Here is a 144179-nt window from a genome sequence, read left to right on the forward strand (position 1 = left end):
AGGAAGAGCTGAGGCAGGGCCGGGCTGGGTGGGCAGGGCCACTCTGGAAGGTTCTGTGCTGGGGGCATGATGTAGGGGTTCTGGGGGAGGAACACCACAGAGCTAAGGGGACACATGGGGCTGGGGGCACCTGGAGCACACAGTCAGGGAGAACTGTACTGTATCCAGTGCTGAGGACTGAATCCAGTTCGTGAGTTCTGGGTCCAGCTCTGGGCTCCCCAGTACAAAACAGACCGGGATCTCCTGGAAAGGGTCCGGCGGAGACCACAAAGGTGATACGAGGCCTCGAGCATCTTCCCTAGGAGGAGAGGCTGAGAGACCTGGGGCTGTTCAGCCTTGGGAAGAGAAGACTGAGGGGGGATCTCATCAATGTGCTTAAATATGTGAAGCGTGGGAGACAGGGATTTGGCCAACCTCTTTTCAGAGGTCTGTGGGGACAGGACAAGAGGCAACGGCCACAAAATGGAGCCCAGGCAGCTCCACACCAACAGGCAAAAGAAATTCTTCACAGAGAGGGTGCCGGAGTGCTGGGACAGGCTGCCCAGGGAGGCTGTGGGGTCTCCTTCTCTGGAGATATTCAAGGCCCGTCTGGAGGCCTACCTGGGCATCCTGCTGTAGGGAACTGCTTTGGCAGGGGGGTTGGTCCCAATGAGCTCTCGAGGTCCCTTCCAACCCCTACAACTCTGTGATTCTGCAAACTGTGGGGGAGACGTGGGGGGAGCAGCTTGGGGTGGGGGACATGGGGCTGCACATTGGGGGGCACATGTGAGTGACAGTGGGGGTCTGGCGGGCACACAGGAGTTGAACTGGTGAGGGGAAAGGGGGTCATATAGGAGTGGGGGTGTTATAAATGGCTCAGTCTTCAAAGTAGGATTCTAATCAAAGTTTACAATTTATTAAAGGAATAGAGGTAAGCAAACAGCGCTGGGTGCGCCAGGAGCCTCCGCTCCACCAGGACGCACACCAGTTACATCCAGTAGCTGATTTTTATGCTCCTAGGCCAATACATATTCATTACTACTTCTAAAAAAAATGGGTCATTATAATTAACTTCTGGGATCCAAACCCTCCTACTGGAGTATGCGTATCAGTCTCCGGTGGTCCCTCTGGCGGTCTCTGGGGGTCTTTCATGCTGAAGGCTCATAGTCTTCCTCTCAGTTTGTTTTTTTTTTTTTTCTTGTCCTTCCCCTTTGTACTCCTTGGCAGCATGTCAAAAGCTCACACAGCGTCCCCTGCAAGTTTTGTCTCCTAGCTGTCCTTCAGCTTCTTTTTTCTTCTCCTTAATCTCCTGGCCACCTGGCCAGATATCAGGGGCTTGCATAGTGTCCCATTCAGAAGCCATAACAGTCACTAGTTGTTAGCAGTTGTTCTGAAACCCCCAGACATCAGAGACTTCAAAGAAAGAACATACAAACACAAATAGTTCTCTTATTGACACTTCACGAGTAATTAAAACATTCCTCACAGGCCATTCACAGGGACAGTCACACCTATAGCAGTACTAAATAAACCACAAAGAAGACAAAAAAGGCTGTAACTGTTAGAAATAAGAGTTCGGAATAACAAAAGCAAATAGGCTCATGGATTTGAGGAATATTTCTGAAGATTTGATCATTTGACTATAATGAGGGGGAGACTGGGACACTGGGAGGAAAGGGAAGAAACTACATCTGTGGAAGAATTAAATTGCCAGTGCAGGACCCAGAGACAGACAGAACTGCTCTCTAGTGACACGAATTGTTAAAATATTCCTTTGCAAGGTACAAGAACTATATACATTAACCATTCTGTTTTTCTTAGACTTGTGGTTATACAAGGGTATGTAAGACAGAAGGTCACATTCATCATACCATGCGGCCCTAACACTGTTCCATGCTGACACGAATCAGATGAACATATATCACAGGGGCACACACGAGTGAAAATGGAGGACTTCTCCTCCTCCCTGTTAAAGGGGAACAAAGCTCCCCCCATGGCCTTCCTCCCTCTGTGGGGGTGCAGAGCCTTCACCACCCACTGGCCGTCATACCTGAGAAGTTGTTGGTAAGGCCCATAGGAAATCAGGAGGTGGATGGTGACAGACAACATGGCTTCACTTGGGGCAGATCGTACCTGACAAATCTGGTGGCCTTCTATGATGGGGTTACAGCTTTGGTGAGTAGGGAAAGAGCAACGGACATCATCTTCATGGACTTGTGCAAAGCACTTGCACTGTCCCCCACGATCTCTGTGACAGCCATGTCCCATTGTCCCCCATGGCCTCAGTGCCAGCCATGTCCCAGTGGGCAGCAGTGGCCATGTCACCATGGTGTCACCATGGTGTGTCATTGTGAAACAGCGGCCTCCAAGGGTAGAGGTGTGAGAAACACTCCGTAGCCAATAACTTAGGCTCAGGCGAGGATCTCAGTGAAGTAGTAATTTATTCGCGATTGCAATGGCGGGCGCCCCACAATCAGGAGAGAGAGCATCTACTAGTTCCAAAACACAGTTTATATACCTTTTGATGGCAGGACCCTCCCCTGTTTCCCCACTGAGTGGGTAATCCAGGTTCACAATCTATCTGATGCTTCACAAACAATGCATAGTCTTCAGTTGCCGGCCTGTTAAATTTCAAATTTCTTTTGACATTTTTACTGCTTGAAGTGGTAATGTTTCTTCACTTATCTGACTTGACTTGACACCGTGATTTTCACCTAATTGTCCTAAGGAGACTGGTTGTCTGCATTTTACTAGGTCGCCTGCTAAACTTTCTTATCACTGTAAGCATATCTCAGTACCACATTCCCTCCTTCTAAACAATGTAACTCTGCAAAAACAACATTTCTATTCCCACAGAGGGAGGGCTGCTTGGTGAGGTTATCTGCTGCGTCTGGGTTGTGGGAGTGCTTCTGACAAGCCATACAGTGTCTGCCACGCAGGGTGAGGCCGCCAAACTGGGAGAAGAGGGTGAGGGCAGAGTGACCTCCCCGGAGCCCGCACAGCCCGCAGGCGGGCAAGGGGGTGAACAGGGCTGTGTGTGAGGCTGCAAGCAGTGAGGGGCGGGCAGGAGCCCCCCCAGCTGTCTTGGGGCCACAAGGGAGGGCCGTGTGGGGCAGCTGAGGCTGGCAGGGGGGCAAAGGAAAGGGGTCCCAGGGGCTGTGGGCACTGGTAACATCACAGGGTGGGATGCGGACACTGGAGGTGGCCTCAGGGAGGCCCACGGGTCGAGCAGCCCTGTGCACGCTGTGCAGGTGCAGGGTCCGGGGTTCATGAAGGTGTCTTGGAGCACATGTAGGCCCGCAATTAAGAGCTGACGGAGATGCAGGACTCGAAGGATAGGGAGCTGCTGGTGCTTCAGTCTGAGCCCATGGCCATGTTCCTCATGCTGTGCTGGCTTGTGACGTGCAGGTGAAGAAGCCATGGAGGCAGAGGGTGTGAAGGGTTCTCTGCACTGCAGCCAGAACATGGCAGAGGTGTTGGCACAGGTCGCTCAGGCAAGGGCCGATCTGGAAACAGCGCTGGAGGAGTTCTTCAAGGTCTGTAACCCAAAGGCAGAAATCCAACAGGGGCACGGCAGAGCTGCTGGGGAGTGCTGCGAGCCCCTGAATGCCTTAGCGCTTGCCACCCTGGTTCTGGCCTGGCCTTGCAGAGCCCTGGGGATAGGCTGGGGATGCCCTTTCCCACCCTGACTCCATGCCATGTGTCCCGGTTGCTTTGCAGTGCAAACGGACGCATGCAGAGCTGGAAAAGGCTGTTGCTGAAAGCGCCAGGATCAACAAGGTCCTGAGGGCAGGAGGGAGGGGAGATCAACATGTTTGGGGGGGGGGGAAGCCCCCTCTAAGCAGGTGATGGACTCACAACCTGGTCCTTTGTTTCTCCAGGCGCTGAGGGAGGAGATTAAGCACCTCCAGGAGAGAAAGGAGGTTGTTGAAACACAAACTGCCACGTGAGTGAGGACAGGGCCCTGACCCCGACCAGGGGTAGACAGTGGGGAGGATCTGCACAGCATCCAGGCACCTGTGTCACAGTTTGAGGGCTCCTTTCAGCTCTTCACACCTGCTTTGGAGAGCCTTTTGCCTTCTCCTAAGCAGCTCCAAGCATCTCAGAGCAACTCTTGACTCCTTTTAGCAATGCTGCACAACTGTGAGCAGCTCCCAGCCTCTTGTCAGAGCCCCCCCACCCCCAAGGCCTGGGGCAGGGAGGAAGCAGAGGATGCAGTGCATCCTCTGTTAGCGGTGCTGGGACAATGAGATGTCTCGTCCCTGCTCCAGCAGAGGCTGGGCAGCACCCTGTGCCCCTCCTGGCCACCTTAGTCAAGGGGGAAGTCCTAATGCTGGCTGAGGTCACTTATCGCAGCCCAGAAACTCTGTGGTGTCTGTAACAGGGGGAAGAGGATGCAGGCAGCCAAGCTGCCCAAGACTTGCATGCAGGAGATTGTGGCTGTGCAGCTGGTAGGAGAGATACCACTGCTGTGGGGCTGGGGGGGACGGTCTGGACTCGGCCCCAGAGGACATGGGGCCATTCATCTCAGTGGGAACGAGGGAGGGGGTCTGAGTGCCCCCAGTGCCTTCCCAGTTTTGCGTGCCCCAACACGTGGCCCTGCTTTGCCTTGTCCTGTAGGATGAACAGTTGGCATCAAGGAGGCACAGAATCACTACTTGGCTGCGGTGAGTTGCTCTTGGAGGTTGTGGCTCCCAAGGCATTAGGCAGCTTTTGACTTCTCCAAGATGAACTGCTTCAGCATTTCTTTGTTTCCTGGGTCGGGGAAGCAGGTGGGGTGTGGATTTCAGCCTCCCCTGGCCCTCAAAGTACCACAGAGCCAAGAGGGATAGGCAGGTTCCTCACCCCACTCCTGAGCAGCATCTGTTGCTCCCAGCACGGCACAGGGTCCCATGGCAGGGCTTAAAGAGGATGGTTGGAAAGAGCTGGGACAAATTTTTCGCTGGCTCTGTCTGAACCTTCTGTTCTGCAGGAGATTTCTGCTGTCCTTTGCCGGCCTGCAGCTCGCCTTCCTCATCCTGGTCCTGCTGAAGAGGGACATCCTCCACTGGGTCCTTCCTCCAGGGCTGGCATCTGCCCTTGGAAGCCATCCACCACGACCCTTTCTCTTCTAACCCTACCAATAAACTGCAGCCCTTTATCAATAACCCTACCAATAATCCGCGGTCTTTTATTAGTGGGGAAGGGAAGGGCAGACATTCTGCATGGCCAGTGCTGACTGCATGATGCTGCCGAGCAGTTGGTGGCCTGCTGGGTGTTTGATGCACCCCACAGTGAGCAATATCAGACAACAACAAGAATCCCAGCTCAGAAATCTGTGCTTCTCTGTGTGTTGCAAAAGGAATCGTGCACTTTCCTTGTAAGAGAGAAGCAGCAATATATTTATTGCTGAAAACAGTGATGGAGCAAAGCCAAATACGCCGGCTGAATGTCTGCTTGGCAGCTTACCAGTGTGTGGGGCTAGCAAAGGGCATCAAACAGACCTCAGTGTGACCACAGCTATGGGGGCAGTGACCCACCCCTGGGTGCTAATGGAGGGCTGGGAAGGGCCCCTCCACAGCCCCGTTCTGTGCAGGGGAGCACTGCCAGGTACACACAAACAGGGACAGCTACTTGCAGGCAGGGGACCACGATGCTGGGGGGGGATGCAGATGCTCAGGGAGGTGCTCCAGGGTGCTCTCACTTTTGCAGCCGCTTGATGCGGGCTTCTATGTCAGCAAGGTTGTCCTCTGCAATGGCCAGGTTCTCCTTCATCGTCTTCTGGACCTGCAGGGGGGTCAGTGGGGAAAGGAGTGAGCAGGGGGGACAGGATGGGGACCCCTCCCACCCTAGCACATGCTGCTGAGACTCACCTCTGCCAGCAGCACGGTGTTGTCCTTGAGAGCACCAGCTATCTCCTGCTGTGTGGTGTCCATGTGCACAAGGACCTGCCCAAACTGTGTGGCTGGGAAGGAGGTGAAAACTCAGCACGGGAGAGCCCCCAGACCCCAGGATCTCCCTTGTCACACCACGCCACTGTCCCCAGCATCCCCCTTCCTTGTCCCTCACGTTGCTCTGGAGTGCATTCAACCCAGTAAAGCCAGCTGTTAATTATCTTGCTGCATTTAATTATATTAACTAATTAATTAATAACTAATTATCTTGTGGTATTTACTATGTGTGCAGCCTCACCTTGAGTGTTGTGTGCACTTCTGGGCTCCACGATATAAAAGGGATGTGAACGTCTTTGAAAGCATCCAGAGGAGGGCAACAAAGCTGGTGAAAGGGCTGGAGGCCATGTCCTGTGAGGAGAGGCTGAGGGCACCTGCGTTGTCGAGGCTGGAGAAGAGAAGGCCAAGAGGCCACCTCATTGCTTTCTACAACCTCCCAAGGAGGAGAAATGCGATGGGCAGCCGGGGAGTCTTGGCTCCGCCAACGGCGCGCATCTCACCCCCACCAGGGTCCCTTCTTATATCTTGGTAATTCCGGGATTACGCAGCACATCCTGGTATATTCTGCGACTGCGCGCACTGTTGCTAGGGGGTCGTCTCTGTCCCTCTGGTGGTCGTGAAGATGAAGGCCGTAGTCTTCCTCAGCTTTGTGGTTCAACTTCTTTTTTTATTTGGTCATGTTGGCCCAGTGTGAGACAGGAAGGCAGGATGTTGATACACTAGGTTAGCAACTTATCAGGAGATGGTTACATGAGCTTTGCAGCAGGGTCTTTGAACAAAAGAGGCAACTGAGATGCAGAAGGAGAGAAGGGGAGGGGGTTCTCTTTTTTGTTACATTAAGCAAAAGAATTTTCATAGTGTCTAGCCAAGCATTATACAGCTCCTTACTTCAGCAGGGAGCTTTCGCAACTCCAGCTCCTCAAAGGGAACTCCTTGTTTTTATAATACAAAAGACAGTGAACAAACACTTATTGTGTACTACACCCCCCAGTCGGAAGGGTGACCCAAGGGCCCACGGCGATGGGTTCCTGGCAGTGGGGCTGGTGGCTCTGCTGGGATAGCCCCGGGAGGGACCGGGACAAGGTGCCCGTTCCGCTGGAGTCCTTGGTTTGGGTTCCCGCTGCCATGGTGCCTTCCTGTGCCCCCCTGGACTTGGGTGGATGGGCCTTTGCTGGGCAGATGGCCCCTGCGATGGGCCTGGCAGGAGCCCGGCAGGGACTTGTCTGGGCTCCCCCTGACACCGCCGTCCCTCTGAGCTCCTCGGTGGGTGAGCGTAGGAGCTCCCACCACAGCATCCAGCACCTTCCCCAGCATTCCCAGCCCCCCTGGCGACTGTTTTGGTTGGGATCCAACCACCCCTCTAGACCCTGCCTGCTCATCCCATCCCCACCATGGTGGGTTTGGTGTTCTGGGTCTGCCTGGGATGGACTCAACCTTCTCCACAGCAGCCCATACAGCACTGTGCTCTGTACTTGTAGCTAGAACTGACTTGATACTGCACCCATGTGTTTTGTCTGCTGCTGAGCACAGCACCAGGACTCCCACAGCGCCCTCCCTCTGCCACCCCCCAAGCCCCAAATCCAGTCGGCTGGCCGTGGGCAGGAGGTGGGGAGGGGGCGTTGCCGGGACAGCTGACCCCAAAAGACCAAAGGGATAGTGCATACGGCGACGTCACACTCAGCAATAAAAGCTGTGGAAGGGGAGGGAGAAGGGGGGAGACAAAAGAGACACAGACTCCTTGGTTAAGACTCTTTATTTTTGTTTCGTTTCTTCCTTCTACTTCTGCTGCAGAACCTCTCTTCATCGTCGCTATCCTGCAGGAGATCACGTAGCTCTGGAGGCACGTTTGTCACTGGCTCGTCGTCTGAAACTTCTTCTACAAAATTAGAGGGGATAAATCCTCGTTTGCCATCCGTCAGCTCTCCCACAAACCAGCCGTCCTCATCCATGTCTCCAAGTACATAAACGTATTCTCCTGCAGTCAGAGGAAGCTCTGCTTCGGGGTGCTCATTAGGACCCTCAAAAGGATTGTAGCTAAAGCGAGCTAAAAATCTTCGAAGTTTTAGCAGTCCTTGTCCCAGGGACGGGAGTTCGAAGGACACATGCTCCACTCCTGAGTCTCTGGTCTCATCCACAGGGCCCTCGTCTGAAAGAAGGCTGCAACCAGGACTGTTGTGTGCGGCATCCGATGTTGAGGTACTTGTGTGGGATGCCAACACTTCGGCTGCCTTCTCAGAAGTATCATAGCAGTCTTCATGGTTGCAAAGGTCATGGGACTGCTCTGCAGAGGCCTGTGCTGTGGCAGGAGATGTCACCTGGAGCAGTTCTGAGGTGATAAGGTTGGATTTTTTTCTTTTTTCTTGCTCAAGTTGCTGAGAGAGCAGCTCACATTGTTGACTTTGCTGCTGATACTGCTTCTCGAATTCTCTCAGCTGCGCCTGAGCCACTTGCATGTCTTCCTCATGTGTCCTTCTTTGCTCTGCCCAAGCCCTCTGGAAATGCTCAACTTCCTCTGCTTTGTTGTGCAGCAGTCGCTTTGTTTCCTCAAGGTCTTTCTCCTCTTGTTGCCTTTTTTCTGCCAGTTGCCGCATGGCATTCAGTTCACAACCCACATCTTTCAGTTGTGTTTGAAGACGTTTGACCTCTCCAATGGCAGCATTTCGCTGCTCTGTCACTTGCACAAGTTTCGCCTTCAGAGCAGCGTTTTCAGATTGGACCTCCTCTATCCGATCCTTCTGCCCGCGGAGCTGAGAATTTTCTTCTGCACGTCTGGCATTTTCATTTGTCATCTCTGCTAGACGCACTTTCAGGTCCTCGTACCTCTGCTCCTTGAGCCGCTGCAGCTCGCGCACCCGCTCCTGCTCCCATTTGGAGCGTAGCTTGTCAGCCAGGAGCTGCCGCTCCTGCTCTGCCCGCTTCTTTATGTCACGGGCTTCATCAGCAAAGCGGCGCTGCAGCTCCTGGGTCTGGAGACGCTCGGCCTCCAGCTGGGCCCGCAGTTCCTCCAGCTCCTGCCCGTGCTCCTTCTGCTGCACAGGGCTGCTGGGGCGTCGCGCTGGGCCCCGACGGGATGAGGAGTGACCAGACACCATGGGTCCCTGGCCAACACCACCCCGGGACATCGTTGAAAGAATTACAAATTGGCGAACAGTCACCAAACACTGCCAGCAAAAGCTACCGGCAATCGCACGGCCTGGGCCTGAGAGGGACAGCAGGCTCTGAGCCCTCAGCAAACACCAGCACCGCACAGCAGCAAACTCTGCAAACTCTGCGGGCGCGAGCGTGGCCTTATATACTGTGCCTGGTTGTGACGTCATAAAGGGGGGATGACGTCACATGCCCTTATATGGCATGTGCTGGCCCCAAATACGCCCCGACAGCCTCAGCACAAGGGGTGCAGAGGAGGGAGGTGAGGGGGTGGCAGCCCCCACGCAGGTGCGCAACGAGAACCTGTCTGCGAGGCTTCGGGCATGGGCATAGCTGCTCCTTTACTGATCACATCCGTAGGGAGCTGATGACCTCCATCTTGCCAATTTATTCCTAAAACAATGCATTTCCAGTGCACATCCTTTCGCCTTACTCTGTTTGATGTGAAAAAGGCACCCATCCCATTTTTATTATTTTCTCCCCTTTCTCAAAAGCATCCTCTCCTGTGTTGCCCCACACGATCATGTCTTCAACGTACATCCACGGGTCCTGAGGGAACCGGTGGACTTGCTAAGCCACTGTCCCTCATACCTGAGAAGTTGTGGAAGTGCATTTAAGGAGTTCCCACTGACTGCAGGAGGGAAAATATAGCCCCCATTTTTAAAAAGGGAAAAAGGAAGGCCCGGGAGCTACAAGCCTTCCTCCCTTTGTGGGGGTGCAGAGCCTTCATCACCCTCAGGTGCGAGGAAGAGCTGAGGCAGGGCCGGGCTGGGTGGGCAGGGCCACTCTGGAAGGTTCTGTGCTGGGGGCATGATGTAGGGGTTCTGGGGGAGGAACACCACAGAGCTAAGGGGACACATGGGGCTGGGGGCACCTGGAGCACACAGTCAGGGAGAACTGTACTGTATCCAGTGCTGAGGACTGAATCCAGTTCGTGAGTTCTGGGTCCAGCTCTGGGCTCCCCAGTACAAAACAGACCGGGATCTCCTGGAAAGGGTCCGGCGGAGACCACAAAGGTGATACGGGGCCTCGAGCATCTTCCCTAGGAGGAGAGGCTGAGAGACCTGGGGCTGTTCAGCCTTGGGAAGAGAAGACTGAGGGGGGATCTCATCAATGTGCTTAAATATGTGAAGCGTGGGAGACAGGGATTTGGCCAACCTCTTTTCAGAGGTCTGTGGGGACAGGACAAGAGGCAACGGCCACAAAATGGAGCCCAGGCAGCTCCACACCAACAGGCAAAAGAAATTCTTCACAGAGAGGGTGCCGGAGTGCTGGGACAGGCTGCCCAGGGAGGCTGTGGGGTCTCCTTCTCTGGAGATATTCAAGGCCCGTCTGGAGGCCTACCTGGGCATCCTGCTGTAGGGAACTGCTTTGGCAGGGGGGTTGGTCCCAATGAGCTCTCGAGGTCCCTTCCAACCCCTACAACTCTGTGATTCTGCAAACTGTGGGGGAGACGTGGGGGGAGCAGCTTGGGGTGGGGGACATGGGGCTGCACATTGGGGGGCACATGTGAGTGACAGTGGGGGTCTGGCGGGCACACAGGAGTTGAACTGGTGAGGGGAAAGGGGGTCATATAAGAGTGGGGGTGTTATAAATGGCTCAGTCTTCAAAGTAGGATTCTAATCAAAGTTTACAATTTATTAAAGGAATAGAGGTAAGCAAACAGCGCTGGGTGCGCCGGGAGTCTCCGTTCCACCAGGACGCACACCAGTTACATCCAGTAGCTGATTTTTATGCTCCTAGGCTAATACATATTCATTACTACTTCTAAAAAAAACGGGTTATTATAATTAACTTCCGGGATCCAAACCCTCCTACTGGAGCATGCGTATCAGTCTCCAGTGGTCCCCCCTGGCGGTCTCTGGGGGTCTTTCATGCTGAAGGCACATTGTCTTCCTCTCAGTTTGTTTTTTTTTTTCTTGTCCTTCCCCTTTGTACTCCTTGGCAGCATGTCAAAAGCTTACACAGTGTCCCCTTGTCCTTGCCTCCCCAATACCTCCTTAATCACTACTTTCAATAACATCCTATAGAATACCCATTTGCATTCTTTTTGCCAGCTACAGTCAAAGGTTGTTGTTTTTTTTTTCCGTCTCCATATCAGAATAGTAATTTTTTTCATCATCCTCCACAAAATGGGGCATGAGCATATCTGACAGCTTTTTAGGGTATTTACTGTATTTTCAGAAAATTACAAAGCTCACTTAGTCTTCACATTCTCTACTCGTAGCACACTAGAGTTACATTCTTTCATCTCTACCACAGCACTGTCATTGTTACAGGGAGCTGGTTTAGAGCCTGCAGCATAAGTATTTTGTGAATCTTCCAACCAGGCCTTCAGACTGTGCCTATGCCTACATCTGTGGGCACTGGACTTGATGCTCCTTCTAGTTCCTATTTTCCCACTAAGTACAAAGAAATGACATATGATTTTATCCCCATCTTCTTTTATTGTTTGTTTTCTGCTATATTTCTTACTTTACTTCTTCCTTTCGATGATCAACAATTCTTTTAATAATTGTCAATGATGATGGGAGAAAAGGAGAACTTTGAAACAATTTACACCTCAAAAAGTTTCCCAGCTGAGATATCAGTAGCATCAAGGGAAATGCACTCTGTTCCCTCCAAAGCATTCCAACTGACATAGAATACAGTATCCATCCATTAAAAAATAATCAGAAGACTTCATTCCTACTAATCTGCCAGTCTTTTCAAAATAAAATGCAACATATGGTAACATACAGCAAACACAAAATCACCTAATACCACCTCAACATCATTCAGGAAAGATGAGTAGCATGTGACAAGAATGCCAAACATACTAGATAGAAACTGTACTTGGAAGAGGGAGTAGTTTCAACTTAACAACAGCACAGGAAGCCATACTACACTGTGTATATGGGAAATGTTGCAGTTTTGGGGAAAGCATGGAAAAAATCAGGATGCACTAAAACATCCACTTTAATAGGCATTGCATCTAAGACAAGCTTTCATTTAAAACTGAGCAACAGGCAAAACATTTAAAGCTTTGATACATACACTGAAGAAAACGTCAACCAAAGAATACATCTTGTCTTGTCCAGGTCTGAAATGTTTCTGTTTATCATGCTTAAAAAAAAAAAAAAAAAAAAAAAAAAAAAGCTTGATTTAGAAAAAAATAGTTATAAATAACTGGATTCATTACATGGATTACCATGTAAGTGGTGTTATGTGTAGGGAATTTAAGCTTGTTACACAGATACAGACAGCTGCTAAGACCTATTAAGTATGGGCATACACCAAGCCTGCCAGCTGAAAAAAGAACAGATTGAGAACTACTTTTTATGAATAATAATCTTAATTTATAGGCCTGGAAGAATATTACACTTAAAAAAGGTAAAGCCTTTTATCTGCAGCTGTTCATCATCTCTCAACACACAGCTAACAGTATAGAATATGAAATTTCTCAGCTGATTATGGAAGATTAATATTCTAAGCATCTATGAATTTTTTCTCACTTTAAAAGAAATACAAATATGCCAGATAATATAAACAAGAGTGGAAAGGGATCCAGAATTCATTAATAAAGGCTACGCTCTCTCTCTTTCACATACACACAAAAACACAACATAAGAAATTCCTGCAAAAATTGACAGTAATGAATAGTAAATTTTCAGAGGTATCTACAGTCCTCCTTAGACTAACTGGATGAAAGGGTAAACAAGTGTCAGATTCATTTCAGTATTAGTGAAATAAGTGTAACAGTACTTTAGTTAACAGAGGCAGAATGTGAAATAGTTCTCTTTTCTTGCAAAATTACTTACATTTCCATACATTTTTAGCTGCATTCAAACCTGACAGATTAGAGAGCACTTTTAAGTCAATATTTAAATTATACGTAAGATATATTGCAGTCTCTTCCATATTTCAACCTGAAAATGTTACTGCCTGAATCACTTCTCTTTAGCTATTATTATTACATTCACATTGTATGTGCATTTATGATCTTTCAGACGTAACACTTCCTTGCAGATGAGAAAAACATCTGTATTTTTATGTTTTCATAAGAATATACTGGAATCACTTTTAGGTTTCTCAAAAAGTTATCTCACAGCTTTCCGATTTGTGGACCTCTGATTAAAATTACTCTTGCACTTCGGTCAATAGTTTTAATGACCATAAGCTTTAATTTTTCCCTTCTATGTTTTGGACTTTTTTTTTTTTCTGCACAGGAAAAAGTTGGGGACTAAGAGGTGCAAAATTATTAAGTTTATATAATTGTTTTTATAAAATACCGTTCATGTTTCTGGAATTATGACAAAGGGGATTTTCTGCATATTGAAGTTACTCAATTAAAAACAAGTCAATGTGTTGGATTAGCAGGGTGTTGGGAAAAGACTGAAACAGTTACCTAGCAATTGATCAAGGAGCCTTGTCTTATAGAACAATACCAGCATAAAAATAGCTCATAAATCTGAAAGGCTGATTACTAAAACTGTTGTGGGAGCTTTATTTTTCAGAAGAATATTGAATTAATGAGAAATAATACAAAGGGGGAGTTTAATTATTCTGAATAGAATAATTTTTGAACCTAGCCTCTCAGGACAGGTATAATTATGTAGGTTATATATCAGAAATGACTTTTATGCATATTTCATTAAAAGCCACATTTTTTCATGAAGGATAGTAAGCAATAAGCCCTGTTCAAACAGAACTCTCTCTATAGTGCCTTAAATGAAAGATATTTCCTTTGTGGCTATGTAGCTGTTAAGATGGACGGTCAATAAACAAAAACCAGACTTGCTTATAGGTTATTGTTTTCACTAAATAATGAAGTTGTTTTGTTTCTCTCTCTCTCCATGGCCCCACCATCCTTTTGAATATACAGCAATTAGATAGTGGGCATTGTCATGTATATCTAAACAATGAGATTTTAGTTCTGAGTTGATTTGTAAGACTTTTGGTTTATTTTTACAAATGCACATGAAACAATGACGCAGCAACAATTGAATTATAGATCAAAACCACTGAATTTTCTTCAGTGGCACACACTTCACTGTTTTCAGAGAGGAAACATTTTATATCCCCTTTTAGTGTTTCTCTACTTTAATTTTTAACTCGATTTCATCATAAAAAAATATTTACCAGATTTAAACATGTAAATGCTTTTGCTGGAATATATACAGTCTTTTCATCATTGTTGCCACCGTCTCTAAGCTGAAAGACTGAGATTTTTTTTCCACGTACAAGCAATGGTGGAAATGTTTGGTCCATTGAGCATCAGAAAAAAAAATCAATTTAAATTACAATTTTCTGTTTAGAATTAAAATGCTAATGTGCATAGTACAGGATCAGAAAATTTATCAGGTACTGTCCTACATAATACTAAAACTTGGATCTCTCAGCTCAGTAATGGACTGAGGAATCCTAGTTTATCCAACACATTCAACTCATGAACTGAACTGCACTTCATCGCATGCCTTCAGAACTAAAGTCTATGTTTTGATTTACTATACTACCATGTTCACTTAAGAGTACAAAATAATTGTTTATAATATTTACATTTAGCAGAAATAAATTCCTGGATATTCCTGTACTCGTGCATTCACATACACTCAAACCTATGTATAAATAACAATAAAGACAAAAGTATTCTTGTTAAATTATGAAGAACCCATTTCTATCATATTTTGGTGTGGGCCTTGACTCTGGTACTTTTGTCTGAAATGTTTGATAGAGCTCCTGAAGTATTCCTCCAAAATTCAAATTACATTTACATTTATTCCATGGCTATTTTTGTAGCTGAAAATTTTTCCTCTTCTATAAGCACTAGTTTCAAGAAAAGGTAGTTAGGGTTAAATTGTTGGCCAAACAGGAGGAAAGAAAGACAACATGCAAGGGATATGGTTAACTAAGCAGAAACATTGTTAATTCATCAGGGAACTACTCATCACTGCCTCATACAGCAAAGGTTGTGGATTATTATTCGATTGTTTCCCTTGGCTAAAGAATTGTCATTGGTCCCTTTACCCACTGCTAAGACTGCACAGTCCTCTGACTACAGTGTGATAACTCTACTTCTCTTCTTTAACGCCATGTTCTATAGCTTATTAATGCTCTGGATCCCTTCTGGCCGAGCTGGGACAGCCTGATAAACAGACATTTTGAACTATCTTCCTACCAGACAAGGTGGTGCAAAGTGGCCAACCTGCACGAAACTGGACATGAGGGTATAAGCTTCCTGTTCCCCAAAGAGTCCAACACAACACAGCTGACAAAAAAAAAAAACAAAAAACAGCCAACCTCTAAATCACAAGGTGTAAGGGTGGAAGCTACACCCTTCTCTCAAGATGGAGAAACAAGCTTTGTACATACTCCACCTTGTGTGCAGAAACTTACTCCCTATATTAGCAACCCGTTAATCTGCTTCCTCACTCAGACAACTCAGAGGAAAAAAAGTGGAAGGAATGTTCCTTATCTACCCCTTAGATCAATGACTTTTATTTCTTCTTCCTAACCCTGCAAGTGCATGCCACGTCTTTGTAGATCTGAAATCACAAAAGCCCCTGGGCAGGTTCCCAAGCAAGAGAGGACATGCCTTCCAAAGGACCCCAGCACCCTCCCAACAAGAGCAGGCTATAGATAGTCAAAGGTGGGGCTGATGAAATCACCACCTTCTCCTAATTTTTTTCCCCGTAGGAATTCATGATATTTAGCAAATCCCACACTAACATAGCCCTGTGGTGATTCATATACAACACAGCTGGAAAAGGCAAGAAATCTGAACTTCATAGTTGCAAGCAAATTTGGAAGGTAAAATTTGGCTCCCTTAGGGCCATTAAACATCTATAAAAGAGCAAGTATATGAATTCTCATGTCTGCTAATGCAAAGGTCCTAATGATATATACTTAGGCTTATGAGTACCTTTTGTGCTTTCCATTTTGCTAGTGATTATAAGCCTCTTTTAGATTAGTTTTCATATACTGTCTGTATTTAGGGTATTTAATCTGACATAAAAATTACTACCTAGTCTGTACAAGTCAACATGACACACTTAGAGAGCAGAGCAAATACAAATAAGGAGCTCTCATTTAATCTTTTATTTAATTTGCAGTGATCTAGACCACTGTGATTTGAAGGAGTACCAAACCACCACCAACATATACAATTGGAAGAAGAGTGCAGAGACCACTACAACTAGATCGTGCCTGACCTTGCACACATCTGAACTGTGAATGGACAGTACACAGTATGGACAGCTCATTGCAAGACTGATAGGAAATGAACATTTTTCCAGCAATTATCCCTCTGAAATGAATAGGAAAACAACAGCAATAATAATAGTAATAATGCCCAGGATCTGTGCATAGCACTGTTTCTCACTTGCTAAAAACTATCCTCAACTTCTTGCAAATGGTTAGACTCAGTCCCATTGTTCCCAATTTACTAACTTTATAACTGTTAGTCTGAGCCTGTTAGCCTAGGAAAGAATCCAGAAGACAAGAGTGCATTAGCTATTATGTAAACCAATTAAAAATGGGGAGGCTTATGCACTTATCAGCTTGGCACCACAGGTAAAAAGCAAGATTTAAGTAAACCTACACCTGAGGCTACATCTTTGACAGTTTAGCTTGCATGTATTTTCTGAGGCTATTTTACGATAGTAATACAGGGGATGTGTGTTCATGCAGAGCAACTGCTTCTTTCTCCAAGACATCTTGAACAGCTTTTGTACCCTAACAGTACACAATTCTTTACACTATTCTGACTATGGCTCAGATTTTTTTTTATCACTCAAACCTTTTGCTTCAGTCACATTCCCTCTTTTTATACCATTCACAGTCCCACCCCTTCTCGTACCTTAATTCTACTTCCAGAATCACAGAATTTCTAGGTTGGAAGAGATCTCAAGATCATCGAGTCCAGCCTCTGACCTAACACTAACAAGTCCTCCACTAAACCATATCACCAAGCTCTACATCTAAACGTCTTTTAAAGACCTCCACGGATGGTGACTCCACCACTTCCCTGGGCAGCCCGTTCCAATGTCTAACACTACACATATAAATACTGCTACTACCACTGCTACATATAAAATTAATAAGTATCTGCAGTGTAAACATCTTCTACATTTCTATTCAAAGGTGTGTTTTTTTGTTTTTTTTTTTTTTTTTTAAAGAAAAAAAAATATCTTTAAGTGACCAGGTCAGAAAATATCAGGAAAAATTTCCTTCTATGTGATGTGCTCTTAATTACCAAACAAACAATATTTTTCCTAACAAAGGTTGAAAGTCCTTTACCAAAACTATGAAAACTGTTTCATTTGGTCTTTTATGTGTGTACATAAGTTATACATATATATACACACAAAACAATAATTTTTATAGAAAGTGTTCAATCAGCCCGAGTCTATAATCTGAAGTCTACTGAAATATTAACAGCAAAATGTTACATAAGTGCTTCTAATATCTCCCCTTGCTAGCCTGGATAGCTATGACATCTTTACTAATCTTTGTTGTCCTATGCAGAACTTCTTGAGAAAGCACCTACACTGCTTATACCTGATTTTTATCTTATATGTGTCTTTGATCCTGTTTTGACCTTCTTGTTTTAGTCAAGTCTCAATGAACTTAATATTCAAGCTGCATTAAAATCCTGAGTATGTTTTCAAAAGCTACAATTTAACACTTTGGGAAAAAAAGAAAGACTATTATAAAACTTTTAGCATGATATCTGCAGAGCTTTTATTGAAAGAGGGTAGTCTCAAGTAGTTTTAGTTTTTAGAATAATGTTTCAAATAATTAATTTTCTAAATCTATGTAGACAAAACATCTTCTCAGTTTAGAAGACTGAATAATAAAATCAAGAGCCTCTACTTCATTGTTTTCAAACAATTAAAATACGTAGAATGCCCACCAATTTCATCTAGGTGAAGACTTTTTTTTTGTGAAATTATGTTTCAGAATATACCTAACCACATTCTTACAGCATCTAACTAAGAAAAAAAAAATATGTTCTAGCCCAGTCAGGCTACTGTTTCAAAAGTACTGTTACTCCACTATCTGAATCATAATTCAAAAGTGTTTAAATGCAACTGAATACTACATTCTAATATAGTTAGAATACTTATATAGTTATAAATTTTTTCTTTAAAAAGCATCACTTTTTCTCTGGACAATAATTTATAAGTATTTTGTGTTCTATTAAGCATAAGCCTTATACCTTAATAGCATAAGTCCTATGTTCCTTGGCAGATGGGAACAGCATCTTCTCAACTAAAGATTCAGGGTTATCTTAACCTTTGTCATACTTATTAGAAGTTTATTTCTCTGTAACCATTGTGTGTCTCCTCTGTAATATATAGCACTGAGATATTTAATAAATAATATATACACATAGAAAATATTCTATTAACACATCAGGTACTTCAGTAACTTTCCAAATAACTAATTCACTTACAGAATTTTAGGACATTATAAATTTATAGCCTTTTATCATTCTCTTCCTGACTCAACTCACAGTTCTGCCCAATCAGGAATTTTTCCTCTTTCCCTATTAAGCTTAATTGCGTATAAGTATCAAATGTCTATGCACAAAAACTGACTATAAGAATTAGGACAGTTTTAACCATTTGTATAATGTAAACAGAATTTCCATTACAATGGGGTTTATAAGCAAAATATTCAGTAATACTGATCAGTGCCAAGAACCTATTGATTGTAAGCATCTCAGCATTTCTGAGGGACAGGTATTAACAGAATCTAACTGAAAGCTTGCAGTGGTCCACACTGTTGTTTGTTTTGTTGTGGGTTTTTTTTTTAGCCAAATGATTTAACCAAAACTGTGAACAGACTTAAGCAATTCCTAGTCTATAGGCAATTGTTGTTTGTTGTTTTTTTTTTCTTCATGTTATTCTTCTAATGCTACATTAATATTCTGAACTGTAGCATTTATTTTGTAACAGGCTCAAACATGAGAAAGCAAATATTTGCTTTTAAGTATAAGGAAAATTGAAGCTATTATTTAAATAAAGCTTTCCTTCCCCTCCAGTATTCTTTAATTGGTTAAGAAACTATTACACTTGTATAAAAACAGGAACACTGATTTTTCCCTTGTATAAACTAAATGCTGTCAAAGATACCATAATAGTTTGCTCTTGACTTTTACAGAAAATTCAGCTAAGCTCACGCTCCATATTAACTACAGAAATCAATTGGCTGGGAAAATAATATGTAATATATATATGAAAAGCATTATTAGAATTAAAAACTTCATTAAAAATTTAAGGAATTAAAAGGAAGTGCATAGTAATAGAAAGTCCATAAGAGCTACTTGTAAAACAACTTCCCAAACTCAGTAATAGTACAAAATTGTACCTGTTTGTTGAAATGTACTTTTGAATGAAATGTTTTGTATATATTTTGATTATTTCAGGAAGAAACAAATGTCAATTCCCTATGAAATTGAAATTCCAAGTTTCAGCTTGTTCTCTTTAAATGTAAATATTTATTCTATAGCAATAGCTGCAATGCAGTAACTTACAGAGAGAGATTCATAACTCCCCATTGCCTTTTCTTCACAAAACTTCTATGAGGTTACTGACAGATGAAAAATTTATGTTAAAAAAAAAAAAAAAAACAACATTATGTCTCCCATTTCTAAGATTCATTTTTAATAATGATTGCAAATACTGAGGCTAGAAATGGTGCTATTTACAAAAAGGATATTTAAGTGATAAAATGCCCACATTGCACTGGCCACTGTCCAAAATTCACCGTAGCTGAAAAATTCACATGTTGTTCCAGATTTTCTGTTCAGTATCTCATTATTCCTGTCTCTGCAAGGCTATGAACACTAATATGCAAAGCCTCTCAATGCCCTGTCTGTATCAGAAAGACAAGTTTGTTTGTTTGTTTTACCTGGCAGTTTGTCTTAAACAGTTATCATATGCTTTCGTTGATCTTATTCAGGGGTTGACAGTATGGCAACTACACCACACTTGATCTGGCAGGACACAAAAAACCTGGCCGAATTCAAAGCACACAGGCATTGCTCTTAAAAAGTCCCACACAGACATTTGTTTGGTCACGACATATGTATTTTGCATGGCTTTGCATGAGCTTTGCATAATCCTCAGGCCCTGATTCTGATATGCACAAGTGCAAACATGAAACCCTTGTTTTAATGTTTTAAATGCTGCAGTCCTGAATTGCACTCCTGTGGTTTGATATGTTTTCCTTCTCCCAGTACAGTTCTACCCTAGGAATAAACTGATATAATTCCACAATTAATTCCTACCTGCTGTGACAGTGCCCCCTCAGGGTAAAGATGATATTTTTACATTAACAGACAGGAAGCTTCCAGTGCGATTGACCTCAAAGACACTGACAAATTAATTACTTTGCTAGTCAATATGGCATGGCAGCTTAAAGATACGAGCAGATACCCAGCCGACTAACATGCATGCTGCCATCTGCTGAATATGACAGCCAGGGATTTGTACTACTCTGGAAGACAAGTAGTGTAGAGCCTTCCAAGAAATATGCTACCAAACCCCTCATTCACAGCTTATTTAACAAGTCAAATAAAGACAGTCTTCTGGTTCTGAAAGAGAACTGGTAGTATCTTAGGATTTTTTGACCTACATGTTTAAAATGGAAAAGGAAACTATCTTAGAGTATTCATTAAAACTTTGGTTTTGAGCCCACAGCTTAACAGCAAGAGCTAGGGTATATTCAAAAAGCTCATGAGATTTACGGGAACACTCATGCAGTGCAGATGTTCATAAGGGGTTCATAGTTTATACACCTCACTTGTCAAGCTTCAGTGTCACCCTGATTTAAAAAGCTGTCCTCTGGCTTGACTTAAAAAAAAAAGTAATTATGAGAAAACTTGTTACCATTTTTACAGGCTACCATTTTTTCAAGAAAAAAATTAGATATCTCTTATCACCATTTTTTTTTTTATTTCCATAATCTTTTTTCTTTTTGATTTTCAACAAAACCACATCAGATTAGAAAACTGAGTGATTTGTACCCTACTATTCCTGTAAATAATATTATACCTCAAAATGGCCCCAAACTATTTATACATAAAACTGTATGTAGGTAAAACTGTTTAAAGCTATATAGCACATATTATATTGATCCATAAAAATATACTCAGAATATATTCATTGAAATGAATAGAATCATTTAATTTGTTCCTCTGTTCCTGCTGTGAAACTGGGTAGGAGTAAAATCAAAACAAAACTAGAGCCAACAGTAAAGATGTATTTGGGGTAACACTGGATGAATGAAACAAACAAACAAACAAACAAAAAAGTAAAAGTTATGGTTTCCTAAATTTTGTATTGTAATAAGAAAACAGAAAACAAATAACACCGTACATTGTGGGACGCTGAATTTGCTGAGCTGTTCAGACAACCCAGTACATCTGTCAGTGAGCACAGCAAACACTGCCTTGAGACTTGCCTGGCACCAGTTTGCAGATGTCTTCATTCACAACAAAGTGTATCACCTGGATAACCTCACAGATGAAGAATAGTAGATACCATTTGATAACTGCCAGGAGACATATCAACTCACTTTACAGAGAGACTTGCACTAGAACCTGACAAATGTTGTACGAAGTAAACTGAAAGACCTTTTTTTAAATATTTCTCTTAATTCTTTTCCTCACATTTATCTTTAAAAAGCTGTCTTCCTTCTTAAACTGATCTCAAAAAGAACACCAATATATACCTTTCCTACATCAGTATTCAAAATCAAGCTCTACAGAAGCACCAGGGGAATGCCTGTTAAGCATCAGCTTACACAATGATTTTTTTCTAGATCAGTTACATTCTAGCATTCAGCTGGAATTAAAATATCTAATACATGTCAACTAAAAAATTATCATTAGAGTACCTTACAGTACCTGAGTTTATGTCATCAGCTATAACAAGCATCCTTGGCTATATGGGACAGAACCACAAATACTGCAATAGTACCGCAGAGAGTTCTGTACTGCTATATTCTTTTTAAAACAGAAACTGATTAAAAATCAAAGCAATGGCTTACTGTCTTACAGAAAAAAAAAAAAAAAAAAATCTTAAGCTCATTTGTCTTTGTGGCAAGTCCTGTTCAAACTATTCTTTCTCCAGTCCAGCAGAAATCTCTGCACTGAAGAGATACATAGGACACTAGATGCACTGACTCTTCTTTTGGGGGAAATATAACAGGTATGAAGATAACACACATAACCTGAAAACAGATCAGAACACAAAATTCATCTGAATGTTTGCATTATAATTTATAATTATGACTGAATATTTCTTCTAAGTATGTGTGCTTTTAAATAATTATGAGCTGGTCAATACATAATACATACATACATATATATATATGATGGTAAAATCTACACAGGCAAATTTAATGATTTACAGTAGTCCAGAATTCTGTCCAGAGACCTACAATGTCTCTCTATTTCATTTAACATCTATGTACTCTTCACTAAACTCAATGAATTAGTGCTTTACTGAATCCTCTACTCACCCAAGTTTACAACACTTTAAGCAATCTGTGTCTCTAATGTTTATTACAAATGTAGTCACCTATCACAGAAGTTCAGCTTCTGCATCGATAGTAGTTTTTGTTTTCATTTTTATCTCATTTTCAGCTCTTCGAATCAAAATCTTTTCTTTAATGTGAGATGTAATAATGCTCTCCAAGGACATTTCACCTTCATTAAAGTCAACAGGGTCAGTATTTAACCCCTCTCTTCCCAATTTCCTAAATTCTTCATCCTTATCATAAACATAGAGAATGCCTCAAATTCCAATTTTGGACTACCTTCCTGAATTGGTGGAATATTCAACACCCACAAAATAATCAGTGAGAGTGTAAGATAGACAGATTTTATAAAATATTTTCTTTTCTAGAAAAACCTTTGATAGCACTGCAATTAAAACCAGCTTTCAGACATGACCTGCCATAAATAATTTTAGTAGTATCTTTCTAGGTATGTGTATATATGCCGTCTTTTATCATAGTTCCAGTCAGTACTTTTGAGCTGTCAAATTCAGATTGCAGAACTTGGAACATATTTATATATAATTCAGTACCTACCTCCAATTTATCAACTTCAGTTTCCAGTGTACCCAAGTGAACAAGTATCTGTCTTTATTCCAAGTGCTAGCAATGCTTCTTGCAATACGGTGTCAAAAAGAAGTTGTTATAACTCTAGCCACACACTGAGAATATCCTTCACTGTCTAGACAAGCTGTATTCAGCTTGCCACCAATTTGCTAATACGCCGTCATTGATGCCTGCAGGAAAGCTTTTGATATCTCTTTTTCTTCTTTCTCAAGACTGAGTATTTTACCCTGACTGCCAACTGTCTCCATACAAAGAATTCAAGAAGAAATGCCATACAGATAGAATTTGATAGGTTTTAAGGATATGAGTAAAAGCTTTGTTAGAAGGAAATGCTCAGAATGAGGTATTCCCTTGCCACTATAGGAGACACAGCAAAAACAAAACCTTCTCATATTAGCTTGAATTTTGTTTAATTTTTCAGATATGTTTTAACAAACTCAATTATTACTCAATTACAGGTAGCAATTGTCAGTAATTTTCATTAGTCTGATTGCAGTCTTTTCTGACTCAGAAATTACTTGTCAGGTTGCAGGAGGATGGACGAGTTAGTCTATTAGGTAGTTTCTTTTTCTCTGTAATGAACCATTAAAATCAAACAGAATAGAATGGGGTCTCTTTATGTCATCCTTATGTATTCTTTTAAAACACATTTTGGTGCTTTTGCATGTACCAAACAAATTAGTTTCTATAACAGGTGAAAAGTATCTGAAGAGTTCAGGAGATCTGATGTCTCACTTTTTTTCGGGGGCCTTGGGAAGCTTTTGTTTTATTTTTAACTTGTACTCTTCAATATTTTACTGATTTCATAGACAGATGTTCCAAGCAGCATGAGGAAGTGGGCAAACATAGAGCTTTTCTGAAGCTCCTCAGAAAGTTTGCATGCCATGATTAATAGTTCATACGTTTTGCCAATTTCATCTACAATAAAAAAAAAAAAAAAAAGAAGGAAGGGAGGAAGGAAGGAAGGAAAAGAAGAGTGTAAAGTGATAAAGTGTAGAGGAAGAAAGAGAAGGGAAAATTAAAGAACTAGTCACTGACATATTCTAGTAAAATTCTAAATACCTTTATATCTACCTTTGTGGTTTTAGAATCTATGTGTGTTTTTTCTTTGTTTTGTTTTGTTTTTGTAAGAAATGGGCTATTTTGAAAACACCATTCACTTCATCCTTTGGAGAACTGTCAGAGTTTTGGTGTTTTGGTACTGTTACTTTACCTTTGCTTGAAGCCACATATACGCAGCTATCCCCTTGATCGGCTCTTATCCTTATTTCATAGAGAATAGAAATGGCTGAAACCAGTCTCCTTTCTGTATCTTTTTGTACTTTCTTTATAGATGGAAACTCTAAAATAGGGTATGTATCAGAGGGTATTCTCTTTCCATTGTAAATTCATAGAATTTCAATAGAAACTCATTCATAAATTCTGCAGTTTATTATTATTTTGATCCACACTTTGCAGATCTACCTTACATAGAAATTTAAGACCATATCTTTGAAAAAGACAATTATGACTGAAAGAAGTCTTCTCTAAGTCATCTTACCATAAAACATACATTTTGATTCACTCACAAAAGCAAACCTGATTATTTTTATCCTGTAAAAAATTCAGAACGCAGAAAGATAATAAATCACTGTAGGGAAAACTGGCATCCTTGATCCAATTATTATGCCACTGATATACAATCCTTTCAGATAGCATGTGGGCAGAACAGATTCTGTTACATGTATCTTTCAGCAGAACTCCTGAAGACATAAGACACCAATCTTGTAGATTTGGAAACAGGTTAGAAAACAGTGCCATTTTCATACTCATTCTAATGAGCACTTAACCAAAACACTCTCCTGGGCTTGAGAACTCACCAACATACTGTACCTAAAAACATCCTTAAATAATATTTTGCACTGCTATTTTGTTTTTTATTGTGATGTTTTTCTTCTTTCTTTAAGAATATTTTTGATCCTATTTTCTTTGTTAAGATTACACAGCACCTGAAAATCCATGACAGCATTAGCTTTTCTGTGGTAGCTGCTGAAAAAGTACAAAGGGAAAATGTAGACCCCAGAAAAGTTAACATCTAATCAAGACCAAAACCAAACCAAACCAACCAACCAACCAAAAACAACAAACACATGCCAACAGTAAAGCTGATACATTTTGCCATGCAAAACTGGAAAACTTATTTGTATCTCACAACAGAAGCGACTGGTCTGTCTTATTAGTTTCCCTGAATCAATTCCCTTCTCTCCTCTTTAATCCTAATACCAAGCCTGATACAAAAGGAGCTTCTTTTCGTTTCACTTCCTACGACCCCAACCCATAAAACCAAATCAAACCAAAACAATGGGGACGCAGACAAATAATCCTCTACCTACTTACTGTTTCTACTGCCTGCACACAGGAGCTCAGTCCCCAGTTAGCAGCTGTTTCTTCCTCTACTTTCATGGGAAGATGAAAAGGAAGCCTCCTGCAGGTTCCTAAAGAGAGAGGAATGGTGCTCCAATCACACTGTAATAGGAAAATATGGAAACTTTTCCTTTTCAATCAGCCCCAAGTAGTAAAAATGTGCCAATCCCTCAGAAAAGATGACATCTTTTCATGAGATGACATCTTTTCATCAGTTCCAAGTTTATTTCCTCTCTGTGAGTACTTAAATTACCCTCAGGTTGGTTTTGGTGAAGAGAAGGATGTCTGCTACCACTGAATACTGGAACTGCTGTATGTGTTTTAATAAAAGCTAGTAAATCTTACACCGCATCCAGGACCCGGGGCTCTTTCAAACAGAACAGCAAATACTGTTAAGTTCACAACAGCATTTAGAATTGCTGCTATAGGATAGAGCTGTGCGGAGAGAATGAAGAAATGTTTCCTGGTCATCAACTACTAGGATGAAGCGAGCAGGAAGACTCGCTTTTTCTGATGACCAGCTAGGCTTAAGTTCTCTGGCCAAATCAGATTATCAGATTAAAAAAAAAAAAAAAAAAAAAAAAAAAAAGGAACTCAGTATTGTATGCATATAAAACAGGTATTTAAAATTAACGAATACCAGTAACAGTTGTAGGAGAGAAGCCCTTGAGAAAGCACGGAAGGGGACACCCCAAGGCCTCTGGGCACCCCGCTGGGGCCGCTTGGTACCGGGGCTCTGCAGCCCCTTGGGGCTCTGGCAGCCACCTCAGGCAGCCCCCGGGTGAAGCGGAGCGCGGGCTCGGGCGGCTGCTCTCCAGCTGCACCTCAGGCGTGCCCCAGCCCGTCTGAGAACCACTAACGCATGAAACCTAAGGTTATGCTGACTATGGGTCGTGAACTTGAGCGCTGTAAGGGCAACTAATTAAAGCCGTAACCCATTTTACCAGCGCTTTGTTACAGGACGGAGCCGCCACAAGCTCCTCCGCGCAGGAGCTGCCCCGCGAGGGGGCGCCTGAGGGCGGGCGGGCAGCGGACGGGCGGCAGCCATGATGTCGCATCCTTGCCACCGCCTCCCGGGCCCGAAGTTTGGCGGAGGGGCGGGCCGGGGCGGGCCGGAGGCGGGCCGGGGCAGGGCAGCGGAGCCGCTCCGGCACCACGGGCAGCGCCGTCCTCGCTCGCCCGCGGAATGAGCGGCCCCCGGGCGGCTGCCGCTGCCGCCGCCGCTTCCACTCGGGCTGCGGCGGGAGGCGCGGTGCCCGCGGGGGGAGCGGCGTGAGGCGAGGCGAGAGGCGAGGCGAGGCGGCCCCGGCGCCAGGATGCGGGCGCCCGGCAGCGTCCCCAGGCTCCTGCTGCTGTCCCTGCTGGCCGCCCTGCACCCTGCCCAGGTAGGAGCCGGCCGGGTGCCGCGGCCGACGGGGCTCGGCGGGCCGGGGCGGGGGGGATCGCGGCAGCAGGAGCGGCCCCGGGCTCCCCCGGGGCTCCCCCGGGGCAGGTGCCGAAGCCGCGGCGGTGCGGGTCTGGAGGAGGTGGCTGAGGAGCAGCACCGCGCTGCGCCGCTGAAATCGCCGCGGTGGGCTGAACCCGGCGGGCCTGCGGCGCTGCGGGAGCTCACACCTTGCCAGCCGCCTCCTGGTGCCGTGCCGCCTCCTACCCGGCAAAGTGAGGAGAGGGAGAGGATCGCGGGGCACTGCGGGCAGCCCCCCAGCAGCCCGCTCCGCTGTGCGGGTGAATGTCCCCCCCGCGGCACCGCTCGGGTGCCAGGCAGCCCCGCGAGACAGGATTTGGCTCTTCTGACAGTTTGCTTTTCCCTTTTAAATAATTGACATAGTCGTATAAAATACGCACGGAATTTCCAACAGCGTGAAAAGGGTATTCCTCCTACGAAAATATAAAGACAGAACTTAATAAGCAATTCGGTGAAAAACAGATTTACAGCTGCAGTAATCATAAGATACGGTGACAACATAAAAGGAGATGATATATGATTAATAACATTAGCTAATAATGAATTATAGCCATCTGATATTAAATAGCAGCTATTTGACAGCATCGCTATCGCTGTGTTCTGCAGAGACTCGTATCAGGCGGGGAACAGGAGTTCCTCAGCTGTGTGAGCCCGAGCACATGGCCACATCGCAATCACAGGTTTCCAGTCATTGCTCTGTCTTCTGGTACACTTAGATCTGTTGCAGGCAAAGAGGCTGCCTGAAGACAGGATAAACACAATTTGTATCACTGTCTATCCACAGAAGAGTAAAACCACTAATGAAGTGGATGACCTTCAGCTGGCAGAATTTTGCTTAGTTTAGGTGTCAGAGATATGCCCCATAACAACACTGGGAAGAAATGTTCCATCATAGGTGTCTGTTACCATCGAGCACTGAAAAGCAGGATGCACCACTGGAATGGAACTGCATAAATTATCTCTGAAACTTTGCTTCTAGTCCTTTGTGCTGTGGCACACTGTGCAGAGGGCAGAAAAATGGCCTTTTAGTCATTGCTGTGTGTGACATTTTCAGGGATATTAAAATGTTCATTGCAGGCCCTTTTAACTCCGTGAAGAGGTCATGAGCCAGAAGCTCTAAAGTCCTTAAGAATATGTAAAAACAAGAGCCCCTTAATCCAAGTCTGCTTTTTATCAGAGATAAATTGGGTTTTCAGAAATTAAAACAGGAGAACAAATGGTTATTCAGATCCTTGATTAAGATACTGCTCCACTTTAAGCATATGAAAAGGTGCCACATATAGATGACAGATGATAGTTGAGTTTTGTTGATGTATTTCTGTGAAAAATGATGTATGCAAAATGACTACAAGGTCTGTGGGTTTGGTTTTGTTTGTTTGTTTTCAGCAAATAAATACAAGTTATGATTGAAATCACTTTAAAAATGGAAGCAATCCTCAGGTATTTAGCTTACTTTATGCTAAATGGAATAACAATGTTCTGCCCTGCAGGTTTGGAAGCAAATATATTACGTGAAATTAGTATTAGGAAACAATGAGGTGATTATTTCCTTCTTTTACAAATAATTGTGCAACATGCTCATGACTAGACACAACTTTTTAGATGCCCTTGACACACACAAATGAAAATAAATCATGACAGATGTTTCAAAGCATGCCACAGTACATTCCTATTAATGTTCTGCATAATATCTAAGTAATAAAGAAATAATTTCTGTAACTCATCTATTACTTTTAAATATTTCCAAGAAAAAAAATAAGAAAAAAAAAGCTTTGATTTAGAACTAGCTATCACTGACTTTAAAGACTGTTGTCCACAGGCACTCTTACTATGACAGGGGTTTTATGCTAAACTTACTGTGTTATCTACTCATTGTAAAGTATTTAAGTATTGCCATCTTATGGTAATATATGCTAAAAATATGTATAGTTTATTCTTAAATTTCTGGCACATTAAAATTTTATTTCAATTGCAGTAACTTATTGCCCATGTTGTATTTTTATGTCTTTTTTTCTGCTAAGCTTGATGTAGAATATTGACCTGCTCTGGAAATTAGCCTTTAACAAATGGAAGACAGCTCACTAATGATTAATTTTAAATACTCTTAATGCTAATTGTAGAATATCAATTTTAAGACACTTATTAAAATGTCACATCTGTTAATTTGATTCTAATTTTGCTCTGTATTTATACTGAAAAATACAAGGAAACTATTCATTATAATGTGTTTCAGTAAAGTTTTATTTCCAGCAGGATGATTAGATATTCAGCAGGAAGCCAACTATATAAAAAGACTTGGAATATAAAATCTTTCCTTTCTCCTACATGCAAAAGCAGTATCTTGAAAGAATGATCTATTAAGTACTAGGAAATTTCTAAGAGTTACTGCTAGATGGCATCTCTGTGCTGCTTTTCTGCAAGCCTGGAGTTTTCTGAAATGACCTTCATAGTATACAAAGTGGATTTCTTTTGTAAGTGTTATTTTGGTGGCCATCATTTGATCGCTATATCCAAATAACCACAGCAGTATAACCAAGTGAGCATTTTAGAGTAATGTAATGCTGCACCAGACAGGGAACAAGCTCAGCAGGTCTAGATGCTGTTTTTTAAGTTTGATTTTTGAAGATTTAAACAGATCTGAAAATAGGTATTTTTCAATGCAGTCAATAAAATTTATGTCTTTAATTTTTATAATGGTTGTATATCCTACACCTGGTGGGTTTCTATTCTTTGAACTTTGCCAAAAGAAGTGTTTCAAAGGAAGACTGGTGGGTCCAGTCCCAAACAGGAGCTATGTGTAGTATCATTAAGGACAGTTGCAAAAAGCATCTGTTGTCTATGTTCATTGCTTGCGATAATAGGATCTTTGGGAGCATTAACATAAAAAAAAAAAAAAAAAGCAAATTTGAAAAGTTAACTGTTTTTGAGTGCATTCGTACCTTCTGCAGTTTGATCTTTGGAACAGCCATGTTTCTAGATTTCAAAAATCCACAATTTTCACACATCAGCAGACTACGCAACTAGCTGCTAAAATCCTTCTTTTTCCCAGAGACCAACAGAACTTGTTTGTAGGAAGAGTGCATTACTTTAACACTGCTTCAGAGTATAATTTAATTCATCTCTACTGTGAGAGTGTATAACAAGGATATTATGTACAAACAAGGGTTACCGTAATACACAATTTTTGTTGGAAATACTGAGTCATAGTACTATAATACAGCACAAAATTGTGTGGAAATCTCATTATCTTTTTGGAAATTAATTGACACTGTTTTCCACAGTATTAGTCATTAGTCAATATGAAAATCGTATAGAATTATTTAACCTACAGGATTTAAGAATGCTCTAAATAAAGAATTGCTGAATATATATGGTCAACTCTTGCCTTAACATTTCTGAGCAATGTGATTCAAAACCCAGTGAAGAGCAGTCCAGAGCTGTCTGTGTCCCGTGTCTTCTCCCAGATACGTTACTCTCAGTCCAGTAACTTCAGTCAATGGGTAACAGTTTGCAGAAATGCAGTTTAATAGCTGTCGAAACAACACCCAGCTATAACTCTAAAAATGTGTTTCTAGTTGCCTACAGATTGAGCAATTATAAATTTCCAGTTCAAATCCTTGCAATTCGTAAGAGACCTATTAAGAAATGAACAGGAAATCCTCAGAGAAGCCCCAGTTTACTTTGGGCACTGAAATACCCTTTTTCAATACTTTAGTATGACACAAATGCTTCAGGGCATCACTTCAGCGTTCTTACTGGATCTTCACTGAAAACCAAGTAAAATTTAAAAATCCTTGTGTAAATCTTTGCAGCAATAGTATTTTGAAGACCATCTTTCACCAAAACGTCAATCTATTGTACTGCTTCACTTCACAGGGCAGTAGATTTCTTGTCTAAGATGAAATTGAGAGAAGTGAGGACTTTGTATGCCTGGGTATAAATACAGAACTCTTTCCACAAAGGAGAATGCCAGCATGCAGGAACACACAGATAGCTTTACAGATAGAAAAACATTCAAGAGTTAGATGTTTTTATGTACTTCAAGAATGCCCAAAGAAGATCAAAGAGCTTATGTTGTACTTGTTTAGCATAATGAGGTCATGTGTACTACTTTCCACATGGTCAGCTAATAAATGTGCACTTGGTGCACCTGCAGAACAGAACAATTTGCTGTTCACCTGATCGATCTGACCGTCATTTTTCAAAAAAATCTTTTTCAAAATATGACAGCTCCGAATCTGCCTCCTTCAGCTTTTTTTTACTGACTTTTTATTTTTCTAAGAGGTAACGATCTTAATGTGTTCACAAGGGGATCTCTTAAGAACCCTTGAAGTGCACAACATCAATCTTCATATACTTAGTCTTGGCATTAATGATGTTTTTGGTGAGTTTGCTAAGAAGAAAAAATGGATGATAAATATCTTAGCCATTCCTTTATTCAGTCAACTGGGAATTTTTCCTAATACTAGAAAGAAATACGTTTTCTAGAGGACATAACTCCTCTTACTTCAGTACTAAATTATCTTTACCAGCCATTCAGAAAGTCGATTCTTCTGTTCATCATATTTGCTCTGGGACACACTGCCTATTAACTGCAAAGAATGGCACATCTTACCCAAGAAGTAAGAATATTAGTAAAACAAAAGTGCAAAGGTGTACAACTTTGCGGAGAACTCTTATTCAGAAATTGATAAAAAGTTGCAACTTTAACAATTCTGATTATGACACATTATTTATCTGAAGGACACTGATCCACCACTGATGGCCACTTTATACCTTTCACAGGCTGAGATAAAATTAATTCAAAATGAAGGAATTCAGCATGACAAGTTAAGGGAGCATTTGCCTCTGGGAATTTAAAATTCACATTACAATGTCTGGGTGATGGTGAAGCCTAGGACAATTCTTAGATTGTTTCTTAAAGTTGAGCACAGTGTTGAGAGATGTATCTCAGAAAAAAAGGAGTGAACTCAGATGTTACCTGTTATGTCGGAGCATAGAGAAATCAGAGACACTTCACTCCGAGCATGGACTGCAGCTTCAGTTATTTTCATTAAGTGGTTCCAATCTTAAAGGTAATTGCACTCCTGTCAGCAGCATAATTTATCAGAACACTTGAAACTATTTCCAAAATGTTACTGTTTTTAGTGTCTTTGTTTTATTCCTGTCATTAAAGGTGTTTAAGGTCTAACCTTGGTTTATCTGAAATTAGAGAATTCATGTCTCTGCCTGAAAGGACACCAGAATACTAAATTATAAGGCCCTTTGTTACTGTGTCCTGCTTTTATTACTCACTTCTCAGTATTTTTAAACTTGTTTTGTGGCAAACTGGACTACTGGCCAGCAGATAACTTGTTTAATATGCAAATAAAAGAGGCATGTAACCTTGTTTACAGTAACACAGATTATTTTATCCCTGTTGGGAGCAGTTCTAAAAGATTTTTTATTAACAGGGAAATACCGTGTGTTGTGTGTACCGGACAAAGGAAATCGTTACCATTTGTCTAGCTAGCTCTGTGTAGACTAAAACTAAATGACCCGTGGCCTTCATTTTTACTGACCACCTTCTAGAAATAGTTTCCTAATATTTTTTCTCACAATACGAGTGATTCATATTAATGAACTCAACATACCACGCAACTTCCATACTTAGAGGAGGTGACAGTGAACACAAAATGTTGGTGGTATAAGCAGTTAACATTAAGGACAGAACTCTGTTAATGATGTATAGGGTATAGGTATATAGGGTATACCCAGCAATTTGATTCCTTGAAGTTTCATTGTGGTATCACACGTACTATATGCTTTTCCATACCATCCTATACCCTCTTCAATTTCATGACAGAAGCTGACCTATCACAAAAGCAAAAGAAACAGCCAGGCATATTTGTCATAACTCACTAAACAATCATAACTTGGAACTTCAGTTATAGCCAAAAGGAGGCTGCATAGGAAATACCAGGCCTGCAGGTAGGAATTTTGTAAACTCTTACCTAGCTGCTTCTGTATGCACTTTATGTACTTTTTTTTTTCCCCACAGAAAATAAAAATGTAATATGAAATTATTCACAAAACATCCAGTATTTATTAAAACTTCTTCCTCAAGAAAAAAAATAAAATAATTTTAATATTCTGACCCCCTTCTGAGCCTTTCTCACTTAAATTAAACCACTTCAAGCAGCCCCAAATAACACAAATGTAATTTTTTCATCCTTCAGTTCCTTCAAGAACAAAGTCATCTGCCTGCTGCACTGCCATCTAAACAAACAAATCCTTGCAACTGTGGAATGCAGATTTAATCTTTTTATTCCTTCTATTTATTATTTCACTGAAAAACGTATGTTCATCAGCAGAACAATAGCTTAAGCAAATGCTGGAAGCAAGTAACCCACTTCACTCCTGTGGTTTGGGGAAATACTGTTAACATCCTCCTGCAGCTGTTAAGTAACTCATAAGGGAAGGGGAACAGGTAGAACAAGTGGAAAAGATTCTGTTCAGAGGACTGCATCTTCGTGAGCTCTACAATTAAGTGCCTATCACTACATTGTAAATAATGTTAAACTATTGGTGCATGTTATTAAAAAATGCAGTTTAAAGATATTTTAATGAACCCATTGCTTCTTTGTTTGTTTGTTTGTTTGTTTAGAACTCCTGCTTTAGGAAAATACTATAAAATGTGTTTCAGTGTATTGCTTTCAAGGTGATAACTAAGCATTTAAATCATTTTCCACATCCGAAATTGTAAATGCTATTTGAGTTTGGCCATTAGTCTTAAAATTGGTTTTATAGATATACAAACTTCAATGTATTTAGAATATATTACTACATCATTATTTACTCAAATTAAACTGTTCTGTGCAAGTCCTAGCCTCAGTACTGCAATTATTTTTTTCTTATTCATTTTTTCATATAGCCTTTTACACAGTATTCTAACAAATCCACCTTCTAATAAGATTCTGAGCATTTTCAATATACGGTATTGAGACTTCTCCAAGAAAATATGAAGTAAACAGTGTAGCTGTAACACCAAGATACTTTACCAAGAAACAAACAATACATGGAGTACAGACTGCGATTCCAACAACTGCATTAGCTTTCTCAGATTAGATGTAATTTTGTAGTGAAACTTACCTGCTTTTCAATGTGAGCTATCAGTAATTTGCTTTCATTTTTGGCTGCTCTGGGTCTAAGTGAACCAGAGCTGAAGTGAACCCCCTGAACTGAATAGGCATTTCATCGTTCTTATTTTGTAGAGGTAAAGACAGCCCATTAGTTGTAGCTTAGTGGCAGATCATTATTTTCAAATTATCTATTGTTAACATCATTGAATCCAAGTTCTTAAGAGCTGAAGTTCCCCAGCAACACCACACTGCAAATTGCCCCAGGCCCAGCATCACCTCCTGACCCATCCCTGTTCCACCTCTGCTTCACCAAACTCATTAGACCTTTCACTGTCCATTTTAAGGCACTAAATCTACACAGCACTGCCCTTTTTAGAAGGGAGATATGGTCTTCTTTTTCACTATTCTGCACTATTCTCAACTTTTTAATAATTCTAAAGATACACAGGATCGTACTTATGACATTCATTCTGTTTGCATGGTCATAAAATTTCCAGAGGCTATGGCATGTGAGCTTGGCAGAAAAATTACAAAGAAATTGTCTTAAAGGCAAGATCTCTCTTACATATCATAATTTACTAAGCCATGTAATGCTGGAGGGTGTTTTTTTCCTTTTTTTTTTTTTGTTTTGTTCTTTGCTTTTCTTCTTTTCTTGCATATTAGCAAGAGCTGGCTAATTCTTCAACCTTGCCACTGCAAGAGTACATATATAGTACTTGTACTAAACATGACCACAGATCCTGCTGTCCTCTAGTTTTTACAGTAAAGGTCCTTTCAGCTCTGTGCCCTGAAGGTAAGTATCTTAACTTTTGAGTGTGATATGAATTATCATATAGATGATGGTATGAAAAATTCAGGTGACTGGTTTGCCTTTATAATGAGATTTCAGATCAATATTATTTGCTGTCATCGCAGGTATTTATGCCTGAGATGCATATCAGGCAGAGTAACGAACAAGATCCTTCCCAAGCATAAAGTAGGGAACTTTTCATATCTAATAGGTAATTCAGATCAGGAGAAATCAACAACCAATTAAGTCTGGTATCCTATTACAAAAGTCACATAAGCTCAGACATGACAAAAAGCTTCAACTAAATTAATAAAGAAAAAAATGTTATTAAGTAATAATCACATTAGTCTATCATTAAGATTACTGCAGAAATGAATGGCAAAAAAAAAAAAAAAAAGTCAACAAAATCAGAACTGCTAAGCTTTGACATTCCTGGAGAACTGTGACCTTGTGCATTATTTACAACACTCCCTGCACAAATAGTCCTCAAACTGACAACAAATGGAGAGCTTGTTGGAAACACCTTATTCGGAGAAAAGATTTCTGCAAAATAGAGTTGAGTCTGACACCTCAGCTTAGCCAAGGAATTATTTTAAAATATAAGTTTCATTGTTCAAAGAATGTTCAAAATTGTGGTTGTTGGCTTCTAGGTAAAATTACATGTCCTATGGAATCAGCATCATTCGACATACTTTTCTTTTGAATTACCCTTCCTAATACACACATTGATTTACTTTTTAAATCAGTGTCTATTATTCAGATACACAAAAAACCTTGTTCAAAGTGTCAGTTACAACGTTATATTCACTTTATTCAGTTTGGGCATCGTTGCTATTCTGGTAACTGATTTATATTGAACAGCAGTTACTCAACGTGCTTTCAGACCAGTAACTTTGCTTTTGTGGGTGTCACCGGGAAATAGTTCGTGGAATTCTGCACCGGGCAAAAAGAAACCCCTGCAGAAGTCTCTGATACAACCACTGTACAAGAAGCGACTAGGCAATAGTGAGAGCCTTGAAATTTTGGGGGAAATGAAAGAAGGATCTTGATGTAATACTGGCAGTAGCTGTAGTATTCGGATTTGCTAAGCTTTAGATTTGACAAGTCAGAAAGCTACGCTAATGGTAAGGTTCACCTCTGTTGTGTATACAGAAGAAAAAAATTACCAGATGCTACTGGTATTCAGATTATATCCACAGGTGACTGTCAAAAATAGAATAAATTGCTCTTGCTTATAGCTCTCTTCCATTTAGAAATGAGATTTATTTAGGAGTATGCAGTTGAAGCTATATCTCTATATGTTTATTTCTAAACAATTTTGAATGATTCATTCAACTTTGAAAACTCCCTTTTTTTACTAACATTCCTATAAAATCTTGAGCTAAAAAAAAGATCTTAGATTTCTTACTGAACATTCTGACTCATTCAATAGAAGATAATTCTGACACACACCAGAAGTAGGAAATCAGTATTAAGACTTGGAATCCATCTCCTGGCTAGTATCTGAGGGATAAACCCTGTTCCTTTTTAATACCCACGGGTATGATGTTTAACATGCCTTTCAGCAGCTACACTTTAAATTCAATCTGGTGCTCCATCAAAAAAATATTTCCTTTTTATTTGTGAGGGTGATCAAATACTGGAACAGGCTGTCCAGGAAGGCTGTGGAGTCACCATCCTTGAAGATGTCCATCCTGACTGGACAGAGCCCTGAGCAACCTGCTCTAGCTGACCATGTTCCTATGAGAGGCTGGATGCTGCAGAAATGAAGACATAAGGTTAAGCAGGTTAAGTTACTGAGTTCATCTCCATACAGTGGAAATGAACAACCAGTTAATGTTTTCTCAAATGCTTCCACAAATCGGTTTCCAAATGAATGTAACAATAGTGGTAGATAATAAAAAATAAAAATAAATTAAAATTTAATAATAATAATAATAATAATAATAATAATAATAATAATAATAATAATAATAATAAATAAGATAAAATCCTGATATGACCTAACTGCCCAATTCTTCTGTTAAATAGAAACAGTCATGTTTTTTCTCTTTGGGGATTTTCCTGAAGCACATGCAATTAAGTATTGTCTAATGCTTACTTTCTCCTTCTCATTAGTATTCTTGGACATAAAACATTTGCACTGTGTGATTTGACTGTTTTAATTGACCCTAACTCTTAAGCACTAATGTTATCTTTTCACTTGCTAATTATTTTCGCTCTCTCCAGAAATTAGTCTCTTAGGCAATATTTTTCTTGTTAAAATATCATTGTTTTCTTATCCACTGTCGTGTATTTCAGTTCAGGTTCTGAAGACTTGCCATATCATCTCATCTTTGGTTTCCCAAACATTCATAGTTTTTAGGAATATAAACTACTACTACAAGTGATATCCTTCTTTTCTATCTTTTTTTTTTCTTCTTCTTCTGTGCAAAATATGCTATTATTAGTTAATTTCATACCAAAGCCCTTAGTTTTCTCCTTTCTTCACCTTTCAGAATGCTGTTATACTCCTTGTTTGCAATCGGGATGTTTTCTGACCAGCTGTGTTCCTTATAAGCCCTTTTAGCTGCTAAGCATTTGCTTCTGCTATATTCAGTTGCCTTCAAAGAATGGCCTCATTTTCTAGGAATCTTTTTGATCTTTTTCAGTTTTAGGAGACCCCTAAGCATTTTGTTTTGACAAATTCCTCCAGTTGTCTCCAAGTCACTTAATGTGCTTAATTTATTTAATAAATTTATTTTAATAAAAATTAAAACCAAATCTTCTGAGCTACATGTAAGTGCAGCTAAGAAAGACATCCCAAGATGTCAAGAATTCATGTTGATTCTGGTTCATGCACCATACTTGTCTAATTTTACTTAAAAAGGACAAAACAGACTGATCTGATAACTTGTTCCTTGGACTGGAAGGACATTCAGCTATCCTTGCAAGGGCATGTATCCAAACTCTGAAACTGTTACTCCAATTAATATCAGTTAAACTAAAATGTCTCATGACAGGCGGGGTATCGCTGCCCCCAATATATATATTTGTTGCTGTGAGGAGGCCATGCTTTAACACAAGCCTGCTTAAAATAGCAGTGACCGTAGGAGGAGGAACTTATGATCAGCATACCTACCACCACCCGTTTAAACACGAGCTTAACAAATGTCTTAAATAATCTCCTTGATTATTTTAAATAGTGCTTAGGGTTCCACCAAAGGATTGACTTGCTCATTGATCAGTCAGAGACGACCTGGCCTGTGAGCAGTGAGACATCTTTGCAGCTCCCCTCAGGTTTGTCACCCACTGAAACCAAGGTCCAAGGGCAGCCTGATGAAATGCCCGTAACTGTTCCAATGTGGCATTGTAGCCATAGCACATACCCAAGGCTCACAGCTTGCAAGCACTCTCAAAAACCCAAGCTTAGGAAGTCAGTTTAGCAGAAAAATGCATTCAAACACTTCTTTGCTACTTCAGTTGTCACATGGCACATAGAAATTTTTTCTTCTGAAGCATGTTGTTGGAACAATGCCTGCATTATAAATGCCAAATATATGAGATATCTGACTATCCTATAGGGCAGACTACAAGATCAATCTTAAATAGCAGGCTGTGATGCAGTGATAGCTGGTGATGGGAAGAAGGATGGCAGGTATAAGTTAGCACACTGTTCTGAACAGTGGGCACACTGTGAAAAAGGCACTAAGTACACTGAACAGTGGAAAGAATAGTCCTGCCAAATGACATAGTGTGAGATTAAAGTAAATAATTCTGCTGGAAACACTGAAATTTTAAGTATCTGAAAAAACGTATCTTCAGGACTGTTTTGTCTTTCATAAAGGTACTCATCTATTAATAAAAGAGCATATTAAAAATAGGTCTATACAGTACCAAAGTAAATTGGAACTGGGATTTATTTAATTTAAAAATACGTTACTGTTTGGCCAGCAAATAGCCACAGTAGCAAAGCTAGGTTCACTTCTCACTTCCAGATCAATCAATCCTGAGTTAGAATATGTTACTGTGTCTATTACTAGTCAGCCAGCCCATGCCCATCAAAGATGATCTCCTACTGGACGAGCACATCAGTGCAAGATGCCTATAAAAGAAAATGAGGATGAACAAGATGAAGTGATTCAATGTTTTCCTTTCCTAATGCAGTGTCCACAGTAGATAGGAAGAAAACCAGAAATAAAATCTTCCACAAATACTCATTCCAGTTTTAAACAAGCATAGCTTAAAAATATTTGTGCTCCTTTTTTAGCAAGCAAAATTAATGACAGAGGAGAACGTTATGTGAATATTGTAAAATATTTTTGACAACGAGTTTATAATTTGTACTTGCATATGTACAGTTTTGCCTGCTCATTAAAGAAATATCAATACATTTTATGGCTTATCAACCCAGAGTAACTCAAACTTTAGTATTCAGATTTGTGAATTATTCATAGAAGCTACACATCAGGAACTATTTATGGAAATGTTGCTGAAAATAGTACTCTATGTTTAGACTGACTCTAGTTAAAAAGGAAGCTAATTTTGTTAAATTGTTTAGATCACAGTATCTTTATATTTATTTTGAGTATATAGTGCAGTCTATTTTTAACTCTGCTGGCAGTGTGTTTCTCAGCACTTCTTAGAAGCCTATGATACAACAACACTTCTACTACTGCAATTTTTATTTCCCAGTTATTCATACTCAGGTATTGAGTATAAATACTCAATATTCCCTACTACTGTTTGTAGCAGAACCACCCAAAGTTTATGTGGAAACAATTACCTCTCTCTCATTCCACTATCTAATGTTTCAAAATCAGAACCTGTAAGTATCACTTAAGTAACACTTACAAAGCAATATCTGTTTTTACTCACTGCTGGGAAGGGAAATGTATTCTCCTAAAGTTCTTGCTAAAAAGTATTTCCATACCATTATGGAAGACAGCAGAGAAAATAGGCAAGGGGTCTCTGACTCATTGCGTAGACTCAAGGATAAAAAGGGATAGAAAAGGTACAGTCACTGAAACCTTGCAGGAAAATATCAAGTACTATTCAGTGGCAGGGAAGAGTGAACGAGTAAGGGGTAACTGCTTTTTCTTCAAAATATATCTGAGAAGTGTGTCAAAAAACAAACAAAGCAAGGAACAAGCTACAATCTATTTGAAATAGAATCTTACACAGTATGATTTACAGCTGCTCCCAAGTTTTTATCATTCTCTTTAGCCATCACTTTAAAGTACCTTGCAACAAGGAAAAAAATGTTCTTTCCTGCTACTTTTCTACTTTCATGCCACAATAGACTTTGAAGTCATTTATTCAAACCTTTAAATAATGTGCACAATTACATAAATATGTTTACAAGGATAAGTGGAAATAATTAGCTGCTTAAATTTATTTTTTTTTCACTTTTATTTGCTTATTTTTTTCTTCTGTAATTATATAGATCTTTGAAAGAAGTGTCTATACGGATAGATAGCTGGATATTCATGAACAGAAGGAAAAAAGTCTCATTAGGTGTTGTCATAAATGAAAACACTACTTTAAGATGAAATGGCATTTTCTTTGCTGCTACCAAGACATGAAATAGCATTTCTAAGTCTTAGTATTCTCTCACATTGCACTGACTTAAGCAAACATTAAGGTAATACCTTAATACCACCAATATTTACAAAATATATATAATATATATATATATAATTTATATATATAATTTAATATTAATATTTAATATTAATATTAATATTTAATATATATAATTTATATATATATAATATATATATATATATAAAATTCTTACTTATTTTATATCTTACTCATTTTGTTTATTTCAAGACCATTTTTCTATTAGATTTTCACTAAAATATGTATACATACAATTTCAAAGTTGTGAGCTTCAGTACTCGCAGAAAAGCAAGAAGGCAACTTCTATGTTTTCTCATCCATCTAGGAAACAAATACCATACCATGGACTTACTATATAACATATATTTATGTATTATTATTATATGTAATATTATTATATAACTATTATATGGGATATGTAAGTGAATATATAATTATGAATGGATACGGTGTGTAGATTTGTCTTGAACTCAATCTTTAAGCTAAAAGAACTTGAACCAAATCTTTAATCATGTTCCTGGGAGATGCTAACCCATCCTCTTCTGTGTCTGTCCAATTTTTTTTTCCTCCTGAGGAAATCCTACAGTAGGCAGAATAAACTACAGATAACTTCCATATGAGAAAGTGTAAAGAAGACTGCTATTTTGGGATCCATGGGGGATGCATATAGCACAATTTCAAAGTCATAAGTTTCCTTATGCTGTAGCTACAAAAGGCGTGCGTTGGAGTTAAGTTAGTCTGAGGTACAGTTGAAAAGCATTAGAACACCTAGGCCAATGTTTCTGCTTGAGGATCGATAGTTGCAAACAGTATCTGCACTGCAGCAGGCAAATAGAGGCAAAGACCAGGGATTGACTTATGACCACAGAACATCAGACAGGCATCTGATTCTAAAAGTTCTGTTTACCCAAGGGAGGCAAAGGCCTGAGCTGTTTTACAGCTTTTATTTATTTATGCTGGAAAGTTATAAAGACATTGTATCAGAAAAATACAATCACACTGCACTCCAAAGCAAGTCCTTGGGGGAAAGAATGATTTTATTTTCCTATTTCAGAGCTCTTTTTCTTTTAGTGCCTGAAAAAATAAAACTTTTTGAAAGTTTCTCAAACTTCAGATTGCTTAGTTACTTTTGCTCTGGGATTTCTGAAGATTCAAAAGGGGGACTGACGGGGAAGCCCTCTTACACTGAGAACTGTAAAAGCCAACATATGAGTGCTGCAGGAAAGGGAGAATGGAAATTAATTCCTTCATTAACACCAGATGAAGTGACTGTGCCCAAAGGGAAGAAGCCAGGCACAGCAGATCAATGCAGACAGCATACTGCTTGAATCATTCTGTGACTTTGGATATTTCCAAGAACAGACCAGAATTTTACTAAGGATGCCAGAAGCTGTAACCCTTCTGATAAGCCCTTTTGCTTTGGCCGTTCAGGTTGTATGTGGTACAAGAGAATAACATAAAATCATCTTCTCTTCTCTCCGGCCTCTGCTTCTAGCTGGAAGGTGCTCCAGCCCAAAAGCCCTGTTAGCAGTCAGGCAGGCAGAATTGTACCAGTTGAGGGTCTGACCCTAACCAACCTCTGCCATAATTTTGTGGTGCTACCAAGTCCTAAGGTGATCCTGCCATCCCCAAGCCAGTAATTACTGGTTATACGTGGAATGACACCTACCCATCACTAAAAAGCTCAGGGAATGGTACAGAATCAGGCCACCATTTAACCTCCCAGCCCACATTCCCTTCTCCTCAGTAAAGTAATACTACACTGAAATAAAACGATGTTCTGGGAGGCATTTCTGTCACCCATTCTAGCACTAAAGAGCAGTCTGACTGTTTCATGTGCGGCAAAATTCTTGATCATCTTTTCTCTTCTGCTTGAAAGATTTTTAACAAAGAAAACAATGCTACCATTTGTGACAAACAGTTGTCCATTATTACAGGTTGCTCTGAGCTGACCAGACATGTATAAAGATTTTCTTCCCCTAGACAGTAAACAGAATTGTTATGCTTTGGAAGGGATAAATCACCCAGAGTGTTTTCATTCTGTGTATCTGGTGAGCCAACAAGCAAAAGCAATGTCCAAGAGAACAAAATTCTAACATCCCATAAACGGGTGTGTAAACAAGGCAGTATTCTGATGACAGCTCTCAGGTTTGCTCCCAAATACCTAAAGACACAGCAGGGCTCTGTTTTTAAAGACAGATGAACTTGCATAATCTGCATTCATTTAATACTCAGAGGCACCACTGATGATCACCTTAAGGTAAGCTCAGAGTTGTGTTTCATACACAGAAAAGCCTACAATGCTAGGCTCGTTGATACTGAAGATTTTGCTCTTCCTTTTTTCCTGTCAGTTATCATGCAGGCACTGTTTCCCTATCTGCTAACACTAGGACTGAAAATCCATGAAATACAAATATGGTGGTTTTGAATCTCAATTTTCAAAGACTATTTGGAGAACAGTGCAATAGCAGGATGAGAAAAATGGAATGGGATCTTTTGTCTCTCTACACAGTGACAGGCAACACCATTTCTCCTACCAGGCACACTTGCAGTCAAGAAAGTACATTTAGTGAGAGACAATATGGAGCAAAATCCTCAATCCTTAACTGAATAAGAGTTTAGAGATTTAGCTCTCCATAACAATTGTTTCACATTATTAATATCTGACTGCCTTTACCACATTTAATAAGGTAATGGTGTCATTAGTGACTAGTATTTGCATAATTAAGAAACAAAGCGCATTTAGGTGATGTCTCACACATGCCCATATATTCTTCATACACTATGAAGTAGTGTATAGACATGCTGAGAGTCACACAGAGCATACATTTTTATCATGTTTAGGGCACTCCTTCTATCCCAAACCTACAGCTTATGGGCTAGATTTCATCACAGGAGTACTCCAGTACAACCAACAAACTTGACATATAGTTCTATCACTATTGCAGTCACTCCCATGCTTCAGGAATTTAACTGTAGCTCCATCCCCATGACAAGAACACATTGTCACAATGTTCATGTCATATTGGAGGCTTTTAGAACTGCTTTTTTTTTGGGGGGGAAGGGCGGAGGGGGGGGGGGTGGCTGGACTGACCATTTTGAAATACTATGACATCCTTAGGTTAAAGTTGATATTTAAATTAAAATTATTGTTACTAACAAAGAGAAATTAAGGAGTAATTTGTAAGTGAAAGTCAATGAAATGGTAAGAGTTCAGTCCAACTTATTCTGGTCTTAAATGCTTAATGTCTTTCTGTGAATTAAAATTTCGCTGAACAAAGAACCTGAGATTGGATAACCTACAAGTAACCCATATGCGGTAGCTCTGTGGAGTCCCTTTGAGGAAATCCCATGGTACTGGGGAGGTTGGCTCATTAACTGGGCTGCTGGGCCAGCTTCCACCTCCCTGGAGTTCCCACAGCATGCCTATCATGAAATCCTACTGTAAAATTAGTCTGCTCTTTACTGACTGAACCTGAGAAGTTGAAAGTGCAGTAGAATTATTTTCCAAGTGGCACAAATTGATCCCTTATCCTTAATGAAATTTGTGTTCCAAACCCTTCAAGCTTTTCTAGTGTGTAGGGCACAATTCATTTCCGGATGATCTAAGAGCACTCTTCCTGTCATTATAAGATTAAGCCTTTGGAAACTATATAGGTCATCTATATCTAAATTACACTGTCAGGATGCAGTTCTTAATGAGCATTACGTTGTTTTACTATTACATGAACAGCACAAAGAAATAATTGTTTCCCCCTTTCCTTTCAATGGCATTAATTATAGCTATTAGTGATAAGAAAATTTATTATTCTTGTCACACTGGCTCATCTGCAAGGGCAGGTATCTTGGGGAGAGAAAAGGCAAAGCTATATCTGTTCTTGAATCCCTCCCTGCTCTGTAATTCTGTATAGCTCTCTGTGGGAAGAACAGGACTCATTCTTCCTTATTTCCTTCAGCAGGCACATAGCTGATTTCATAATATAAGGCTGAGTTTTTAATGCTTGCAGTGTTTAACAAAATAAGGAAGAGAATACTGTTTGATTTCAGATGAGAGTTTTCAGGAATATATATTCCTTTATCAACTGGAGGAAGGAGGGAATCATCCAGAGCTGCTTGGATTTGAGTGTTTCTTCCTGTTTCTATTCTTACTCCATCTCTGACAACTAAAGGAGTAATGTGGAAAAAATATTTGTAAAGGGAAACAGGAGGAATCCTTCCTTTGTTCACTCTGACACTTCTTTGGCATTTATTTTATCTCAGTTTGGCAAAATCACAATGCAGCTGTTTAGAAGTGTTATTTAGTCCATTATGAGCTCTGCATGAAGTATTTTTAGAATTGATTTTGTTGAGCCTTCTCTGTTTTAGTAGTTATTTCTAATTCATATGAGTTACATGAATCTGAGAGCTCCATTAACCTTCATTATGCCATCTCTGCAGCTCATAGCCTGAGCACACATGCAAACACAAAGAAAAGATGAACACAAGCCAGAAAGTCTTAAAGGGATAAAAATGTAACAACTGGTTTGACGAGAAGCTAAGAGGCATGGCTAACTTACATATACTAAGATAACACAGTCTTTCTATTTGACTTTTTCAGGTACATTTTCTCTTAAACTCTGAGCCCTGCATCATCCTAGAAATACAACTGAACTGAATTATCTTTGAGTGCTTTATGCTGACAGAGGCTGTCATAAGACCTTTTTCCTTAAATTGGAAATGAGCAAATCTGCCTCAAACTAACAAAGACTTCAGGCCATGCAGATCTTTCCTTTTGCTCTGAAGTCTCTGAAATCACCTGATGGAATTTATCATCTACGAGTTACAGAGTTGTCACTTGCAACTTGTAACTATGCACTGGGGTATGTGATGGAATGTGCCACTGGGAATGAGCAGATCTAAAAGCTGGTGCTATGGAAGAGAGAGGAAAAACAGTCATGCAGTCAGTGCTGTAAATTGTGTGTGGCCTGAAGTTCACAAACTTTATTCTGAACACACAGCTGGCACACCCTGTGCTCCCTTTAGGCTTTAAGTTACTTCCAGTTCATTATTTTCTTCATTAGTGTTGCCTGAATTATAAAAGAAGATATACCATATTTATAGTTATACTTTATCCTATGACTCTATTTTAAATACAGTAGTGACTCTCCATTTGTTTCCCACAACAGTTTCTTAGAGCACTTATATTTCAATTGATATGAAGCTACTTGTATTAAAACAACCTCAGCCACTCTCACAGATGCATCCTCCCTCTTACGGCACCGTGGAAGGTCTAGGGCAAGAAGCTGGGGTGTTGCTGCCCTCTGGAAGTGCTCTTCTCACCTGCACAGCACAGGAAACACATGTGCCTGGAAAGGTCTACCTCAGTGCTTCTGTTTCACTAAACACAAGTACACATCTTTGAAACCAATGTTATTTGATCATGTGACATTGAAATACCAATATATTGAGTGATGATAATAATGTCCTATATTTTTAGAAATTCATATTGTGTTTTACAAAACGCTTTGGGAAGTTCCATACACAGTTTCCTCAATTCTAAGTATTCTTTTCAGTTCCTGTGAGTAACCCATAATTTATGTTTATGAGCAGAGGCAGAATTTGTATTTCACATTCTGGAGCATATTCTGTTAATTAGAAGATATCAAAGACTGTATCACAAGCAGGGAAAAAAAAAAAAAAAAGCAATAATAGTCATGGCTCTGTATGGTGAAATAAGAGGTTTTCTGCCATAATTTGATTCTTGAAATACAGTCAACTTGTAGCAGGAAACTCTCCCCAGTTTTTCGTAGGAGTGAAAGAGGTTTCACTGGGTACTGGTTGTAGGAAATGTTATTCACATTTAAATTTATGCTTCAGTAAAACTAAATCTAACTTGGGTTGTTTGTTTTATGCATGGAATAAAAAACATCAAAAAACAACACTATACACAAGACTTTTTAGTGACACATGCACACTCCTTTACTATTGATAAGGAACTCAGAAGAAATGGTAACACTGTTCCTTTTCCTTCTAAACTGTATTTTAGCACTAGAACCTGGCATTTGCGCTGCAGTTTCCTAAAGATTACAGCTTTTTCACGAACCATTGACACATATCCAATAAAAGACCAGAGGAGGAGGACTAACATAATAATAAATCACTTGCACTACTGAAGTCTTGGTGTTGCCAGGAGAACCTGCTTGTCATAACATAAATCAGAGCTGACTGAAGCACACAACACCAACAAATGATCATCTTAGAGGTCCAGGAAAACAGTGAGCAAAAGAGTCACATTATTATAGCCTAGAGACCTCTTCATGCAGAGACATCCTTCCTCAGCCGGCTCAGGACAGCCTGAGAGTCCCAAAGCATCCAAACAAACCAGAAGGTGTCTGTTTCTTGAATTATGTCAGCCCCAGTTCTTACTCTTCTGTTTCATTCTGCCTCAATGTGAAAGGGTTCAATTTTCAGCTACAGTAGTTTTCTTTTCGTAGATTGTTAATATATTACCTAGTGGGAATATTATGCCAGACTGAGGAAAAATCTTATTAAAAAGGGTCACTATAATAACGAATAAAGAATATTACCTCATTTGGCTTTCCATAATTACATTCCACCAATTGCTCTAAGCCCATACACCTACTGCCTCTCTTGTTTCTTTACCCTGACTGCCTCTAGCTGAAAAGAGGGAATTATCCATTAAATCTCAGGTTATTCTATTACTGCATACATCTCCTTCCATTTTAATTTGCTATTTTATTGGGATAGCTCTGTTTTCCTTCTTCCCTATTTTTCATGTAATCTTGTAAGTCTTTGCCTACGTAGTATATTTTTTCCCCTTTTACAATAGATGGCAGACTGTGTCCCAGACCCAGAAGGCTAAAACTGAAGTACAAATACAGCCTGTGAATTTTCTTAGTTTCTTCAAAATTACTGAAGACTGACTTTGTGCATTAATGTAACTGTCCATACAGAATGCTGGAAGGCTTTTATCCTAATAGCTACATGCACAATGCATGAAACAGCAAACCGTGTTACAGTTGCATTGCAGTTCATATGCCTTTGGCTGTAAGTAATATGGGGTTTATCATCTGTCCTTCAACATCTGATAAGCCATATTCTCCTTCAGGGATGCTTTTCTTTTCCAAAACACTGATATTTGCCACTGTCAATCCTTTCAGTTTCTATTTCATTTGTAAAGGGTCTGTGTGGTCATTTTAGCCAATTTTCTCCGGATTATCTCAGTGCTGGGTAATATGTTTAATTATCTTCTCTACAATTATCTAATACTTAAAATTTTAAGTCCATGGGTAGACTGCAGGGCCAGTTTTCTCTCTTCTTCTGTTTAGCAAGCTCCTGAAGAATTGTTTTGTCTAATGAAGCAGTACTTGCATTTTGTGCTCTGAAACAATGTTATTTCCAATTCATTACATAAGGAGAAATGAGGCATCTTGTGAAGTAAGCATTAGACTGTGAGGTCAGAAAGTCTGCATTGCTAAGACAGATTGGTCTTTGGGGAAATTGGATATTTCCACCCTACTAAAAAGCCATTATAATTACATTCTTGTGACTGCCAAGCGAGCTGCACTAGAGACTCCATTCATTCCCTCTTAAATGCATACTTAATGCATCTGACTTCTAATACCTCACTTCTAAGTCAAATCAAGAGATCCAGCCATTCCTGTGACGAATCTATTTGATCTCCTGATTCCCAGCATTCACTCCTGTATTGGTGTCGTTTGGCTCTGGCCTGCTTACCAAGTCCAGGACAACATAAACTTGCAGCAACACAGGAACAAAGTCTTCTGAATTAAACGCTAATTCCTCAAAGGCACAAAGTACAAAAAGAAAGAACAAAAACAATAACTGGCTTTTGTAGCTAGACAGTATTTGTAACCTTTATATTTATATTTGTAACTCTGGCTTTACAACTTTATCCCTAAAGTAGAACAGAACGGAGAGAAATGGTGCTGAAGTTCCTCTCATCTTCTGTATAAACCAGTCCTTTTCTACCTCCTCCACTCTACCTCCTTGCTCTGATATTTTCAGGTATAGAATTGCCTGTGATCCCACAATTCAGGCTCAGGAAAATACTCCATTTAAGGCTGCAGGAGTCAGACATACTTTCTTCTATACTCATAATCAAGTCATTGTTATTTCAGCCCACTAAAAGCAGTTTACCTCAGCCTTACTTTTACTAACATTTCATTTCCTAAAAGTTTCAAGTTAACTATACGCATTGAGAAGGGATAGCATCAAACACATGAGCTCCATTAAAATACAATATCTTATTGTATTTCAGAATAAATACTTACAAATTCTACATGTTTTATTTCCTTCTAGGACTGACAATCATCTCAAGGGATTTAGAGCCATGACATTTTCCTGTAAACATCTGGAAATTTGTAGCAGGAATGAAAGTCATCAAGGCACACTGCTTGGGATTCTGCTTTATGTTTTGTTATTCTAAACATACTGCACAGTCCAAGAATCATTTTTAGGTAATTAATCATACCCTCAAGGAACTACTAGGGAAGTCCACATAAGGAAGGCTTGGGCTTTAGGAAATCTAAGTCTATGCTTTCTTAATACGGGTATCCTCAAGCTACAACACCTTATTAACATATTGGATTTTGCTAGGAAAGTTGGGAAATCTGGAGACAGATTTGAAATTGGAGAGTCATGTGAAAAGAGATCTAGACCTGGGAATCTGATTCCGAAATCAATTGTTCTAAGCACAAAGCAAACTGCAGCACAGAAAATTAATCCATGTTACAGGAGCATGTAAATGAGCCAAGCAAAAAACGAACAAAAAGTCATATAATTCATTAAACTAACTGATAGAGTTGGATAAAACAATTTGCTAAGGGAAAAAAATCTGGCAACTTATATTGCTTAGGAAACCATAACCACAAGTTCTGAAGAATCAAGAAGCACGCATACTGCAATCAGCTTCTATGCAGCTCAAGCATGTATTTTAAAAATAAGCAAACATGAAAGACTGCCAGCAGCAAAACATTCAGTTAGATTTCAGGATAAAACAAGATTGCTTGAGTGTCACCAGTAAGTGTGTGTTTGTGGTCTGCTTTCCCAGGCACTAACCCATTCCCATAGACTCACTTTTGTGTTTATAGTGTGGCTATATCCAGTATCCTGTTGTACAATGACCAAAGAATTTTTCAAGTCTCTACCTATTTGTCAAAAGAACAGAAGTGTCTAAACTGATATTTATTCTCATCCCTTTGAAATGAGAAAGTTTTTCAGCCCAAAATATCTATTCATATTATTAATAAACCATTAAATGTATGTGTAATGACCTGATTTGAAAGCCTTCCCCAGATCATTGCCATTTGTAACCTAGGGACTGGCTTCTTTAATGTATTAGCAATTAATTCAAAGGTAGCATTCCAAAATGTTTGTTTTTATATCAAACTTGTTTAACAAGATCTTCACTGATTGTTTTGAATAAACCTCATGCCACATTCCATGTGACCAGCTATCACTTGAATATTTGCCACACAATCTGGTATTTCACCCTACTAGTTTTTGACCATCTCCACTAGTTTTTCTCCTCTTGTTGCTAGTTTTTTTTGTTTTGTATTCTAATAACTGTAACTCATCATCCCTTTTCACATCTATGCATATGGCATTTGCCCACGTCACTTTATTCTTGCAGTTCCCCTTGCCTGGAAAAAAATCAAGTAGAACAGATTTGCTTTTGTGTCACCATGATAACACAGCTTTTCTTGTTTAGTGATCCATAAGAGATTTGTTTTTACATATTTTTTAAATGATCTGTGTATCTTTGCAAATTATATTTATACTGCTCCTGAAATTCCATTTTTTCTGTGCTCCTCTATTAATTTGATATACAGTCCTTATTTAATTACTATCTCTATTTGCATAATAGAAATCATTTACCCAGTCCCAATAAAGTGCACTTCTGTTTCAGTGCATTTTCAAATGGCTGAGCTTTGTGCTTCTGTGTGCTCTAATGCTTCTGTAGTCTTTGCAAAGTAACTATTACCTGATGAGATTTTTTTTTTTCTAACTTCGCATTGCTGGAGAGAAATGATGGAATGGTTTAAGTAAAAGCACAGAGGTGGCACCACGGTGGCTATACCATTGTGGTATAGTTTTAGCTATTCTTTATAAAGTATAGATGCACATAGTGACCATGTAGCGATTATCCTTTTCCTAAAGCAACTCTTACAAGTTGGTACGGTTGATACATATGGTATTTAGAGAACAGCACCTGATTTATGTTAACTAAACACACTGCTCCAGGACTTTATAGGCTGCCATATATGTGTTTTTAAGATCAGAATTTTTATTTTTTAACCTCTAATCACTATGAAATTCTGCTGGGTGTTACACTGGGTGACAGTTCTCTGAAGAATTCTGTTTAATCCTTCAGACAGCATAAAGAAATACGATATTTTTACTTGTGCTAAACTTGGTGAGCAAAGCTACTCGATGTTCTATAGTAGGGGATCTCAACTTCTCAGTCTCTTCTATTAAGAAGCAATATTCATCACAGGGTCATGGAAGTAACAGTCTTCCTTCTGATTCTGCCTTAAAATATTAAGCTGATGATTCCTTTGTAAACATGTACTGTAATTTCAAAGCAGCCTATTTTCCAAATATCACTATTTAAAGTCACTTGCATTTTGTGACTTCAGAGAAAGTACTTGAAGCCCACCAAAGTCATGAGTAAGGAACAGCAGCGAGCACCACTCTGGCTTCCATGTTGTAGCAGTACTGTTGCTGTAGCCATCACAGCATAATAAGCATGACAGACTTTGTGAGGAAATCTGGTGTTCCCACTCTTTGATAATAGAAATCATTTACCCAGTCCCAATAAAGCGCACTTCTGTTTCAATGCATTTTCAAATGGCTGAGCTTTGTCCTTCTATGTGCTCTAATGTTTCTGTAGTCTTTGCAAAGTAACTATTTCACTAAGAAAAAAAAAAAAAAAAAAAAGTGTTCAAGGAGTTCTTGGGAACACAAGCTCAGTTTCCAGTCCAAAGTAGCAAGAACCACTCCAAAAATTAAAAACAGTTGAGAAGTTTGAAGATTGCTCTTGCTTCTGAGACAACTTCTGCTACTGCTTCAGCTACTCGCCTAAAAAAAAAACAAAAAAAGAAAAAAAAAAACAAACTTGACTGCTTCTCCTAATTGTATCAGCTCGTCTAATAAAGAACATAATAATTTTCTAATGAATGTTACCAGCACTTAATCTAAGCCTCTGCATACCACCTACTTGGATTCCTCAAAATTATTCTCACCAAAACAACTTGAAAGTCACAACAGTTATTTGAATGACCTTGTGCAATTCTGAGTTATTCAATATTCTGAAAAATTATTTGGTTAAATGCAAAAAAAAAAAAAAAAAACAAAAAACAAAAAAACAGAAGTTAAACATTTTAAACATCCAATAGTTTAGATATAATAGCTTTTTTAAAAAAAGGTTGTTCAATCTTTTTTTCTTTTTTTTCCCTGAGATTTTCAGAAACTAAGAACAACATTACACTTCATATGTTTAAATACAGATACATCATCAAAGGTAGCTACTACTTCATTCAGGAGAATTTCAGCACCAACATTACTAATGAGCTACTGCTAATTAATAAACTATTACTGAGCTATTACTAATATAGCTCAGGCCACCCAAAGCTCTTTTTACCTTTTGGGAAGGCTCAGGAACTCCATGTTACATTTATGATGCTGATGTTTGTCCACCTCCAGCAGATAGTATTATAGCCATTCAACAGCTTACAGAGATGAACAGCTTTGGGCTGTACCAATCCAAAATATTTTTAATTCATCATACTATAAATGAAAAAATGTGCATGTTGCTAACTTTATCTACTGAGTTTCCCTTTAACTCATTTCATGCGATAAGTCATCTGCATCCTGAGCACACTGAACAACAAATCAAAGATCTCAGTGTCCAGAGGCACAGCTTAAAAAAGTAATTAAGTAATTCATCCAAGCCAAAAGAACTGTCATGTATCTCTTGTGCAAATCATGCAAGTCACGCTTTTCCTTTAAACTGACTGTGATTATTTGACTATAATGAGCAAAAGCTATTTGCAAAGTGACTGTCATTTAATTAAGTTACTCCAGAGCTAAAATTTAGCACATTTTAAAACTCCATTTAAATTCTTCCATGAAAACCTGGCATAAATTCAAGCTGGGTTTTGCTGAAGTGCTTTTCAGGAAATGACTTTTATTATCTGTAAAACATGCATGTTGTAGTAAAAGAAACAGAGCTCTTGATGGAGATAATTCATTAAAATATTAATAACAGCCTTCAGCCTGAAAAAAAAATTGCCCACTGCAAATTTAAAGTCTGCAGAACTTTGTTTGCTAAATAATCTAACATAGAGAAACTGCAACAGCTAAGTATTTGTTTATTTTATTACTATTCACAGAGCAAATTTCTTTAAAATTACGTACTGTCTATGCATCATGCAACTTTTCTTGTTATTACTGACTGATCACTTAAGTAATGTATTAATATTTCTACTTTCCTTGCTCCTTTTACTCTTTTCTTCCCCTAACTGCAAGAAACCTTATGAGAAGTACACAGGCAGCAAAAGTTTTCCTAGAGCAAACATGTTTTCAAGTTGGAGAAAGTACTTTCATCTTTTTTCCCCCCCTACATTATGTTTCATTAAAGAAAAAACCCTACTTCTTGCAAATGGTCCAATGACATTCATCTAGTGTGAAAATGATGAACATCATCATCCCAAAGCACTAGCTGAGGTGGCCTCCATCTGTCCTTATTTGTGACAGACTGACTATGGGTTATATTCATAAGAAAACCAATGAACAATAATTTGCTAGTCCATCAAAAGTGAAAAGTCAGTAAGAAAAGAAGCATCTGTGAAATGTAGTTTCTTCAGGTTCCCACTTCCCACTCGACCACTGCAATATTTTCTTCAGCTTCTTCCTATTTCTGTCAAACCAACTCTTTTTATAGAGATTTTAAATCATTTTATTATAGTTATAAATCTAAAAGTGATTTCCAGAACTAACAATGATGGACATGACTGCTTTCTTATTGCTATTTAATTGCTTTAACAGCACCAGCACTTTGACAAATTGGCTAAGACATAGCATTTTTTTTTCCAGTTTCATTTTAATAGTCTTTACATTTATTGTTTAACCTCTTGGTGCCTTTACAAAATTATTCTGTATATGGTGATGTATTCAATGCCAGAAAACGTAAACCTTGGCTTGGAATGTAGTAACGCAAGACAAAAGCTCAGAACAGAATTTTTGCTTGGCCAGGACAGACTATTGTAAAATACAGAAAAGAACGGTATAGTTGCAATCATTTCTACATTATGCTTATTAAACTGCAGAATGGCAAGTCAGACCTCTTTACTGGAAGAGTGCCTTACCCACAAATTGCAATGTACACAGGGTTTTTGAGTTCCCTTAAAATAGAGTATAAATATCTATTCCCTCTTTGTATCCATCCTTCTTTGCAGTTAAACTATTTTCATAGTCCGAATGTTTGTAATCCTGTAGTACATAGGATTATAGAAGCTTTAAACATTTGCCATTTTGATCCCCTAGCCACCACACTCCTGCCTTTGAGCAAACAGTGCCAGCTCCCTGTAATCACCGACTGCCAAACACTGCAAGCACACATCGACCTGAAGAAGGTTCAGTTATACCAGCCACTTTCACAGGGATGGACTGCTGTTCTTAGAAAATACCTTCCCTCTGTTTTCTGACATGCAGGTGAATTCAGAACCATCTAAAACACTGAATTTACTAAATTATAACAAATTCACTCATTTTCATGGCACAAGCCCTACTCCAGAATTATATGATCTACCTGCACAGCGAATTTCAGCCTTTGAATATCTGAGAAGAGCCAAGTTCCTTTTTAAATTTACCTTCTGTGAAAGCCAGCTTCCTCAGCTGCCAACATCACTGAGGCTTTGTTCACTCCCCAGCAGAATAACACGTATTTTGAGAACGGGAAAAATTACAAGTGGTTAAAAGCCTTAAGCAAGAGGATTACCGCAGGAGGGATTATGCATAAATCCTTATATGCAGCCATAGCGGTTTTCAAAAGAATTAAACTGCAGTACTGTGTTGAGCCCAAGCAACGCCAGGTCCAGGAGCATATCACATCGCACCCAGTTGTCCTGTGTCCTGTCGCTCACGACAAGAGGAGGGACCTCAAGGTTTTCCAAAGCATGCAGATTCTCAGCCTTTGCTGGGGGGAAAGGACTCTGCACAATCTTTCATCATTCTCGACTAGGTAGATGTTAGTCCTCACTTCTAGCAATTCACACCACCCACTAAGCCCCCTGCAGACGCACTGCTTCGTTACTCTGTGCACTTGGGGGTTGCTAACTGCACAACACAAGGGAATAGGTGAGAAAGAAAATGAAAATGCTCTCCAAGAACAATGTCCCTTCATTCAAAGGGACTAAGAGCATCCTGAAAAATAAACAAACAGATAACAAAGGCCACTTACTTTAAAAAGAATGTCACCTCGAGCACCAGTATAAGGATAAGGATAGAACAGACTTCTCATAAGCCCTCCCCTCATACTCCTCCCGTCAGTGGAGATGCCTGACCAGAGTAACTACCATGTATGTAGGCAAAGACAAGGCTGGTGTAAGAATGTTCTCCAGAAAGGCCACACGCCTCTCGATCCACTCTTGCAAAGAGCCTGGACATTACTACTTACAAGTCACACTGCCGAGCCAGAGGTTTTTGTTGAACATAAATGGAGTTAGATGAAGCAGCTCGGGATTCCCCCGGGTTTCTAAATTCAGAGAACTAGAATTGAACTGAAAGGGCAAAGATGTGCTTTCACTGAGCTGAAGGTGGACTAAGAACTGTAATTGCTATTCAAATTTTGAGAATTTGGGTTTATACACACATTAGCCTCACTTGAATAATTACCAGTGCTCAGGAACATGACTAATGCACTTTTTTTTTTTAAATCCACATATTGCTGAGCCACCACCAGAATACATTACATGAAGAAAAAGAAAGTACACGCTACAGAACAACACCACGGTACCATGGGAAGCTGTGACTTCCATGCATGAGCTTAATTCCTAAACCTAACCTGTCAAAGTACTAACTTAGAGTGGCTTAAGTTTCCTGACTTTGCTCTGCTTCAAAGGAAACTATTTAAGAAATCTGAGACGTGACTGTGCAATCACTTTGATCTCTGTCTACATAAAATGCAGTTTTAGGCAAAGCTTTTATACAGAAGTCATATATTTTCATACCAAATAAAACTTTTTTTTTGTAGCATTTACCCATGAATACAGCTTTCAATTCTAAGAACTGTTTGGGAGGCTAACATATTTTTTCACACACATTTATAAGATGATATGAGGGTTAAGTGACTGCTACTGAATTAGCTATTTCCTCTTTCTTACAGTCACTATTCCTCTTCCTCCATCCAGGATATAATTAGACATTTTTATGCATTTGTGTGTGTGTTCCCATATTTATGACTCTCAGAACATTTACTTTGTTAATATTCCTAATACTGATGTTAATTACTTTTATTATACAGAGTTTATCATACTTCAACGTGACAACATAAAGTAGGGCTGTATTCTCATTTATATTAGACCCTGTTTAAACCATATGAAAATCTAACAGGAACTCAAAGTAAATTGAATATCATAGACTAGAAAAGCCTTATACCTCTTATTTAATAGCAATAAATTGGGGCATTCATATGCTATCCTTAGTAATACCTTTTACACTGCAAATAATTTATAAATGAATAGTACCAAGCTGGCATACAAGTATCTCAGCTGACAACACTGAAATTGTTAGATTTAGACAGTTCCATATAAGATAAAAATATGGCACGTGCAGTCATTCTGTATAAATAATTTAGCTTTCACTCTAAGATAATTTGGCTCCAAAAAGAGAAAATTACTATGCCAGTAAAATAATAATAATAAATCCCAGTAACTTGTTTTAAAAGAATAGTGCTTAGATTTTAGAAGCATTATTGCTTTCTAGCTCTTGTTCATAAGACTATTTCTTAGTAGCATATCAAGAACTGGAAATGTGAAATTGCACTTTTTTTTCTTTAAAACAGAGCTTCCGTGAAACATAGGAAATAAAACAAAAACTTATGATCTAACTAGATGAGAACAACCCTTCAGTTTTTCTATGGTTTCTGAAAAGGTCTTTGTATATATGATTGCAAGTATGTTTCTCATGAAAATTTTCTATTTGCTTGCCATTTTTTAATTTCCCCAAACGTTTATGGCAAAATAAAGCTAAAATTATTTCAAAGTTTCTGTTCTTTAACAGAAAGGTTTTTTAAAGCATTCCTCCAGTTCTAATAAGAACACAAATAAAATGTAGTTCCAGTGAGCACTTCCACTGTTTAGGAAAAATGATATTTTAATTGTTCCCATGGATGGGTTCCTTTGCATACCACTCTGGAGTAGCTATTTGACAAATGGGTGCATGGCATAAGAAATATTGCCTATGCTGATGCTGCACAAGTCAAGTCCATGTTTAGGGGAAAGGTGTAGCCTATGTAAAAAAAAAAAAAGTCTAGCAGCAGCATAGGACACAGCTTCTAAATACTTAAGGTCCTAGAAAAGCATTTTTGCAGCTTTCCAGTGTAAGCTACACTACCATCAATCCCTGGGCTAGGGTTGCTTTAGGAGACTCGTATCTCTCTACAATCTGCAATCACGTCACTGCACCGCAGTGCAAATGTGCTTTAAAGCCCTTATGCACTTACAGCAGATCTAACTTCAGCACCGTGGGGAATCCAGATATCACCTGCATGGTAATTTGCAATTATAGAACCAGAAAGAATACTAGAGGAGAATCTCCTGGTATGCTACCTTTAAAGACATATCTAGCAGCAATACTGTGAACCACACATCAGCAGGTTTTCACTTCAGCAGGCAGACTAGTTGGAAGAAAATAAAATTCTAAAATATGTTAATGAATATTCTGTATGTAATGAATATAATGAATATACACAAAAGCCAAGCAGCATATCATCTGTAGAAAAAATCATGTGCCCCCAAACAAACAGCATTCTTTGTGGGAGCTGACAATACATGGGATTAAGGATAATTAGCAGTAATTACTCATCTGAACTTCAGAAAAGTTACTGTCTTTGCAATGTAGTTCGTCAAAGGTTTAAGTCAGGAAGGGACAGACTATGGTCTTTTGTGGATCAGAAAATGTTTAAAAGAAAAACAAAACTATAAACAGCTGCAGCTCAATGTGGTATAAATGTAGCATGACTGTTCTAGGAAATGTGTTGGAACTGGGGGTATTCGTGTGCATATTAAACCTCTAAAGAACACGGGAACAAAAAAGGTGATAAAACTGGTGAACAGCAGAATCTTTTGCGGTTAGTCAGATCTAGAGAGAATGCTGAAGTGCTTCAGAAGAACCTATATGAGAAAATTATACAACATGGAGAAATGATAATTCAGCTCTGAATTAAAAAAATAATAATAAAATAAAATAATTACTTGTGAAATTGTCAGGCTGGCAAGTAATTGCAAGAATTCAGCAAAGAGACTGACTCTCGATGTCATTCAGAACAAATGGGGATACAGGAAAGGGGAAGAAATTTATAGGACATTCATTATTTCAGAGATAAAAGTAACCATTGAAATTATTGAATAAATATAAATTGTATGTATAAGTATAGGGACATGATAATATGTCTACATAACTATGGTGTGCACATGTTAATATACCATAAGGGCTTTACTCTACTTTTCTCTTATGCACTTGGTACACATATCTTGGATTATCAGGCATTTAGAATGTGTGTCCTACCGTCTGCTCAATGCCCAGCCTCTGACAAGCTGCTCTAACAGTTTTAACACTGCAAAGTTTGTAAATACCTTTACACAATGCAGGGGCCTCTTGAGAGCAGATCTTTCTTGTTCCTTCATCCAGTAGTCTTAATGATTTCTCATGGACCATTAAGTTTTCTTGTTGAAGAAAACTGTCTCAGATGTTTTCTCTCCGTTTTTAGGGCCTGGATATTGTAATCTGAATTCTGCACCTATAATCATATTAGAGAAAAAATGATTATTATGTTTCTGTCTACATTTCTTCATGATACTACATTGTATGCTATGTTGTAGGCTGACTGAAATCATGGCCCTGGGCAATTGCACTTGACTGAAATTCACTCCCTTCTAATCTTACGTAGAACTTTAGAGGTGTTAAAGGTCCAACATCGCTGCTGTTCTGGTCTTCAACATTCTGATGACATGGCACTCACATATCTGCTCTATAGCCTTAGTTTTCTGTATTTGTGATTTACATTTTATGTAACTACACCCTAAAATGGGAAAGAGAAAAAAAAAAAGTCAATGCTGAAGGTTGAATTCAGTGATGTTCCATTACATTTTCTGTCTCTTGCTGCTCTAAGAAAATGTTATGCTTGATCCTTCAAGTCATGTTAAAAAGATCTTATTTGTACTTCTGCCATACTACTTTGCACAGCAACCTCATGCTCAGAGGGGAAAAACGGAGCCTGAACACAAGCCCATCTGCTCCACAGGACAAAACCCAACTTTGAGCCACAAAGTATCTCCATAGGTACAGGAACTCTATTTTGGACACTCAAACACCTCCACTCACTCTGCCCTTCTGCTGAGGTAACGCCTGACCAGCCTTTCAGTCTCATTGATGATTTTTTTTTCGTTTCTACTAAGTAACCAAAAGATGTTCTGGCTATTAGATCAAGGTTATGCTTACCAAAAATGCATTTTTCATTGGAAAATAGCAGACTGGAATTAAACACAGCATTTCTTAAAATTGCAGTCTAATCACAACTTTTGGTAAGTATACTTTTCACAAAGGACATAATTAAACCGCAGAACTCCATATCAGTAGATGATGTGCCACCCCAAGTTACCGATGAGTTAAAAAGTGATGAGAAATTCACGGAGGAAAGCTTCCTGGAAAGGCCACTGAACACAGTTACAACCTCAGGCCTTGTAAGCACCACACTTTGCTGGAAGGCTACAGCAAGAAAAGTATTGCAGTATGTTTGCTCTCTTACGCTCCTCTATTAAGCATCTGCTGCTGGCTGTTGCTAAAAAAAGGAACTAAATGAATCAAGGAGACTGATCCAGTGCAACTCTTTTCTTTTTTTTTTTTTCCCTGGGATTTTGTTTATTTCAAACTGAACAAAAGAATCACAACGCTTTCTTATTCAAACATCAGAATTATTTGCTATTGACTCATAATCTGAAAGCAATTTGAATTCTTTGGAGAAAATGGCCCTTGTACATTATTTTGTCCCAAAAGTTTTGCCAAAATATGTGAAATAAGTCAAAATGCACACAAGTGTGTGCATTCAACATGCATCAGATAATTAAAACTACAACAGGTTTAACACTTTAACTTATCCTTTTCAGATAGATCTTTTACTTTCATGTCTATATATGTATATGGAAATTAGCAAAGAGCTTATTTTTCTGTGTAGAATCTGCATATAAACAAATAAACTCATTCTTTCAGTTTTCAAGTGCACCTCTTCAGTGAATTCAGCGTGTTTTTGTTTTGAGTACCTGAAACATTTTGCAGCTCACCTTACTGTGTGACTCCCAGAAAATATATAACGTTGGGATGCGAGAAATTTCTCTGTGAATTCATTCCATTGCTGAATCCTTGTGCCTGAAGACCCCTTGTAAGATTAGATAATAGCCCTCCACGTGGTTTTCTGTTTCTTTTTTAAAAACTAGTTTTCCGTGTGTCTTTGTTAAACAAGAGATTGAAATCATCCCAAATGAATGTTGGAAGAGAAAATTTAGCCTGACTTCGGTGTACAAGACCTAAGAATCTGAAATATTGTTTGCAGGACTGATACTACAAGTTTAAGTTTACACGTAAACTATAAGTTTATACTTACAGTAAGTATAGGAAGTTTGCATTTGTGATGGCACACTGCTCTAAAATGCAACCCTTTCCATTTTATTACAGGTTTCCTTCATACAAACTTTAAAAGTTCTTTAAGAAAAATATACTCCTTTGGACACAACTTCAGAAACAAACTAAATCCATAATTGCCTCAGGAAGCACACACAGTAGTCCATCTCTGCAAATTTTTAAGCAAGTTCTTTCTAAAATAATTGCCATTAGAAATCCCTGCTCAGCATTTCTTCTTTTTAAAATAACTCTTTAAAAAAAAAAAAAAAAAGAAAGAAAAGGAAAGCTACCTCAACACAATGATTTATATACTTTTTTCCCCCACAGTTACTAAGTTTCTGAAAAAGATTAATTGCTACTGAACCTGGAGATCAGTCTACAGCACTAGAGAACATCAGATTTAACAGCAGATAGAGCCAAGAGAAGCCTCCAAATGCTATATGAGCAACCCACAACTTATTTTCTATTCCTAACAACAGTGAATACACACTGAGTCTGCCAGCCCTGTAATGCAAAAATTTTCAGTGTAAAACATGCACAGTAAAAAAAAATAAAAACAAAACACTAAATACTATCTTAACATGTATCTTAACATGCCTTGCAAATTATAAAGTTGCCGATGTTTGTAGTTTATGTGAGATCAACAAATCAAGGGGTATTTGGGGAGGTTTCTGGGAATGCCTGCCTTTGTCTTTTCATGGGCATGCTTACAGCTCTCACCCTTCCCCTGTCCCCCGGGACAAGTATAGTTCCTGTATCATCTTTTGAAGTATACCTGAGCATATTTCTACCAAAACAGCGATGGGGAGTAGGGAGTTTTTTGTTTGTTGTTTTGTTTTCTTTGTTTCAGTTTTGTGATTGTGCTTTTGAATTTCAGACAGGATGACTAAATGTACTGTTTTAGTCCATTCTGCAAGGACTAAACTAATGAAGTGCTAATTAACTTTCCAGCACCTATAAAGAGGTAATTCACTCATCCCATCTCCCACTGTAAACTGCAATGGCTATTAGCATGTAAAGGACTGCCAAGTCCTATAATAAGTGTTACAGTCATAAATAGCAAATAAATACTGATAAGCATTGTTAGTAAGAGCAAAGAAAGAGACCAAATAAAGATAAGAGTGTTCTTAACAGATGATTCAATCTGGGTACCTTGCTCTCCTTCCCCGCTGAGGCTGTCGTGTGCTCCTCTCAGCGCCAGCCTGCACTGGGATGATAATCAGTCACTATGAAAACTCATTAGCTCCACAGCAATGAGCCCTCCACTGCTGAAGCTTGGTGCTGTTCTTAGTACCGTGGCAATGATCTCTAACTGGATGTCCCAAACTCTCCCATCTCTGGTAGGACTAAATACCACCAGACTACCCACTTCAGTAAGTAGCTGTGATGTGTTGCAATCCATCTGAATGCTGAGCAAATATAAGTGCCAGCAAAAGCTTTACTCTGTTGCCTCTCTGTGAATCTTTTTAGAGTACTAATCTTCCTATCATCACTTAATGCATGCTTCTTTTTGGGCATCATAAATCTGCACATTGGTGAGCATGTTGTGGTCTTACTATGAAAGAAAAGATTTTAAAATAGCATCCTTAAATATTTAAGAACAAATGCCTTCATCTTGAGGGTGAAATGCTAAAAATAGCACAGCAATGCCATTTCTTTTGCTTCGATATTTTGCCTGTTTACTGCTCCAGAAAAAAAAAAAATGTACTGCATTATTAAGGAAAACAGGTATCAGAAGATTTCTTTTTAATTTTTGTCTGATTAGTGCTATACATAAGCTATTGACTACAATATTCAAGGAGCCTGATCCTTTCTTATTTTTTCCTTTATTGGAGCATGGTTAAGCAAATAAATAGCTGATAAAATAAAATTGGTACTAGGAAGCTGGGTATCAGAACTTTAGAAAGGTAATTGTACAAATAACAAATATCAGCTTGTATGTTTGATGCTCATATCCAACAGCCTCTGTTAATTAAGACCTACAGAAAAGCTGTGATTAGCTATTAATGAAAAGTGTAAAAATTAAAGTAATAGTTTAGCTAGGAACACTATCCTAGTTATAAGTTATCTGTAAGTTAAACTAGAACACATTTTTTCTAGATGGTTAGTAAAACAATTTTATTATAACTGCAGTCAGATGTTTGTATGATAGTGTGTTATGTAAAAGATATAGTTAACTGTTTGTACAGTAGAGCACAATATACAGAACTTAATTTTTCAGTTGTAAATAAAAATGCATTAACTAATCAACATTTAATTAATTGAATATATGCACACAGGAAAAGCATTACTGCAGAAAGTCACTTCGTTTAGACTTTAAATACCACTACTTTAAATTTAATTATATTGTAAGAAACAATTCTTATAAGTTTTAGAGCATCAAGGTGAAAAGACAAGGAAAAGCTCCAGTTTGTTTTCTATAAATGGAGTTTATGCCCACTGACCTACAATACAGTTTGCTAGTTCTTGTGGCAATGTGATATTATAAGAAATAAGGTTCCCTATCTAATTTAAATCCAAGTTTAAGGTTGCAATTGAGTGGCAAAGAGGTGCACACTTGTTGTTGCAACATGTAGGCATATGTATATTTACACACTAATATATGATTATATATATTGTCATTTTCAAATTCCAGGTAGTGTAAACTGCCATGCCTCCCTTGGCTTCATCGGAACACTGATGTTACAAATGCCTCCTGAGTATTATTTTAGTAATGCTCTTCAAACTCAAACATTGGAGTTATATGCACATTTTGGGTTTCAAGAGGGCTAGCAGGAGTGCCTGGAGAGCTGGGGACACAAGCACAAAAACCCGATTATCTGAGCTTGGCAACATCTGCCAAGTGGAAAAAATACCATCTTCAATCAGGTGGCGTGTTGTTATAGAACTAGCACCACAACTCTGCTGCCTTTTTCTAAACTTCAGCTTCTAGCTGAGACTTTATGGCCCAGGTGCTCAGCGATGCTGTGGTCATCACTACCTGTTTTTTAATTGGCAGCAGTCAATTAAAGTTAGCTGTCAAGTTAGTGTCATCCCCTGGCAGCTTCTCTAGTGAACAGTGCTGCGCAAGCGGTTCTCCAGAAGTTCTCTCCTATACACAGCTCAAAAATTGCACATCTTGCACCAGGAAAAAAGAGCAAAACCTCCCCATCTTTATTAACATTTTCTCCTCCCCTTGCTGGAAGAAATGTAGGGTCAGGGGAAAGACCCCCCTCTTCAGCAACGTTTCACTCCCAGGACCAAAATCCTACGACTGACAAGTATTGTTCTATTTAAGCACTGATACTGAGTATACGTGTTTCCATTTGCCCAATTACTAGTAACAATGGAGGCAGCTATAGCAGCTTTATCAGAATGTGAGTGCAAGTGAAAAAAATTAATCTTTGTAAGGTAAGTAAAGTGACTGTAACTCAGCAGCCTGCCAAGGCAGATTAATATGGCTCTTTGTAGAGACTCTTCTGTTTTCCCCAGATTTCCAAGAACTAGAATGATTTGTCTTCATTGCTGCTGTTCACCACTCGTTATTTCTTTTCTCGTTTGTTGACTAAGGCCTGTCAGCAGTAAGCCTGCGTTTGGAGACTAGATTCAGCAGCTTTCAAAAGGTTTTGATGCATTCTAGCTCTTTCCATGTGGCACAGCAGTTTCTGCTTGAGATAGGCATTAAATGACAAAGAAAATTAAAAAAAAAAAAAAAAAGAGAGAGAGAAAAAAAAAGCTAAGTGCACCTACCTGCACATGCTTATTTTTCTCTGTAATTATTCGTATTACCCATCCTAGTTAACAAAGGTACCCCAATAGCATGCACACAGGTAACAAAGAATACCAGAAAAAAAAATGTAGCCCACACTGGAGCTGGTGTCTCAGCACTCATTTCTGCATGGGCAGCCCATCACAACGCATTCATATTATGCCTGAAGGTCTTTCACTGTGAAAAATATTTTCCCAAATAGCTACTGCATTTTTTATTTTTTTTTAAATCAAGATATACGTTAAGTGCCATAAGAAAATATCAGCCAAATTAATCAATAAACATTATTTTCTCAGACAAAACACACCAATACATATTGTTAGCATATACAAATACCTTTGACAACACAGCGTGGACTGTAATTGCTTTACTACAGACCATGCACAATCCTGCTATCGCATCCATTCTCAACTGCAGAGAACTCTATTCACTTGAATGCAGTAAAATCTGTTGCTATCAACCAAAAATAGCAGGTATCGCAAATATCACAGTTTATTCATAAACTATACGGAGTATTTCTGTTCTGTAGGAATTATAATTGCAAGCTTTAGGCTCCTGAACTTCAACAAGAGGTTGCTCTTGTATGGGCACACTGGGAAGCCTTTCTACAGAGCAGCATGGAAACTTGTGAACAGAGCTTACACTTCAAAGGGTCACCAGCTATAAGGTTTCAATTGTTCTAGCTTGCCATTTTAGTAGCTGCTCAAATCTAATTTAAATTATCTCTCCAGTTGTAAGTTTGGTTAGATTTTATTCTTCTCCATGTGTTAAACTAGATCACCTGTGCCCTAAAAATTAAGGCTGCAAGAGCACAACAATTTAGCACTGACCTTTGGATATGCCTTTCTGTCAAACCCAGGTTTGACTGTCCTCTGTTTAGTCATCTACGCTATGATACCTTATTCTTCCTTCCAAAACAAGGGAACAATACAGTTCTGAATTGTTTTAGTTAACTCCACAGTAAAAGAGGTCACTGCTGTCTTCAATGACTTCTTCAAAATAGACACTGTGGGGGACAAAAAGTCTATGCTCTTCTCTAACATTGCGCTGATACTCAGAAAAATATTGCTACCTTCCCGTCTGACCTCAGTCTACAGAGATACTGCACCTTTTCTGAGGCACGGAACTATGCAACTTACTCCTCACTAAGCATCAATATCAAAGCTTGCCAATTTTAACAATCACTCTTTGTGCTGACACCGAGTAGAATTTCAGAATAAAATTAATTTATTCCAACTTTATCCAGACCAAAAATATTTCAGTGTCATCCATTAGCAACTGCACTGTAAAATTCAGCAGCCAATATAGTATTATTAGAAAAGAATAATGCAGAATATTAGCTTGAAATTACAGCCTGAAAACAGTCAAAATATTTCTGGTGCCAATTAGTTTTCATTCCCTCACCTGAATTTGTTCGATCATCTGATTATGGTGCTTTGTCTCGTTCTGATCTTGTGCATTTCTATAAATCCCATTAAGCAGACAGTTACCTACTCTTGCAAGGTATCACATGAGTTTTAAAGGCAGTGTAGTGTTGGCCTGCTCTGAAATACAGTTTTTTACTTTGCTCTTGTTTGTGGTGGTGGTTGCTGAAAAAGAACAGGTTCGGAATTCCTAAAATTCTGTGCCAGTAAAGGACAGTGTGATGCCTTTCCTGCCCTGTGCCATGCCTGCCATCACCCCCGATCATCTAAACTAACCTAGTACTTTTCAGTACTGCCCCTGTCTTCCCTTTGGTGTACGTGTAGCTGAAGTCAACCAAGAAGAGTTTTCTGTGCTGCAAACCTGCTAACACACCTCCAGAACCGCTTCCCAGCCAATTCCCTATTGCGTGAGTCACACAGACTGTGCTTTCTCTTTGGGATTTTGTATTTGTTCTTTTCTGTCTTTGTTGTTTCCATTAGTCTAAAGTAAAAGTCATTCAAGCTGAAAGGACATATTTGTTCTCTGTTAATGAAAAGCCTTACCGTCCCTCTGCAAAGAATTACATCAACCACTTGTGCTGAATCACTAACAGGAAACTGCTCTCACCCACACTGGAAACAATGCTCAGAGACTCTGCTGCAGATGTGCAACATGGCAAAACTGTGCAAAATCACCAGCCTAATTAGTTAAGAGGATAATGAGTGATGACTAGGAGGAACCTCACTGCAAATATATAATGCAAACAATAAAGAAAAATAGGTGGTGTTTTCAAACAGCAATTAAATCTATTCTGTTCCCTTTATTTTTATTATTGTTGTTGTGTTACAGACTCAGATTAGCCCCAAGGAAGGGTGGCAAGTTTATAGTTCAGCCCAGGATCCTGATGGCCGTTGCATTTGTACTGTTGTTGCACCTGAACAAAACCTATGTTCAAGAGATGCCAAGAGCAGACAACTTAGACAGCTGCTAGAGAAGGTAAGTCTTCCCAATGAATTTCTCCTTTTGATCACTGAACTTCCCTGGAAATCCACTCCTGCCTCTCTAAGTTTAATATATAATGGTGCCCTGAAGCGTTATCTATAAAAACATTCCTTCAGGGTATATCCCCTACCTGTGTTTTCACCACTTATCGTAATTTGTCTGTTTCCCTCATAGCACACCTCTGTCAACCCAAGCCACTTATCTAGCAAACTGAAGTTGCGTTTTCTCTTGCTCATTCCCCAAACCCTTTCTTACACACATACAGGACTGACTTTCCCTGTGTCAAAACAGTTACAAATCCCACCTTAAACTTCCTCGTTGTTGTGGGATTTAAACTACAGCTCCTGCTTCAAACATGTAAGTCTCTTGAAGGTCATTCCTTGTCTCTTATCAGCAAATAATGAGATACAGACATGACAGCACCATCAAAGCAGACCGTACAGATGAGAAACAATTCTAAGTTATTTTTATTTCTTATTTCCTCAGTTAATACTATTTATTTCATTCTCCGGTGGTGCAAATTTTGTCTAAACAACCCAATTCTTATTCCCACTATTATCCACTCTTGTTTATATATTAAAATTGGTAAACTGTTATTTTGTATGAACCGAAAAAAACACTGCAACCATGAAAACACAAACTATTATTCTGCATTCCCTGTGTAGGTAACCAAGTTTATAGTTACTGTGTAACAGCTAGTAGTTCATACCCTGAGGGACTGAGACAGAGCATTTGAACAGCAACAGCAGAAAGCAACATAAAATGTAGACCCCCCCCAAAAAAATGCATTTTTCAGCATACAATTTTCAGTATTTTTTCAGCTATAGAAAAATCACTCCAATGCTAAATCCAGCAGATGTTCCCTTCATAAACCTCCATGAACTTCAGGAGGGACTTAATTTCAGTTTTTGACAGAGTCCATAGCATGACATGTAACTAAGTAGTTTTAGAAACTTCCCAAAAACAATCCCTTTCTCAGAAGAAAGTTTTTCAACTTATGTAAAATGTAAAGGAGAAAAGTAGAAATGTAGAAAGTAGAAATGTAAAGGAGATGGGAGGACAGGCAGTCATGTTTGCTCCTGATACCCATCTTCAGTTATTTCTCCTTGCCCTCTCCTCCACAGAATATATTAACAGGTTTTAATGAGCTATTTTTCCATCTCAGGGTCCCAAGGAAATAAAACATCAGAATTTTTCCAAGCTAAATACGTTGGTGAGGGTAGAGTCTCCTAGAATGGGGTTCACACCACCTTCATATTGTTCCAAAACTGATAAAAATCCCAGCCAAACTCAATTAGTTGGCTTTCCACTTACCATCTATGACAGGAGGTAGGAACGATCAAAATTCAGGATAAGACCTAATTCAGTAAACGTGTTAGCTATGACCGCCAAACAGCCAGTAATTTTTAAGCCTAATTAATGTTTTTCATCTTTAACAACAAGCCTGCCCTCTTACTCACCATTCCTACAGATTTCATGGTACTCAGCAGATGCAGCTTGAGAACAGGTACAAAATGAAGTCACAGAGAAAAACCTGTGGCTTTGTGTGTCAACAAAAATACCTACAGACCTGTGGACCATGTGTGTCACCACAAAACCGAAGAACTACTTGCTTGCTCAACAGTTGGAAAGCAAAGAAGAAATAAAAACGTTACTTTTTCACTTAAAAATACTTCTAGGAACTGCCAATGGTAACCGTCCAAAAGCTGATTTGTACTATTTTAAGTATATATTTTTCTGAATCCCCGCAGTCTGTAGGTTACAACATATTAATTTCAAATACAAATATTAGTTTAAATTTTACATGCTCTTGCAGACAACAGGAGTACTGCTACTTTTGTGGTTTATTAGGAAGGTCAATTTTTTTTTTTGAGACAAAACTTCAATACAGCACTTAATATTCTTTTTTTTTTTTTTCATAGTCCACTTTTTTCCCGTTTTAGTGGACGGAACACTTACTGTCAAATAATAACTGCATTTGCAAAATGTGTCATGTTTATGACTGGGAAAAACATTGCTTTTATAATAGGCACTGCTAGATAATTATAATTATCTATATATAGATATATATATCCATATATATTATATAGATATATAATTAACTCCAGATGAAAAGTCCTTGCCTCATTTTAGTGAAAGTGCTAAATGAGGTCACTTGCAGTACTACAGTTTCCTGAACAGTCACTTATCTATAAAAAATGATTTTCTACTATTAAAACAATTGGCTGAAGTTTCTAATTTTATACTTGTAAAACCACAAGCAAATCCCAATTTAATGATGGCCCCATCCCAGCTTATCTCTGGACAGTCTCATGTATTCCTTATAGTGAATTATTATACCAATGCCTACTAGGTATGAAAATCACACTCTTCGTAACAGCCCAGAAATTTTCTCCTAATCTTAGTCCTGTTCCTCAAGTGGAGGAGGAAACACATGGTGCATGGAGCATCCTGAAGAACAGGCAGCATCTACTACAAAAGACAAAGTAGCCTCTAACAATTAACAGCATTTTTCCAGCCCATTGAAAATGGTGCTGAAAGGATCCCCCTCTCTACCTCAAAGAAACTATCCAAATACTCTGTGGCTCAAAGATCTCAGTCCCGCTAGCCCTCTGTTAGCGCTGTTCCCCAATTTTTGTACTGTCATGCAGTTATGGAATTTAAAACCTATACTGTGGTATAAATGGCTCACAGCTAAAGCCTTGACATAAGTACATTTTATTGCCTGACATTTAACTATCTGAGCAGGGAAAAAAAAAAAAAAAAAAAGTAAAGCAACAAAAAGTGCATTTAGAGAGTGTTCTTCTTTAACAGGTTCAGAATATGTCCCAATCTATTGAAGTTTTAAATCTACGGACTCAGAGGGATTTCCAGTATGTTTTAAAAATGGAAACACAAATGAAAGGGCTGAAGGCCAAGTTTCGGCAAATTGAAGATGATCGGAAGACATTAATGACAAAGCATTTTCAAGTAGGTTTTATTTTAACAATAACTTTGAAAGCCTGCTGGAAGCGATGTACTAAGCAGCAATGCATGGACTGCTAAGATCTCAGCTTGAAATGTTCATACAAGAGCAACATTAAAATGAAAAGCGTAATAAGATTTCCTTTATGATAATAATCTTTTGCTCTGTTCAATTTAATTGTACTAGGAAGTAACCATTAATTATTAAGATATTGGAGATATGTCACTAGAAACAGATTCCTGTTTTTCCTGTATCATTGTGCATGTCATACTGAGAAATTTATATTCATTCAAGCTCCAGTGATAAATGGGCAGATCCAATGGAATTAATAGCAAGTAACTAGAGAGTTCTGCACTTTTACTGCTGCCTGACATTCACTGCAGTTGAAGGGAAGAAAGCCTATAATAAATCAGGTTGTTGTAATTTTTATCCAGTAGAATTAAGATCTAATTTCGTGTCTGAAGGTTTGCTATTCTGAGTTTGGGATAGGGGAGGAGGGCAATCATTCCCAGTCGCATCTGTATGATTAAAAAAAGACTTCTAAGGAATTTTAATGACAAGAAAAAAACACAAGCCAATCTTTTTGTGAGGAAGGAGAGTTGCAAAGATTACAAAACAGCTTTGTGTATTCTGAGAGGAAAAAAAAAAAAAAACAAAACACCTATTTGAAGTACTTTTAAGGAGAAAAATTTACAAAAACATAGTTAAGTTCTTCAAATATCAAGTCTGATAAACAGTATTTCAGGTTGCAAGACAGCAAGGTAGAATCTAAAAAATATATTACAAAGCTTACATTAACAAAATTTATATTTAAACCCTTCATGAAACACAAAATGGACATACTTTTCTAATCAGCATTAAAGTTACATACCTAAACAATTACATAGCTAATTTATTTTCCAGAGACACTGAATATTCTGGACTTAATAGCATCAGGAATTAAATACTTTAATGATCTGACTACCAAACATTATTCTTTGTCATCACTCTTCATATAGGAGGCTGAACACATTCTTCTAGTAATTTTCAGGTAGTAAAGCTCTGCAATTTTTCCTTTTATCACTCATTGCTACAACACATTTCTATAATGCCATTATATATTCTTTATCCTCATAATAGTTTTTCTTGAACAAAATATCAAAATTTGACTGTCTGATATGTGATGTCAAAGGTAGCAGACTCCTGCAGTATTCTAACCTTTTAAATATTCAGCATTTATATTGGTCAGACATTTAACCTCAGTTTGATAGTTTGCCAGGAGCATAAAGCAGATTTCCAGCCAATCAAATGATAGAGGAATTTAGAAGGTCAACATCACACAACATGCTGCTGGCTTTCTGAAATTCAGCCTACTAAAATTCCAGTGCTTTATCTTACCTGAGACACAGGAACTTCTTGATATAACAAAACCCCTCACACCAGCAGGTGCAAAGCACCAGAATATGCCTACCACCCATTCATTTTGCAGTACAATTTAGTTCCTGTGCCACGGATCACAGCAACAAGTTAGGAACGTCAGCAAACACTATGGTTTTGGTTTTGTTTTGTTTTTCATGAAAACGCCAAAAACATCTTTATATCATTTACTGAAGCGGGATGTTTTATGCTATGGTTCCATGTTTCTGAGAGCCAAATAGAACAAATTTGATCCAGGTCACACTTGAGAATATGGTCATATTTCTGTCAAATCAGCATTCATGCCAGGCAAAAGATATTTGGTCCCCCCCAAAAAAGTTACAGCAGTTTGCTCAAATGATACCTCATCTGACATAAATTCTGTCAGGAATAAGTTACCTCCACTAATTCTCCTAAACTCATCATCTTGCTGAGTTTTGTTTTTCCATCCATGATTTACCCATGATTTTTGACTGCTTACTGCCCCTAGAACCAAAGCCTAAGTTCATCATTTCAAAATCAAATATAAACTTTTGGCTTTTTGTGCATTCCACATCACAAAACCTAGTCTCGTTATCAAGAAAGACACAACTGTTTGTTTTTTACAGATATATTAGGCTCAAGATGAATTTTTAATAAGGATAGTCAAATAAAAAATAGTTTTAACTGTAGACAAAAACTCTTCATTTCTTCCTGTCCACCTCAATAATTCTGCTAATATTCTATAATTGGAAGACCCTTTGAGAACAGAGCCAAAGATACAAAGAAAACTTCTGATGGTTTCTAATCCATTTATAACAACATATCTCTTTGTAATTTAAAATGCCACTTCCTAGATATTAAGATAACCTGCATGCAAACTATTCTTTCCAACTCCACATATAGGCCTTTATTTTGAGCAAATAATAATTCCAATATGAAAACCATTGTTAAAACTGCATGGATGAGCTGAGCACTGAAGAGACGTAAAACTCTCAAGCTGTTCTAGAACACGTTTGAGAGGTAAAAACTCAGAGGCAGATCTTCAAGCAAATCTAATGCCAACCCTGACTATCAGCTTCTTTCACATCTCCTCAGTAGAAAAGCATTCTGTTTGACATTATGTTATTTATTTTGAAAATGTTTTACCATGCTTATTGCATCCATTTATACGAGTGATGTAACAAACTGTACGTATCTCCGTGCATCTCATTGACTATACTAACTAATGACCACATTTGCTTCTGCACCTCTTCTTTGTGCTTGGGCATCCATTTAGTTCTCTTCTGCTTTCCCTTTTAATCTGCTGACTATTCCATCTATTCCTTCAGGACTCCATTTTCTAATCTCTTCAATAGCCTCTCCCTGTGTGTCCTCATCCATTCTCAGTCTCTACTATCACCTAATATTAGTGCCTAACAAGTCTCTATTTCCACCCTTTTTCTTGTTTTGTCCAGGCTTGCATCTCCTCATGCCTCTGGCATTTGCTCACAGAAGTCCTGCTGTTTTCTCAAAATATAAACAGATATGCAAATCAAGGGCAAACCTACAAGCTTTTCATAAAGCAAAACCTTTTGATTGCAAGGATTATTGAGGTTATCTACAGAAAAAAAATAATAATAAAATAAAAATAAAAAGAAAGAAAAAAATAACCTCAATCTAGACTAATTTAGTAAAGATTAAGTTTACTGCATTTAAAAGAATTATTACAAAAACAAAATATAAGCAGTCTTTATAAGTTACAAAGAGAAATTCTCAATGTACATGACAAAAGTCTGAGAAAGGGGCAACCAAGAATTCCCAAGTGGAGCCTTGCTTTCCTTAATTGATATTTAGGAACAGGAGTGGTGACAAAATACCAATTGCACATAGCAATAAAATGATTTGCTACAGTCCAGAACAAAGAACGCCTGAGGAAGTTCAAAGGCACCTAGTGATGTAGAAGTACCACAAGTACAAAACAGTTTAAGAACCATGGATTTTTCACTTCAGAAGAAAGAGGTATATATCACTGTGTCCAGATCAGAACTAAACAGGGTCCAACAGATATTTAGGAAAAAATGAACTCAGTATTTCTAAGGAGTGAAATAAAAATGAACAGCTTACCCACTATAGATCAGGTGTGATGTTTTTGACTGTCACCAGGTGTTCAGGTCTAATCGCCTTTTCTCAGGAAGATACAGTCCATGGGGGTTTATATCCTCTGGATGGAAAGTCAGACCCTCAACAGGTCTGGTTCAGATCACTGGAAGGTAATCATATACCTCAGTAGAAATAAACTATCATCTCACACATTTTGTCTACTGCTTACTGCCATTAATTCTGAGATTTCTAAGACTTTCACAGTACACTGAAATAATAGCTCTAACTAAAATCAATAGTCATTTTTGAGTCATTTTAATAATCAGGCATAAATATTACATAACAGGGAATAAGAGGATTTAATTCCTTTAAACTGCTCTAATACGCATTTGATTACCTTTAACAGGAGTTGAAAGAAAAGATGGATGAGCTCCTGCCACTGATCCCAGTTCTGGAACAATACAAAACTGATGCCAAACTAATCACCCAGTTCAAGGAAGAAATTAGGAATCTGTCTACTGTACTCACTGGGATTCAAGAAGAGATTGGTGCTTATGACTATGAGGAACTACACCAGCGGGTGCTCAGTTTAGAAACCAGGCTTCGAGACTGCATGAAAAAGCTCAGTAAGTTTACTGTTTCTTGTCAGATTTGATCCCACAGCTGTACATTTTTGGTTTTCTCTATAGCAGGATGAAGTTTTCTTTTTTGATGAAAGTCTGAGCTATATTCAGGAAAATTAAGAAAACATTTAGGAAAAAATTCTTCACCAAAAGGGTTGTGAAGCATTGGAACATGCTGGCCAGGGTAGTAGTTGAGTCACCATCCCTGAAGGTATTCAAAAAATGTGTAGATGTGGTGCTTACTGGCATGGTTTAACGGTGGACTTGGTAGTGCTAGGTAAAAGGTTAGACTAGATGATCTTAGAGGGCTTTTCCAATCTCAATGACTCTCTAATTCCATACTCTGATCTGTGCTACCCTAAAAAATGTCAAGAGTAACTCCTCTTAAGGTTAGTCATACCCCTCAAAATTTGCGCCAACGTATTTTAGATAATTACCTACCCTACTTTATACAAAAGGAACTGAGATGGAAAATTATAAAAGATAGCAACTTTAAATCTAAGAGACTTACAACTCATTGGGGAGATACAAAGGTTCTTTCTAAAAAGTTCAGACGGGCTTTTCTATTTAAGTCATTTTTGGTTAATCAGTGTGAAAAAAACAATAGTCAGAAGTAGACTGGAATCAGTTTGGCACTGTCCATGATACAAATCTTGCTATGACACCTGAGAGCCCACTCCAACTGCACTGTCTTTAGACCTGTAATACCAGCATTAAGACAGATATGCCACTTTCCCATCTGGAACACAACAAAATTAGCATTATATCTAATTTAGTGGAGTGAAGCATGATTTTTTTTTTGAAAACACAGCAAAAATCCATCATGAGCACTGCACTAGATTTACATCAGGCAGCCTCCATCTTTATTGCTCATGTTGCTGGCTTTTGTTAGAAAAAGTTGATGTTCAGCATCTCCAAAAATCAGCACTAGCTCAGTATTAGCTACCAAAACTAAAAGTCTGAAGTATCGTTAAGTGTCAACCTTAACTTCCATTACGCAAGCAGGGTAATTGGTACCCACCCACTTTGCAGCCATGATGCAAAGTCTGCCCTCAGAATGCACGCACTGACTTTGAGAAACCTGATAAAAATAAATTAGCTTAAAGAGAGGAATTATTTTTCTGATTCTGATTGTCTTTTATGTATGTGGACCAAAATGCTAATTGTATGAAGTATCACTGAGAAATTAGGAATTTCTTTTATCAAGTAATGCAGTTCTCATGGTAATAATGAACTATCGAGGAGTAATTTTTTCTTTCTTATATATAATATTCCATGGTAATTCTATTACACTTATTTCAATTAAATTCTAGTGATAATACTTAAATTGGTCATTAAGGAAAAGTATTTTTGTTCATAAAAGTGAAAATGTGTTATTTTGAATATTTATTACCTTAATTATGAATTTCGTTGCTGTTCAAAATATATTTTATAGTATTTTTAAAGAAGGGTATTTCTGACAAAAGGAGTAGAAAATCAAGAAAATCTGAAAAACTCTACTAACATATTTAAGTTACCTCACAGTTTATGGCAATTTTACTTAAATATTGAAATATAAAAATAGCAAGCACCTCAACAACATCTTGCCAAAAGGAACTGAAAAGACTCCCAAAATGCCATGTCCAATAATGAATGAAATAGCAATTCAGTGAAATCAGTAGGAAATTTTCAGTGTTACAATTAAGTGTTCATTGAATGGCTTTTGATAATATTTTCAAAGACATAAATATCAATTGAATGTTTAATTGCCTTTGAGGTTTCATAAATATGGCCTCTGCAAGCAGTGTAAAATGTGCTTTAAATTTAATATTTACAGAAACAATTAGAAGAATCAGTACCTGAGATTGCAACTTTTAAAACAAGCAATGGATATACCTACATACATATAGATAGATAGATAAACAAACAACAAACAAACAAAAAAACAGCAGTATCTGATGAGTTAACATTGGCTTTTTCATGTTGAATGTTTAATAATAAATAAGTTTTCACAACAACCACAAGGCACTGACAGGTCAGCCAAGTTTTCACTGTAATAGACAACAGAGACATACATCATTTTTAGAAAAGGTATACCTCTGAATTTTAACAAGTCTTTCTGTTGTTCAGATTGTGTCAAAGTAGGAGGGCAGCTGAGAAATAGATATGGTGTTGGCTATGTTCGTACTTCCTAATTTTTATACAGCTTTGTAGCTAAGATGACAAGTTGCCCTTTCCAATCTGGTGGGTAATATTTTGATACATACTTTGGAAGTAGCAGAACACTGGAGATGAAACTTAAAACCAGACCTTAATATAACGTAAATCACTACAATGCTATTGGACTCCTTGGCTTGATGCAGAAGCCAAGTAACCTACATTTAGGATTGCCCAGCTTAGTGGTGATAGTGTTTCTAGCTGGGGGAACATTATGCTAGGTATCAGTATTAGCATCATCTACAGTTTCCTTCTCTTGATGTTTGTTACTAGACAAACTTGGACACTTTGCTTGTAAGAATGTTTGCATAACGCAATGCAATGCCTCTCAGCAGGATTCATTACCTCCAGTGGACACCTTGCTAAAGCAGTTTTACGGCTTCCAATACTGAGGTAGCTTAGACATCTTTGCATGCCACTTCACTGTGCTGCATTGATCATGTTTTGTTGACATATATATGTATCATAGCATAAATCAAATTATCCAAACGCCCACTTGGGTTTTGGATAATGATGACACTGTTTTTCAAGTCAGCCACCCTAGCATTTATGTGTGTCCATTATTTTTTTTTTTTTAATTTTCTGATTCACCTTGTTTATACATCCCAGGACTACATATACATTTGCTGTAATATGAAAAATTAATTTTATTTATTTATTACAAATAGGTTTGTTTTGGTTTGGTTTTCTTTTGTTCCCCCCTTCCCTGCCCAAGTTTCACATGTATATATATATTGTTTTATATTGATTTATATCTCATCATTCCAGATAACCCACTAATAGTTTTCATATATCTTCCCTGTGTTTTAGGGTCTGCCTGGCCCACCAGGTGAAAAAGGTGAAAATGGTGATGTGGGCCCAATGGTAAGACTTTGTCCCCATCGGTCACTCTGGGGGCAATGAGTATCATCTTTGTATTATTGTATTTTCTCTGTAGCTCACAATTTGATAATTTACTCCTGAATTTGTTGCCTGAGCATGAAACATTTGTGCATTTTGAACTGCCTCTGGGATTTATTTTGCTTTCCTGCATCCATCTTAACTCTAAGATAAAGATTTATATAACTTCAGAAAATACTCTGAAAAGTAGGTAGCAAAGCAACCAAGTTTGCCTGACAGGATAGTGGTAAGCAGGGTCAGGAAAGAAAGAGAAAAGACACCACTGCACTGAAGAATTTGGAACTGCTTTTCTGAAATAGGAACTTCAGGGCATTGTACCATAGCATCAGGGATCAATGGCACATTTTCCATTGGACTGTAATTGTATGACAAAAGATGGTAAACATTATTTGGTTTTGTTTCTCTGGGTCATCTTGAGACTACATTCTTCAACTGTTTATGCTGTTGTCACAATGCCTTCTGTGCTGGTCTTGACAGAATTGCAAGCTATCTACATTTTGTGTGTGCCTCCAACACCTTATGCCAAGGCTGCCTGCTTTTTTACTGCCCATCTGTAGTCACCATGGTACACTACGGCCATATGGGTGCTACCAGACAGATAAGCTACTCTGAGGTCTTTGTGCAGTGGAAGGGATATGTAGGTAATGCACAGGGAAACAAGTCCTCATGATTCACAATCATTATATCATTTTCAGCTCATGTACTATGTATCTTGGATATTTTTGTGAACTCATGCAGTGGGCTGCAATCTAGCCCTGCTGTTGTTGTAGCACTGTGAAGATTAAAAGTCTCTTACAGATTGAAGATATGATTTATAGTTGGCCAAAGAAGCCCCACTGGACTTTTATTCTATGATTTTAAATATACCAAATTGTCTCTTTGATACAGGGTCCACCTGGTCCTCCAGGTCCAAGAGGTCCCCAAGGTCCTAATGGAGCTGATGTAAGAATTAATCTATTTTTCTCTTTAAATTCCTTTTGAAATTCAGTAATAAGCAATATATTTGGGGTAACTGTACTTGAAATAACATCTTGTATCATTGCAGGGTCCCCAAGGCCCACCAGGCTCAATTGGCTCTGTTGGAGGTGTTGGTGAAAAGGTGAGAATGTTGATTATGTCATACCTAGAAGGAGAAAACGTTGGAATAGGAATATATATTTTGATTCTTCTTTGGTGCTATACAGATATGTTACAGTTCCAAAATATCTTTCATTAATAATTATTAATAGTAATCAACCAATACTTCTAATGGCTGATTTACTATTGTTGTTTGTTTTGTTGTTTGTTTTTTTTTTCTTTCACATTTTACATCACAAAATTATTTAAGTATTAGGCAAGAGCTTTGGGGGAGAAGATGTAGTTTTTGGAATGATTAGTAAGTATAAGGCTATGGTGATTTCCTTGGTTACACAGTTTAAAGTAACATAATTGGCTTCAACAGTATTATTTTATACTGCTGTGGCTTAGAATATCATGTAGCCTTCTACCTGGAAGGTTAAGAATATAAGATACTGTGGTAAACATATCTGTGAGGTGAAGCAAAAGTCACATCAATATGTGTTTGTTCCCCATAGAAATAGATATAGTTCCAATAAAGTTAAAGGTTTGAAGATGATTTAAGCTAGTTGAAAATCTGGAAACAGATTTAGAATCCCAACAATCATCCCACTAAATTTAATTCAACATGACATTCAGATTTGTGTATCCCTAGTTGTCATTTTTATTTCCTCTTGCTTATTTCCTGTGTTGTCTGCATTCATACAGAGAAGCTTCCACATATATTATTTTGGAGGTTTTATTTCTTCTAATTACTTCCTTCCTCCTTCTCGAGTTGTAGCATATGACTGTTTGTTTTCCTAGTTAAGACTCCTTTCCTCTTAATTTCAGTTCCATTTAATGAGTTCTGCAAGCTGAGAAATAATGGAGAGTTGTTTTTGTCAGGAGGAGTTTTGTTTTTATCACATTGTGTTACTGCAATAGGAGGACTGTTCACGCTTTTAAACAAAACCAAAGCCTTTTCCCTTTTCCTCCTCTTCCCACATACTTTTTTCCCCCAATGTATTATTATTATTGTTGTTGTTATTATTTATTATGTCGGCATACTTTGGCCTGTGCCCCCCCTCAGGAGATATATCATACTGTAGATAATATAATGCAGTGCTGATTGGAAAAATATTTTGGCATCCTTCCTGTCATTGTTGAGGAGTAGCAGAAGATCTTTTACCATTAATACAAAGACCCCTTCTGTCAAATTATAAACACTTTTTGACACATTTAGTGCCATGTATTTTTAGCTAGCTTGTTTGTTCACCTGCTGTACACACGAAGGTTTAAATGTTCAAAGAAATCTGAAGCACAAACATGCATGTAGCCTTGCATTATTAATGCCTGTATCCTCCATGGAGCAGTCTAGAAGTTTTGAGACTTACACTCAACCAGAACCACCTAAAACCAGCTTCCGCCCAGCCATTATTCTCTTTGTTCTGCTTATAATTAAGAAAAAGGGGAAAAACAGAATGTACCAGCACACGCTGATCTCTAATTTGATATCAAAAGCCTAACATAAAGATATTCTAAATATCCAGTAAATTGCTCAAAACTTTGCAAAGCTGGGCCTTGGATGTTTACGTCAGTTGAAAGCAAAACTACTGTTCAGAAAATAATAAGGAAATGAAGATTATGAATTTTCTTACAAAGAATACTCAGTGCTTATTGACCTGAAGTATCCATCCACCAGACATATTTTAAAATATGCTTTATCACATAAACAATTTTAAGTACTAAGAGGGATCATTCATTAAGATCACTGTAAAATTAAGTGTGTCTAATTAAACATACCACAGTTTCTAAAGGCAACTTTACCCTTTAGAAGTGTCCTTTCTAAAGGGTATGTTAATATTGCCCCTAAAATTCTGATAATCTGTTAATTACCTTATTCTGGAATTCACCTGGGTAGTCATATCTTATTTCATTTATCTAACTTAATATTTACATTTGGCCAAGTTTTGGTCCTAGTGAGGTCATCACGTTGACGTTAGCTTCTATAAGAAAAAAAAAAATGGTATCTACAGTATGAGGTTTGTTTAAATTTCATGTTTTATGATTTATACTTTTCCATTGCATAGAAATGAGAAAGATGCACACTGCATTAATTGAACTGTCACAGGGGCATGCAGGTCATACAGGATATGAAGGATACACAAGTTTAATGAGAAAATGAGGGGAAAAATCCCCTATTAACAACCACAAATTGAAAAAAATCCTCTGGAATAAAAATCTATTTGTTACCGCAGCACTCCATGACAATTGGAAAGCAAGTTCTGTTATCCTTTCACAGATTTGTGTATCTGTGACACTATTAGCTAAACATTCTACTAACAGAGTAGTTTATATAAAGGTTTATTTATCAGTCCACTGAGCTAGAAAATAATCAGTCATAACTAAATTTGAAAATGAACCATGACAAAGAATCTTTTACATGTATAATATTTTGTATTGGCTCAAAAAAAAAAAAAAAAAATTTTATGGCCTGTGGTAAAAGTTTTACTAACGATTATGCTATTACTTTATCCTAATAGATTTTCTTTATGTAATTATTTATTTTAACAGTAGCTTCAGCAATAATGTCTCTACTCAATTGAAATTAATCTCCAAATAGTATTTTCTTATTTGTAGGGACTTACTTCCAGGCAAAAATATATCTTAAAGGGAAAATATACATATATACATAGTCAATATACTTCTTTGGCTTTTTTGTGACTAGAAAAGAAGAAGACAAACAGGAAATTTGTAATGTATGGGATAATAAAAGGGAAGAACTTCCAAAGCCCACAGGGAAAGTTTGTCTTCCTGTCTCACTAAAAGCTTAGTTTGACAGATTCTTTCAAAAATTTCAGATTCCAGTTCTGCAAAAACACATGTAACAACTGCCTTTAGGTAGTCTCAATAAAAGACAGTTCCTATAAGCTGTTAACATGAATAAGCATGCAACAGTATGTAGTAACAGAATAAATTCATAGAAATATTCTACCTGATGACTCATTAATTTATCTTTACACATGTACAGGGTGAACCTGGAGAAGCTGGTAACCCTGGACCTCCTGGAGAATCTGGAACATCCGTGAGTACTTTGATTTTGTCTTACTAACCTGTATCATGGTTAACAAAGGTATCTGGTAGTGCTTGCTTTAGAAAGCATTTAATCAGATTAATTGTGTATGTTGTCTTTAAATTTTCAGTGAAGAACTTGAAATGCAGTTTGTATCCTTATAATTATAGCCACATCTTGTACTAACTGTTGCCGACGGAAGGAAGACCCAGCACATCAATATGAGTGAACAGTGAACTTCAACTTTAATGGATAGCTCAGTCGTCTTTTATCTAGTTTGAACATAATCAACTCATACATATTGCAGAAACTAAGCTCAGGATTGGTTAACACTTCCCGGGCTTTTCAGTCTGGTCCTCCTTCTTTTGGCTACCTGTCCCGCCTTAGGGACTTTCCCGATGGCCCAAGGGCATCGTGTCCTTGAGCCTGATTGGCTCTCAGCCAGCTGCATACGTGCCAAGGCTCATGTGAGTTGAGTTCGGTGCTTCACCAGCCCATTGTCTCCCAACTGCTCAACATTCACATGTCCTTCCTCACTTAACGATTCCTCCACAATTCCCCCGTTTTTATTTTGCAGCAACTATAATCAATATAACTGTAAGTAGAAAACGAAGTTCCTCTTTGATGAAGAAAAAACCATCCACCCATGTTCCCAAAAACAGATTTAAACCAACCTTCAAACCAACTATCTTGTACTACAATTTTTTGCGTATGATCCCTTAACCATTTCAAACATAATCAACTCATCAACAAAAGGATCAGACGCAGAAGCGAGGAATAGGCAAAATGAACTTTGTCTGGTTTAATTTGCCCAAGTGACCCACATATTGGTTTGAGGATCGATTTTGCTTAGGATGGCACTATTACGTCCAACCGTCATTGTCAAAGATAACGCAACCAGAATCCCTTGTGCCGTTAGATCAGCCATGGTTGCTGTTATTCGTACTTGATGACTTTTCTTCAATGGCTGGTTTAACACACCGACTAGGCACCCAGGTTGGCCCTGTAGGGGAAGAGATACACACATAACCTCGCCCCATATAAATCACATCAGCAGGCCCCAGCCATTGTCCCGTTTTCGTATCTCGGTACAGTACTCTCATAATACATTTATTATCATTTTCAGACTTAATGTAGTGACGTGTCACGGGTGGTTCCTCATCATCTCCAAATACACACAAATGATTGAGAACAAATAAGGTTTTATCCACCCTCTCTCTAATATCTGTAATGTCTTTAAACTTTTCCAAATACTGCTTAACTGTTCCATTAGCTCTTTCTACTATAGCTTGACCAGTTGGTGAATGTGGAATACCAGTTATATGCTTAATGTCCCACAGTTCCATAAATCGCTTAAGTGGCCCACTAACATAGGCTGGACCATTATCTGTCTTTATGGTTTGTGGTACTCCCATTACTGCAAAACAACTGGCAAGATGACGTCGTACATCCCGAACTTTTTCCCCAGGCTGCGGTGTAGCCCAAATCATGTGACTAGAAGTGTCTATCGTTACATGCAGATATCTCAATCTGCCAAATGCTGTGACATGAGTGACGTCCATTTGCCACACTTCGTTGGTTTTAATCCCTCTCGGGTTTGTTCTGATTCCGATTCCCACACCCGAATTGTAGTGACTACACGTTGGGCAAGCTTTTACTGTCGCCTGCGCATCAGCTCTAGACAGTTTGTAAGCCCGCGCAAGTCCTTTAGCGTTCTGGTGAAAAATAGCATGAGCCTCCCGAGCTCTGCAAAAGGGTGACAGTGGTGCTTCAGTGGCTGTTGCGGCGACTAGTCGGTCCGCTCGAGCGTTGCCTTCTCCCAGGCCTTCTTCCCACTGATGACTCCTTATGTGTATTACTGCATACAGTTCACTTCTTTGAGCTATGGCGATCTGTAGACTGATTATTAATTCTGACAGCCGTTCATTTTTTAAGTCTCTCAAGGCTGAGTCTTCTATACCATTTGCTATGCCTACTACATATAAGGAATCGGATACCACATTTAACGGAACATCTCTCCATTTTATAAATGCCCATACTACTACAAGAAGTTCTAGTGCCTGTAATGAGTCTTTATCTTGGGCTTGTAAAATTTGATGTTTCCAACCATGCTCATCCTTCCAAGTCACTGCAGCAGTTCCAGAACGTTTTCCTGCGTCAGTGAAAACTGTCACTGCATTCTTAAGTGGGATAGACGATCGTTTTGGCTTAGTTATCCATCTCTGGTTTTCCATCCATGTCAGAGCAGTTGATTGTAACGTTTTTGCTACTATAGTAGCGCCATCCTGTAGTAGTGCAGCTTGTAACTCTTCAGAGTTTTGTATATACCATTCCAAATCGCCTGGCTTCATGGGTAACCAGATAATATTTGGAGGAACCCCATCCACTTGCAATATTCGATTCCTCCCCTTCTTTACTAATTCTGCTAATGTTGCAATTTTTTCTTGAATTGTTCATCGAGGTTGTAACGGAGGAGCTATCCATTCTAATACCACAGTTTCTCCTCCCTTCTCCCCCGTTTTTATTTTTTGCTGTGTTATGGCACCCATCAGGCATTTTGAGCCACATAGAATGGTAAGATCGAGTGGCTTGTCAGATACACGTCGATGCGTGACACTCGTTGTGATCAAAGATGCGATTTGTTGTAGTATTTCTTGTTGTTTTTCTGATAGTGTCACTTTTGAAGCAGGATCAGTTCCTTTTAATAACGGCCGAAGGGGATTTAACAGTTCATTCGGAATCCCGACTACTGGCCTGATCCATTGTAAATCTCCCAGCAGTTTTTGAGCATCATTAAGAGTTTTGATATTTGATTGGATTGTAAGTTTTTGAGGCTGAATGGTGGAATCTGTAATTTTCCAAACCAAAAACTTCCAGGGACTTGTCTCCTGAACCTTTTCCGGTGCAAGTATGAGTCCCATTTGTTTTAAGGTCAGTGTTAAGTCATTTTTCTGTTGTAGACTTGATTCGAATGTAGGCCAATGTGGTGGCCAACTTTGCGCACTGATTATTGTCACATCTGCGCCAGTGTCCAACAATGCCTCAGTTTGCAGTTTCTCATCCTTTAAACATACTGTGATTTTTTGTCGTGGTCTCTGCTGCATGCCAAGCGTTAATAACGCTATTTTTCCTGTGGAGCCAAATGCTCCAAGTCCTCGGTCCTTATTGACCATCGGTGGTAGAGATGCCGCAAGGTGTGGCAACGGAATTAATTGAGCTATCTTTGTATTCCGTGGCACATGCATTGGAGGAAACATTGCAGAAACTATAATCTGTATTTCCCCACAATAGTCTTTATCTATAAGTCCAACCAATATTTGTAATCCATTCAAGGTAGCAGACGATCTTCCGATCAATAAAGCTCCTACAGGATCACCATTGACAGTAACTGGTCCCATAACTCCTGTTCCTACCCTGGTGGGTTTAGAGTCCAATAGCGTTACATCTACTGCTGTTGCCAAATCCAAGCCGAGACTCCCTCTGGTGACTGGTCGGAGGTAAACGGTGTTGTTCCGGCCGCTGTGGTAAAGGCCGCTTTTTGTGTCATCGCGGGGCGGTCCTTCCTGCTGCTCTGGCTGTTTCCCGACGCACCATACCGACAGATGACACCACACTGATCTCGTTTTGCACTCTCATTTCCTATGTCCGGTGATCCCACAGCGAAAACAACGCGGTTGCAGTGAAGACCCTCGGCCAGTAGGACGGCCTCCGGGCGTTTGCAAAGGAGCAAGGGCAGCGAATACTTGATTCTGCGATTGCTGTGCAGTCTGTCTGAATACCTGTGCCTGTTCTTTCATGCTATTCCCTAGTTGTTTTATTACATCTACCAACATAGCCTGCGGACCCACGGGTACCTGAGCCATCCTTTCTAAACCCTCCTCAATTGTCCAAGTTCCCGGTAACGTAGCTAATATACTACGAGTTGAAGGGTTGCAGTTTTGAATTGCACACTGCTTTAGAATAGTGCCCTTTAGATAATCAGGTACCCCAGCCGCTTGTATTGCGTTTGCTACTCGATCAATAAACAACCCAAATGGTTCCTCCCTTCCTTGCTTGATGCCCATATAGGATGGTATCCCCCCTGGCTCTCTAATTTGGTCCAAGGCTCTTCGAGCCAATCTCATTGATTCTTTGGCTTTGTCTGGACCCAGCAACGCTTGTGTCTCTAATCTATAATATGGTCCGAGTCCCATCAATTCCTCCAACGTGACACCATACAACGGATCTCCAGGTGCCCTTATCACAGCTACTGCCTCTTGACAAGCACTTTGCCAATGCACATTAAAAAGAAGCTGTTGATGTTGTGTTAGGATCAGCTTCATTATACCACGTATGTCCCCAGGGAGCAATATATTAGTTCCCCAAATATAATCTAACATTTGCCGAGTAGGTTCCCCCTTTAAACCAGAATCATTTACTGTAGATCGTAATTGAGTTAATAGTTTCCAGTATAAATTTGTCGTATTAATGGTCACATTCCCCTGTGCATCTGGTGGCGAGTATACTACCGGAAAAGCTTGTGTTAACTGTGCTGCCGTTTCATCATTTCCTCCACGCACTGCCTCATTTGCTATTTGCCTCCATCGCTCCTTTTCAAGGCCAATAGGGCCTGGGTCAAAAGGCACGTTCAGGTCAACAGGGGGCGTAACAGCAAAGGCCTTCGATGGCTGCAGACCTTCTCTTCCCTGCTCCCCCGTTGTGAAGGGATTTATATTTGATAGAAATGAGTTAGCACTGGTCCTTTCACTTGCTCCTTCCTCACTTTCTATTGGAGCGGTTGGAGCTGCTGGTAATGAAAGCTCCTCCTCTGTATCAGAGGACATTGTCACAGGCACCTCCAATTTTCCCGAGGCCCCCTGTGCAATAGTAGAAGTTCTAACGGAAGGTGGCAACGGGCAATCTGTTCCTTCCATATTTATTTGCTGTGGATTAACATTATTAACCCTTCTTGGTGGTCCTGACCACTCTGTTGCAGCAGCGGCAACTCTTTGTTCATCTTTATGTGTGGCTAATGCATTAGCCACTATTCTCCATGGCCTCATCAAATCTCCCAGTAAACTTAACATCGTTCCTAACATCATCAAACAATTTATTTCCAAATTTACGCCACTCTGTTTGTTCAAAAAACTGTATCAGGACTTGTAAAACAACCTTTAGCTATCCCATATACTAATAACCCTGGCAAATCTTTTTCTACAATCTGTATCTAAAATGCTCCGCTTTTCTAAAAAGCATTTGAGCAAATAATACGCCGCTTATCTTTTCATACCTTTATATACGTCGATTGCAGCCTTTGCAAAGACCTCGGCGGCGCTTTTCCGGTGGGACCCTAAATAGGCTCATCCCGGGTGCGGGGACTCCCTTCCACCTTCCGACCTGCAGATCTCGGCGACGCGCGACCGGCGGGATCCACTCCCGGGTGCGGGGGACTCCACGTCCTTTTCACCTTCCCGGCGCGGGTGCGGGGATTCTTGTGCTTTTCACCTCCTGGGCTGCGTTGCAGGACCGGCTTCTCCTTTATTCCGTCCAACCGTGGCCCTGGATCACTGCCAGCAGTGTCCAAATCCCGTTCAGAATTGTCCCTGTTCGGGCGCCAATTTGTTGCCGACGGAAGGAAGACCCAGCACATCAATATGAGTGAACAGTGAACTTCAACTCTAATGGATAGCTCAGTCGTCTTTTATCTAGTTTGAACATAATCAACTCATACATATTGCAGAAACTAAGCTCAGGATTGGTTAACACTTCCCGGGCTTTTCAGTCTGGTCCTCCTTCTTTTGGCTACCTGTCCCGCCTTAGGGACTTTCCCGATGGCCCAAGGGCATCGTGTCCTTGAGCCTGATTGGCTCTCAGCCAGCTGCATACGTGCCAAGGCTCATGTGAGTTGAGTTCGGTGCTTCACTAGCCCATTGTCTCCAAACTGCTCAACATCCACATGTCCTGCCTCACTTAACGATTCCTCCACAACTAACAATTAGACAATAAAGCTGTGAAGATTTCGTAAAAGAGTACCTATTTGTTCTTCCCAAAGTATTAACTTTTATATACGTATTTATCTCTCTGGAAACAGTTCACTGATGCAGAATAGGTTCAGACTCGCATCTGGGTGCAGATGTTGGCAGTCAGACCTGAGATACACAGGTTTTCCAATCTGAGGCTGAGGGCCTGATTTCCCATTCACATGCAAACCATTTATTGAATAACATTGTCCAGATCTGAAAAACAGTTTTGCCACTAATGTGTTTTTAGGCATTCAATTCCTAGACAATATTTTTTGTGTTCACATGATTTCTACAGGGTCCAAAAGGTGAAAGGGGAGAAAAAGGTGAGGCTGGTCCACCCGGAGCAGCCGGACCACCAGGTGCTAAAGGACCTCCAGGTGATGATGGCCCTAAGGGTAACCCAGTAAGTAAGCTTAATAATTTTAACAGAAAGCATTGTGAAGCACTGCTGAAGTTCTGCTAAATACAGAGCTACAAATTAAATTCTACATTTGAATTAACTTCATTATATTCTTCACAAAACATTTCTATTGACTGCTGTCTGCTTCTCAATGGATGACATATTCCTGTGTGTTTTTTTTTTCCTGACTTATTTAGGGTCCGGTTGGTTTTCCTGGAGATCCTGGTCCCCCTGGGGAACCTGGTCCAGCTGTAAGTATATTTTAAGAACAGTTTTAGGTCCTGGTCTTAGTTTTCACTGAATTCTAGTTACTCTCACCTCTTCTCTGTTTGAGAATGAGGTCTTTCTTGTCAGAGCAGTTGTTCTGGCTGTTCATATATTTCTTAAATCTAACAAAAGGTTTGGAAATCTTTAAAAAGTTTTGAAAATGACTGTCCTTAGAAAAATTCCTTATAGAAAAACTGTATTCTTATCTTGATATATGAAAGTAAATTACTTATTTTGTCTGAATTTTGTCTTTTGTTTATTTTCACATGATTTCTGTAGGGTCAAGATGGTGTTGGTGGAGAGAAGGGTGAAGATGGTGATCCTGGTCAACCTGTGAGTTGTTTCATTCATTTTGTTTTGGCTGCATGTTCTCTCCTACGCTAAGAAAGTACTTTTTGCTGAATCAGTGGTTTCTATAAATTCATGCTCTTAAAAAATATTTTCTAAATGGATTCCTTTTTTTGTATCGTACTGAAAAAATATCTCATTCTTTCCTTGTAGAGATAGAAGTATCTATATAATACACACAATCAAAAGCAAGAGGTCAATTTCTTTTAGAAGTAGAAACAAACGATGTGTTAAGAATTTGTGCTGGAGCTGCTGAGAAGCACTAAAAATAGAGCAACTCTGAGCATAAGAAAGTAATGCTGCAGCAAAATAGTCTTCATTAGCCCACTTGTTGAAATGAAGCAAAATCTAGGAATTTCTGCTGTATTTCATGTTAAAGCTATCTGAGTAATACCCATATTAATCATAAAAGCTCTTACCTTTCTGGAGATTTCTATGTTAAAGCATTATGAATTTCATTTTCTGTTGCAAAAAGCTAGGGCTTCCATTTTGGAAAGTCTCTTAACAGCTCTGGAATTTCTAGTTATCAGGGAAATACAGTACAATACAGTACAGCTTGAAAGAAAAATGTTAGTACATTGGACATATGGTTGCAACTAAGTTATAAACTGGGGTTTAACCTGCAAACTTCAGGATGAGCATCTGTATGTCTTACTCAAGAATAAGTACTTTTAGAGTGTTGTGTTCATGAAGAAAAAAAAACTGTTCAGCAACCCCAAAATATTTAAAAGATTATTACAGGTTAACCTAAATGAAGTAGGCAAATGGCTTATCAGTGCACAAAAGATTTTCAATAGAAGACCACATAGGGGCATTTATTTTACAGATGTTAGTGAAAACTGTAGCAAAAGTAGCAACTTGAGCACCTGAAAACACAAGAAACACTTCTTAATAGAGGTAGGCAGTAGTCTAAGATCATATGCTACTTCTGTGCAGCCACATTCTGGGCTGAAATGATTTGTTTTAAGCAGGAAAAGAAAAGAGTGGTTGCATTTTGTACACTAACAAAACCTTTTAAAATCTCCAAAAACTACCCTAAGAAAGTATTTGCTGATTAAGCAAGTATCATTTCTGTATGTATATTTATGGACTACATAAACTTCAACAGACTTTCTGTCTATTGAAGGGGATCAACATATTGCAGACGTATGTTGAATTTAAGAAGGACTATAACTTTTATCTTTCGTTACCACTAAGCCTACCACTTTCCACTGCAGGGTCCACCAGGTCCTTCAGGTGAAGCCGGCCCACCTGGTCCACCTGGAAAGAGGGTAAGTCATTTCTCATTGTCTCCTGTACATTTCCCTTTCTGAGACATGTTCTAGAGTACTTCAGCTACTTGTTTACTTGTAATATTAAGTAAATTTAAGGTGGTCTAGAAGCATTGTCAGAAGTAAATTTTGTTACATTTAGAGCTGCATTTAGATCATGACAAATCACGAGAGGTATATATCCATCAGCACAAATGCCCTTATTTGCCAACATCAAGCAGAACAAAAACACATGGGGAAGTGTCTATACTTGTCTATAATAACATGTTTTTTTTCACCCAAGTGAATTCAGTGTCTGCAAGGGTAAGAAACTAGCATTTTTCCTGGTTTGCTAATAGGAGTGTGACAATGAGAGTAATATTAGACATCATCTTTAGACATATGACTGCTGGCAGAGAACAGAAAGAAAGTGCCTGTTTTGGTGTCTTTCACTTATGAAATAAAATAATTTGAACACAACTTCTGCACAAATCTATGTCATCCCCTCCACATGCAGAATTAACAAGCAGACATTTCTATAGCTTATGAAGCTATTTCATTATTTCTAAAATCTTTGAAGCTTCACAGGCTTTACAAATACAGTTAATCAAAACCACTAAATAATGTTATACTTACAGAACTGTAGTAGATGTATCAACCTTTAGATCTCTCTCAGGCAGCAATTAGATGCAGTTTTTACACTTTAAAAAAAGATAGGGGGAGCATCATTAAATGTAAGCTGAGAGCTATTTAACAAAATGTGTTAAATTGCTCTATTTAATGGGCTTGAGTGAACTGACATGCCTAATTAGTTTTATCTATTTTACACAATAATCTATTTGCTCCACAAGCTTGCAAAACATTTAAAATATTATAAATTATTTTGGTAGCATTAACAACCTTATCACTAGAACTGCTAATATTCAGTTGAGCCATAATTCAATTAGTATGTTTGTTCTACATCAGATTAGAACTTCCTACTTTATTATATGGAAGGCAGTAGTTCATTCCTAGTAGATAGGATATATTGCTATTTCTAGCTAGGTAAAAAACACTTCAGAAATGCAAATGCATCTGTCACCTGGGCTTTGACACAATTCCAATTTATGAATACTGTGAAGAAAAAAAAGAAAAATGTACGGTAAGATACCTGCTATAGTGGTAGGTGTTCCTGCCCATGGCAGGGGGGTTGGAATTATATGATCTTTGAGGTCTCTTCCAACCCAAACTGTTCTATGATTCCATCTAAATATTGCCAAGTAATCTCACTCCTGTATTCTGAAGAAAATTCTGAAGTTTTTAGAATCACATTCTACATTACTTGACTACCCGAACATTTCAAGCTTGTAGAGAGTCTGTATGGTATTGATGTCATATTAGAGATAAACAGTGAATAACTGAAGGCTTCATACTTTGCTAGCAGAATGAACAGTAAAAAATGTTCTTCATTATTTTTCATCAGTAGTGTAATAAATGGCTAAGTCCCAAATAGGATTGCAATCAAAGTTTACAATTTATTAAATGAATAGAGGTAAGCAAACAGCGCTGGGTGCACCGGGAGTCTCTGCTCCACCAAGACACACACAAGTTACATCAGGCAGCTGGTTTTTATGCTCCTAGGCTACTACATATTCATTATTACTTCTAGAAAAGGCAGGGTTATTATAATTAGTTCCCAGAATCCAAACCCTCCTACTGGTGCATGCGTATCAGTCTCTGGTGGTCCCTCTGGGGGTCTCTTGTGCTGAAGGCTCGTAGTCTTCCTCCCAGGCTTTTTTTCTTGTCCTTCTCCTTTGTCCATCTTGGCCAGATGTCAGAAACTTGTGCAGCGTCCCCTGCAAGCTTTGTCTTTTAGTCATCCTTCAGCTTTCCCCTTCACCTTAATCTCTTGGCCAGATATCATGTTCCATGCAATAGTCATAATAGTTAGCAGTTATTCTGAAACCCCTTTGTTCTCTTATTGACACAAATTGCTGGACTATTCCTTTGCAAGATACAAGAACTGTATACATTAACCACTCTGTTTTGCTTAGACTTGTGGTTATACAAGGGTATGTAAGACAGAAGGTCACATCCAGCATACCTTGTGGCCCTAGCATTGTTCCATATTGACACGAATCAGATGAACTCATTTCACAACAGCATGGTAGAATCAGTTTCAAAAAAAACCTCAGGCAGTGTCCTTTCATCCAGATTTGAAGGACACACCATTTTAATGAAGGTGCTATGACCAAATCAGATAAATACATGTTCAGAAGGTTTTATACATCTAACTAGTTATGGTGCAAGTAACTATAGCAATTGTGCATGCAAATCTACCATGGATTTGTGCACATACTGTTTAGAAAATTAGATCATAAATCCATCAAGGGAAACACTCAACCAAATCGATTTTATCATTAACAACCAAAAGGCCATATTCTCCAGTTCAACAGAAGAGAGGATCAATGCAACAAAATAGTGACAGATTTTAAAATACATTTTAATTTGATCAGACTTTCAGGAACTACTTTAGTATTGACTAAACTCTGATTTTGAATTCAGCGATAAAACTCCCATTAACTGTAATGATAGGAGAATTCCGAAATAGTAATTCTTTTAAGGAGCATCTTGTCAATGAAACAAAAGGCTTTACTCAATATTTTGAATGCACAAGAAAAAAAATATAGCTACATATATACACACCTCGCTTTAACTGGATAGTCAAGACAGGTTTTCTTCTATGTAGGTTCTATCTTGGTTTATAACTTCTAAGAAGAGATAGTTCTAACAATGAAAGTTCAGGAGTAAATGTTGGAAGTATTTGGAGAAAATGTATATTCTTTGGTTTAAAAATGTTGTCTTGTATATATATATATATAACCTCAAAGGATATAGATCTAAAATAAAAGGGATGTACTCAGAAACATTTACTGATCTTTATTAGTTAAAAATAGTCAGCTACTGGAATACCGATTGCAGAATGTGAATGAAAGTAGTGTTGAAGTAAAAGCATGCCATAATTATTATTGAAGTCAGACACACCATCAAATCTCTTAAGTTCTCCACTGATGGAAGTCAGCCTAGATTCTCTAGAAAACTCGAGGCATTTGCATATATGCATATTACCTTCCAAGCTGAACAGACAAGTAGTCTATTATAGGTTTGGTACTAGGAACCCCTTTTCCAACTGTTTTCCGATTATGTGTGTTAAGCATTTGTAGTATTGCTGTCTGAATTTCTCTGTCTGCCAAAAAAAGAAGACTGAAACTTGCCCCACAGAAGGATGGGGTAATTCTGAAAGTGTTGTTAAGTGCTCTGAAGGCAAAAACTGCATTAAAGTTAACTGTGTTCCTGGAGCAATCTGAATCAGCCAAGGAATTCACAAATTGCAGTAAGAGTTCTCTGCTGTATTCTTGTTGCTGATAACAGCATCAGCATTGGCCAACAGCACAATGTATGAAGACTGAATTTCTGGAGAGGTAGAATGTTTTTCAGTTTCTGCTTTCAATGTGGGAGATAAGTGAGTTCTCATCTCTGAAAAGTGGAACATCTGAAAAGGCTTCCGTAGGTCTATATTTCCTGATCCAATGTCTGCTTGTCTAGAAATGTAGACACAAAACCTAAATCACTCTACAGTTAACATGATGCTGTTATTTTTTTTTCTGGAACTTAATTCTTTGCACCTACTCTTCGCACTTTTTTTGTTTTGCTGTAGAGTACTGGGTAACATAGTATGGGTAGCATAGTTTGAATGCTTTGATTTCTATCTGACAAATGACAAAAACAGCATGAGGAAAAGGCACCATAAAACAATATTCATTTTCTTATCCATTCTTACAACAAATAACATACCCAGTTGATAAAAGTCGACACAGGAAGGCTTTGCTTACGTTTCTCTCAGCCTTTCGGTGTGCTAGGCCATTCAGCTGTGTAATTAGCTGCTTGGCCATTTTATTAGACTCAATTATATGTCTAGATCACATACACCTAAGGTTCATATATTACTCTAAGAAGTTAGAATTTAAAGAATTTCAAGTCTTAGATACATCGTTATTCTAATGTGGAGCATGCACTGCCTGCTTTCAATAAAGGAACAGATGTCAATACTGCACCATAACCAACTTCTAAAATTGGAGAACTAGAAACTTATTTGGTTAGTTCCCTTTATGTACTATGTTGAAGAATTTAGAAAAAATAATAAGCATTTCTATGAAGTTCTGCATATATTTGTTCTATAATATCATACTCTCTCAGCAGAATGCACACACCACTTAAAAATTAAGCCATTTTGTGATTGAAAATACATGAAATACCTAAAAATATGGCAGACTAGGTTGCTATCTTAGCAGACTGATGAAATGTGATCATGTTTTTCTGTGTTGGAAATCATGGTTTCGGTTAGAGGACAGATAGCTATAAAAAAAAAAAAAAAAAAAGTTGAAATTATTTTAATGAAAATCATAGATATGGAAGAACAGACAGAAATGTCCAGTAGGTTCAAGTAACAAAAATTGTGAACAGGTTTGTTTTTATATAAATTCTTTTGTCTTCTCAGTTCTGTATAAGGCAATACATCCAAACTAAAGTGTAACAATCACTATGGTAGCTGGGTGGTGAGGTTGGGGAGCCATGCATTGATGTAAATTATTGCTATCGAGATCTTTTGTCACCTTAAATTTACCAGACACTCCAACAACTCAAGTGTAGGAAGGTAAATTAAATAACAATTAGCAGTGTTTCAATGTAGAAGCACCATCTGTGCCATGCCAGCAATCACAGCCTGTTAGAAAGTGCAGTTCATTTAGCTGCTTTGCGCTTGGTGCAGCACTGGCACTGTTTGATAATGAATGTACCCTCTTTGTTTAGCAATCATGATTCATTGTATTCGCAATTTAGTGATCACAGTGTTTTGAACTCTGTTAATTCAAGCTGCAGCTGCGTTTCTAGATTATGTAGAGACGTTTCTTAAGTACAAACTATCACACTTTTTTTTAGTTTCTTAGGCAAGATAGGTTATAACTGATACGTGAACTTGAGTTAAAGGAATTTCCTAGAAGTAAAGACAATGGTCATGTAAATTAATTCATGTAAGAAAGATACACTCTACTTCTAAAATATTCCTGTGTGTTTTTTTTTTTATAACCTGATAATCGTTTTTCAAATTATCACGGCAAATTGTGATCCACCCAACCTATCACAACCTACACATCAGAGACTTATTATTGTAACAATGTTGATGCAAATTTTTCTTCTGGAATAACGTATGTAAAAAGAAGAAATATGTGTAGAAAGAAAAACTGGTGGAGTTGTTCAAGGTATGTGGAAATAATAGTGGGCAGTGATTTATAACAGGTTATAAAAGCTTTGGTCTAAATTGAGCCAAAAATAAATAAATAAATAAATAAATAAAGCTATTAGATCAAACTGAGATCCAAAGCCTTGAGTTCACTTTTTTTTTTTTTTTTTGTCTATTATGAAATTAAAAGGACTAAGTAAATGGAAATAGCTGGCTTTCCTTTTTTTCTGTTGCTTAGCTTAGAACATTTTTTTAATATTTCTACATTACAAACTGTTGAATTAATGAATAGATTATTCTTAGAGGGTTAGTTTATAAATTCAGAAAATCACTTTGTGTTTGATTATGGTCCCTTTTCTATCCCTTTGCTTTAAGCTGTTCATTGGATGGCAAGAAATAACTATTTGTAGTAAAAACATTTCCCAGGCTAAAAATTAACCTTGTAGGAAAATATTTGGTCCATAACCTTGAGTGCATCTTTCTAAACTAAGTATATGTAAGAGAGCCATTTTAAGAACAGTACATTAGATTCTAGATACTGCCTCTTTTCGTAATTGAGGCTATGAGTATTAATCCCCCAACCTGAAAATTAAACTGTGATGTTCTGGCAGAAAAAAAAAATGCTTTTTTATTTTTCATTGAAACCTTAAGAAAATTAAAGATGGGTGACATCAGCAATAGGTAGACACAGTGCTGCTGGACTACTGTCCAGCAACTCCTGTCTTATGGCCTTCACCTGAAACTTACATGTAACCCATTATTACATCCTCCTTCAGTACCAAGTTCTACTTTCTTAGTAAAATAGAGCTTTTGTAGAGCAATAGCAGGAAACCTACTACCAGGAACTGCTTGTTTGCTGTGTATTTTATTCATTCCTTACAACCACTAGTCATGTGATTTATTTTTTTCTCTTTCACATTTACTGGATAATATTGAGGCATGTATCAACTTTTGGCTCTCCAAACACATTTAAAAGGCGTATAACTGACTTTGAGAATAAAGAAGTATGTGCCATTCTGGGCATTGTATAATGCAAGATTTTTGAAATCAGTGGATAGATTACAGTGAATAGATATAATACAATGCAAAGCAAATTTGAAACTGTAATTGTATATGTATAAGAAGCATTGTTCTTATACTTTTACTTTTATAACCTGTTTTGATTTTTTTCCGAGATATTTCTTTGTTTTTAACCTTACCTGTCAGAGATATTAGGTGATACATATTCTTTTAGAAAGAAATATAATTTTGTGGGTATTTTTTAGCATTTATTACTCATTAATACAGTGGAAATGGCCCTTTTTCACTGTAGAAATATCTTAGAAAACAGATTATGAGCTCAGTCTTTATCTTTCACAGGGACCTCCTGGAGCAACTGGCGCTGAAGGCAGACAAGGTGAAAAAGGTGCAAAGGTAACACATACATTTTATTTTTTTAGTAGGAGCATGAAAATATAAATTATATATAAATGAAAAGTAAGTTGCTTATCATTCACTGAGTGTGAAACTTATTGAAGTAATAATATGTAAACTGTAAAATCCAAATTAGGATCCAGAATTAGTAGCAGTACATAACAGAGCCCATGGTGGACTCTGACCAGTACAGGCCCAACTTAGCTCACCCCTGTGGAAAAGAAGGATAAGCATGCTTTGCTGAAACCCCCCTGCTTATATGAGGCTATCATAATTTCATTCAGAAAAATGTTTTGGAACACTGTTTTGGAATATCTTTTGAAAAATGGATTGAGGAAACTTTGTTCTCACTTTGCAGCTACTGTGCCAATCTTAGTCCAATTTTCCTTTCTGACCTCTTGCTTATGTTCTTTCTAGGGTGAACCTGGTGCAGAAGGGGCTCCTGGAAAAACGGGTCCAGTTGGTCCTCAGGGACCTGCAGGAAAACCTGGCCCGGAAGGTCTTCGAGGTATTCCTGGCCCTGTGGTGAGTAAACTGAACATATAATAATATTTTAAATGTTGTATTTCTCGTATATTCTCCAGTAACACAAATATTATGTTCTCTCTAGGGAGAGCAAGGTCTACCTGGAGCACCAGGTCAGGATGGCCCTCCTGGGCCTCTGGTGAGTACCTTTCCATTCAGTATCAGAACAGAAAAGGAAACTTTTAAAGGACATCATTAAGATGTCTGTGTATATTACAGAAAAAATAATTTATAAGTCAGTTCTTAGCACAAAGTTTCTATTCTTCTGTCGTGTTAGAAACTGATGCATATGACTTCCTTCATTCTAGTGCTCTACTTCAGTAGGTAGCTATATTGATTTATACCAGCTAAAGAGTGAAATAAGGCAGTATAAAACCAAATTCCTGAAATCCCCGCAGTAGAATTCAGAATAAAACCAGTGAAGCTTACTATCAAAAAAATCTACTTTAGTGTCCACATCAGCAAAGCTTAATATATTAAATCATTTTGTTTCCTTAACAGTGATAAATTCTATACATCCATTGATTTTAACGACTGCCAGTGTATGAAAGCATTATTCCTAGGGAAAAGATTAGATCATATCTATTCTTTAGAGAAAGAAAAAGATTAATTCTGAAGTAAGGCCAAAAAGATACTTCTACCTAAGAAGAAAACATGCTAGTTTTATAAAAATGAACAGCAGCATCCAGTCTGTTTTTCATTGTGGCAGACCCAGGAAATAAAATTCATGAGCAAAGCATTTAAAAGAGTCTGAATGAACCAAGCTCCCGGTTTCTAGAGCATTGGCTAGAGCTGGATACCCCATTTCTCTTGGATTCAACCCCCTTTGCTTACAGCAATGCCAGTAGAATGACATACACTTTGTTGGCCATTCTCGTTTTCTTTATGCTCTCAAGCATTTATATTAATGCTCTTTACATTAACATTGTTTTATAATGTAGCAGAAGGTACTGAGTGGTGCAGCTGTGAGACTCATAAAATATCGTTGCTGATACATAAGCAGTATAGATCAAATAGGAAGATATCAGACAAAATAGTTATCTGCATTGGCTGTTCCTATGAGCAAAATAATGCAACTCCAATTTTAACCATGCTGTTAGATAAAATCAAAGTCACCTTTCATGAGGAATTTTTCTGTTATTTCAGCTAGAATTGAGTTTATATGATTTCTGGTTAATAAATTTGATAGCAACCTGTTAGTCCTAAAAAGCATATTGAGATGTTTTTAGAGAACTGTTTATACTGTAAGGCAAGTTATTGGTAGCTTTGTAAATTACTTCTACGCACTGACCTAATTGCTGTAAAACTTGGACAAAATACCTTCTTGTTAGGTTGCCTTGAACGTTGTATGGCAAACTAGCCAAGTATATTTTGCTATGTGTTATTAATATGATTAAAGCAAGGAAAGCTTTTAGATGACATAACATACTATAAAATTATATCATTATTTCTATTTTCACTTGCTATTTTAGTACATTTTTCTACAAAACTAAAAAAAAAAAAAAAAGCACTGTGAGCACAAATTACAAAATATTGATGATATTCAAAAAATATTTTGAATTACAAAATATTGATATCATTATGTGTAGAAATTCAGATCCAAACTATATGGCCAGCATTTTATTTCTTCACAGGTCAAACAAAGGTGATCCAATTTAGTGAAAAGTTCTTATCTCTCTTTCTCTCCAAATTCACTGAAGTAGAATTTACCTATATTATCACAGTTGAATGACACACAGGGAATAAGTAACTTCAAAACAAAACATAAACTGTTAAAGTTAGGTGGAAAAAAAATAAAGTTACGCTCTGAAGACATCTTACAGTCTGCGAGCAGTGCTATCACATTAAATTTTACTAAATTTTAGTAAAATATACTCTTTGTTATTTTGAAGATTAACTATGCTAACATGGATAATAAGATTACCTTAGGATACTAGGTGTTAAGGGCCTATCCTCTATTTCAGATATGATATGATTCTTAAAGGCAAAAGGAAAGGTTGTGTGTATGAAATGTGAAGGAAATCCCATGTTTCTTTTCCTGTATGGCCTTAAGAGGATACAGGTCTTTGGGTAGCAGTAACACTGAAAGTTTTTGCTCTTATGCCATATACACAAACTGAAAATCTTTCCAGAGAGCATTCCCCAGTAAGAAGTTAGAGTCCAATAAAACATTATTCGGCAGTAAGAAACATCCATTTCTCACGTCAGTCACCAAAAGCCTCCAAATACATCATCAAAATCAAAATCTCCCTTTTAACATTCAATTCAAATATGAAGCTGAGCGTATTATCTATCCCAAATGCACTGGCTTCTTGTCAGCTCAGCAAGAACTTTTTTAGATGTACTGCTGCAACTTAAACTTTTTTTTTTTTTTTAAGTAAGTAAAATTTATAACATAAATGTTGTTGAGATGAGGTCTCCTTCCTCCCCAGCAGTTTGCTATCAGGAGAAGAGCATGAGAGTAGATTTACAGTAGAGCACAATACACTGCAGGTGAGAATGCCTGATTCTGTATTCCAGAGGCTTTAAAATTTCACCTTTTATTCATGAATTATGTATTTGTCTGGGCTTTTGCATCTAATGATATTCTGAAGTAGAGATGGAAAGGATACACACTGAATAATATTTTGTACATGAAGTGTTATGGCACTTTTGAGTTTGTGCCAGGTTGAAAAGGTCACTTATTACTGCTATCCATATCATAACTTCACAGATGTCCACTGCCAGCAGGAGACTAATAGTGATGAGATACTGACTTAGTTTAGCGCTCAGCTCCTAATGCATACATGTTCAGTGTGAGATTAATAGCCTCTGAGAAATGAATATCTTTTTGGTACTTGCATATACGTTGCATAGCCTGAATTTTTCACCTCATTCTGTTCAAATTGTAGAAAGCTATCATTGCTATTCATATGAACCTCAGAAAATATCTTGGAATGGTGTCTGTATAGCAGTAATTCAAGAATATTCAAAATTCAATATTATTGTATCATTTATAAGATCTATAAATATATATATATATAAGTACATGCTTATGACACACTGTCTATCAAATTCTCTTATAATTTTATGTGAATTTTATAAATTTTATAAAATTTTATAATTCTCTTATAATTTTATGTCATCAGTTTTAATTTTTTTCTAGGTATCTTCTAACTTCCAAGGGGTCTAACTTTTTAAAAATTAGAAAATGGTTGTAGCAAAATAGGGCATAATGTTTCTCTTATATTCCACCACATAAAAAGTTTTTAGAATATTGAATTAAAATTCCTAAACAGTGTCAAGGAATTAAAAATCTAATATGGTCATAGGTTGGATTGCTATTAGAGACAGGAAAATATTAAGACCCCTTAAGTTAGCTGAGGCTAAAACGTCAGAAATACTGATTGCAATTCTGAACATCATATTCAAAACATTAATTCAAACTAATGACTGGTAGAAATTCTGAACTTCTGAAAGCCTACTGAAATACTGCTCTGTGAATATTTTATTCATTTCTATCCTTCCAGGATACCCTACAAGTGCATACTATGTAGCCGAATATTCTCATATGATTGGGGAAATAGATGAACTCTACTTAAGCATGTGTTTTAGAAGAGTTTGTAGTCTACAGATCCATTATCATTGATTAATTTAAGTATGTTGATAGTTCCACAGCATGTCTACCTTCTCAGGACCAGTTAAGTCAAAACCCTTGTAAATCTGAAAGAAATAAAACCACCAATGTCAACTGGATTACTCTCACTTTTAATCTTTTTTTTTTTTTTTCCTGTTAATCAGACTCTCAGCCTCTTAAGGTATGATTCCATACCTTAAGTATGGAATCAAACTATGAAGTAGTTCTCCAACAAAAAAAAATATTGAGGAGCAGTTACTATAAACAATCTGATTTTTATTCTGCAATAATATTTTTGAGCTGTAGTAAACTGGTAGAAAACAAGGGATATTTTATACTGTCTTATGATATAAAGGGCTAAAATAAGAAACTGGAGAAGATACATACTACTGTCTGGATAGGTACATCAACTAAGGTGGAAGTAAAAATAAAGCATATCATGTAAACACAAGCAAAATTAAGCTAATCAACAAAAATTCAGTTGAAATGTTTGAATATCATATAGCTTACTGAATGCTTTCAGTGCAGTTCAAAAATTTAATTGACCTTTTCCTTCTTTATAGATTTCTAATTATAGAGAAATTTAAATGCTACAGCAGCATCTTTATGCCTTTTTAAACATACACATCAATATTATCTTGAGCCCTAAATCACAGCCATCAACCACTGAATGCCTCCACAGTTTGAATTACTCTGCCTTTAAAATATTTCAAGAAAACATGATTTGTGCAGTATGTAAAAACTTACTTTTACATTTCTTCCCTTGTTTTATTTAGGGTCCACCTGGCTTACCTGGCCTGAAAGGAGATCCAGGTTCTAAAGGAGAGAAGGTATATGAGAATGTCTATATTTTTATTCATTGTTTGTACCTTTGTTGTTTTGGCCCAGTCTAAAGGACTATAAAATTAGGAGAAAGAAATGCTGTGGTGTTTTGTTTGTTTGTTTGTTGTTTTACTTGTTGTTGTTTTGTATCAGAAAGCAAGACAACCTTAGCTATCTATCAATCAGCTTTCCATAGCTTTCGTGGTAATTGTGAAGTTTTCAGTAACATCTGATATCCTGGAGATATGTAGAAAGAAAAACATTACTGCCTGTATGGTAATCTAATGACCATACAAATTTTTTTCCTTTCAATGAAAACTCCAAAAACTGATGTAAAGAGAACCTTTGGTTTCACAATAAATAAATAAATAAATGGAAATTAAAATTATTAGAGAATTTAATTTTATAACAACAAAATGCAAATATTTTTCAGCTATATTTTCTTTTTGAAATAATGGATCGAGAGATCTGGAATACCATTTTCTAATAGAGTCCCAACAATTTATTGATTGCTTGTTCATCAGGGAAGAACCGTATAGAGAAAAGGATATGAATATATCTTGTGAATTATGATTTTTGTTTATATGGTTAGGTCAGCTGTTTATACAGCTCTATTACCTGTGGAATCCAATGTGCAACTCTGTAATATGCTTATAAGTATCAAAATATAAAAGGTGGTATGTAATCTGTATCTATAGGTATTATTATTTCTGCATCCGTTTCAGAAAGGACTATGGTGCACTTTGATCTCTTTCACTGAATAAGCATTCACAGCTTGCAAATAATCTTAAAAAGCCAACTAACATTTAATATGCTCACAGAGTAATTTTTTCAAGTTAATTGATAACTAGCAACTGTGATGTCATTTGAAAGTTTTAATTTGTGTGTTTGCAAAGCACATCTACTTTATATATATTGAGTTCTCACTCTTTCTTCTATCTTGTTTAGGGACATCCTGGTTTGATTGGCCTGATTGGACCTCCAGGAGAACAGGGTGAAAAGGGTGATAGGGGTCTTCCTGGCCCACAGGGGTCTCCTGGAGCCAAGGGTGACGCAGTAAGTAAAACATGTGCTTTCATTCAAGTTATATGCATGTCTTTTTTGAAAGAGACATATAAAGTTACTATAAACACTTAACACCAGACTTTCCTCCTAGAGGTTAAAGCTTTCCTAGACAATGGACAAACACAGTGAAGCTATACAACTTAAAACCAGGTCATAGAGCATTTCAGGAGGAGGAAACATACACCTAAGTTAGGGATGAGATAACACTAACAGCACCAATCTTGTTATGTACTACCCAGAATAGCCTCTCTTCTCCTGGTTATAAAGTCATGTTTTAAGCCTCTATGTAAAAATTGAGGCTTCAAAGATGATCTGAACGTGAACAGAGTTGTGACTATAAATGTTGGAGCATGAGAACAAATATATGCAACTCAAACTGTCAGATCATATTTCAAAGACTATTTTGGACACTAGCGAATAGCCTAAATTAAAACTCACCAGGGCTGGACACTTACTAGGACTACCTTTTTGATACATATGCATTTCTGAATCCAGTCTACTATGTAAAATGTATTTCTGGACTTATTCTCTTATTCTTTCTTAGGGAATTTCTGGTCCTGCTGGTCCACTTGGACCCCCTGGTCCTCCTGGTTTACCTGTAAGTTACTTCATCCAGTCCTCCTGTTCAAAACACTCACATGTTGTGTGGAAGATACTCCAACTATGTGCCTATGTTCTTCCCCATAGGGTCCTCAAGGTCCAAAAGGTTCCAAAGGATCCAGTGTGAGTAATTCTCCTCCATATTTTCTGTCTTTGTACTTAATTTCCATGTGTTATTTTTTAACATTATGTAATATGGTTAATATTACATTTCTTTCATTCCTTTATAGGGCCCTGCTGGTCAAAAGGGTGACAGTGGTTTACCTGGTCCACCTGGTCCTCCAGTAAGAACTCTTACTTGACATAAAAGCACATTGTACTGACATGACCTGTTTTGACAGGCTTTGAAAACAACACTTGTGAACTTGCAGATAAGGAACATATTAATGATTGTTTGAAAATAAATTTGTCAGGAAACAGAAATCCACCACACATATAAATACATTGTCTGCTCTGAAAAAAATCCATTAGAAATAATAAAAAATGCAATGATGATTTAATGTATCATATGGAAGCACAGAAAACAGAATGATTTCAGTTTCCTGCTGTTAATACTCTCCTGTTTCTACTACTTCTTCTCCATAGCATAAAAATCTAAAATGAAAACAGTCAAAATCTGAATGAATTGTTTCAATTTTCTGAAATGAAGTACTGCTTTATAGACCCCAAGTGGAATTTTAAAATTTTATCATAGGGAACACCCACAGTTTTGTTCGCTATAGGCTATGCCTCTGCTTCAGGTAATTGCTGGGGATGAAAAGGCAATCACAAATGAGTTCTTCACTTGCATGAGGGCAACATACTCTTCCCCAAACAGCAATGGAGTGGGATGAGTTTAGAGCAAAACAATGTTTTGGTCTGCCACGATCTGTTTTGGCATAAATATGAATGAAATAAGTAAAATAAATAAATTGTAGAAGCTCTGTTCAAAGCATCTTCATGTCATGTTCTTTCGTCTTCCTCTGTGTATTTACACATCTGGAAAACCAACAGAAACGGTAAACATATGTTTTCCATTCAGGGTCCTCCAGGTGAGGTAATCCAGCCACTGCCAATCCAGTCACCTAAAAAGACTAGAAGATCTCCTGATTATATGGTGTCTGATGCTGGTGATAACATTCTGGATTATTCCGATGGCATGGAAGAGATATTTGGTTCATTGAATTCACTGAAACAAGACATTGAACACATGAAGTATCCAATGGGCACTCAGAACAACCCAGCCCGAACTTGCAAAGACTTGCAACTCTGCCACCCAGACTTCCCAGACGGTATGTTAATATTGCATGATGAAGGCAAACAAGGCTGAAGTTATGATCTGCTATGATACTTTGGCAGAATTATTAATTATTGATAGATGGTTAATATAGTTGCTCAATAAATACAGTGTCACTAAATCCATTTTTGCAGGTATAAAAGGGTTCTGTTTATAAAATGTGAGTATAGATATGTTCTGTTGGTAACAGCCGTTATTCTTTAAATACAAAACCAGAAAAAAAAAAAAAAAAGATTGTTCAGGAAGGTAGGCCTTGCATTTCCAGAATTATCTAAACGGGAGAGGAATAAAAGATTGATGCCATTTAGATCAATGAAAGTAAAATCACAAATGTCAGCATACTGACATACTGCATAGATTCTAGTTTTTAAAAGAAATGACAATTATTTTAGCAACTGCTTAGTATAATATAGGAAGCAGCACAGATATTATACTCTCAAGAAGTTACTACTCTTTTATCCTTAGAAACAATAATTCAGTCCAGAATGGCCTCTGTTAGTTCCATGTCATTCAGCAAATGGACATTCAAGTTTCTCTAGTACTGTTTAATGCTACTAAGCACTAGCATAAAAAAATGCACAATAGTGTGAATTCACTGTGCTCTGAAGGACTGTTTTTCATTATATTCTGTTTTCTTTTTTTTATAACTGAATTTACCCCCTTTGGAAAAGTTTTCAATGAAAGCCAACCTTCACACAATTTTCAAGCTTTCATACTTTTTTTCTATTGCAATGGATATTTTTTCCCAGTTCAGAGCAATATTTTTCTGTTTTTAAATGGGAGAAAAAATAGATTTTGACAGCTTAATAATACTCTGTTGTTTTCACTCTAGATAGATAAAAACAGATGGTTGCCTTGAGGAGTAGTTAAGCAGTGTGTGCGCTATATAAAAAGTACATATTTTACAATTCAATACCTCTGTAATAATGAATGGTTTTTATAAAACACGTTTGTCTTCTTCATTTAACAGTATTTGCTTATTGTTTGGAGCTTTCTTCAAATCAAAGGAATTTTATTCTGGTTAAAATAAAAGTAAATGCAGTCATTAAAATACAAAATTCTGCATGGGCAAGGCTTGCATGTAGGAAAGACTGTTTTCAATAAATACAGCCTGAATAAATAGAATTTTAAAAATATGATAAATGATTTTTCTATGCTCTGTATTCAGAATACAGAACCAGTAAAAGGATTTGTCATGCCTCTTCAAAACCTCTACTATTTGCCTGAAAGTCGATTAGAACATTAGTGTCAGAAAATCTTTGCTTTCCTGCTGTGAAACTATCTGGAGATAAGGATCCACATCACAGAAATCATCGTTATAATTAGAATAGTGGATTTTAAAATGTGCTGATTTTAAATGGACCTCAGATTGACTGCACCTCTCTTTCATCCCCAGCCTTTACTTGCCCTAGCATTCTAGGGCCGGAATCCTCAATCATACCAATCTGTTGTGGTTTAACCCTTGAAAGCAGCTATGAACCACACAGCAGATTGCTCACTGCCCCCTTCCACCTGGCTAGATGAGAATTGAAAGGGCAAAAATCAGAAAACCTGTGGCTTGAGACAAAAACAGTTAATAAGAGAGAAGCAGAGAGAGAGAAGGAAAGGGAAAAGAAGGAAGGGAACAGAAGGAATGAAAGGGAAGGAAGGAAACAAAAGGAGTTAGATAAAAGTAGACTTTGATCCTGGTGTTATATTCCATAAACAGCAGCAGCAACAAACCACAAATGTAGGAGGTTCCATCAAAGAATCACGAAGCACTTCTTTCCTGTGATGATGACTGACCAATACTGAAGGTGACTTGCTCAGGAAGATTGTGGAGTGTCCCTCCTTAGAGATATTATAAAGCCACCTGGATGCGTTCCTGGGCAGCCTGCTTGAACAGGGGTTTGGATCAGATGACCTCCAAAGGTCCCTTCGAACTTCAACCATTCTGTGATTCTTTGAAAAGAACAGGTTGCTTTCACATCATTCAGATAACTTCACCATATTCTCTGGAGGGCTATTAGGTAGTAAAATCTGACTACAATCTTCCAAATACCATTTTTATGATCAAAGGCAAATCTTCTCTTTATGTTTTAGGGGAATACTGGATTGATCCTAACCAGGGCTGTTCTGGAGACTCCTTCAAAGTGTACTGCAATTTCACAGCAGGTGGGGAAACTTGCATCTACCCAGATAAGAAATCTGAAGGAGTAAGTACCAATCTGTGTTTTCAGTTGGCTGTTGACATATCCTACTATACTATTGCAATGTTGAACTAAACAGGATAATTACATTGTCACATTTTCATATAACTGTCTTTCTGATTACATTTAAATTTGCATAAATTTGAATGAAGCAGTAAAATGGTACACTGAGTTGACAAACAGCATTTCTACTCTTTTGCTTAAATAGAGCTTTTGTGCACCTGTTTGCTAACCTTCCGCTGCATTACATAATGTAGCCTAGCTGGGTGACAGGTTGAAATGCATAATCTAGAGTTTGTCACATAAAAGTTAAACTCTTACTATGTTTCTTTTGTGAGTTCATTTATATCTATTCATTTATAAGTATATGTAGAACGCTGTATATAAACAGTGTCCTCTGTCATTGGTATAAATTACCCCTGAGTGGTATATGGTATAGAGGAAGGCTTTCTAAAAGCTTATCCAAATGAGATAGATCTATCAGAATCAACACCAGTGAAAACTCTACTGTAGACACTCTTCACAGGAACAATTTACACTAACAATTTACCTGAATCTTATCAGATGACAACAGTGTCTCCTTTAAACAGAATTCTCCCTCTTTATAAGCTATCACCTTGGATTCCATTTAAAGTCACTAATCTGAAGGCATTCTATACCAGAAAAACATCCTATTTTAGTGTTTTTACAGAGGCTGAGAACTCAGAAAGAACCATTCTTTACTATCTTATGTGAAATTTGTCCCAGGTAATTTAAAAACTTATCTGTTAACATATGTTCTAAATATCTATATTTCCACTGTTTTACCACACAGGTTAGAATTTCATCATGGCCAAAGGAGAATCCAGGATCTTGGTTTAGTGAATTTAAGCGGGGCAAACTTGTAAGTGGCCATTACAGCATCCAGTTTTTCACAAATCAAGTATCAAAAATCCTTCAAAATCAATGGCAGGATCAAATATAAACAATAAGAAACTTAATACTTCTCAGCTCCAGCTCTTTTGCCCTAGATATTGTAGCAGTTACATGGCCTCTTGCCACTGGACAGCAGGCACCTGCCACTGTGCAGCAAACACACAACAATCCCGGTACTCACCCACCCAGCTGACAGTGTGATCTGGCTTCTGGCAGACCACACATTACCACTGAACCTAAGTAAAGCAGCTGCAGCACAAATCCCGTGCTTCAGTCTAAATAACTGGAAATATACTGAATATGCAAAAATGAGCCTGCAGGCTGACATAAATTTATAATTAACTAAAAACAGATTCCCAAAGAGATTCTGCTGTTTTTCGCTATATAGGGGTAGTTCTCTGTCTTGCCCATTAGAACAAAGCTAAAATATATAGTTCTTCGTCCTAAATATATTGCTATGACATGAACTACAGAGTCATAGCTTCATTGAACTTAAAAACCCCATAAAATGATATGTGTCGGTTTACTTTTTATTAAGGACAGTTATGTGGTTCTTCTGTCAAAAATAATTTTGTTTTGCATTTTAACAAAGGGAACAAATAAATGTTCATGTGAATTCTTCTATTTTCCAGCTTTCCTATTTGGATGTTGAAGGCAATTCCATTAATATGGTCCAAATGACATTCCTTAAACTACTGAGTGCCTCTGCCAGACAAAACTTCACTTACAATTGTCATCAGTCCGTAGCTTGGCATGATGCATCTTCTGACAGCTATGACAAAGCACTAAGGTTCTTAGGATCAAATGATGAAGAGATGCCTTACGACAACAATCCGTACATCAAAGCGCTTCATGATGGCTGTGCAGTAAGTAGACGTTCAGAATATTCTTTACAAAACCAACCTTTTGATTAAAATAGAAATCAAACATTCATTTATTTTACAGCTTTCCCCTGACAAAAAGCTTTCTAAAGGCTTTATTTTTAATAGACTACCTTTTAGTAGTTTTTAATTGCAGTTCACTTATTCAATTTTTATATATGAACAAAAGTCATTATTATTTTTGTAAGCCAAGCAACAGAAATGGAACAAACCTGGCATGAATACAGGCTGTCAGCACCAATGTGCTGAAACTAGACTATTTGCTAGTATGACCACAATATTAAAAGCAAACTAGCATAACAAGAGGGGGCAGTCCATGAGGAAAATATATTTACGTTATAAATAAAATCCTATGAAAATATAAACTTTACAGTTTGTATCATCTGATGCATGAAAGGTAATCGTTTATTAATTCCACACTACAGAGGTACAGTGTGGAGAGCTACAGCATGTTTACTCCTCTGATATATAACCATTTGCTTTTTTTTTTTTTTTTACTTTTTTTTTTTAACAGTCAAGAAAGGAAAGACCGTGATTGAAATCAACACACCCAAAATAGACCAAGTGCCTATAGTTGATGTGATGATCAATGACTTTGGTGATCAGAACCAAAAGTTTGGATTTGAGGTTGGTCCTGTCTGCTTCCTTGGTTAAACTTAAGACAAAGATCAAATCAACAAAAATGTTGCACTTTGGTGCTACCAACCCACTTCCTGCCACATGCAAGTTTTGAATAAGGATGGCATAGAAAATGTCTTGCTGTATATGTGTGTCTCATCTAGAAAGTTATTGTTGCCCTCGTAGGGCCAGAATCACATGACTTAAACTAACTTTGCAAGAATGCTGTGGCACAGACAGACAACATAGAGCTCACTTTATCAACACCACCCTTTGAATTCTTTTGGTGCTGTAAAAAAAAAAAAAAAAAAAAAAGACATGGTGCTCCTTCGATTACAACAGAGGTGTTATGAAAGTGTTTAATAAACTGTAATTATTCTATGTACAGTACTATACTGTTATTTCTCTGTCCATTTCCAAAACTTGCATGTGTCTCTGAATTGCATCTGGCTCTTATTTTATAATTACAAAACTACATTGTCAATACCGTGTATGTATTCTGAAAAAATAAAGATGTAATTGCCAGTGAAGCCAATTCCATTTTTGATTAATAATAAAATCCCTTTGTATATATTTTTGTTGAAGAGCTTTGTTATTTGAAGTCGCCAAAAAAACTTAAGGTGGCAAAACTGGAAGATCTTGAGCAGCACACTCAAATCCCTTTTCTGCTGATATTACTCCGTGATGATGAATTTCAATAATGAAAGCACTCTCAAAGGTGCTGTGTTCCATGGTGCTATACCTCAGACGTTTTTTTCTTTTCTAATTCCAGAATTTCAGAAGAATCCTGTATATACCTAAAATAAACAAGTTTATATTTTTGGGTAGGGGAAACAAGTAAGAAAAAAAAATAAACAAAAAATTTCTGTTAAAATCTGTATCAATTAAATCATTCATATAGCTTTCTTTTTTTTTTTTTTTTTTCTTAACGTTTCTCATCTGATTTTGTTTCCATTGTGCTTATTTGGTCTGCATAAGTATTAAAACTGGATTCAAAACAGTTATTTATGGATTTCTTGCAGTGTTTACTTAGATTTTTATGTAAGCAATAATGGATGTTTGCTTCTTGAACTGGATACTAGAAGTTCCACAGAATGGTCCTATACAATATTTGCCTGTCCCATTAATATGAATTATTTTTTCCTGTTATTTCAACTGAGGACCAGGGATGCAATATGTCTAGGTCATGTGATTCTACATAGTTGCTAAGCAACACATAGGGGACTGCTTCCTACAAAGCTGTCTTTGACCCGAACTGCTACCATTAGCTCTTAAATCTCACCCAAAAAGTTGGTTTGGCCTTCCCTCTGAATATTTTATTCAGGTAGCTGTAAGTAGAAATTACATTTTAACTTTGCAACACAAATCCTTTTGTAATTATTTTTCATAATATATGTAAGACTTGAAAATAAATGTTTGTTTCTATTTCTTATAAATTGTTAAATTAAATAGTACTAGCTTCTGCTGGCTCATTTCCAACTGGTTCTTTCTCATGCACGTTTATACATGTAAAAGTGAGATTTCAAAGGTCAACTTCTTGCTGTTCATATTTTCTTTTATTTTTGAACCAAAGTTTGTAACTGTCACCTCAAAGAGGAAAATACAAATTTTATTAATAAAATCAAGTCTTGTCTACCTGGATTGGCCATTCTTTTTCTTTTCATTGTCCAGACCTCACCCACTCTCGTTACTGTAACTTCACTCTGCTTCCAGACCATCCAGCCTCAAAAAAAACAATCTTACTGCATATCCTGCCAGGTACCGAGCAATAGTGCTAGGACAAGAAATGTTACCAGAGGAGATACTGATCCTGCTATTTATTGGCAGTACACAGCAGGGGCTGATCTATCTAACTTCACATTTACTTAATGCTGACCGCTGCAGCTACAAATCCATGCAGTACTATCAAAAGTCTTATGCAAGACCGAATCCTGAACTTCTTTACCCAGACACTGTCTTGCAAGCTACAGTGTCTGAGTGCTTCATCATCTTATTCTTATCCCTATAGGCTCCCACACGGTAGACCAATGACCCTATTTATTGATGGGAAACAGAAGACAAGAACTAGACCATGACCTAGAACATACTGCAACACATCTCCTGTACTTTCTTTTAGCTAGCTCAAGCAGAACTGGTGAGGAGTCCAAGGTAGAGACATGACTTATGTCACCTGGGACTACACAAGTTAAATTCCGTTTTCAAGCAAGCCTATAAGAAAATAAGGATCAATTTTTTTCACACTTCAAGTGAAAAACCTGTTTAATCACAGAAATACATGACAGCTGGACTTTACCTCTAGAAGCTAACTAAACAGAAATTGGATGTTCTGTGATCTTGAGGTTTCATGCTACCGCAGACCAGACTGGAACGTATTGCTTTAGGCTGCTTTGAGCCTCTCTTTAAACAGAGAAAAGCCATAGTGGAGACGGCATACATTTTCCTCACTGCAAACAAGTATGTCACTGTAATGTTGCATGGAAATGCAGCAAGTAGACACACAGCACCCTCAAGCCAACAAACAAAATTACGGACGGGGGCAATGTTCTGTCCAGCATAACATTGACACATGATGGAGATCTAAAAGACAAGCCATGCCTGTAGAAGTATAAACTGTCCTGTATTTAGACGTAAAGCTGCTTCTCTTTCTCTCTCTTTCTTCTTCCTTATCCAGAATAGGAAAATATCAACTCATCATGATCAGCACATCTCCTGTAAAACTTCCTAAAATTCAATTAATCTTTTCACTCTAAACAGGCAGTCATTATGCCTAAGACCAATAATCATCTTGTGAAATAAAAAGCTATAATCTCTCTTAAAAAGCGAGCACAATTATTTACTTAAGACTCCTCCCCCCAGAGACAACCTTGTTAATTACAAAATAGAGCTTCATGTGCTAATGACTAGTAGGAGATGCCATGATAGCAACTGATTTTCTATTATACACACACATTTTCTTGTGAATGAACATCCACTATGATATGAGACACCAAAAATAACTTGAAAATGAAAAAGACAGGATATTGAATGTCATATCTACTATATTTACCCCAAACCATTAATATTTGTGCTCCATTTCTAGGCATATAAATTATCAAAAAGTCTCATTGTTGATTTGGTAAAAAGCAATGCCAAGAATACTGCAAAGAAGTAGGCTGCTCTAAAGCTATACACTCTTTCTTTTTCCTTTTTTTTTTTTTTTTTCAGTAAGGACATCAAAGATTATTACAGTGAAGAAGGCTGCAAACATATAGACATGCAGATGTGCTGCTTTAGCCAAAATTGGGCTTTTTTTTTCTTCTCAGCTATGAGAATGAAGGCTCTGTTCTAATGACAGGATGAAGCCAAAGCCCACAATACTACCATGGACATATTTTGTCTAGGTTCTGTCAAGACTTTTGCCACCAAAGCCCACAATACTACCATGGACATATTTTGTCTAGGTTCTGTCAAGACTTTTGCCAGACCCTGACTTTGTTTCCAGTTTCCCAAAGGTGGAGAGACATTATCCTCATCAAAACACAGCTAACTTCAGTAAGACAGACAGGATTAAGGATTCAGCATCAGGACTGGGATCTAACTGTCTTCACTGATTCCTGGTATGGTCTAAGATTTATTTATTTATTTATTTTAAACAAAAACATCACAATGACATCATAGCTAAATCTTGCTGAAGCATAACAAAACCGAACTAGTCCAGTGATTAAACCACAGATGAAAATTAAAATTTGGTTGATCCAATTTGCCTCAATTACATTATGCACTACTAAAACATAATTTCTATAAATTGCAGATGACCAAGAAATCAAGGACCAGTCAATTGGTTATGATAAAGTATGCAAATAAGCAGTCAATGTATGTTTTCCCTCTCCTGGTTGTGCCATGCCATCATTTATTCATGCCATTTGTTCTGTTCAGACCAGAGCTCATTCTCCAGTAAAAACCTCAATCCTGTTATCAGATTTCCTTTCATCACTTTTTGTTAATTTGCATTATGGTGGATAATGCTGACCACTTCTTTGCCTTTCAACGTCTAATATATATTTCATGAGATATTACAATCTAATAAGGGTAGTAGCTTCCAATTTTCTGATTCTCAGTCCTTATACACCCAAGTGACTAATGTTACCACTTTTTCTCATACTCAGCTCGTATTTTCAGAGCAACTGAAGACTCAGCATGGAGACTCAACCTCCTCCATGATTCTGAAACAAAAAATATCTGCCATAAACACTGTCAACAAGCCCTCAACAGATAACAAGAAAATGGGAAATTAAGCACTCTTCAAATGATACAGTAAACAGAATAGCTGCTGGAACATTTATCATGTCTCCCTCTGCATACATCAAAGATGAAAAATGTAAGTACTCGTCAGAATTATTTTACAGCATGCAAAGCCATCTACTGATTCTGTGTTCGCTATGTGCCTTATGTGATGGTCAGCAAAATTCTTTGCAAGAAGAAAAACATTTTTGCTCTAGTCTCAGTTCTCTAAACTAGATCTTCTGCTGTGTTTTCACTGTAGTGAGGAGGTAACAGATAATTAAAAGAATCTTTCCAAGTCCACAGGGCTGGAACAACAAAGCTGTCCAGAGCCCCAAGGCCATCCCAGTGACAAGGTAAGAACACCAAAGACTCCTGTTCAGTTCCCATCTCACTCTAAAATACTTCATACACAGAGATACTCAAGTCACAGCACAGCAAGTTCTGTAACAGCACTAGGCCCTGATGCTGTGTGCGTGGCTTGCAGGGGCCCAGCCTCCAAACTCTGTACCTCCCAGAGCAAAATAAATATAGAGTAGAGCCACAAACCTGAGTTTTTAACTGGGAAATATTTACTAAACGTTGAGATTGTCAACAGAGCTCAGGATCACAGACACCATTCTAATAGTTACTGTTTCTGAAACCAACATACTGATTTACTATTTGTTACTTTACTCAGAATCTTATACAGAAAGGCAAGTGAAGTCACGCAGATCATTAGCACTGACTTGAATGACTTCTGTAGCAGGCACCATTCATTAAAACAGCTAAGGTAAGTGCATGAAAAGTAGAAAGGTTTAGAATTATTTTTACTGACATAAGAGCTTCCTTCTCTCAAATATTGTCACAAGGGGACAGGAGTACAGTATTGACAGTTAAATAAGGGTCTATATAAAAGGTACAACAAAACCAAGCAAAAATAGTTCTCCATGTACAACAGAATGAATGATGTTAGCAGGACTTGGCTCCCTCCTCTCCTCAAACCTGGGTTACAGGGTGAGAAATCATGGCCCTATCTGGGAGCATCTTATGTGATTTCTGGTGTACAGCAGCGGTCAAGGTTTGCTTCTCGCAGTCATTATGAAGCAGAAAGGTGCACCTGCCACCTAGTTAGGAGGTAGCAGCAAAACTGATACATAACAACCACACCTAAAAGGAGTAGCAACCATCACAGACCTCTGTGGGAAACATGGTGTCACAAATGTCTGCAGGAGCCTGTCTGTCCCTTGCTTTCCTCTCCTTCCCTTTCTAAGTTCACCTCTAGCATTCCCTCAGCTTTTTCCCTCGTCAGAGCTCTTTATTCCCATGGAGCAGCCAATTTTATGGTGTTACTGAAAAGCACAGGGCATCTAAAATGGAGGACGAGAGGCTTAACTTTTAAGGTCAGGTACTTGGAAGAGAGGAAAATAAGGGAGGAAGAGAAGACTTGGAAATCTACGCAGAGCGACATTAACGTGCTACCAGACACATAAAGCATAAAACTAATCTGAGTAATCCACATATCTACATTAGGAACAGAAATTAAGCAGCCTTTTTCATTGCCTGTGTTTTACCAGAGATGCAGGTGGGTCAGGCAGGGCTACTCTATCTGAGAACTGTCTCTGCAACAAAGTCAGATGAAAACAACAGGGTTCATGCTGATGACTGTGAAACCTCCTCCTAAAAGTTGGTCCATTTAACCACATGGAACCACATCAGCTTCAAAACAAAGCCGTAATATCTTGAGGAACCACATTTGATCTAGTGTCGCATCTTTGTGTGAAAATTTCCCTGGAGAAAGCAGTAAATTATAATTAAAAAAAAAAAAAAAAAAAGAAAAAGTACACATGAACCTGAAAAATTTCCCGATTAAATGATTCTTTACTATTTCAAATCATTATGAGTTCTGCATGTGTGCATTCATTTCTCATGTTTTGCATAATCTTTCTGATGACTGTATGCACAAGCGTACCATGGAGAAACAGCAGCTAGCCACTGTGATTACTCATTAAATTTAATGAGTAAGTTAGAATTATCTACTATAAAAGTAAAATGAAAGCAAAATCACAAATCTGAAAGCCAAGCTGAAGGCTGAAACATACACATGCAGTTAGTTAAAACCTTCTTAATATGCACAACGATAAATACTTCATATAGATATACAGCAAATTTGGATACACAGTACCCAAGCAGAACTCAGCTGCGATGGTATCTGAAATGATACGTTTAACCCTAACGAGACACACAACTCTGAGGAAGCAAAGACACCGAGGTACTTTTGCAAAGCCTGTTCACAGCAAGGCTTCGGTAACTCGGATAGAACTCCTAAAAAATTCACTTTACGTGGAGGTAAAAACCGCGGGACCGTTGGGACCGTTAGGACCGTTAGCCGGGGCCGTTAGGGCCGTTAGCCGCCGCCAGAGGGCGCCTACCGGCTCCTCGTCTGCACCGCTTCACGGCAAGGGGCTGGGCTCGCCTCAGGGGCGACAGCTTTAAGGCTTGTGAGGTAATTTCTGAGCCCCCGCGCGTGCAGGGGTGTGTGAGTAAAAGAGATGCACCCCAATTCCCTCTTACCCGTGATCCTGATGTTATTTCGCAGGGTTCTTTTCCTCCCTTCAAGTCTTACTTTGCTGCCCATGGCACACAGAGGTCAGTGGCACCTCTCACACTTGTGTTTTCTCCCCTATCACGTCAAACAAATGACATGCAGCCCATGAGTTAGCATCTATCTGTGGCTTGTCTATGAACACAAGAAACCTTTTTTAAAAGTAAAGGTGGAAAAAAAAAAAAAAAAAAAAAAAGGAGTAATTAGTAATTTTAAGATTAATCCTTTACCTAGGTCTTTCTGTGGTAGAAAAGGCTGCACACTTCTGCAAAGCCTCCGTAGCTGTGTGACCTCTGACAGCAGGTATGCAAATACTAACAAGTATTTAAACAACTCTGCATAAACTCAACAGGAAGTTGTGTCATTAGTTTTGAAACAGTTTAAAGACGTTTCCACTGAAAAGTCCTCCATGGAGACATGAATCAGATTAATCAGTTTTGTGGTGAATGTGGTAGCTCCTGTTTCATGTAATCTCTTCCTCTGAAAGCTTTGATTGAAAACTAAGCTACATTCAGGGTTTTGTGATAGCCTGGGAGCTTCCTTCAGTAAACTCAACCCCAAAATTAATTGCTGCTGGAGCTCATAACCCATTATAATGCTTCCAGAATCCTTCCCCTATTATCTTGACCTGTCGTGTTAAATTCATCTTTTTGACATGACACCATTAAACAGTGTGAAATAGAAGTACAGAATTCATTACTCAAACGGAAGAAAAAGCACACAGTCCAGTTATTGTTCACAGGTCTGCTTTTGCACTTCTGAAATCAAATGACATTTCATCACAGCTTTTAAGAGAGATGTTTGAGAATAAGCAATCATCTGTCCACCGTCCCTCAACTTTAAGGATCATGACAAGGATTCTTCTAAATTCACACTTTTAGGACATTTCGGTGTAACACATACAACAAAGTAAGAGATCTGCACCAGTTCTACCCATAGACAAGCAATAAATTAATGGATATGGTATGCTCTGGACTCTCATTTCCCTTAGCTATGAATTGTCTTAGGTGAAGGTTATCCTGAAGAGAGACACGAAATGATAATTCTTGCTTAAAGTATCTGGCTGCCAGAAAGGCAGGTAGGGATTGTAAATTAAAACATGACAGAGCAGGAGAGGACTCCAGACCATGCATAATTTACATTAACACATTTGTAAAACATGAATTCCTGTTACGTGTTACATATTACAACTGTTCTTACATGAACTGCAGAAAAAAAAAAATCTTACTCTTAATGAACTAGAATCTAGTTATTCAGAAAATGCAAGCACACATTTTAAGCACCTAGGAAGGAAAGAAGAAAAAAGTTAAGATAGCTTTGAGCTGTATCCCTCCTAAAAATGCAAAATCTACATTGGTTAGGTGCTTTCAGAATTACTGAAAAAAATATGCAAGAAGGAGGAAAAAACAAACAAACAAAAACACAATTCTCTAGTATGCTCTCATGAAAACATTATTGAATTGAAAATATTGCTTGTGTTATAAATATAAAGCTTGGTGTATATTTCTCCAAAACTTTCAATGTAAATCTAAAGAAACTACTTCAGCAAGCTTAGGTTTCCTACACAATGATGTAATACATTTCATTTTTTTCAGCTTATTAAAAGATTTTAGTTGATGTTTGGAAAACATAGTTAGTAACTCATCATAAATACATACCGGTGTAAAACATATAAAAGATACTTTTATAGGAGTGATTCACAAGGAGTACATACAAGAATAAAAGTATATTCACTCTTCACTGTACTGATATCAGCTACTTATAAAGATAAAGAAATCTGGTCTAATATCACATTATTTCCATGTTTTATGATAATATTAAACCAAGACTTCAGAGAACTGCTGAAGGCTGATGCCAAGGTAAGTGAAAGGGGAATCAGAGACATTCTGCTTATTTCAAATGCCATTACAGTAATGCGATCCATACCTTGACAGATGCTAAGAAGAATCATTTTGCTGATTGACTTTTCTTCAAACGTAAGTCTGTGGGCAATCAAAGAAAATATGAACATCTGGCTGAGCTTTTGATTGCCATGCTCAGTGATACAGCTTACCCAAATAAGCAACAATTAGTCAGTACAGCTTGTGTCAAAAGACCCATCAAGTTAATTCAAATTAACTCAGAATAAATTGAATCCAACTGGCATTCATACAAATTTGTATGCATAGTTTAAATAAACTTCTTTTGTGCTATACTATCCTTTATTTACAAGCAAAACACATGCAAAGCTTTCTGGTTTAAGTAAATATCTTTAAACTTTTTGACTTCTTAAAGGCAAACTTCTGGGAAAACTTTGATCCTTTTCTTCAGAAATGCATTTCTAGACTCATAAAAATTTGTCAGCTTTTTCATGTTAACATTTTTCACTTGCCAAGAAATATCACAAATTTGTAGAAGTTATTCATCAGCGTTTTTTCAGTAGCAGTTACAATAGGTGACTAGCATTTGAGTAAACTTAATAGCTAGAAGGTGGTCAAGATAACTACCAGATTGTATTAGGAAAGGAAAGTTCTAAAACTCAAAACTGTTTTCTGATGTTTTCACTTGATTCTCATTATAGAACCCTGGGAATGCTTTCTTTAATCAGTCTGTGATTATCAACTTGGCATGCTGTGTCATCAGCTGCCACAGGTGCCACAAGTAAAGGAGCTTTTCTTTTTGTTGGGAGTCCACTCTGTTTTAGAGCCAGGAATTAGGTTTTTCCTATTCAGAGACTCTTGTGAATACAAGGAATCCAGCACCCTTCGGAACAATCAGATCAATTAATTAGGAAACTGTCACTGTGCTTCCTTAACAAATCAGAGGATTAATTTATGATCCATAACTTCAAACAGCCTTTTAGCAGCTGTTTCTTGGAGTTTTTTTCCATTAAAATACTAACCCCTCGCACATATTTCTTCTGATTCAGAGGTTAAGAGTTCTCCTATTAGCATTACCTTTGGAAATATATTTGATGAAAAGTCCCTTGGATAGTCTAATGATACGGTCCAGTTGCTGTCAGGTGCACAGGCCCTTTGCAAATTCTACTGAAAAATCAATACCAATCCTTCAGTGCTTTCAAGGGATGTGGGATTAGTGTCATAATAACAGTGACTGTCTCCAGCAAATGACTGTTCAGTGATCATTTTGCAGTGGCCTGGAAGTCCAAATCCCCCTCAATAACTTTCAAAATCGACACTTGCTGGAAACAGTGTAATCATCCCTAGCATAAAGACCAGTAGCTGCACTTACTGGCTAGTCAAGTACCTGCTTATTTACTCCACTACTTGCTCATTACTGGCCTAAGGTTTTGGAGAAGAAAATCTGCTAAAAATGTACATTCCCAAACAGCAGTTCAGCGTTTCAGATGTGTTCAGCAAACAAAGGAATGCTATGTACCAAGGAGAATCAGCAAGCAGCTCTCTACATCACCTGTTTTATTTAGAGATTTAAAGGTAGACTAAGGAGAATAAATTTTCAAAGACTGTGGTCCCGGAGGGGGGAAGGGGGAATAAAAATCACTTCAAATGATAAACAGCAGAACAGCATTGGGTAGTTAAGGTCTCTGATATTTATTCTCTGGGTAAAGCAGCCTGCTTGCTCAGAATCATTAGCAGGAACAGGGGGATATTTAGCAAAATTTGAAATAGCGTGGCAGTTACTTTATGAATAGGTCTCTGAATGTAGTATGTTACATGGACCATTTTTAAAATGAATTCACAGTAGCATCTGATGCATAAACACAACAAAAATATCAAAATTTATTTAAATTTTTTACAAAGCTTACCCTTATTTTCACTATGACACAAACCACAGGAGTTGTATAGAGATTTCCCATTCTCAAATCTACATCAATTAGAGGAATAATTTGAATGTAACTGGCAATCTTCTGTTTATTAAGACATTTATGAACACCATTCTTTATACTTCCTATCTTGCTACTATTGATTTTCTTTTGCATCAGTTTATCAAGGAGTTGCAGAATAGAAACTGTTAGCCATGAACTGAAATACAACCATTTATTGTTTCTGATTAAAAGCAACAAATATTTCATAAGAAAATTTCCTCATTAGTGGCTGACACTTTCCCACTGGATCAGGGTCAGTAAAAATTAGAACACAACTCTATAGAAATGTTAAACATAGAGGGTTGGAATTAGATGATCTTTAAGGTCCCTTCCAACCCAAACCATTCTATGATTCTGTAATAATCATCATAAATTGTTGCTAATATAAATTATTTTGAGTTATGACCTGCCAGGAAAACTTGTGAAGGTTTCCAGAGCTTCTGATCTGACTAGCATTATGATTGATTTTATAGAAAAATAAAATAAAATAAAATAAAATAAAATAAAATAAAATAAAATAAAATAAAATAAAAATAAAATAGTGAGTTCTGTTTTTTTTTTTTTTAAGGAAAAATCATCTATACAAGCTTATGTTTCTCATTTTTATGGAAAAAAGCATAGGTGATACCTCAAAATCAGGGGATAACAGGGGAATGGGAATGGGGAACCTGAAGAAATTAACTTCAGAGAGGGTCAGAAATAAAGACAGGCCAAGTCCAAAGTCTCTCTGAAGAGGCAGGTGGGACTGAATTTTGGGGCATAGAAATGCTGTTTTTAGAGACTTTCCTCTCCCTGAGCAGATCCATTTTGGCATGCAGGGGCCCTTCTTTTCTCCCTCTTTCCACACATTTAATGGGTCCTGCCTGATTGCAAAAGGGACACATTTGGGCATGAGCAAAGAGTGTTAATGGGGAGATAGTTGAGTGGGAAAGCAAAGATTCTCTAAATACCTTTTTAACAGAAATTTGCAGGGTAGGAATTTATGTCATTAAATTGCAGACCTGTGCTGACAGAATGGACAGAGAATTGCCTGCTTCCTGGCATCTCTACATTTAATCAGAGATTTTTCTTCTCATCCTAAGGCAGGAGCTGACACGCTGCCAGCCTGTGTGCAGACACAGCGTGTGCTACAGCAGTGAAAAACTTGCTGGGGTGGGAACACGAGCTCATTTCCAACTGCCTCCATGAAGTTTGTTGTCCATGTTGTGCAGCAGAGTGACAATTGTTGTGAAGTCCTTGTTGTCCCTGAGCTTGTCATGCTCATCTGTTATTCACAGTCTGAGCAGTGTTCACTCAGTACTGTCTGTATCTGTGGTTGTTTTTCTGTCAACATGTCAGATTTAGGTGATTTCTACTAGGATTGAGACCTGTATTTATTTATTTATTTATTTTTGCAATGGAAATTAACATAATAGTTTAATTTATGTAATTTATGTAAGTATTTTTAAAGATTTGCTTGCACCATACTCAAAAACATTTGTGTCTATTACTTTGGGTTCTTCTGAGGTTTGAATATCTACCAATGTTTAAGTGATTTCCTTATAGGAAATGTTCCTGATCTTGTTACGTTTCTCTTTATTTTTTTTCTGGTTATCTCTTCAGTTAATCCACACCTCTTTTTGAAGAAAAAAAAAAAAAAAAAAAAAAAAAAAAAAAAAAGGAGGTGCTAGAATTAGAGAATTAGACAGCTGAAATCTCAGCTGTAACAACAGAGAATAATTATATCATAGGATTTATATACGACAACCTCTTTCTTGAAACAGCCTCTCATTCCGAGCCAATATTGAGTTTATGACTCATTTTAAGTGCTGATCTTTTTCTGCCTTGCTAACGCACAGACAATGAGACTATCTGTATTGCACAGGGAATGTCTTCTTCCAGGAGTAGGACTTCACTTATTGTTGAATTCTGTTTTACAGCCTTCACGCCAAACCCACCCCACTGTCTAAAGTATCAACAGCAACAACAACAAAAGGTTCTTTTCTGCTTCTGGTCTGCTTTTCCCCTGTTAAATAAAACGAAAAACTGAACTTCATAATTCACTTTTATATGGAATGACATAAAAATGCATGAGTCTACTCCCTGTTATCTGCTACTCCTCCCATTCTCTGTTCAGCATCAGATTTATATTTTCTTTTTTCCTCTTTCTTTTTTAATGGAATTATTAAGAAATTCTCATTGTCCTTAAGTTCCAGATGCAATTAAACTTGTGACTTCATATTTCCTGGGTCTGTTGCACATATTTATGCCATTCCTCTCTGCTCCTTCTCAAGCGCGCTTCTACTTTTTATACAATGTCTTTATTTTCAGATCAATCAAGAGTTTCTTGTTCAGTACTATCAATCCCTTACTGCACTTCTCTTTTTAGTGTGTTGTCTCTTTGCATATAACATAGCACACACAAGCTGCTTTGGACCAATAGGGTCTTATAACCACTAGTCACAGATAACCTGAACTCTAGTAGTGTGTATACACTTCATCGTGCTACACTACCATAGCAATCCTAGAAAGTAATGTTGTGACTGAGCTGAACATGAGTAGATGTTCCACCTTTAACACCATTTGTTTTAAATTACTGACATTCTCAGCATCTGAATGTGAATCAGTTCCCTGTTCACTTTCAAACTGACAGGAAGTTCCAGTAGTGGGGTCTTAAAATTTCTGGTATTTGCACTTATACATGATACAAGAATCCATTTAATCTAATAGCAAGTACAGTCAATGTGTGTGTGCCATAGGAAGTCATCCAACTAGACTTTGTTGCCTAAAGTGATTTGCCCATCCTGAAAGATATACAAAGAGATTTTCAGTATATCTTCTTTCTGTTAACACAAAACTAAACAAACTGTTTTGTTGTTGTTTTGCTTTGTTTTGTTTTTTAAGTCTGCTTCTTGGTTGTATCAATCCTTGGCCAACACATACAAGTTGTCAAAAATGAGTCACAGCAATGATATCCTGTGTTGCCATTGAATTCTTGGAAAATATGTGGCCCAACTTTCTTAAGAAAGTTCTTGAGGCACAGAATAAAAACACTTGATACATTAATGCTACACCTCTCTCGAGTCTTCTGTGTAAAAATGTTGGATGAAATTGTCCATGTAGACAGTGATATCACTTGCTAAACACACAACATAGTAATAATATAATAAGGAAAATATATTTGAAAATATAAAGTCAGTGATGCTTTTGTATTTTAGCAGAAGTATAAAATAAATATTTGAGAATTCCCACCTTTTTTAATGCTGCCTTGGATTTAAAGTATTTTTTCCAACCATCTCTCAAGCATTAAATTTATTTGCTACTAGTATTCCTTCCAAATCATCACCTGTCTTAGTAACTTAAAAAAAAAAACTCTGTACAGAAATGCTGAACAATCATGCTGAAATCTATAGCTCCATTAACCATGATAAAATCATTATCATTCTTTTTTTCTTTGTGTGTAATATAGTGTTTGTATAAATGCTTGTTGCAACTGGAAAGTGTATTGTGCTATCTAGCAGATGACATTTTAAGTTATGCAACACATAAATATTAGACTAGAGAAAATCTTATTGTGATTTCACAGCCAGTTTCACTGTAAACAATTCTCTGAACTGCCCACTTTCTATGTTCTATGTTTCTATGTCTATCTGTTCTCGTAGGATGCGCTGGTAGGTTTTTTTTATTTATTTCAAAGTTTTGAAGGGACAAATGTTATGCCTAAATATATTCTCTACAATAAACAAGTACCTTTAGCAAGCTATTGGCTGAATCAATCAAATCCATCTCAATGATATGTTAGTGAAAACATCTTATCCTCACAAGTTGATTTCAGGCCATTAAGACAGACCTTTTGCTTTGCAGTGTAGATATTCCTTACATTTCCCTCTGGTCATTTGTCTTCATTCAGAGCAGCACTCAACCATCTCTGGTCCTTATTACTGTTAACAAGACTGTGGTCTACCTTAATATAGTGTCAAATGAAATCAGAAAGAGTCATGTGGATGATAACAAGAGAAAATGCATCAGTGTGTGCAACATTATCATTAACATTATGTAGATGAGAAATATAAATGAGGGATGAAATGCAATTTAAGGGAACACTCAGATGGAAAACAAATGTGCCATTGCAGACAAACAATTTCTGAAGCAGCTGCATAGTAATCAAAAGAAAGAGGAAAAAAAAAAATAACACATGAGAAACATGTCATTTCACTTGTAATTCTTGTTACAGGATTGAAAATCAGAAGAAATCTGAGTTATTAAGCAATCAGAAAATATCAGATATTCTCAGTAAAAGTGGTTCTGTTATAATGAAATCCTTATATTTCTCTGACAAGACCAGCATCATATAACATACTGTGTTAACTGCATGAGCATCAGAAAAGGTTCTGTTTTAAAACTGTTAATTTGCTAAAGAGACTAGTAGGCCTAAAAGCTTTCTAGATCATTTTGACACCTTCTGTTTTTCTCATTAATACTGGCACTGGTATTCAGTGATTATTGTAGAAGTTGACCATATTTACAAAACATAGATTCTTTTTTGAGACCACATTTGAATTGTATCTGAATATCTCATAGATGTTCAAGATATTCTGTTCTTGGAAAGATGCAACAAAACATCTAAACACTAGGCCACTGGAAGCAACTTTAAAATGTCTAGCCACTGTGATCAAAGAGGAAAACTTTTCTTGAAGATACTGTCTCACAGAAGTACCAGCCGCTGTTTTTATACTCTGAAGCAGCTCGTGTCAGTCATTGAGGAGTCAGGATCCTAGACTAACCTAATCCCCTTCAGCATTATAAAGTCCATATATTAAATTTGTCCCCAATACTGATTATAGTGAACATATCCATTGCTTCTTTTGGCATTACAGCATTTTTTACTATGAATACTTGGCTTCCAACCTTTCATAATGGAAGATAACGTAACTACTGAGGCCTAAGGGTATGAATGGAAGAAGATAGTTTTGCTTTTTACAGAACTGAACTTCATAAATTCAAAAATGCACACCTAAGGAAATATGCTAATTTGACTAAATATTCCTCCCTTCAGTAAAGAACCAACTTTTATCAGTATCTCAGATTTGCTTCTCAGCTCACGTATATAAGAACTCATGCGGTCTGTGCATAGCTAAAAAGTGCTTCGTCACCATGCAGCAGCAGATGGACTTGAGGAATCGAAGGACTTGCTGAGATCAGACCAGATGTGGGCATGTTTTAGAAACATTTGTCATTTTCATTTTTCACTGAAATACATTTAAGATTAAAAATGTCCACATAACAAGAAACATCTTCATTGAAGATGGATGCCTATATGCACTCCTTCCTTTCTGTATACCTTACTCTCTTCTGCATTAGCCACAGAGGAGTTAATACAATGCTCAAAGTGAACTCTGCAACAAAATGCATAAGGAACTAGTAGCCTAGAAATTATTAATTTCTTATTGGCATAGTAGTCACATATCTGTACAGGGAGACAACCACAGACATAGAACTGGAAATAACAGTTGATGTTACCCAGACTCAGAATACCTCAATCCACCATCTGGATCAAATTACAAATAGCACCCAACTAGCACCCAACTAGTTCTAGCCACAACAACCACAAACTGAGCTTTTGTGAGTAAGCAACATTGTCCAGTGGATGATATACCTGTATCTATTTCCTTGAAAACCTGTACCTATTTTCCATGAAAACCTGGTTTTATCCAGAAAAACATCCAGACACCATTTTGGAGACCTTCTCCAAAAGAAGCTCTCAAAATAAAATAAAATAAAATAAAATAAAATAAAATAAAATAAAATAAAATAAAATAAAATAAAATAAATCTAGACACCATTTTGGAGAGCTTCCCCCCTACACACACCCTTCTGAAGAAATATATTCCCAGGTTAACTATTTATACTTACAGTTCTGAACCCAAAATGAAAATACATAAATCAGACCTAATCTCCTACACTGCTAACTGCTAAATTAATCTGCTTCTTCTATATACATACATGCTATTTTAGATTCCTTGAACAATTAATTTTATTGATGACTCATTCCAGTTTTGGCATTGAATCTACATGCCTTGACTATCTTGGCCTATTCCATTCTCGGTGGAGAGAATAAAAGCATCAACCAGATATAGTGAGATTTCTATCCCACTACCCTTGTAATCTCTCCAAACCAGGGACAAGCTCATGTAGGACAGCATGCTCTGATTCTGTCAGCATTTACACTGAAGGCAAAAATGGAGCTGGCTCTGATGACTTTGATCAAAAATGGTGCAAGGACACTAATATATAAAACATTGTTTCTATCACTTAAAACAAACAAACAAACAAAAACACATACTTATTTTAAAACCTTTAAGTTATAACCAGAAATCTGAAAACCCTTTTTCTTTCCAAATTAGATTACAGACTTTATAGTAATAATAGTAATTTTATAGATGAAAAAACACATATGACTGACCTTCATATCAGCCTTCAGCCTGACAAACTAGATGAATGTATTATCCAGACCTGTATTTCTCATTCTGTTTCACCAGTCAAATAGAATTTGCTTGTTATTATAAATAAGAACCCTCAGATAACAACAAAAAATAAATACATGCAACTAGTTTCCAATGTACCTGTTCTCAAAATTCTCTTTTTGAAAGAACTGCAAGTTTACAAGCTGTTTGCATGAGTAATAATTTCATTGCTCAAAGGTACACTACAGTATTCATAATAAAGTCACATTTGTTATTAGACAGGGAGCTGATTTTTTTTTAAATATCAGTCACTAAATCATTTAAACAGTTATTTGGATTTACAGGCTTCATATGTAGAAATCATCTGTTTATCATGTTTCGTTGAATGTTCAGAGTTGACATTAGTTACAGATTGACCGTTAGGTTCTCCGTGGGGGAAACTCACAGGAGATTTCAGATTATATGGGGGTCTCAGCTTCAAGAAAACGAAACCAGTGACAGAAACTCCTGGCCAGAGACTTAACTCAGCTGCAAAACAAGCACCTGAGTGACTTGCCACCATTTGGTGAAGCTCATCTTGGTTCTAATGTGTTAAAAGATTTGAGTCTTGAGTAGAAGGTTCTCTTGATTTGTCTTTATGGATATAAAATGATTGAGAATTTGTAAAACGAAATTATCTTAAACTCCATGTTGAGATGGTAGGGATTCTAACATATGAAATTAATTTAAACCCAGAGTACTACAAAGCCATAAATATCATTGAGATTAGGTTGTTGTGAAGACAGGTAAGGGGGGGGGGGGAGGGTCTCTGAAGTCATTCAGATGCCTTAATACACTTGCATTCATTGTCATGAAAAAACTCGGGTAGCTACAGTCCTTTGTTGAAGTACTTAAGTTTGGGGAGAGAACACATACTGCAAGCAGGAGTCCTTAGGCCACCAGTAATCAGTTCCCATAAGAACACTGTACCCATGGGATACAGCTAGGATTAGTTTATACATTGCTCTTTGAAGATGTAAAAAGATTCCAAAGAGCTAATTGGTACTAGATTATAGGACTTCTGTATTACTATTTTCAGCTATTTCACTCTAAATATAAAGTGATAAACAGATATTCATACCAATTTGGAAGTTTTTTGTTTGTTTGTTTTGTTTTTCTTAACAACTATTTAATTATCTCATCTATTACTTGAAAACATAAAATAAAAGATTTGATCAAGAATGTCTCTTGCATATAAGGAAACAAAAGCTTGTTTTCAATGTTTAAAGGATCCCGAAAATCTGTTCATTTTCCTCTCCCCAACCCCCAAACCTCACTTTATTTATTCCCTAAATAAATAAATAAATAAATAAATAAATAAATAAATAAATAATGTTTGAGGTCTGTATAAAATAACAGAGTTATTACGAATAATGTTTTCTTCCTTGATTATATTGTGATATTCACTGAAAGAAAACCAAACCAAAACAATATTTTGTTGGCTTTTTGGTAGCAGATCAACAGAATTGAAATTTAAGCAGCAAGAATTTTTCCCCTTCAAAAGCTCAAGCTTAACATGAGATTGAAAGCAGAAAAACAAGCTGGAGAACAGTTACTTGGAAATTTTTTTCTAGGCAGGTAATGCCACACAGGGACAGGTTGCTCACCTGGAGGTATTCTCAGCAACACAAAGCAGGGTTAACCTGACCAACCTAGTAATAGTTCTACCATCCTACCTCAAGGAGGGGCCTGGACTTGATGATTCCCAGAGGTTCCTTACAAGTCTGTGATTCAGTGACCCCCTACTGCACTGCTGAAATTAAGCAAGAATCATCCAACCAAATAGATTATAGGGTGCTGATAAAAAGGTGTAAATAATGCACAGCCCCCAAAATACAGGATAAAACAAAACAAACAAACAAAAACGGAAAAAAAACGGGGGGGGGGGGGGGGGGTGGATTCAAGTAAGAAAACATATGCAATCCTCAACCTTCTTTACAATTTCAGCATTTCCATTGAATTATACATACTTAATGGAAAAAAAGGAGACCCATACCTTTTTTTCCTTACAAGTCACCTTAAAAGAAGTGGGATATATTTACTTTATCACAGCAAAACTCTGCGCAAAGGTTGAGTATTTCAAAAAGGCTCCCTGCATCAACTGTAATTTCCTTTTCAAAAATAATAATGTAATTTTATAATCTGTGTGGTAATTTGATGTAATACAATTCTTTTAAAGATATTATCCTTTGGGGATTTTCCTCCCTAGAATTTCAACTTCAATCCTTTAAATTATAACAAGAACATTTCTTTTACTTCTCTCATTACAGCACCCTTTATATTAAGACATTGTATTAAAATTTTTAAGCTGACAGGGTTTGTAACTGGTTGGACAGCCCGTCTGTTCTGCAAGTAAAATTATAATAGTTATTAAATTCTTCTCTAATAGTTGTGTCAATGTTGTACTGCCAGCGGCCAAGAAACTGATACTTAATTCTGTCTACCTGAGAGCACACCTTAATGCAGACTTGGTAGAGAGAACCCTTGCATGAAATTCAGCTTTCTTCCCTCATAGGCACATGTGCAACCAGCTTAGAAGAATGCTCTACCTCTTTAATGAATAAATAAATCATGAGTCCACTGCAGTTTCAACTACAGCAAAAGACTCATTTTTGGTGTGAGAAGAATTGGCTCAGGCTGTAATGGTTCATATTTCTAAAATCTGGAGATTTATGGTTCCGCTTGTCTAACTGGTTAATATCAAAGGCACCACATATGTAGCAATAATCCTTTCCTTGCATTGGGATTTTCCCATGTTTGTTGACTGGAATCTCAGAAAGAATACTTGAATTGTGGCAATTTCACTATAAAACAAGAAAACAGGATCTGTATTAACCAGACTCAGAATTCAATGACCATATCCATTCCCTATGTGCACAAACGTGTCCATAAGCAATACTATTATCTCATGTTATTTCTGTGCCTATTTCTTCCATGTTGCCTTTAAATCCTTTCTCCTTATACACATATCTCCTCCTTATCCACATATTTTTAATTTATGTCTTCCAGTTACTGCTTGGCTGCCCATCTCATCAACATATGGTAGCTCTGCTGGCTGGTGGCACAGACCTCGTATCTGGGGACTGATTAATGTACCATTTTGTAACTGGCACAGTTAATTACATGCCTTAGAAGCAATTACAAAATATCACCACCTCAGAATATTCTCAACAATGAATTATCCAGATCTACTTAGTACATTTGGTCTTAAATTTATTTACTGTGTAGTAGATTATATTTTCAAAATTTAAAGTAAAGCTCAATGATCTGTCTGGCATCATCATTCTAATCATCCCATTCTAACCTTGAATTTGCCATATGATTTGGAAATTTCTCTTATATTCAAAAACATTTTTTTTCTTTATTATTCATAAACAAAATAATTATGTTTCTGTTTTTGTTTTTGTTTTCAAAAAGAGGAGGAAAGGTACATTTCTACTCTTTATTTGGAATACTAGGCTCCTTATTTCAGATGCACAGTTAGAAAAGTGCCCAGAATGACTGTTCTCTTCTAAGAACAAAATCTAAGGATGTTTGTAATCTTGGAGGATATTCCTTGCTGAAATTTGTGTCTCTAGTGATAGTCTCACAGCTGTTCAATAATGATGCTGTGTTTTTTACATAAATGTGTAAAGTCCTTCATGCATCTAAGCCAAGAAACAATGCAGACTGTGCACCTGAGCTTTTCTAACTGTTCTTTCTCCTGCACCTTAGGACTTCTTGCAGATGGGTTTGTCAGAATACCTTGTCGTTTTTGTGTTTTTGTTGTTGTGGTTGTTGTTTTTAATAACAATTGCAAACCCTGGAGAAAAATAAAGCTGCAGTGAATACAGATGCAATGTTAATTAAAATACACTCTAAACTCTAAATATGAATACTTTTAAAAAAAATGTATCGACATGTCAAGCAGCCAGGCATTACTTTGAAAATCAAGTTTTATTTCCCTGAAAATTCAAATCTGCATTAGGATATATTGAGCTGAAATGCTACACATTGAATTAATTCAAGGCTTTTGTGTGTGCAGCTATGCATTATGGCTCTGGTACCCAGCTGCACTTTGGGTAGATTACAGAATTTGTATAACTATATAATCTAATGGGTGATTTCTAGTCTCTAAAATAGTACAATACAAAGTATTAGTAGCAGTCTTGTGAAAGAGATTTCCTAATTGGGCAGTCAAGTTAATTATTAAAGATGTGCTAGCTTTTATGCTGCTATCTGTCTCATGTCTGTAAGCAAACCAAACGAAACAATGTCAACAGTAGATATGCTTTGTTATGTTAAGTTCCTTCAAAGAATTCCAAAGCACCTGTATACAAGAACTGGTTAGAGAAACTTATGTGAGCTTCCCTGTAGGAAAAATAAATAAATAAATAAATAAAAAGTTAATAAAAACATAGTTTTATTATGATTTCAGTAAATAAATGAAAATAACTAGTTCTACTACTATATTTAGCCCTGGAGACATCTGTGATTGTTGTCATCAAGCAAATAGCACTGCTAAGCTGTAATGTTTAAATTAATCCTGTCACAGAGGTGAGGTCTGGAGATAGATACAGAGATTTTATTAATCTTCCCCTAGAACTGATTTTACTATGCTAATATTTGCTCTTTTTTTCTCCATATCATGCTGTCTCTACCTAAAATAAATACTGTCTAAAACGGAAGCAATGATAGAGATGATGGGTTTGGTTCATTTTTATGTAGTTAATTACTTTTCCAGCCTGCATTGTGTTTCCCCTTTTCCTTTACAAATTCCCAGACCAAGAAAATAAAGTGTTATCGCCAAAGGAAAAGGAGAAACAGAAAAGGAAGCCATGACAAGAGAGACGGGGGAAAGAGTCTTCATTCATCTGCATCTCACTGTCTCTCTTAACTTCTGCTTTGCTTTGGGACAATTTCAGTGCTAAAAAACAAGTGCCTTGTTAATAGATAGTACTAACCTTTTAACTCTGTATAGCATTTTGTCCCAAAGAAAAGCAAAAGATCATGCAAAGCTACAATAACATTATCAAACTTTGGGGATCATTTCACCAAAGCAATGGATTTTACCTCACCACTGTAGCCACCTCTGTTTAGAAACATATCAGCTGTTTAGTAGCGCACTAGTACAACATGATGAGTTATTATCTCAACATTTCCTAGGAACATGCTTTCAGTCTTACACTAGAAGACAGGTAAAACCCACATGTACACCTGAGTTACAAAAAAATCAGTTTTTTTGTAACTCAGTTCATATGATCTCCAGTATACCTACAAGAAATGTAGTATAAAAAGAAGGGAACCCAGCTGAAGATTTCATAGTTTTAAGATAATTAAATAACTGAAGTTTGACTGTGAACCCTAGAATGCACAGGTACCTGGAATGCCACATCTTACTTTCACTATGTACCAGAAGAGACAGCATTATCTGTTGATGTTGATGCCTTTCAGACACTATTTCTGTACTAGTTATTAGCAAATAATTTTGGCTTTTTCCAAAAGTGATGAAAAATCTAGAATTGCAATTACCTCTCAGCAAGCAACTCAGCAATTTTCTTCTCACCATGTTGCTGGTTTTGGGAAGTTATATAAAGATCACACATGAATGGAATTAGCCTTTCCTTTCAACCACTTTATTCCCTCTTATGTAGGTTATCTGTCTTGTATTCCCATGATCAAATATTCAGATTTTGCTTTAAGGCTTACATTTCCTGAGAAACTGTAATGCCAGGTACTAGAAATTTTGTCATAAGAATGGGTTCTGGCAGGGCAATGCAGCAAGGGAAATTCATTCCAGCAAACATGCTACATAGAAAAGCGTAAAAATGTGTAATATACCCAGCTGGACAATACTGGAGCCCCAACTGCTGAGTAGCAGCTGCCATTCTGATTGGAGCGCTCATTAAAAGCTGCCAGCTTTCATGTAATAAGCCAGACATGGCTGGCTCTAGCGACATAATAGAACAGAAATTGCCAAATAATAAGGATTCGAAGCCCAGACTGCCAACGATACTTTAAAACTCCTACATCTCACACAGATCTGTTTTGAACTGCATTGCATTTGAAGTATGTTAGCCTATGAGCCTGCCTAACTTCCCTTGCTGTGTCAGTGGAGAAAGCTCTAATAACATGCAGGTGTGAAACACAGAATTTCACCTACTTGTAACCAATCAGTCAGAATTTTGAATAGGTTTGCAAATGTTGAAATAGATTCCTGGATCCCAACATCTCAGGCCAGTTAGGTACATTTTGGCAAATAAGTCTGACTAGAAGCACTCAGTGACTGTACAGATGACAGCACTTCTCTGAATATGAACTGTCGCTGGTTTTGGCAACGATGATAGCCTGAGGTTTTATTTTTCCCCTCTAAATCAAGACTCTCCTAAAAAGCATAAATCACAATGTAATTAAATCTTTATCTGATATGTATGAGAAAGCGAAAACATGGAAATGCCTTTGGTAAAGAAAAGGTTTCTAGCACAGCCAATGTAATGTGAAATAATATTTGAGAGTGTGAGCATCCTTACGGAAGATTATTTTTTTTTTTTTAGTTTTTTAGTTGTGATGCAGCTGTTTTTCAGAGGGCAATTTTTGAAGGACTTTTTTTTTTTTTTTCCAACCTTGTAATGTAATACCACCTTCACCACCTTCAGAGATTAAAAAAATTTCATCCTCTTTCTTGAAAAATCAGAAAATTATACTGATACATAGGGTAGGTACCTAGTGTTAAAAAAGGAAATTAGCAAAAATGATTTTATTTTTTTCTGATGATAACAGGTTTTCATACACTGGCTGATTTCTTGTATATATAGAACATACTTCAGAAATGATAATAATGTGGTCATTCTTTTAATCAGAAATCTTAATTTGTAAAAAAGTAGGACAAACTAGTGACATACTCACTGAAAGCATTGGTTATGTCTCTGTAAAACACTTCAGCTACCATCTTATTTTAGACAGTCAGAAGAGTCCAATTGACTTTGATCTAAGAAGTTGTCATTAAAGAGATCTGAAAGCATGATGAAGTACAGAGAAATCAATTTTTGAAATCTCGCCAAACTTCACCTTTAGTACTCGGGACACACAGCAGAATAATTTATTGGCATAAAGGAAAGAGAGAAGATAAATTATCTTAATCCCTCTAGATATGATAGGATTTTTCTCATTATTTGTTCTGTTACCCAGTTTGAAAACATGAATATTTTGCTCACTGTACTTTTATTTTGTTCTTTCCAGTAAATAGATAAAATGAGCTCAGCATCTCCACCATTGCAATATCACTTTTCCCCATTTACACACATTGTATTTACAAAATAATTGCTTCATTATGATGTTGCACCTTCCCTCATTTTATGCATTATTTTTCCCATGAAACAACTTTTCTGATACCCTATCTGCCTTTGAGATACAGATTATCAGGAAATATATACTGAATATATATATTGATTATAAGGAAACATACACTGAAGCATCCTTAAGCATAAGTTTCTTTCACAAAGAGAATGATATCTTTCCAAGGAAAAAGAAGCAATTAAGTGCCATCTTCGTAAAGAAAACATTGCTAAAATTCCATTTTTGCTTCTAAATGGTTCACCTATGGTATTGAAATGTATTTCAAGTGTCTAACTTCTGCTGAAAGTCAGTAGACTCTTCAAAAAAAAAAAAAAAAAAAATTTACTTCACCTGTTTTATGGAAAATACAGTCCAAAGGGCCCAAATCACTTCTGGGACTGAGAATCAACATTGTTGTCTCATGTTTTCCCATTGGCTGCTGCTTAATTATTGTGTTGTTTTGGTGCCAATGTCTTTAAGTGATTTACATAGGTTTTAAAATGTAACCTGAGTTCTCCTATCTACAGCTCAGCTCCAAAGAATTCTCTGTCTTCACATGTAACGTTTTATTTATCCCATGACCTCCAGATCAGTTAACAAAACCCACAGCTGCATTGAAACTAATGGATTTCTCATTTTTGTTTCAAGTCCCCTCAAAGAATATTACAAAGGGTGCCCTTACATATAACATTTTGCAATTTCTTAGGGTTGGGTTATAAAAATTACCAGATTTCAATTACCAGCAATAGCACTGCAGGACCTCCATAATTTCTGTATTACCATTTCCAAATATTTCACTCTAGATATAAAGAGATAAATAGATGTTCATGCCAATTTGGAAGTTATTTTTGACAACTATCTGTTCATTGAGTGTGAACTAATCTTTATTGTTTTTTCTCTTGTTTCTTCACTCTTTGAAAAAACAAAAAAGTATTATAATATTTTTATTATCTTGCTAGATTATTTTTAGGAGAAAAACATTTATGATAAAGCTACTTTGTGATGATAAAATAGAGTAGTAATACATTACTATTTTTCCATCTTTGCAGTTTTTTAATGTTCTGTCCTACCTTGCTATGTACGAGATACTCTGCACCTTTTACATACTTAATTTTATCATTTTTAACTATTCCTATATTTCTTTCTAGCCACATCAGATAAAATTTTTATCCTTATTTTTATTGAAATAAATGTGATTTCTTTTCTCCCTATTTCATAAGCATCTCTAACATTCCACAATAAACAGCAGGTTGTTCTAATCAGTCTCTTCCATCCATTCCTTCAAAGTTTGTCTTTTAAACATTCAATATTTTTGGTGCTATATACTTCATAATATCCTCATGTAATTTTCATAGCTAATGATACCATTATGACAAGATACCAGATGTTCAGTACTTCTCTCTCAATGATCATACTTAGCGTTTATGTCTCAGGACTAATTGAGATAATCTGTGATCTGGGTATTTTCTTCCAACACTATGAAGACACAATACTATGCTACCTCAAGATACTCTCAAGTAGTATTTCATAGTTGCTGATAAGATCAATTTGAATGTCTGAGCCCCAAAGAGAAGCCTGTAATAGTTGCTTTTCCCATACATTTCTCAATCTCCTAGAGTCCATAGGTTTTCTAAGAAAATTTCAGAACAATGTTTTTAAACTGTAGAAAGCAAATTTTTGTCAGGGAGGAAAAATATACAGACAGGAAGTATTTAGCAGTTCTGAATGATATATTCTTTTAAATATTGATTCTTCTCTCCTACTATCTCACAGCCGTTAGCAGGAATTACAGAATTTGTGAACTGAAATTCCTGTGAAGGAATAACTTGCCTGTTCTCTCTCTCTCTCTCTCCCTCTCTGTATATATATATTGTTATTATATATATATATTATATATATATATATATATATATATATATATATATATATATATATATTGTTATTATTTTTTCTCAAAAGTAAATAGAAAGGAAATGGGGAAATGAAATCTGTTGTGGAGGCACTGGATATTTGTTACCATCATGTTATTTGCAGCCTGATTTGACAAGTCCATGATGTTCATATCACACAATAAACAGAAAATCTTTCCAAAAGGTATTGATAGTATCTATCATGATAGCCTGGGAAATAAATATTTAACAAGACCCCAGTCGAGTCTACAGCTCAAAGTCTCTTACAATGATTGCTTTCTCTTCCAAGAGGTGCAGAGAATTTTGAGACCAGCACTCCACAGCAGTGTTAATGTTACTATTCAACTGTGGCTATATGAGACCTAGATCTGTTTGCAGTTTGTATGATCTCACCAGATCATTCACATACAAGTTCTTCAAGAGCTTAAACTCGAAGTGTCAAGGTTTCTAGTCTTGCAACACGAACCATTCTACTATCTGCTACACAACTGTATTTTAAGTATTTATATCTTATTTGATAAGTTATTCAGAAACAATTATTCTTTGCTGTACGAATACACCAGTATCATTCAGTTTTTCTCCTTATATGTGAAGGCATCAAAACTGTTCTCCTGGGATGAGGCTTTTGTTCATAATTTTCAACTAACTAAAATTATTGGTTTGGCATAAAGTACTGATGAGATAGACAGATGATAGTGGTTCTCTAAGAACTCCCTCACAAGCCCTGTGTAAAGGAATATGCCTGAGATGAGACAGAATGGGACAGTTTTTCAAAAACAAGACCGTAGCAGGTAGCTCTACAGAGATCTGGGCAGTGGTGCTGGCCTGTAGGCAGAGACAGAGTGCACTAATTTATAAAGCTCCTAGGGGTGTTCAGAACTATCCCAAGGGCCACTCCATGGGTGTGAGTAATGAGCTGCATCTCTGAAAAAACATCACTGAATTTCATCCTAATGTATAAGCTCTGCAGCCTGGCATATACATGTATCATGTTGATGGGGTCACTTCTTTCACAACAGAACTCTGTTCAAGTGAATTCAGAGTCTATTCAGGTTAGCATATGGGTCTAGTCCCTAATTTTCTGAATTCAGCAGGTATATCTAATACACTTCAGATCAAGCTCTAATTCAGATTTCTATCCTTTTATGTCTTATACTTTCTTCTGTGTTTATGTTTCAAACACATGGTAAATTACCTTTATTAAAGAAAAATTCTACTGACAGATTTATTACTTAGCTTGCACAAATAACACTCAATTCTAGTAGGCCAGATCATGAACAAGCCTCAGCAGGCTAAAAAAAGATGAGAAAGGCATCTTCTTTCCCTGACACGTTACACCAGCCTCCTTCTGCGAGTTTTAGCATTTCATTTCTTCCCTTTTCAAGTTTTAGTTTTTTACTCCCTCATTTCATTTCTTCTCTTTTCTTGCATAACAATCGAATACTCACAGTTTGGCTTTCATACTGAATGATATTGTGGTCACATTTTCCATCGATCCATTGCCATTGGGATAAGTGATAGTGATTTCTAGTACTAGTGCATGTTACTATTAAAATCAGAAAACATAAAATTATGAACCCAAGGAACAAACAAGTTACTATCAGATTAGATTTCTGATTTCTGTATAAGACCTTCTGATCCAGAATATTCCTTCATGTTGTAATTAATCCAGGTGGCACCCAAGTCATTAAAAAAATTCAACCACATATTACTTCTACAAATAACCTTTTATTAAGGATGGAGATATTACAGTTTAATACAAGTACAATAGTCAAAGGACAGAAGAGAGAGACTGAAAGGCATTTTGGACAACAGTAACCAAAATTCACCAAAATATCACCAACATTTTGCAGAATTTTAACTTTGTGTAGCTGACTCCAATTCCCTAAAAAATTTTGGTCTGTATCTACCATCCCCCTGCCCTTTATATCTACTTGTATCTACCAGTTCCTACAAAAAAGTCCATACTTGTATTCCTAGTGTTAAGGAGTCTAAAGAATTTGTGCATCCAGGAAGCAAGACTGACTGTACAAAGAGATCTTTTGTAACTCTCACCACTGCTTGTCAGCTACAGCTAGAAAAAAGACGAACAGTCTCTAATTTATCGTTGTCCTTCAAAATGACTAATTTTCCCTTCTAATTTTAAAAGTTTCATGGGGCTTTGAGAAAGAAAAGCCATATGTTGAGTTCTCATGTCCTCCACAGAAACTGAAAATTAGGCCTGAAACCCAGACTCTTACTGTCCCAGGATCATGGTTTGTGGAACATATTATAAGACAGATTCACTATTTCTCAGTTTCTTTTCTCACCTTTTGCTTAATTTCACATGGTACTTTGCTAGGCTTTCAGTAAGCATTTTCCCCCTTCTCTTACAATTTGGGAAAAGGGGGTAAAGTTAATTGAGAAAATATTCAGTTACCATGATTTATTCTATTAAAGTTTAGATAGGCAATTTGCAACTACTGCTACTGTTAGGAATTTTATTCTGCTTTACCTCTTACTGAACTATTCTAATTATTTCAGTGTATAAACCAGCTTTTAGATTTTGTTCATTTGGTTTAGTATTATATATTACCTGGTTACTGTGGATGTTTTTAACTGCTCAATTTTTTGCTACCAAAAGCATAGTCTGAAAAATCACCCCTTCCAAGAAATGAGTTTATGATCCAGTTAATGTAACTGGTTCTTACCAAAAAAAAAAAAAAAAAAAAAAAAATCATCAAAATAATAATAATTCATTGAAATTAAAACTTTAGAAATATCCTCAAAAGTCTGTCCTTTCTAAGTTCAAAACAGTAAAAATACAGCTAAGTATACAAAGTCTATTAAAACAGACATTTCTCCTGAAAAACTGCTGTTTTATTCCTTCTGTCTATTTGCTGTATATAACAACTAAAATCAGAGGTAGGTCTAGAGCAAAACCACTTTGATTGTACTTTAATACTCCTCAGAGAGATTTTATCAAACAAAACTTTTTATTCAGTTTTATCTTCTTTCCTTACAAATCAATAATAGAGTTGACAATATCCAAAGTACAGGATTGGAAATTATCTTATTTGGCAAAAATACGCCTCTGAATCAGCCCTCAACATTTCTTTCAAGCCATTGCTCTTTCAATTCAAGTACTGTATTCCTCCACTTCCAGGGCTGTGGCTTCCTACTCAATCCATCTCTTGCCATAGAATGTATTTTTCTACATCTTCATTTGAATAAGATTTCTGTTCATGTTATAGAATAATTAATGTCATTATGAATATAGAGCTATCTTTTCTGACAATTAGTGACTGGTAGACTACATGTTGAGCCTAATGATTTTTGATGTCTTCATTTTCCTGTAAGAGTCTGATTCTCAGTTTCAGACTGGTTGTGTAAAGCTTATTGAAGAAACTCTAAAACGGTAGGCAAGCTGAGCTGAACCTCTCACTCTTCACTCATCACCAATTCACCCTAGGATGCTGTTAAATAGCTGTATGAATTGTGTTATTTATCTAAGTAACTGGAAATGGTAATCTATAGTTTAGACATAAATGAATATTTGCATTTCTAATTTAAAATTAGAAATTAGTCTCTATTCTTTCAGCCTTCAAATACATTTATCTTCATTTTGGCAGTCTGTTATACTTCTCATGTATTTCTTCATTTAGCAACTGTCCTTCCATTACTTCATTGGTTTGAATTCACTAGCCTGTTTTTTATCTGCAGCAAGCAAATATAAGAGTGTTTTGCATGCTGATCCTGACAAAATCTGCCATTACTTCTTTTTGCTGTTTATTAGAAATGGCTAGTGGGATTTCAAAGATCTCACCTTGGAGTAAAAGGAGCTTATATCCTTGTTCCCCCATTCGTTTCTCTTTCCAATCCATACAAGTTAAAAATAGGCCTTTAAAATTAACTGCAAGCAAGGCACAAAAAATAGCACTTCCAGAATGAGTAATACATTAAAAGAAAAGTAAATCTAGGAAGGCTCCAAAGAGATGAAGCACATGAAATGACGTGCCAGGATGCATAAATAAGTTTGCTATATCTTTCCCTAAATTGTCTAGTTTGTATGCATTTTATTGTCCTATTTATGGGGTGCAGTTAAATCTCAGTATGCCCTATAGCATGCCGACTGCAAAACAAGATCCAAACCTACATAAACAGGATTCTTTCACAATAAAAGAAAAGGCATCAGAAACCCTATTCTTCTTACTTAGTCTACATAAGTTGCTAGCAGAATGGGATGATGCTCAGGCAGAAGGCAATATTTTCAAATACAAAGAGGTGAACCTAATCAAACAGTGAGAATTACTCTATCCCACTTCTACAAAACCCTGCTCTACAAAACCAATCAAAAACTATCTAGCACCTCACTGTAATTTCTCTGGAGAAATCATTTGTCCACAGCTGACTCCCTGTTAGCCTGAAAATCTCTGTCCCAAGAGCAGATAACTGTAGGTATTGCTTCTTGTCACCAACTTCTTCCATGACCTTCTAATGACAGTTGATACACCTGTAACATGAAAGGCAAAAGTTTAATTAAAGCAGAGGAAGCAGAGATACATCTTTGATAATATTAATCTGTGACTTGATCAAACCAAGCTCACAGAAATTTCACCCTTTACCCTGAATAAAGGGAAAAGTTCACCTCTAAATCACATTTTGACCCTTCACAAGCCACTCGAGTTAACATCAAGGGATTTAATATACTTGTCCAGGAGACAATAAACTTGAATCTTCTCAAAAACAAACAAAAAAAATCCTTAAACATTCTTATTCCACTCTTCTCTTTTTTCTTTTCCTTTTCAGCTTCTTTCCACTTTTCCTGACACAGATTGAACAGTCTAATTCTTTCTTATATCCGCTGAGACTCAAGTAGGTAATTGAATTAAGTATATTTCCAACATAGTAGATATCCCCGTTTGTCCATTGTCTTGGACATTGTGTTTGTTTCCAGAGACCTTCCTTACCCCAGCTCCCAGTAAAGGTTGTAGTGAAGCTGTAGAGGGAACTCAGTGGAAAGTTGCTGTAGGTGGTCTGGCATATACAAGCCTTTTGCAGGCGAAAGCTCTCTGCATTTCTCCTGTGGACCCTGCAAGCCCTGCTAACCCCAAGAAAAGGAAACCTAGACATACCTGGGTTTAGAAACAGGTAAGTGGTGCTTTTTTCACCCAGTTGCAGCAAAGTACCACTTTCACTGCGTGCCCAGAGATGCATGTATAGGAACTTGAGTAACTGTAAGATCTTAATGGCTACTGGGCTAACAGTTTTGATGAACTAAATCAGTTGCCTATAGCCCAACTTGACTTAAGACCAGCCCAAATGTTCCACTTTTTTGAGTTGCATGTACCAGCAGCTTAAGCAGGACTGAGCCATTAATTTCTACTTCAGTCTCCCTACACAGATGTTTCAGTGGTAGAGTAAATCTCTCTCATAATAAACCTACAGATTTACATTAATAATTACTCATTCTCATATATCTTTAATCAGTGGATAGTCATTCTTTTATTAACTAGTATTGCTAAAAGTTATGTACTGAATGTATACACTGTTAAAAAGATGGAAAAATCTCCCCTTCGTGTTTGTTTGGAAGTACATTGCCCAGTTTCAAAATATTGTCTTTTCCCATTCAACCCTGAAGGAAGTTAGAAATTGTTGGTAGTCATGGCAATAAAAGCACTTGAGTGGTAGGAAAAAGAAAGTAGTAGATTCCATCTGAAATTACTGTGTTAGGATATGTTCCCAGGAAGATCTATATATCAGGTAAAGATTGATAGTACTTAGTTTTGGCATAGTTGAATGTTTCGAAAAATCAGTCAGTATGATAAATGTCAGTTTCTTATTATCTGATATTATGTTACTTAGATGTCTGTGTGCCAGAATACTCCAGTGATTGATTGACTAAATGTCTTTTTTAAAGTTAGTCTGGTAAAATACATAAGAAACTAAACATGATTTTTTTTTCCTTTGAGGGTATAGTAGAAAAGTATATCAATATGAAAATAGTAATCAATGGCTAATTTTTTATGGCATTTGTTTTGCATTACTCTACATGTAATTAAGAGTAAAGTTGCTTTTAAAAGCAAAAAGGAATAAAATTGTTAATTCAGAAAGTCCTATAGGCTTTTAATAAAGCCACCTTTGAGCTATACAAATAGGGACCGCTTGCATCACAATGTATGCAACTGTCCTGCTTTATTGTGAGTACATTTAATTTAAAAGAATTCACATGCGATCAGACACCCATAGCCATTTTCTGGCTTGGAACATATCCATGAAGTTTTAGAAATGTTACTGTGTCATTTTTCATTTTCACTGATCTAAAACAATTAATGTGTGCATGAGAATATGCAGACAAGAAACATGTTGCTCTTTCCAAGTGCAGACTTCCTTTGGCGGATCCAATCCTATAGCTCCTTTTAAATGAAATCCTAGTAACAGAGATGGCTCAGAAAAAAAAAAAAAAAAAAAAAAAAAAAAAAAAAAAAGAGAGAGAGAGAAAGAGAGAGAGAGAGAGAGAAAGAGAGAGAGAGAGAGAAAGAGAAAGAAAAAGAGAAAAAGAAAAAGAAAAAGAAAAAGAAAAAGAAAAAATAAGAAAAAGAAACTCATGTACCAGCTACACCTAAACAATTCCTTACAGATTCCCTTCTTCCCTAGTGTACTCTTAAGTATCCTATGTATATGATGGAGATGATACAGCCTTCCCAGAAACATCTGCTTCAATACTTAACAATCCTTATGGTTGGAACGGAGATTCTTTTCAGAATGTCTAACCATTTTTTCATGCTGTAGTTGAAGCCCTTTCCTGTTTTCCCACACATAACAATGAATATGGAGATTAACATATTCTCTGCAGAAACCTTTGTCTGAAAACTTACTGTCTCTTCACAAGGTGCATCCACTGAACAAAAAAAATACTAAATTTATCTCAGGTAATGTGTTTATCCCACCCATCTGCTCACCTGGTATAACTCCCCTGTTCTTTGCCCTCTGTAGATGTGAAGGAAAGTACATGAAGCCATTTTAAGCCACATACATTGGGTCCCCACAAAGAAGACTTCAGATAGATATTTTGTATTACAAGCTGGGCAGGTGTAAGTGCAATCTCATGATTTTCAAGAGGCAGCTGACAGGAAATAGTTCTATTGGCTGCAGTACAGCAGCTGTATTTTTTTTTTAACAAAACAACCTAGGGTTTTTAATCTTTTCTCCAAGATCTTGTTTTTTAATCTACCCTTTTCCTCTAATTTCTTCTTTCCTTGCTCCAACTTTAAAAATTTATTTTCTTTATCGCAGTCTAGTACCCACACCTGAAGATAACACTGAAACTTCTGTAAAGATTGTACGAAAGAGTATATAACTATATTAACTACTAGACGATACCCATTATAGTTTGCTTTTTTCTTCCTTTTTACAACAGAATGACAGATGATCAAAGGTCTGGAGCACCTCTCCTATGGATTGACAGGGTTGTTCAGCCTGGAGAAGAGAAAGCTCCAGGGAGTTTCAATACTTCTGTGGCCACTTTTATGGCCTTTCAGTACTTAAGGGGAGCTTATGAAAAAGATGGAGAGTGACTTTTTACATGGGCAGATTATGATAGCACAAGGGGAAACAGTTTTAAACTAAAAGAGGGGATATTTAGATTAGACACTAGGAGGAAATTCTTCACACAGAGGGAAGCACTGGAACAAGTTGCCCTGAGAAGCTGTGGATGCCCCATCCCTGGAAGTGTTTGAGGTCAGACTGGATGGGGCTTTGGGCAACCGGGTCTAGTGGGTGGCATCCTTGCCCATGGCAGGGGGGTTGGAACCAGGTGGTCTTTAAGGTCCCTGCCAACCCAAGCCATTCTATGATTCTACAAAACTATTGCCAAGCCAGGTATGCCCCATCTTCTACTTGTGCAGTCAATTATTCCAATCTTAAAAAGCATGATGTTTTGCGCTTGTTTTCATTGAATTACCTTCAGTATTTTTCAGATTTGTTTTCCTACTTGTCCAGATCATTATGAATTCAACTCTAGTCTTCCAATTTGCTTGCAGCCCCTCCCAGTTTGGAGTCAAGCAGTGAATGCTCTTTAGAGTGCTCAGCAATTACATATCCCACGCAGTGCTCAGTTCTGCATATTTGGCACAACAGGGTTTGCAGACTCATCTTGCTGCTATTAGATATGGTCCTAATTATATTATGGAGCAGATAGAATGAAAAGCCAAAAAAATATAATAATCATGAAAATAACACTACCTTCTAATTCCAAGGAATGGTAGCATGGTCACACTTGAAAATAGGCTTCATATTGAAAAAACAGTTGTGTGCATTTTTGCCTTGAAACAGGAGATTTAAATCTCTGACTTTCACGAGAGGGACCAGCAATGGCATGTTGTGAAATATTTGGCTCTGTTTTAATGTATTTGCTCTTATTTCCGGCCTGGTATTACCTTAAAAATGGTGACTGTTGCATTTGTATCGTTGGAAAAAATGCATTTTTGATCTAAGAATTTTGCATCATACTTTTAGAACAGTGTGTGGGGGTGAGGGGTACCACACACAAAACATAGTCATTGTAATGTCTTCAGAGACATTAATAAATAAATAAATAAAAATAAAAAGAGGAAAAGACACAGGGAAAGTTCTGAACACAAGTGATGAAAGTGATAAAACTGTTGATCTCTACTAGTTCTTCTCACTCACCTATTACATGGAGGAGGAAAAAAAAAAAGAAAGACTATTGGTGAATATTTCTGTATATTTCGAACACACTGGTTTTGAAGCACTGGAGAAAAATAATGAAAGATGACTTCTTGGTTCCCTGTCCATGATGGCTCAAGGGCAAAACTAAAGTTCTGTGTAAAGGCTAAAATAAAGACATTGAAGCTGACATTAAAAGACAGATATAGGAATATCCTCACAAATTTCACTACACTTCACTCAAATCTGTCTGCATTTCCCTCCAAGAGCAAAATTCAACCACTATAAAACTCTAGAGACATAGGAAACTCTGGAAAATTGCCTGGTTTCATTTGGCTGAAATCCAGTTATTTTAACTCAGAGAGCAGGCAGGCTGAAATTCAGGGGCCATCTTCAAAGTCAAACCATTTAAAAGTAATGCTTAATTTTACAATTAGGGAAAATAAATGAAATTAAACTCTGTCCTTCTGTCCAGCTGATATTGAGTCATAGTTCTCAAGAGTATTTAAAAAAGAAAAAAACAACAAAACACAATTAAGACACCTTTGTAATATATTTTTAATGTCAGTAATATATAATAACTTATGATCACGTAAGAATTAAAAAACATAAGCAGTGCATGGGTATTAGTTGACCATTACCATTTCATATAGTTCAACCAGTGAATGGGAAGGACACAAACAACCTTATTCTTTGTTTGTCATGTGCATTTTCACTTCCTGTTTTGGTCACGAGATTTTATTTGTGTTTGAATGTTTACTTTTATTTCTCTACTGATTAATACTGAAAAAAAAT

General features: G+C 37.6%; 2 protein-coding genes and 1 long non-coding RNA gene across 5 annotated transcripts; 2 read left to right on the top strand and 1 right to left on the bottom strand.

The window, feature by feature from the left end:
• Positions 1–21214: 21214 nt before the first annotated feature.
• On the bottom strand, positions 21215–26651 carry LOC140003106 (uncharacterized). Its single transcript, XR_011811087.1, has 3 exons — positions 26519–26651; positions 25548–25645; positions 21215–22277 (listed from the first exon to the last, which is right to left on the bottom strand). It is a non-coding gene; the product is annotated as an uncharacterized lncRNA (long non-coding RNA).
• Positions 26652–26727: 76 nt separating this feature from the next.
• On the top strand, positions 26728–74318 carry LOC140003105 (noelin-3-like). Of its 3 annotated transcripts, none has more exons than XM_072041919.1 (4): positions 26728–26959; positions 66476–66622; positions 69443–69598; positions 73456–74229. In XM_072041919.1, exons 1-4 carry the CDS (start codon positions 26891–26893, stop codon positions 73702–73704), a joined length of 621 nt encoding a protein of 206 aa, XP_071898020.1. In that variant the 5' UTR covers positions 26728–26890; the 3' UTR covers positions 73705–74229. The 3 variants fall into 3 exon arrangements, with proteins under 3 accessions (XP_071898020.1, XP_071898021.1, XP_071898019.1); XM_072041918.1 differs by lacking the exon at positions 26728–26959 and adding an exon at positions 61702–61847 and having other exon boundaries at positions 73456–74240; XM_072041920.1 differs by lacking the exons at positions 26728–26959; positions 69443–69598 and adding an exon at positions 61687–61847 and having other exon boundaries at positions 73456–74318.
• Positions 74319–76672: 2354 nt separating this feature from the next.
• Positions 76673–115076, top strand: LOC140003087 (uncharacterized). The gene is made up of 22 exons (XM_072041886.1): positions 76673–76732; positions 77657–77710; positions 77814–77867; positions 80835–80888; positions 87174–87281; positions 87476–87529; positions 87825–87878; positions 89111–89164; positions 95781–95834; positions 96252–96359; positions 96445–96498; positions 100752–100805; positions 101746–101853; positions 102407–102460; positions 102550–102585; positions 102693–102746; positions 103484–103733; positions 105821–105933; positions 106742–106810; positions 107475–107712; positions 108238–108350; positions 114738–115076. Exons 1-22 carry the CDS (start codon positions 76730–76732, stop codon positions 115074–115076), a joined length of 2079 nt encoding a protein of 692 aa, XP_071897987.1. The 5' UTR covers positions 76673–76729.
• The last annotated feature ends 29103 nt before the right edge of the window (positions 115077–144179 follow it).

Source organism: Anas platyrhynchos, chromosome 8 (genome assembly GCF_047663525.1).
Source record: "Anas platyrhynchos isolate ZD024472 breed Pekin duck chromosome 8, IASCAAS_PekinDuck_T2T, whole genome shotgun sequence".
Taxonomy (NCBI): Eukaryota; Metazoa; Chordata; class Aves; order Anseriformes; family Anatidae; genus Anas; species Anas platyrhynchos.

Excerpts from the sequence above, each read along its gene's own strand:
- LOC140003105 (XM_072041918.1), top strand. The coding sequence starts at position 61,728 with ATGAGCCCTCCACTGCTGAAGCTTGGTGCTGTTCTTAGTACCGTGGCA. Across the intron at positions 61,848-66,475 it reads CCACCAGACTACCCACTTCA|ACTCAGATTAGCCCCAAGGA; the intron begins GTAAGTAGCTGT and ends GTTGTGTTACAG. Across the intron at positions 69,599-73,455 it reads TAATGACAAAGCATTTTCAA|GAGTTGAAAGAAAAGATGGA; the intron begins GTAGGTTTTATT and ends TACCTTTAACAG.
- LOC140003087 (XM_072041886.1), top strand. Across the intron at positions 89,165-95,780 it reads CTGGTCCACCTGGAAAGAGG|GGACCTCCTGGAGCAACTGG; the intron begins GTAAGTCATTTC and ends TATCTTTCACAG. Across the intron at positions 102,747-103,483 it reads CTGGTCCACCTGGTCCTCCA|GGTCCTCCAGGTGAGGTAAT; the intron begins GTAAGAACTCTT and ends TTTTCCATTCAG.